This window comes from Podarcis pityusensis (assembly GCF_964106645.2).
Source record: "Podarcis pityusensis genome assembly, chromosome: 11".
Lineage (NCBI taxonomy): Eukaryota > Metazoa > Chordata > Lepidosauria > Squamata > Lacertidae > Podarcis > Podarcis pityusensis.
Window position 1 is genome coordinate 11,046,219 of NC_138036.1, and position 143,494 is coordinate 11,189,712.

A 143,494-nucleotide genomic window follows, 5' to 3' on the forward strand; every position below is an offset into this window, starting at 1 on the left:
AATATATTGGGAACAGGATTCTGGACTAGTTGGGCCACTTGTCCAGCAGGGTTCTCCTTCTGTTCCAACCTGCTCAGCTTTCAGCCTTAAGCTTCTCATACTTTTGCTCTTCTCTTCGCCCCCCATCACACACACACACACACACACAGAGAGAGAGAGAGAGAGAGAGAGAGAGAGAAGGAAGTAGATACCATCTCCAAATTTTGCTGCTGATGTGCCCAAATTTCCATCTGAGCAGGGAACTACACAGCTGGCAGACTTCTCATTTCTTCTGCCCCCCTTTGCACATAAGAGCCTCTCACTGTTCTTGCACCCTTGAACCAGCTGCTGTCTTCCCTCCCTCCTCCCTCCTCCCTCCCACTTCCCTGCCTCCAACCGGGGACGGGGTGGGGGCGCAGCTGCGGTTTCAACCAGCCTGAGCTAACAGCAGGTGGCTGCCCGGTGACTGACAGCCCTTCCATGACGTCATGCAGGTGGGCAGGGCGCCGGGAGGCGTTCTTTTTGCATGACTATAGAGGCAGTGGCTGGTAAGTGACAGAGGGGAGCTTATCAGTACACAGAGAGAGTGAGTGGAAGGAGGGAGGGAGGGAAGGAGAGGCAGAAAAGAAAGCCGAGCTCTCTCTCTCTCTCTCTGTGTGTGTGTGTGTGTGTGTGTGTGTGTGTGTGCGCGCGCGCTTCTGCCTCTTTATGGCCGGTGCTTTTAAATATGAAATGCACCTTAGGTGAGGCTTCCCTGCGAGAAGGGAGATAAGAGATCAGGACCTTCCTTCCTGCCTGGGCTCATTCAGCTGGCTGGGCTCCCCCCCCCCATAGGTGAGTAGCTCCATTCTTCCTTCCACAGGGATGCTGGTTCTCAATTAGTTCCGAGGAGCCTGTGTATATGTGCGCGCGCGGCTGCCTGATCTGCGCTCAGGAAGAAAAGGATCATAATAATAATCAATGAAATGAAATCCATAGCCAAGAAGATCCTGGAGGGGCATATAGAGGAAAAGGAGGGGGCGAAGGAAGGGAAGAGATCCGGAGGGGTTTTGCTCGCCTCTGCGCCTCTTTTTATCGGTCCTATAAAGAACGCTCTCCTTCTCATTGTCCTAGAGAGAGGGGGGTGGGGAGCTGGTCCTCCGCCTTTTAGTCCTAGCCGGATTGTTCCAGGGGGGTGGATGGGAGCTGGGAGGCATCGGCGGCTGCCTTGGCTGCCTGGGGTTCTTTCAGGACAGGGTGATGGGAGGGAGCGAGCGAGGGGAGGCGAGCAGCAAAGAATGAATGACGAGACGAGTTTGGCTGGGGAGGCATCTTTTCCTCGCTCTCGCTCCCTCTTTCTCTCCACTGCCAGCATCCGAGCTAGGCAGTCCCGATCCTTTTTGCGCGTTTTGGTTGGGAGGAAGCCCCTCTTAATTCAGAGGGTCTTGATTTTAATTAGCCCCTCCTAATTCAATGGGACTTAACTCCCCAACTCAAAAGCCCGCAGAATTGCAGCTTTGGGGATTGCTTAACCGTGGACCTGGGAGAGAATGTATTGTTGCGTTTGTGAAAGGCAATGTCTTTCTTTCTTTCTTTCTTTCTTTCTTTCTTTCTTTCTTTCTTTCTTTCGCCCCTTCCCCTCTTGCTCTGTATTGCACTGAACCAGGAGATTTGCACTATTGTCCTCCTTGCGCCAAGTGGGTAGGCGCCGGAAGAGGGTTTTCCCCGGGGCCACCTTTCCACTTCGGATTCTGATGCCCGCTTAGCGCTGGGTGAGCAGGTGGGAAAAGAGGCGAGGCGGCGCACCCAGGCGAAAGGGCTGTAGCTCAGTGGTAAAACATCTGATTTGCGTGCAGAAAGTCCCAGGTTCAGGTCCTTGGTTTCTCCAGGTACGTAGATAGACGCATGTCACAGTTCCTGGATAGCCGCTGCCAGCCATCAATAAATATTGATTGGCTTTTAAAAATCACATCACAAAGTCCAGTCTGAATAAGATTAAAATATTATTTGTGCCTTTCACAACTGAAGTGAGAAAGACTATAGCTCAGTAGCTCCAAGTAGAGCTGGGAATGTCCCCTGTCTGGAACTCTGGAGAACAGCTGCCAGTCAGTGTAGACAATACTGAGTGAGATGGATCAATGGTCTGTTTCAATGTTTAATACTAGGAGCCCTAAGGAATCCTTTTCACGTGGTCTTGCATCCTCCTTTCCTAATTCTTTAGCCTTTACTATGCCATGAAGGCTGGTGATGGATGTTGGCACCTGTCTGTCTCGAGAGCAATGGAGTGTGCCTCGAGGGGTGAAGTCAAACCGCTATGTTAGCAGCACCAAAAAGTGACCTCCCTGGGGTGCAAGCCTGGGCAGAGTGTGTGGAGGTCCTGGGCTGCCCAGACGACAAGACCCCACCCCCTGGCCTCGCTGATGTGGTCCAAAGGAAAGCAGAGCGATATATTTGGCACCAGCTTGGCTTGCAGGAGTTGTGTACAAGGTGCCATCCAACTGCTTTAGGGACTCCACTTAGGATTTGTTGTAGGGTTTACTCCTTTGCCATTTCTTCTCCTGAAGATGTCTGGCAAGGCAGCACAGGTTTAGGACCAGAGTTTTCCTTCTAAATGGACTGCCTTCTCAGGTGGATGAGCCCCATCTGCCCCTCACTTCCCTCTACAGCACATGCAGAAACCACCCTCCTCTTGACTGTTGGGTCTCCACTATGGGTCTCCACTTCCAAGGCTCTTGCCTTGGTGACTAGCTGTATGTTTTCTTGGACACAACAATAGTGTATTGCAGGGACTGGGATACACGATAACGACCTGATTCGAGAAAGACTGCTAATGGCTTGGGAGTTAACAGTGCAGTCCTAGGTAAAGGTAAAGGGACCCCTGATCATTAGGACCAATCGTGGCCGACTCTGGGGTTGCGGCGCTCATCTCGCTTTATTGGCCGAGGGAGCCGGCGTACAGTCATGTGGCCAGCATGACTAAGCCGCTTCTGGCGAACCAGAGCAGCGCACGGAAACGTCGTTTACCTTCCTGCCGGAGCGGTACCTATTTATCTACTTGCACTTTGACATGCTTTCAAACTGCTAGGTTGGCAGGAGCAGGGACCGAGCAACGGGAGCTCACCCCATCACAGGGATTCGAACTGCTGACCTTCTGATCGGCAAGTCCTAGGCTCTGTGGTTTAACCCACAGCGCCACGCTAAACCATGTCTATTCAGAAGTTAATTCCCACCAAGTTCAATGGGGAAGTGGGTGTAGGGTTGCAATCTTAGAACAATGTAGGGGTGAACTGGGACTTTGCTGGTTCAACACTAAGCTCTGCGCTGAGCATTTTTCCAGAGGTCTGGGGGAATGAGCTGTCTACCCCAGCAATTCATCTGCACTATGGAGGCAGTTCTAGGTTGCTTGACAGCAGTCTTGCCCGATCTGGGACTCTCCCCAGTCTGTAAAATTCCCCAGTCCTTTCTTCATGTGCTTCTTGAGTGGTTTTACCTGGCTGGAATGTGCCCTTGAACTCGGGCAATGCTTTTTGTTCGCCTGGATGGAGGATAGAGAGTTCTGTTCAGGAATCAGCCTACTGTATGAAGATAACATTTACATTTGCTGCTGCACTCACTTTCGCCTCTGCCCCTGCTCCCCATCAGAAGGTTGCCAAGAAGGGAGAGGGTCCCTCGGTGTGAAAAGATCCCCCACTTGAGCCGTAAATTCAGGGGCAGTCTACCTCTGAGAGCAAGTTGCTAGGGAACAAGATCAGGAGCAGTCCCCCATGCCCTTATCTCAGTTTGCTTCTTGCAGATCAGTTCTCACACCCCAGTGCCTAAGCAAATGTGTTCAGCGAGGTTACCCATTAAAAAAGTTAAATAAATGTACACCTGTATTTCACGTGGGACCTGACAGGTATTGTACAGACTTTAAACAGGAATCAAATTGCTTATGAAGTTGGCTGCAGATGCACCAGACAGCAGTTTTAAAGAAGTCGAGTCACTGCTGCTTACCGGGAGGGAGAGTGGAAGAGGCGAGGTTGCAAGGAGGTCAGCGCTGTGCAAACTCACTGGCAGAACCCCTGGCAATTCCACAGCACCAACCAGCCCTCTGCCTTGTCCGTCCCACTCTCTGCATGGTAAGCAGGAGCAAACGGCCTGCCTTGAGGTCAGGTGAGTGCCATTGCCCAACTGCACCACCTGCCGTTGTGTTTGGCTAGAGGTAGCCAACATGGGCGCTCTGTTGAACTGCAGCTCCCATGTCACTCCATGTTGCCCTGGACTAGGGCCACAAGAGTACCTTTGCAAGCAGAGACAGGGTAGCCACCTGACAGAGTGGGCCCTAATCCATGAAAGCTTCTGCCACCACAAATCTTTCAGATGCCACGAAGGACTCCGTTGTTCTTGCTGCAACAGGCAAATGGGCACCACAGGCTTGCAAGGAATACTGGACTAGGTTGACCTCACTGTGCTCTGGCAAGCACTTCTTATGTTCAGAGGCCAGATTGTTTATGCATTGACTCCTGAGTATGGGACCTTTGCTTTATAAATGAAATATATATATAAGCAGACCTCATGGGGATTCTCTTTCATTTTTTAAATCAGACAACACAAGCCATCAACTAGTTTCAACATTGCTGTTGCATTGGCGGCTCTCAGAACACTCACGCCCCTGCCTCTATATATATATGATGTCTAATCCAGTCTCTCTCTCTCTCTCTCTCTCTCTCTCTCTCTCTCTCTCTCTCCTCCCTATGCTATAAGTCTGCTTTGCTTGCACATTGTTTTTCCTTTGCTGGCTCTCCTGCGCTTTAAAAGCCAGCGTTCCTATAAAGCCAGACCTGATGCCTACAGCGTACAAATGCTTCTGTTGCAAATAACTGATTTACATTTGTATGAATGAATTCTGTTATGCTGTAAGTGTACGTAGCAGCTCGCCCATTGGCTGAATGCATCCTTTGCTGCGCTCATGCTTTCAGATCTACAAAAGAAGCCCTTTTGGTAGTCACCGCACCTAGTGAGGTCTGTGCTGGAGGGGGCTGTGGGAGTGTGTTCTCTGTGGTTGCTCCACACCTGTGGAATGACCTTTTGTCAGAAGTATATCATGCTCCAACATTGCTGCTTTCATTTCACCAGTGGGTGAAAAACGCAACTCTTTATCCAAGCGTTTGAGGAGTACCAGGAGATGGAGAGTCTGAGACTGCCTCATTTAGCTGCTGCCACCTATGTTTTTTTAGTGTGTTTCCACTGCAATTTGATGAATGTTGTGTTTAGTCTAGCTTATTATTATTGTCAGTTGTTGGTTTTCAATACCTATGCATTTACCTTCCTAGGACCTTTGGGCCAAAGGTGGATTATAAACGCTTGTAATAAACAGATTCATAAACGGCAGGTTTCCAAGGGAGCAACCTGTTTATTGAGCATTCGTTCTGTTTGATTTGTGGGGAGATTTGACGATGTTGGCTGTTTAAGGAGCATTCATTCTGATTTGTTTCCAGGGAGGTTAGTCAACATGGTTTCAAACCATTTCCCCATGGCTTTCCTTACTGTAAGCTTTTGAGGAAGAGGGGTTGTCGCGCAAGGCCTCCCAATGATCTTTGAGTTCCCAAACCTGAATTTGCTGCCAGGGGACTGGATCCCACCTGAACATAGTGACAGTCCAGAACTGCATGGGCAGACTGAGAACATGATACCACACTCACCAAACCAGCACTCTTTGCATGCACCCAGGAACATGGGATCTGGGTGCTGTTGCATGGCTTTCGATGCACAAACTCTATTTATATTGGTGCTCATTGACAAGCTGCCGCATACAAATTTGCCACTTAAACTGATCAAGTAGCAAGGTATTTACAGTGGTGCCTCGCAAGACGAAATTAATTCGTTCCGCGAGTTTTGTCGTCTTGCGATTGTTTTCGTCTTGCGAAGCACGGTGTCGGGAAAGTTTTGGAAAAGCTTCAAAAATCACCAAAGTCTTTAAAAACCTCAAAAAAGGCTACCGCACCGCGTTCTATGAGTTGCTCCTCGAAGTCAAGTCGCAACTGTATTAACGGTGTTAAGAAAAAGGAAACAAACTTGCAAGACGTTTCTGTCTTGCGAAGCAAGCCCATAGGGAAAATCGTCTTGCGAAGCAGCTCAAAAAACGAAAAACCCTTTCGTCTAGCGAGTTTTTCGTCTTGCGAGGCATTCGTCTTGCGGGGCACCACTGTATATGCACCCCAGACTTAAAAGGAGTTTACTTGCAGCAGATGCATCCCATTTGTGACACACAAATTTATGATAAATTCCTCAATAGCAACTGTGGTAGTCTGCCATGGCAAGAAGCAAAGAAGAAACTTGAGACATTGCCCCCCCTTAAAGACTGCGATTTTGGACTATAAGATCTAGTGTGGAGTAGTGGATAGCTTGTCACACCAGAATTGGGAAGACCAATTCAAATCCCCTCTTGACTATTGGGTAGCCTTGGACCAGTCTCTGCCTGACCTACTTCACAGGGTTGTTGTGAGGTTTAAATTTGGGGGTGTTGAGGAGAAACATATATGTTACCTTGAACTCCTTGGGGGCGGGGGAAATGTGAGATGCAAAGGCAATAAATAATTGCTAGACACTTGTAACCGGAGAACGTGAAGCTGAGTTCAAAACAGCCTCTGAAATTTGGGCCCAGGTGCAGATTTCTGCTGCTTACTGCTTCTTAGTCCTTGTTGACAGATCGCAGTGCGGAAGTGACAGTGAAAAACATTAAGTGCTGGAGTAATGTCAGACTTCAGTAGCGCAGGGAGGTAGTTTTGTGCCTGGACTTCGTGCTCTTAATTGTGTCACCTTTAGGCAGGTGTAAGAAACATAGGAAACTGCCTTGTACACAGGCAGAATACTGGTCTGGCTAGCTTGGCATTGTCTCCACAGACTGGCAGCTGCTGTCCAGAGTTTCAGGCAGGGACATTCCCAGCCTTACCTGGAGAGAGGAGGGAGATTGAACCCAGGATCATTTGCTTACAAAGCAGCGGCTCTGTCACTGAGCTGCTGTCCTTCTCCACTCCATACGTAACCCTTTGCTTGTGAAACATGCAAATAATATTTCTTTCCATGCTTTGCTACCCTATGGGAGTTTTACTTGCGTTGCATTGAAAAATATTTTAAGAATTGCTTTTAGGATAGGTTTTTTTAATTAAAAAAGGTCCACTTTTTGAAAAGAACAAAGACGAGAGGACAATTAATTTTGTTAATATGCCAGCATTTGAGACTAGGTTATGTCCAATTCCCACAGGAAAGGTCTTAGCACTAGTATAGCTCTTAGTACTATTGTCCCCACAACCACACCACACAAAATTGCTCTTCTGTGTTGCTGTTTAGAAGCTTTCTAAGTCTTCAAATACCTAAAACGATCCCTGTTCCATGTGTGTGAATAGCAAACAAAATAGCAGATGAAATTGAAGTTAACTGGCGTTCTAGTCTAAGTGCCTAACTATGGTTTTTTTTGTTTTGTTTTTAAAGTGTGCTAATATTAAGCTGAGTTATCTGGCTTCGGCTTTCACTTGTTTGGCCTTTTTCTGGATATGCAAAGCTAGTGACCAAATCCTCTTAAATAAATCTTCATCAGTGTCTCTTAGAAAGCGCAGCCCAGTTTGCAAGAAAGTCGATTACATCACCGCTCCCGTGAAGGAGTCCTCCTGGACTCCATGGCCGCACGCCATGGGTTCAGAGCCCTGTACAAACATGGATCGCAACAAGGCTCATGTGACAGCTGTCAGTGCTGCAAACCTTGTTTTACAGACATTTTGGAAGGTGAAATGTCTTGCTATACTGAGGGTGGGGGGGGGGAGAGAAAGCAAAATTGATGGAAGTTAATCTCCACCAGTGATTCGCAAGCAATAGGGCAGCCATGGCAGCAGGAGGTATTTAGAAGAGGTAGTTTTGATGTTCCAGGGAAGGGAGAAATCATCTGATGGGGCACGGCAATGCCAAATTTAGCATGCCCACAGCTAGCTCCCACTTACCTCCTTACTTCCAGCCAGTCTGGGAGGGAGGTGGCAATAGATATCAGCTTTCTCTTCCTCCTCCTCTCTGTCAGTGCTGTCCTTGCAGAACTCAAGGGGGAGGAGGATGGGGAGAAAGCTAGAATTAGTTTTGAGGATATTGGACTCCATGACATTCATGTAGGAAAGTCCTGCCCAATACAGATAGGTGTTAAATGTTGAGAAGGCTTGAAGGAAGAAGAAGAAAATTACAGGGACAGAACTACCTAAAATGTATAGGAACATATTTATGAATGAAGTGAGGTACCAAACTTTGTACGATGAAAGACAAGCTGTGAAGCTTAGTGTATTCAGCAAATATGATGTCCAACACTGAACAGTGATTCTGGATATTGGCTACTGTTTCGTAGAATTCTTCGTCAGCGTGGTGGGAGGATATAGAATTGCTTCATAAACTGAAAATATTTTTTTTTACAGACGATGACCTGCATGACATATCACTTTACAAAAATTTTAAACTATAATACAAACAGTAATGAAAAAGAGTACATACCCCATCTTCATTTAAAGATTTTCAGAGACTTTGAGACTAAAGATTTCATTTTGTACTTGTTATGGTTTGAAGGAATTCTATAAAGATTGTCTATTACGTATGTATATGGTTATCGTGCTGCCTAGACATTGCTGACGTTCTCTTTGCAACACAGGGGTTTGTTTGCCTACTTACCCATGCAGGCAAGAGCATAGCCATCATGACTAATAGCAATCCATAGTCTTATGCCCCATGGAGTTGTCTAATCCTTAAAAAAAAAAAGCCATTCAAGTTTGTGACCATCACTTCTTCCCGTGGGAGTGAGTGCCATGCACTGCCTGAAGTTGCTATCCACATCAATTTTGTATCGGCGCAATCCTTGATAATTGCAGGTGTTCATGTACTGTGCTTTTAAATTATGTTCCTATAGTATGGGGGAGTTAACGGGAGGACACCAAAAGTGGACTTTGCAAGCCTTTCTTGTTGCTAAGAGACTTTGCCCACCATCTGTTATGTAATGGTCTGAAGACCTCACTCCCTGGCTATATATGTATGATGCATGTACTGATAATATTATTATTCATACACTATTTTTATTTTCTTCTTCTTCTTCCCCTCCTTCCCGTTGTTAAATCTGCAAAAATAAAAAATAAAATAATAATATTAAAAAGGTTGCACTGAATCCAGTGAGTCAGCCAGGGCTACACTATACCACACTGTGGAAGATAAGGCTATTGATGATTTCTAGCTTTGACAGCTGGGTAGGACCTCCAGTGTCAGGGACTGCATGCCCCTCTGACTATCAGCTGCTGGGGAACACAAGTGGGGAGAGAGCTGGCTTTGTGAGACCAGGATGTTGGACCAGATGGGCCTTTGGGTCTGATGTAGCAAGGATCTTCTTATAGGTGGCTGTCCAAGTACACTTCATACAGATGAACGACACAGTCAACGTATGAAATGAATACGGCTAATTTTCAACTTGAATCGGTTCTCACCACGCTAGTACCTTATCTTCCAAAACTTGATCAGTCACATATGCCCGCTGAGAGGACAGAAGAAATTCCATTCCCCAAATTTATTTTCCATGTTGATATGCGCAGCAGAAACCAAAACCACAATTCTAGCTGTTTTCATGGTGGATTTTATCTCTTTCTCTTTCCCAGCAGGGAAATGCAGTAAATACAAAGCCTATCTAATCTCAATCTCAGTCTCTGTGTGTGCACACTGAGAGAGGGAGAGAGTAGGGTGGGATGCTGTTTTGGATAAGAACATAAGAAAATGCACAGTCATGGGTTTGAGCCCCACACTGGGCAAAAGATTCCTGCATTGTAGCGGGTTGAACTAGATGACCCTTGTGGTCCCTTCCAACTTTCCAAATCTATGATTCTATGTGAAGTGTAGGTGGGTTTCCATGAGGCAAGACACAGTTATAACAGCAAGAACCTTTACGGAACAAATAGAACTGGACAACAGGGGCAAAGCAACTGCTTATATATATTTTTGAAGGCCTGGGCCACTCCCACTCCCAACTTGATTGGCTGTCTAAACTTCCAAGCTGCGAATCATGACTCAGAGTTTAAGGGCCAATGGCAGAGGCCCAAATCCTGAAATGTTCTGTGATTGGATATTATGTATCAAATCAGAACACAGGCTCAGAATCCTTAGTCCAGACCAAGGGTCAGCAAACTTTTTCAGCAGGGGGCTGGTCCACTGTCCCTCAGACCTTGTGGGGGGTTGGACTATATATATATTTTTTTTTGGGGGGGGGAGAACGAATTTCTATGACCCACAAATAACCCAGAGATGCATTTAAAATTAAAGAACACATTCTACTCATGTAAAAACACGCTGATTCCTGGACCGCCTGTGGGCCAGATTGAGAAGGTGATTGGGCCGGATCCAGTCCCCGGGCCTTAGTTTGCCTACCCATGGTCCAGACTCAAGCTCAGGCAAACACCGACCACTGAATACATAACACTATGAGAAACTGCAAAGGTCCTCACCAGCACCCTTGTGGAGAAAAGTTGTGAGAAACCATAGAAACAGCTTGGTCCTTTGTGCTGCCCACTATACTGTACGCCACGTACCCAAAGATTTATGCTATCTAATGACTACACAGAAGAAGCAACAGTTATTACTGATAGGCGACCCCAGTGGACGCGCCCCATCTGCCTCTCACTTCCCTCTACAGCACATGCCGAAACTGCCTTCTTGACTGTTGGACCTGTTAGAATTCCTGCTCCATGATTGCAGTCATGGGATTGTTGTCTTTCACATGACGGTGTATGTTTTGACTCCACAGAGTGGGAAGTGACGGAAACAGGATGTTTGTGTTACTGTGTTCCGTGAAGTGGGACTATTGTCCTTTGTTCTTTTTCTCTTTGCTGTCTGATGCTAGAGAGAGAGAGAGCCATGTTGCAGTGCTCCATGTGTGTTTATATGTAAATAAAGTAGATTAGCCAAAATGCTGAGTTGCTGAGGTCAGTTACGCAATTGCGCAAACTCTGCAGATCCCTGAGTGCGCCGGTGTCGGTTGGCATCAGTCGCTGTGATGTTCGGGCTGAAGAAAGCTTTTGAAGTTCCCAAACGATTGACCAGGAGGGAGAGAACATGCCAGTCGGGCATGTGTCTCTACCAGGGTCCTACTCGAGTGTAGGCCGAGCTCCTGACAGGACCCACTATTGGTCTTGTTCACTCAATCTGCCAGAGCCTGTGTTTAGGTGTAGGGTAAGTCCCTAACTTATTGAGGGTTTGAGACCCATCGGCTCCCCTCACCTGGTTTAACTGGCCATTAGAAGCTGTTCCCAAGGTGTGGCCACTGTGACATCCTGACAGCTTCTAGGAGCCACAGGTGAGAGCTGAGTGTAGGTATGGAGACCAAAGGTGGACAACCTACCCCAGAAGGAGCACAATGTGCCCCCTTATCAGAGGTACTACCCTTCCCCTAACACCCTATAAAACCCTGAGGCGTCTTGGCAGGAAAAAGAACACTTCCCATGCACCTCTACTAAAGAGGGTATTTGGAGCAGGGGTTTCTGTGGAATATCTTAAGAAATGTAATTGCAATTATAAATGGCATTAAAAAAAAAAATCCCCTTTGTCTGCATGCCTGATGAACCCATGGCGAGCATTCCACCTAAACATTAGGGAGAACTTCCTGACAGTAAGAGCTGTTCGACAGTGGAATTTGCTGCCAAGGAGTGTGGTGGAGTCTCCTTCTTTGGAGGTCTTTAAGCAGAGGCTTGACAACCATATGTCAGGAGTGCTCTGATGGTGTTTCCTGCTTGGCAGGGGGTTGGACTCGATGGCCCTTGTGGTCTCTTCCAACTCTATGATTCTATGATTCTATGATTCTTTGCAAAACCAAGTATGCAAAGCAGATTGAAAATGAGGAAGGAGAAAAATGGTAGATAGTTTTGGATACTGCTCCAGTAGGGAAAGTAATTTTTAGCACATTTGAGTTAATTATTATTGGAAACCTTTCTCGCCACCCCACCCCGCCCCCCTGCTGTCCCTTTTGCTCTGCTAAGTACGGGATTCTTGTACTCTTGGTTTTGTTTCATCTCCTTTTGCGTGCCACCCACTGCGATTTTCTCTACTCATTAAGCGAATTTCTCAGGCAGCTGGAACGCTAACTGGCATTTCTGAAGATTCCTTTTTCCCTTTGCCCCCCGAAAAGCAAGTGTTAATTCGTGGCATCAAAAAAGACAATGAATTAATGAGGGCGAAATGATTGAATGAAGGTGAGGATCAAAGATACCGCAGAATGCAAAAGGAAAAAAAGGGGAAAGAAAGGTATCCTGATAACAGGACTACTAAGCGTGTTATGGGCCATACCCAAACTCAATTACTTGCCTATTTTGGATAGAGATAAATTAAAACAGGCTTTTAGAATATGGAAAGCTGTGCTAGTTGGTGACATATATTTTAAAATGAGTGTCGGGCTGCAAAGGAAGAGCCAAACACTATGCCTTGTTTGTTTGTTTGTTTGTTTGTTTATATTTATTTACTGTATTTATATCCCACCCTATTATCCGAGGGTGAATTATGGTGCTGGAGGAGACTCTTGAGAGTCCCATGGACTGCAAGAAGATCAAACCTATCCATTCTTAAGGAAATCAGCCCTGAGTGCTCACTGGAAGGACAGATCCTGAAGCTGAGGCTCCAATACTTTGGCCACCTCATGAGAAGAGAAGACTCCCTGGAAAAGACCCTGATGTTGGGAAAGATGGAGGGCACAAGGAGAAGGGGACGACAGAGGACGAGATGGCTGGCTAGTGTTCTCGAAGCTACCAGCATGAGTTTGACCAAACTGCGGGAGGCAGTGGAAGACAGGAGTGCCTGGCGTGCTCTGGTCCAGGGGGTCACGAAGAGTCGGACACGACTAAACAACAACATTATCCAAGGAGCTCAAGGAGGTGTCCATGGTTCTCCCCTGCGCCATGGAATCCCCACAACAACCCTGTGAAGTAGGTCACCCTGAGAGGCAGTGACTGGCCAAAGGTCACCCAGTGAGCTTCATGGCTGAGTGGGGATTTGAACCCTGATCTCCCAGGTCCTAGTCGGGCACTCAGACCACTGCACCACACTGGCTCCATAAGCCTCGTGCCTTTCAAGAAGAGCCTTAGGGACACAGGAAGCTGCCTTGTAGCAGATCAGACCATTGGTCCACCTACCTTAGTATTGTCTACACTGAATGGCAGCTACACTATTTTAGGCAGGAGCTCTTTCCAAGTTGCATCTCGAGATGACAGGAATTGAACCAGGGATCTTCTGCATGCAAGGCAGATGCTCTCCCATTCTGCGGTGTCCTTTCCCTATTATGTCCATTGCACGGGTGGAAAACTGAGGGCGAGATGTACTTTAAAAGAAGATTAGAGAAATTCTTGGCTATTCATGGTGACTATTTCTCTCTCTGCTGTATTGGCTAGGGGAGGATGGGTTATTGGTTTGTTTGCGTTCCTGTTTTTTATTGTGGATTTTGTGTTTTTTTAAAAAAATCTTACATTGCTTTGTTGTAAACTGCCTTGAGGATGAAGGGTGGTATACAAATTTAATTAATAAATAATAATAATAGCAGTGGCTCTCCAAGGTTTCTGACAGCCCACCCTGAAGACATTGAGGTTGGACTTGGGACCTTCTGCATGCAAAGCACTTGCTCTGCTTTTGGACAATGGCCACTTCTTCCCTTTCCTAGCAAGCGAAGCCTTTACCCTTCCTCCATGTTTTTCTCTGGTTTCTGGTGCTTTTTGATGTTCCCCGGAAAAGGCTGTTGACACACTTATCTGAGAGGCTTGTGCATTTATTTTCTGTTTGCGCAGAGAGCAATTTAGGGTGACAGAACAGAGCAAGGCTCCGTGGCAGACTGGAGATGAGAAATACGTCCCGTCACCCCATGCATAATGCATACACAATTACCTATCCAGAAGCCCTTCTGAAATGAGCTGTTTCAAAGCTGGGTTAGAGCTTCTGCTCTTCACTGATCCACAAAAGGTGGACAGTCCCATCATCAACATCCAACGTATTTAGAGCAAACTACAACTGTACGAAGACATGGCCATGCCAACTTTGCTGCCTCCACTAAGTTCTTGAGTAGCCTCCATCTAAGTGTTGTGAAAGATGAACAGTTGCTTTCGCCCACCCCAGTTGACCCAGTCAGATCATTGGTCCTCCTAGCTCAGTCCTGTCTCCACCGATGGACAGCCGCTGTCCAGGATTTCACACAAGGGTCTTTCCCAGCCCTTCTCATACCCTCCAAGATTGCTCCGATGAAAACAGGGACATCCTAAGCACTGGCAGAGGAAGAAGAGTGGGGGGGAGGTGCACCGCCCCCGGCAGTGCGATCCCACCAGAGTGCCATTGTGGCTGCCCCTCCCTGCACTGGGGGCCCCACCCCCACCTGCTCTCCACCCCCCAGAGCATGAAGCTCCGCCAGTGAGCCTAAGGAAAAGTGGGACATTCCGGGATCGAATCAGAAACTGGGACAGTTTCTCTAAATCAGGGATGTCCCTGGAAAATAGGGACACGTGGAGGGTCTGCCTTCTAGGAGTTGAACCCGGATCCTCCAGCATGCAAAACAGAAGGGCGCATGCTACCTAAAAAAACCCATTGTGTGTTCGTCCGTGCCGTTTGGACATACTGCATGATTGATCTCAAACTGTTCATCCGAGTGCATTACTCATAGGTTCCCAAACCATAAAATGGTCAAAGCTATAGTATACCTGAAGGAGCATCTCTACCCCCATTGTTCAGCCCGGACACTGAGGTCCAGCTCCGAGGGCCTTCTGGTGGTTCCCTTGTGAGAAGTGAGGTTACAGGGAACCAGACAGAGGGCCTTCTCGGTAGTGGCACCCTCCCTGTGGAACGCTCTCCTATCAGATGTCAAGGAAATAAACAACTATCTGACTTTTAGAAGTCATCTGAAGGCAGCCCTGTTTAGGGAAGTTTTTAATGTTTGAAGTTTTATTCTGTTTTTAGTCCTCTGTTGGGAGCAGCCCAGATGGGTGGGGTATAATAATAATAATAATAATAATAATAATAATAATAGTTGTTATTATTATTATGATGGTGACTGGTTTTCTAAAATATATGCTCCTAAGTAAAATGTCAAGTTTGAACTGCAACCTTCATGAAACAGCAGGTCGCTTTTCTGTTCGCAGTGAAGAAAATGGGCTATAAGAAAAATCCCAGGCAATTATATTTCTTTAGCAGCCTAGCAAGCTGTGCACCTCCTTCCCAGAGCATAAAATAAAAGAGCTCTTATGCGTCTGGCCAAGGCTGGGAGCAATAAATTGACATCGGTGCCATACGCGATGGTTGGCGTGTTAGCTTTTGTCCATTGTTATCACTGCATTCTCCGTTCCTTATTTCCATTCACCTATGGCCAAATGCTATTTTTTCCCCCTTGTCTTATTTACATATATGGACAGTGTCTCATCAAAACTGCCTGCAGCTCTACCAGCAAAAAAAAATATAAAATAAGGATGCATCATTGCGGGAAACAAACAGGTTTGCTGTTAGATTTGCAAAGTAATGGGCTATGAAATGGTAATGGTCAGACCTCACCTGGAGTACTGTGTCCAGTTCTGGGCACCACAGTTCAAGAAGGGCATTGACAAACTGGAACGTGTCCAGAGGAGGGCAACCAAAATGGTCAAAGACCTGGAAACGATGCCTTATGAGGAACGGCTAAGAGAGCTGGGCATGTTTAGCCTGGAGAAGAGGAGGTTAAGGGGTGATATGATAGCCATGTTCAAATATATAAAAGGATGTCACATAGAGGCGGGAGAAAGGTTGTTTTCTGCTGCTCCAGAGAAGCGGACACGGAGCAATGGATCCAAACTACAAGAAAGAAGATTCCACCTAAACATTAGGAAGAACTTCCTGACAGTAAGAGCTGTTCGACAGTGGAATTTGCTGCCAAGGAGTGTGGTGGAGTCTCCTTCTTTGGAGGTCTTTAAGCAGAGGCTTGACAACCATATGTCAGGAGTGCTCTGATGGTGTTTCCTGCTTGGCAGGGGGTTGGACTCGATGGCCCTTGTGGTCTCTTCCAACTCTATGATTCTATGATTCTATGAAAGACTGATCTCAGTCTTTCTCAGGCTTAGGCGGATTTACACGGGTGCAGGCAGTACTTCACATAACCTGGTCCCCAACCAAGTAGGGCTTTGAAAGTCACCACCGGCTGTTTAAATTGGGTCCCAAATCAATCAGTGGCCAATTCATCTATTTTAGGGTAGCCAGTTGCACATTGTCAAAAAAGAGGGCAAGCAACATCAAACAATAGTACAAAGGGGGGTATATATGGTAATTTATGGGTATAGATTCAAATTATTTCTTTACCTATAAATTATCTTATGCAAGACTGTAATTTAAATATAATAACTCTATAAAGCCTGTGACTAGGTGACATGTGTGTTGCCTGTCTACTCTGCTGATGCTGCAAACTGTGGATGGAGAACTTTGATGCCCTTCCTGTTCTCCATTTTTATGGTTCTCCAGTTTTAATGGACCGGACAGCCCTTCAAATAGAGGGTTTTATTCGTTTGTTTGTTTGTTTGTTTGTTTGTTCATCCATTCAACTAAATTCCTATGCTGCTTGGTTGTAGTAAAACCTCTAAGCAGTTTCCCCGAAGTATTAAAACAGATAATAACATTTAAAGATACCTAAAATTAACCGCAATGAAGATTAAAGCACGTCAACAGCCATGTGCCTGGATAGACTTGCCTAAACAAAAATGTTTCAAGCAGGCACTGAAAAAAATAGAGCAAAGATGCCTGCCTAGTGTCAATAAGCAGGGAGTTCCAAAGTGGAGGTCCTACCACTCTAAAAGGTCATTTTCTTACAACTGTGGAGCAAGTATTATGTGGCACCTGTATGTGGCACCTGTATCCACTGGGAACTGTAAGATATGGCATTGTGTGAACCTCCATAAGCTGTTTACATTGGTTAATGGGCACTGTCTTCCTAGCTCCTAAGCCTAGCTCTTGTTTGTATACTGTTGCCTGCTCTTCCACACCTCTCATCCTGAACCCACTGATCAATTAGGAAGCATCTATGTCTCACTAGAGTGGTGATAGTTTCCTAGGAGGTGATGTATGGAAGTGAGAGCTGGACCATAATGAAGGCTGATAGCCGAAGAATTAATGCTTTTGAATTATGGTGCTGGAGGAGACTCTTGAGAGTCCCATGGACTGCAAGAAGATCAAACCTATCCATTCTCAAGGAGATCAGCCCTGAGTTCTCACTGGAAGGACAGATCCTGAAGCTGAGGCTCCAATACTTTGGCCACCTCAAGAGAAGAGAAGACTCCCTGGGAAAGACCCTGATGTTGGGAAAGATGGAGGGCACAAGGAGAAGGGGACGACAGAGGATGAGATGGTTGGATAGTGTTCTCGAAACTACCAGCATGAGTTTCACCAAACTGCGGGGGGCAGTGGAAGACAGGAGTGCCTGGCGTGATCTGGTCCATGGGGTCACGAAGAGTCGGACACGACTAAACAACTCAACAACAAGAGGAGGTGATAGGAAGCCTTGCATTGGGCCACTGGCATCCCTCCAATCGCTTTCACTTGGAGCAGGCAGAACTCTCTGCTCTTTAATGCCCACTCTTAATTACCGACCAGAACTACATTGGGCAGAGATCTGTTCAAGCCCACCAAACACTCCCTGGAGATAGCATTGTATGGATAGCATTATGCATTCTGATCACTAGGTGGCTTGGGACTATATCCAGATGAAGTCATGCTGGGGTTCTGTTCTTGCTTAAAGGAGAGACCATAAAGATCTGGCCAGCTCCTAGACTGGTATCTATCCCCTTGAGTTTTCCATAACACCAATTAAGGAAAACAGACTTGCGTGTTCAGACCTTTAAACCTCCCCCTTAAATAAATCCAGACAAGACTCCAATTTTGGTTTGGTTTTTGCAGAATTTAGGCCACAACTTTATTGATTACAGCACGTGAGTGGTTGCATAGGCTCTGGTTCCACTAGCTCTCTGCCATGCAGGTAGCGCTGACCCAGGGCACCAGCATAGGTCAGCCTAGGGTGAACACCCGGATAGGCAGAAAGCCGGGAACAGGCTATGTCCACCACCCAGATGTCCCCCTGGACTCCGGCACGGGCACAACCCCCTCACAGGGTTGACCAAACCACTGAGTCCCTGGATTCCTTTAACGGAATACCCTTCACACAGGGATGGCGAGAGCATTCCCCCATCCCTATCACCTGAACCAAAGCCTATCTGCAACCTTACAAGTTGTGATGATTTGCTACACGGCAGGCGAAACCCAAATGGCACCAGCCAATCAACCAAGTGGGGAAATTCCTGCCATGCCCCTGTCCCAACGACAGACGACACACGACGGCATAGCAAGGTCAAGCGCACAGCCCTAAAAGGAAGGAGAGGTGGGCGGGTGTTCCGATGCACGCACCGAAAGAGGAAGCTCTGGGTCACGTACATAAGTACCTTGATCCGTTTAGCCTGCGTCCCACTGGCCTGATTAAACCCTGCATCAAGGGACCTATCAATCGGGTGTTGTGGCTATCCAATCGTACCCACCCACAACACAGGGTTTGGTTGCCAGGTCTCACCGCAACACGTGCCCTCTTTAAGGGAGGACCCGATTTGCAGCGAAAAAGTTCTGCTGATGAAAATTGGGGCATGTGTCCTTTGGGGCCGCACTCTTGTGTGTGCCAGCTGACTCCGGTGAGAGTGCGGCATCACTGCAAAGGACAGCTCTGTCTGCAAGCGCCGGCTCATCCTCCTTCCCCAAGCTTGGTGGCAGTGCTGGAGGGGGGGAAATGGGACATTCTGGAATCAAATTGAAAGCCGGGATGGCTTCTGTAATTCTGAGATGTCCCAGGAAAATCAGGACACTTGAAGGGTATGTTATGATAGGTTCTTTGCGTTCTCATTATGCATTTTTACACTGTAAACTGCCCTGTGATGAAAGGCAGGATATAAATTTAAGAAATAAAATACAGTGGTACCTCGGGTTAAGTACTTAATACGTTCTGGAGGTCCGTTCTTAAACTGAAACTGTTCTTAACTTGAGGTACCGCTTTAGCTAATGGGGCCTCCCATTGCCGCTGCTCAATTTCTGTTCTCATCCTGAAGCAAAGTTCTTAACCCGAGGTACTATTTCTGGGTTAGCGGAGTCTGTAACCTGAAGTGTATGTAACCCAAGGTACCAATGTAAAATAAAAAGGCAGGACCGGTTAAAGGTTTGGCTTGGGGAGGGGTGGTGATTAGGGAGGGGGTTGACCTGAAGAGACTCCCAAAGACCATACATTTGGCTCTCAGGCCTGAGGTTCCTCACCATTGTCTTTTAAGGTAAATTGATTCTTTTTTTAAAAATGAACATGTTAAAAACAATTACATATTTTGGGAGACTGGAATGGGAAGTGCATTGGCAAAGTCACAGACTGTTCGTAGTTTTAGTCTTTGAACCATGACAAACAGTTTCAGAAGCAACATTCCCCCCATCTCACCGTGGGGCAGGAGAAGAACCTTTCGTTTCTTTTGAATGCAGTGAGAGTGCCTGCCTACCTGCCCTTTTGCACTTGAAATGTTGCAGCTGTCTGGACGCTCCTTTGTATATTGAAGGTGTTCCAGGAAAGGGCTTTCCTCCCCATATGCTTTTATCCATCTCTTGGATTCATTAGGGAAACTACAAGACGAGGTTTCTGATGAGGAAGGGGGGTGGTGAAGAGAGAGCTGAAGCCCCACTTGAAAGCTCATTAACCCTCTACTCTTCATAGAAGGAAGAGTAGAGGAGGCAGTGGCAGATGCCTCCTGTAATATGCGCAATGTCCTTTCATTCATCTCCAAAATGCCTCAAATTTAGCATGCTTCAGATTGTGCCTGGAAAATTAACATAACGAAAAAGGCTGAGAGGCAGAAACAATAAAGAAAACACCCTACCTCTGAATTCTTTCCTCCGTTCTTGAATGGGGAAAAAGCTATTTTCAACTAAATGCATCACATAGTGACAGTGATATCACAAATGACTTAGCTTTTCATCTGGTGTGGCACATTTTAAGGAAATTAGTCAAGTCTGCTTCACAGGATTTGTTTCATTTATCGCAGAGATATATATTGCATTTTTTTAAAATCCTGTCCTTCCACGTATAAACCTAAGAAGAACATTGCTACTTCAATAGCTTGTTTTCGCCATGACCAACTAGATGTCTCTAGGAAGCCCACAAGCTAATGCGTTTAGGGCGCTGTTCAGAGTCTCCCCCTCATATCCTCACATCGACCTTGTGAGGTAGACTAGGATGAGAGAGCGTGACTTCCCAACTATGCTTCTTTAACAGACTGTTACATACCACCCCAATCTCTAAGCTAATCAGCCAGAGCCTCCGTGGGTTCCATAATTCAGTTTCCTTGGAATGAAGGTCAGTGGAGACTGAGAAATCCTTAGAATATATGGTTTTATTTACACATATACGCAACCTGAGTACAGGATGGAGGGGCTCACAGCATTAACACCCCACAGCATCAACAGTCCCAAAGATCTTCCTTCTCCATTAGTTTGGGGTCCAGCATGGAGCAAGCATGTCTCTGTGTCTCCAGCTTCTAGCCTGCATTCTGCTCAGCTCAACTCTGGCTGTTATTCTCCTACCCAGCAACTAGGTGAGGTGTGGTGGAGGAAAGACATTACCCCCCCCCCCATTATCCTTGAGGGCACCATCACAAGCTAGCTCTTGCAACCTAGCTCATTTTGGGGGGGGGGGGGACGGGACCTGATGAGGACAGCTAAAGTCGTTGTCTTACAAAGAAATTTGTCTGACCAGTTCAGCAAACTTCTGATAGGCTCTAACCCTCACAAGGGGGTACAGGACCCTTTAATGAACTTGGGGTATCACCTAAACTGACCTCCCACAAACCTACAACAATATTTACACACCAATCTTTAGCAGAATCATTTAATTAATTAAATTTGTATACCATCCTATACCTGTAGATCTCAGGGTGGTACACAACACAAAACAACTACTGTATATCATCTGTCTCTCTCTCTCTCTCTCTCTCTCTCTCTGATCTATCTATATCTATCTATCTATCTATCATCTATCTATCTATCTATCTATCATCTATCTATCATCACCTATCTATCTATCATCTATATCTACCGGTATCTATCTATCTATCTATCTATCTATCTATCTATCTATCTAATCTATCCATTTATCTATCATCTATCCATCTATCTATCATCTATCCATCTATCCATCTATCTATCTATCTATCTATCTATCTATCTATCTATCTATCATCTATCAATCATCACCTATCTATCTATCATCTATATCTACCGGTATCTATCTATCTATCTATCTATCTATCTATCTATCTATCTAATCTATCCATTTATCTATCATCTATCCATCTATCTATCATCTATCCATCTATCTATCTGTAATACATAATAAAAACAAAAACAGAAACAACCCAATAATTGCCCTTCCACAACATTTAAAAGGGCATTGCATGTCAATCAGCCAAAGGCCTGGCTGAAGAGGAACATCTACAGCTAGTGCCTAAGGGTGTATAATGAAGGCACCAGCCAAACTGCCCTGGGGAGAGCATTCTACAACTGTGGGGCCACTGCAGAAAAGGCCCGTTCTTGTGTTGCCACCTTCTGGACCTCTCGAGGAGGAAGCACACAAATAAGGGCCTCAGAGGATGATCTCAGGGTCCAGATAGGTTCATATGGAGAAAGGCTTGAGGTATTGCAGTCCTTGAGTCGGGTAAGGCTTTATAGGTCAAAACCAGCACTTTGAACTGGGGCCGGAAACAAATTGGTAGCCAGTGCAGTTGGCTCAGGATCGGTGTAATATGCTCAACCCGTCTTTAACCCAGTGAGCAACCTGGCTGCTGAATTCTGCACCAGCTGAAGCTTCTGAACCGTCTTCAGACGGTTCATGTGGCCCTATGTATAACGTGTTGCGGTAATCTAGCCTAGAGGTTACCAGAGCATAGATGATAGAGGTTAGGCTATCCCTGTCCAGATAGGGGCGTAGCTGGACCACCAGCCAAAGCGGATGGAAGGCACTCTGTGCCACTGAGGCCACCTGAGCCTGGGACAGCTGAGAAGAAGAGTTCAGATGCTTTGATTTCTCTGTTTTATTAATAGGGAGGCTGTGATTGGGAATGCTAGGAATATACCAGTGCAGAAATAGGTAAAGGTAAAGGGACCCCTGACCATTAGGTCCAGTCGTGACCGACTCTGGGGCTGTGGCACTCATCTCGCTTTATTGGCCAAGGGAGCCGGCGTACAGCTTCTGGGTCATGTGGCCAGCATGACTAAGCCGCTTCTGGCGAACCAGAGCAGCGCACGGAAGCGCCGTTTACCTTCCCGCCAGAGCGGTACCTATTTACTTGCACTTTGATGTGCTTTCGAACTGCTAGGTTGGCAGGAGCAGGGACCGAGCAACAGGAGCTCACCCCGTCACAGGGATTCGAACCACTGACCTTCTGATCGGCAAGTCCTAGGCCCTGTGGTTTAACCCACAGCACCACCCGCGTCCCACCAGTGCAGAAATAGGACTGAATAAACCTTTGTGAGAGGTGACACTGACCAAGCTGATTGACGCCAAGGGCCTGTCGCTGGGACCACACTTGACAGTTCTGCTGCTTGGAGGTCACTTCTTATCTGTCCACCTCGCACGTGTAGGACTATTTAGAGAGACTCTTCCTTAAGTACAGACAGCTGGCTGGAGTCCTCTTGTCTGCTCAGCTTGCCATGTAGCACCAAAAATGCAGTACAGATGGGTTACCCATTTTAGCGACGTTCCTTTTTAATTCCCCCTGCCTCCCCGCAAAGGTTAATGCTCCTAATCTCATTATTGCTGTAGGTGATTGCTCTGGGCTGCTGCTAAAGCTGGTTCCTTGGTACAACCTTTGATTCCCCCCCCCCCCCCAGTGTGTCATGGGAACGGTGAAAAAGTCACTGGGTATATACAGTGCGTTCCGTCCTGTGCTATTTTAGGATTTTGATTTATGATGCAGAGCTCTTTTCTTCTTCTAAAAATTTAATTCCTATAAGGAGATTGTGCAGTATTATGTATTGAAATGCACACTGTATGTAGGAGTCTGCTTGGGAAGATAAGGTTTCGTCAAAAGATGCATCTCTGTGTGTTGTTCCATGTTTGTGCCTTCTTGGAAACCGTGTCCCCTTTTTTTCCTAATCTCTCAAGTGTGAGGACTGTCTGTTGTTATTTAGGGAGGGGGATATATTCTGCATGTTCTCAGAGGCACCCTTGCCTCTTGTTTCACATGTCAGCGCTGCTAAACTTTAGCCCCACAAATAGGAGCTGGCTGGGGCTGATGGAAATTGGAAGGACTTGTCTTCATTTGAGGTTGTAAAGCAAGGGTTGGGTGTCCACCTGTGAAGGATTCTTTAGTTGTGATTACTCCAATGCAGGGGGTTGGACTAAATAATAACAATAATAATAAATTTTATTTATACCCTGCCCTCCCCAGCCAGAGCCGGACTCAGGGCAGCTAACACCAGTAAAATTACAATACAAACATAATGGGGGGACGGACGGACCCAATTTAAAATACAGGTTAAAATGCAATTTAAAAAGCAGCCTCATTTTAAAAGTAGCCCATAAATCAAAACCGTAAGGGGAGGGAAGACATAAGGGTCAGACTGAGTCCAAACTTGAAATATACTCAGAGTTGAGTGTGGATTTCATGCTCTTTATTCAGCTCATAGTAGTGATGAATGCCAGTTCCCCCAAAGTGTCTGCTTTATATACATTATTTACACAATGGGCCCCGCGTGATTGGCTAATTCCGGGATTCTCCTGTAGGCCAATCAGGTTGCGGATTCACTTCCACCTGGAGCTGGATTGGGTGGCTCCTGTGGACCAAACAGACTGCTGCATTTTGGATCCTAGTCAACTCAGTACATAACAAAACCAAAGGCCAGGCAGAACAGATTGTCAGCCCCTTCCAACTCTTCTATGATTCTGAAGGCCACAGATCCCCTCCCTTCCTTGATTTAAACCCATTTCTCACCACCCACAAAGGGCAAAAAGCAGTCTGGGTGCTATATTGCTTGAGGAAACAACCCAGGAGGATAGGATTGAGAAGCTTTCTTCACCTGCTGTTTTATCTCAGTATATTCCCAGCTGCGGTTCAGTGCTTTTAAAAGTTGGGAGGTGGAATCTTGCATTTTGCTCCTCTCAGTGGGTAGGGTTAATGGCACATTCCGAGACACCGTCTTCCAGAAATATATCCCGATATAGACTCAACTGTTTCTGTAGAGGAACTTTGAAAGTTCCCATTGGTGAGCTGTTTTGGAGCAACGGCTCCAGTTATGTAAAAGTTTACGAGATTACGAAAGACAAAAGAGTGCCTGCTGGCTCAGGGAAAATGTATTTCTGAGACTCTATTGCAATTTAGGTTGAAAGCTCGGTCAGGTTACTGGTGCCAGTTACCTTCTTACATAAGATGGGGGGGGCAGCGGGCATTTTTTCAGCAGCATGGGCGATCTGAATATGAACTTGCTGCGTTCAGGCTAACTGTACTTTTCCTCTTCTGAGCAGGTTGGCCATTAGAGCAGACAGTCCTATCTCTGGCGGACTCCTCTGTCTGAAGGGCTGTCCAGCATCATCATCATAATAATAGTAATAATAATAATAATAATAATAATAATAATAATAATAATAATAATATAATATTTGTACCCCGCCCATCTGGCTGGGTTTCCCCAGCCACTCTGGGCGGCTTCCAACAAAGATTAAAAATACATTAAAATGTCACACTTCCCTGAACAGGGCTGCCTTCAGATGTCTTCTAAATGTTGTTGTTGTTGTTGTTGTTGTTGTTGTTGTGTAGTCGTTTAGTCGTGTCTGACTCTTCGTGACCCCATGGACCAGAGCACGCCAGGCACTCCTGTCTTCCACTGCCCCCACAGTTTGGTCAAGCTTATGCTGGTAGCTTCGAGAACACTATCCAACCATCTCGTCCTCTGTCGTCCCCTTCTCCTTGTGCCCTCAACCTTTCCCAACATCAGAGTCTTTTCCAGGGAGTCTTCTCTTCTCATGAGGTGGCCAAAGTATTGGAGCCTCAGCTTCACGATCTGTCCTTCTAAATGTTAGGTAGTTGTTTATCTCTTTGACGTCTGATGGGAGGGCGTTCCACAGGGCAGGTACCACTACCAAGAAGGCCTTCTGCCTGGTTCCCTGTAGTTTTGCTTCTCGCTGGACCTCAGTGTCCGGGCAGAATGATGGGGGTGAAGACCCTCCTTCAGGTATACTGGGCCGAGGCCATTTAGGGCTTTTTTTCACTAGTGGGACTGGTTGGTTGAATCTGGCAGTTTTAGGCCCTCCAGATGTTGCTGGACTTCAGCTCCCATCATCCTTGACGTCAAACTATGCTGGCTGGAACTGATGGGAGTTGGAGTGCAACAACCTCTGGAGGGCCACACTCTCCCTACGCCTGCCATAGAAGGACCCAGGGGGGTATGACCCTGTATAAGGCAGCTTCCTGCGCCAACACCAAAGCAAAAGAATCAGCTGTTGCTTATTTCTGTTCTGCTTGGCTGTTTGCGCTACTCTTGTTTGTTGCATATTGACATGGCATATTGACTAGCTTAAATGAGTGTTGAAAAACAACCTGCCTCTTGGCAAATCTTGACGCTTTGCCTTGAGCAGAGGTCAGTAGTCACTTACTCTTCCTGATGATTTGCAAGTGGTGATTTGTAGGTGCAGTCGCTTTGAGCTGTAATTGATTGGATTGATTTTGCTGTTGCAGATGCCCCAGAGGCCCCCCCCCCCCAATTCCCAAGCCCCTTTCTTGGACCACTCTGCTTTCCATGCAGTAACAGCAAAGCCTATTTTTATGGCCAGGATAACTAAGGCTGCCATAAATAGCCTCTGAGCATCACTCCCTTTTTTCCCTTCTTTTTTTTTTGCTGCTTGAAAGCAAATAGTTCTTGCAGGGCTCCTGTTGATGGATAGGGAGCCTTTTAAGTTAATTAAGGGTGCATCCATGAGGCTCTTACTTTCTCAATTAGGGGCACTTAAGCAACTCAGACCATTGCTGCTTTTCCTGCTATCTTCCCTGGTGCACGCTTTATTGCCTGCATTGGTCCTAAAAAGGTAAAGGTAAAGATAAAGGACCCCTGACCATGAGGTCCAGTCGCGGACGACTCTGGGGTTGCAGCACTGGTCTCGCTTTACTGGCCGAGGGAGCCGGCGTACAGCTTCTGGGTCATGTGGCCAGCATGACTGGCAAACCAGAGCAGTGCACGGAAACGCCGTTTACCTTCCCGCTGGAGCGGTACCTATTGATCTACTTGCACTTTGACATGCTTCTGAACTGCTAGGTTGGCAGGAGCTGGGACCGAGCAATGGGAGCTCAGCCCGTCATGGGGATTCAAACCGCCAACCTTCTGATTGGCAAGCTCTAGGCTATGTGGTTTAACACACAGCGCCACCCGACTTCTTTATATGGTCAGGGAAAAAGCAGGCAGTCTTGGACTATATGCCAATGCAGAATGCAGGTGGGGATGTGGGATGCATGACTGAGTATTCCCCAGCATTAAAAAGAAGAAGAAGAAAAGCCTATTTTCCTCGGCAAAGCTAGCTAGCTTGCCTGGACAGTGATGCTAGCATGCCTACTTCCTGAGATGCTAGTTTTCAGGTGGAGTGGGTGGGAAGGGAAAATTGTTTTCTTTTCTTCAATGTATCATAGCGTAGGGTTGCATTCAACAAGATCATAACTGGGGCCTGAACTCACGAACAGCGTGGAGTGCTCCTTATTTTATTATTTATTCTTTAACAGCATTTATCCGCCACCCCTAGCAGTTTCCCTTCTTACAGCAACATGCAACTGCAAACAAACAAACAAACAAGTCCTAACTGAGCCCATAGAAGGCAATGGCAAGAACTTTCTGACAGTAAGTGCTGTTCGACAGTGGAATGAATGGGTTCCCATGACGGATGGTTGTGGACTCTCTCTCCTTGGAGGTTTTTAAGCAGAGGTTGCATAGCCCTTGGTCATGGATACTTGACAGTGGTACCTCGGGTTACATACGCTTCAGGTTACAGACTCCGCTAACCCAGAAATTAACCCTCGGGTTAAGAACTGTGCTTCAGGATGAGAACAGAAATTGTGCTCCGGCGGTGCGGCAGCAGCAGGAGACCCCATTAGCTAAAGTGGTGCTTCAGGTTAAGAACAGTTTCAGGTGAAGAATGGACCTCCAGAACGAATTAAGTACTTAACCCGAGGTACCGCTGCAGTTGATATTCCTGCATTGCAGGGGCTTGGATGATGGTTCTCGGGTGTCTCTTCCAAGTCTATGGTTCTGTGATTCTCTGTCTTCCATCCAGGGCATGATCAAAGTCCAGCCAGACAAAAAAAAAGGCTACGCAGATGTGAAACGAGGCCAATGAGAGGTATGGTTCGGGAGAGCCTATGTGGTTGGGAAGGGGGGTGGAGCATTGCCTGGGCAAAGCCCGAAGGGCCAACTAGAGAAACCTTCTTTGGCCCTTGAGATTGAGGTTCCCCACTCCTGTCCTTCCTGGTAATGTGCAAATTGGTCCTGAGCTTGCTGGATTTCGTTGTCTCTGCTCTGAGCTTCTGCATGCTGCAGCTTCCCACTCACTTGTAGACATTGAAAGAGACTCAAGACCTTGCAGCGCTGCTGCTGCTGCGCACATCAGCAGATCTTCACAGATTCTCCTTCCCACGCCTGACGGAAATCGATCCAGGGAAGGCTGTTTGCTAACATCACCTTGTCGAGCCCTCGACTGTTGATGTTACGGCTGATTATTCCTCTCTGCCAGGGCTGGATTCAGCATGTGTGTTTTACTCTTCTCCAGAGGAAGTGGAGGACTTGCTAGCGACCTTTCCCTCCTCTGGGCTGGGCTTCGCCCTTTGAAAGCGCAACCAGCTATATCGCATGCTGCGTCCTTATAAACTGGAGAGAAAATTGTAAACTTCACACTTGTTGTGGTATTCTTAATAATGCCATTTGGTTGCCATAGAAACGTATTTTCCGAGCATTTTCTGGAGAGCATAGGGGGAGAGGAGGCAATGGGAAGAAGAAGACAGGTTTGGCTCAGGTCAGATCTGAAGGACAAACTTGGCACGTCAGTCTACTAAATCATACTCAGAGTAAACCCATTGAAATCAATTGACAATCTAGTTTTAAGAACATTAAGAAGAGCCCGCTAGATCAGGCCAGTGGACCATATAGTCTAACATCCTGTTCTCAGTGTGGCTGTCTGTGGCAAACCCACCAGCAGGATCCGACCACAAGAGCACTCTCTCCTGTGGTTTCCAGCAAGTGATTTTGGAAGCATTTCTCGGTACGGCCTTCTCGGCGGTGGCGCCCGCCCTGTGGAATGCCCTCCCATCAGATGTCAGGGAAATAAACAACTACAGTGGTACCTCGGGTTAAGAACTTAATTCGTTTTGGAGGTCTGTTCTTAATCTGAAAATGTTCTTAACCTGAAGCACCACTTTAGCTAATGGGGCCTCCTGCTGCTTCTGTGCCGCCGCTGCATGATTTCTGTTCTCATCCTGAAGCAAAGTTCTTAACCCGAGGTACTATTTCTGGGTTACTGGAGTCTGTAACCTGAAGCATCTGTAACCTGAAGCGTCTGTAACCTGAGGTACCACTGTATCTGACTTTTAGAAGACACCTGAAGGCAGCCCTGTTGAGGGAAGTTTTTAATGTTTGATGGTTTATCGTGTTTTTAATATTCTGTTGGGAGCTGCCCAGAGTGGCTAGGGAAACCCAGCCAGATGGGCAGGGTATAAATTATTATTGTTACAGTCGTACCTCCGCTCATGTATCCCTCCGGTTACATAAACTTTGGGATACGTAAGTGGCAAACCCGGAAGTATATTTCCGGGTTTTTGCCATGCGCGCATGCCCAGAAGCGCTCTATGTCCGCAGAAGTGGTCCCTCTAGTTGCGGATACCTCGGCATCCGACCAGAGCACTGGAACAGATCCCGTTCGCAACCGGAGGTACCACTGTATTATTATTATTATTATTATTATTATTATTATTATTATTATTTCTGGACCAGAGACCCACCTCTGATTCCCCGGCTGCAACACGGGACCCACTTTCACTTAATACAGTGGTACCTCTGGTTACGAACTTAATTCGTTCAGGAGGTCCGTTTTCAACTCAAAACCGTTCTTAACCTGAGGTGCACTTTCGCTAATGGGGTCTCCCGCTGTGCATGCTCCTCTGGCGCACGATTTCCACTTGCATCCCGGGGCAAAGTTCGCAACCAGGAGACCTACTTCTGGGTTAGCAGAGCTCACAACCCGAAGCGTTCACAAGGAGGATGGTTCGTAACCAGAGACATTACTGTAATGCTAAGAATGCACATTATTCATCTTGAAGTGGCAATTCACAGAGCAGTATGCCTAACATTACTTCAGCATTACTACTGAAGGAAAACTAGCCCTGCAATGTGGCAAGAGAAAGACATAAGCATTTGGCCAGAAATGTGTATCTTATTAAAAAAAAGCTCCTGCCTGTCTCCCATCATGTTGCAGCGCTTGTGGAAATCTATAAAATGAGCATCTCATCAAAAGAATGTCTTCTAGTCCAGACACACATGTAGTGCTCCTTTGGTCTGGTCGGCCTAAGATGGAATCCAGCCTGGTAGCAACAGCTGTGTTGTGGGACGTCTGATGTGGCCTTGTGCTTCCCCATAGGCTGAGAACCTTTGCACTAGACCACAACCTGCCTACAAATTTCCACCATAGAAATGAGTTGCGTGTCGAGGTCCCCAAGCCACCCCCAAATAACTCACAACGCACACTTAATTTTTGTTTAAGGTTTTTGGCATAATTTTGGCCACAACTTTATTTAAATACAAAACCGTGAGTGGTTGTTTAGGCATTGGTTAAGACTATCTGTCCCCCCGCCTGGGGACAGAACTGACTTCCGGGCACCACCGAAAGACAGTGCGGGGGAAAGCAAGTCGGGGAGAAATGGAGCTGAGTCACAGACCCTCAATTCTCATCCGCATGCTCCCCGAAGGCTTGCCGGCCCTAGTCCCATTCCAGGGATTGGACGAAAAGATGGCAAGCCCCAGGATTCCTTTAACGGAATTCCCTTTCCGCAGCAACCATGGAGGGGCAGGCCCAGCCTATCCTAACCCCTCCTCCACCAATTTATAACCAATGCCTAACTGCAACCTTACAAGTTGTGACGATTTGCTACGCAGTAGGCAAAAACCAAATGGCCCAGCCAATCAGCCAGATGGACAAAATTCCTACCAGGCCCCTGCCCCAACGGCAGACGACCCCATGACAGGCATAGCAAGGTCAATGCAACAACCCCTTACTCAAGGGCGGGTGGGCGGGTGATCCGTTGCACGCAGCAAAGAGAAAGCTCCAGGCTGCGTGCAGAGTATTTAAACATTTTACCCCTCCCACCAAAATTGCAACATATCTTTTACCCCAGCAACCCAGTGAACCAATCACTGCCCCAGGCCATCTTTAGAGACCCTGCCTGGTAACAGAGGGGTGGCTCAGCAGACCCCACCGCAACATGTGCTCTCCATGAAGGAGAACACGCTTTGTGCGCACACCAAGAATACAAGAGTCAACAATCTCTGGTTTAAATAAGAAATGGAATGAATGAATGAGTCATTATAATGATACACTGCTTTTGTATTTTCCATTAAGGCCTTAATGCATTTCATAAACCCAGTTGTGGGATCAAAATGGAAGGGGAGGGGGAACGAGAGAGTGGGTGGAATTCAGTGTTGTGTTTCAGCTTGCCAGACGGGAGTTATCTCCCGCTTGGACTACTGCAATGCGCTCTGCGTGGGGCTACCTTTGAAGGTGACCCGGAAACTGCAATTAATCCAGAATGCGGCAGCTAAACTGGTGACTGGGAGCAGCCGCTGAGACCACATAACACCGGTCCTGAGAGATCTGCATTGGCTCCCAGTACGTTTACGAGCACAATTCAAAGTGTTGGTGCTGACCTTTAAAGCCCTAAACAGTCTCAGTCCTGTATACCTGAAGGAGCCCCCATCGTTCAGCCCAGACACTGAGGGCCTTCTGGCGGTTCCCTCATTGCGAGAAGTGAGGTTACAGGGAACCAGACGGAGGGCCTTCTCGGTAGTGGTGCCCACCCTGTGGAACACCCTCCCATCAGATGTCAAGGAAATAAGCAGCTATCTTATTTTGAAAAGACATCTGAAGGCAGCCCTGTTTAAGGAAGTTTTTAATATTTAATGCTGTATTGTTTTATTTCTCGACTGGGAGCCGCTCAGAGTGGCTGGGGAAACTCAGCCAGATGGGCGGGGTATAAATAATAAATTATTATTATTATTATTATTATTATTATTATTATTATTATTATCCTCCCCACTCTAGTACTGTTCTGGGGCTTCATCAGCCTAATTTCAGGAAGCACACAGGGAGAATAAAGGAAGGGGAAGCCCTATTGTGCCAATTCAGTTTCTCTGACGGCACCAGGTCCACTGTCAGACCAACTCTGTGTTACAAAGATGTTTGCAGATGTGACATGAAGGTTAGCAACATCAACCCTGCCTTGTGGAAATCCCCTGTAGGTGACTACAGTGCCTAGAGACAGACAGTCAGATCATGCATCCACAGCAATGACCAGAGGAGGAATGACTGCCAGGAGGAGTGCAGAGAGAAGAAATTCTGTGCTGCCTTTGCGGCAGTGCAACCAGACACCTTCAGCTGCCCCAGCTGCAACAAAACATGTCTCTCCCACATCGGTCTCTACAGCCACAACAGGTGCTGTAACCTTCCAGAGGTTTGACTTCACCCCCAAAGGCACACTCCTCCGTTGTCTCTTGAAACAGACGGCTGCCAGCAGTTCTGCTGTCGGAGCTCATAGTGCGAATCCTGCCCAGTGTCTTTCTTGGCGAAGGCTTGCTTTGTGTGCAGGAGTCCTGAGGTTAAATCAGCACCACTTCCACGAAGGGCTGGGAATGTCCCCAATGTTCCTACTAAAGGATATTGTTTCTAGGAGTTTAAAGATTATGCGTGGGATGGATAATTCTCAGCCTTGCATTAGGGGAATTGAAAGCTGCGCATGGCGTGATGCTTTTAAAAGATTCTGTGAGATCATGGATGTTTGCAGAAATGTTTGTAAATCTGATAAAGACCATTTTCCCGGCAAAGCAGCTGCCGTTCCTGCCGAGGGCTGCTCTTTACCAATCTAATTTGTGCCGCACACTCTCTGCATAGGCGGGTGCGATATACACAAGCCAATATCTGTGCCAAACCCTCAGTGATAGAAGAAGTCTGGGTGGGGAAACCCAACAGAAATATTTCAAGGAAAGCTTTGGCTTTGAGACCAGTTCTCTTGTCATTGGTTATTACAGTAGTACCTCAGGTTAAGTACTTAATTCGTTCCGGAGGTCCGTTCTTAACCTGAAACTGTTCTTAACCTGAAGCACCACTTTAGCTAATGGGGCCTCCTGCTGCTGCCGCGCCGCCGGAGCACGATTTCTGTTCTCATCCTGAAGCAAAGTTCTTAACCCGAGGTAATATTTCTGGGTTAGCAGAGTCTGTAACCTGAAACGTATGTAACCCGAGGTACCACTGTACCTATATCCCAGTTCTATTCCAAGGCAGGGATGTGGACCTCCAGATGTTGAAAGACTACAAGTCCCATGGACCCTGGACCGTTGGCCTTATGCCGGCTGAAGTCTAGTAACATCTGGAGGGTGATGGGTTTTCAAGCTCTGCTGTAAGGAGCTGAAGGCAGCTTATAACACCATACTTAAAGCACGTTCCCCACTCCCCAGAAAAGAATCTGTGGGCTTTCTTTAGATTTGAAGGGTTGTATTCAAATAGCTCCCCCCCAATTTTTTTTATTCATTTTATAATGCAAATAAAGAACACAAACAGAAAAACAAACAATACAAACAAATTCTTGTCATATCCTTATTTTGTATTCAACTAACTTTTACTCGGAGTAGACCCATTAAAATAAATGGCAGCAACTACGTAGTTAGGTCCATTAATTCTGGTGTGTCTGCTCTGAGTAAAAGTTAGCTGAATTCAACCCAAAGTAATTGACATTCTCAGCCTTAGCAAAACACAGTCTCTTCCCGGAACCCTTTTTCTGCAAAGCCATCAGCTGTGACCTCATTAGCAGCCCTGCCTCTGTTTCCTCTTTGTCTCCTTGGCAAAGGTGCCTCAGGCCCAGCCTGTCTAAGTAAGTAAGTAAAATAAAGTAAGTAAGTAAGTAAGTAAGTAAGTAAAATAAAGTAAGTAAGTAAGTAAGTAAGTAAAATAAAGTAAGTAAGTAAGTAAGTATAAAATGAAGTAAGTAAGTAAGTAAAGTAAAGTAAAGTAAAGTAAAGTAAAGTAAGTAAGTAAGTAAGTAAGTAAAATAAATAAATATCTGCATGATGTAATGGTTTGGCTTCCCTGACAAAGCCTGCAGGCTTTCAGCCAAGAGTCAGGCTGAAGCGTCGTGCTTTGGGATGATTTACTGCTGAACCTTGAATTCAGTGGAAGCTCTGCCCGGTTATTATGCCCGCAATGTATTAGGCCAGACACCCTTTCAAAAAGCTGTAGTGGGAAAAGCCCAGGATGGACAGCTCGTAATGCAGAGCCCATTAGCCAAGTGTGACAGCGCCTTTGGCTAGAGTGTTTAGGGATTTGGCAATCTCACAAGGCACAAGGACAGGAGATTTAAAAGGCAGCTGAACCTTCGTCAGTTCGACCTGCCTGCAGTCAAACGATGGCCGCAGCCATAAATCTTCTCTGTAGCTGAAGAACTGGCCGGAGAGGTGGAAATGCTGGAAAGGAGATACATGATTAGGTTCCCCTTGAGGAGATGGACTGTTGCCTCTGTGAAACACTTTCCATCGGTTTCTGTCATTGTCAACAGGTGGTTGTTGTTGACATCCATTTGTCTCGAGAGATAACGGAGTGCACCTCTGGGGGTGAACTCAAACTGCTGCGTTAGCAACACCAAAGTGACCTTTCTGGGGTGCAAGCCTGGGCAGTGTGTCTGGAGGTCCTGGACTGCCCAGACAACAATACCCCCCTCTCAGCCTCACTGATCTGGTCCAAAGGAAAGCAGAGCAATACATTTGGCACCAGCTTGGCTGCAGGAGTTGCTGGAAGGAGGCGTACAAGGCGCCACCCAACCTTCTTAGGGATTCCACTCCAGTTTTACTCCTTAGCCTTTTCTCCCAGTACGTTTCTGAGCACAATTCAAAGTGTTGGTGCTGACCTTTAAATCCCTAAACTACCTTGGTCCAGTATACCTTAAGGAGCGTCTCCACCCCCATCGGTCTGCCCGGACACTGAGGTCCAGTGCCGAGGGACTTCTGGCAGTTCCCTCGCTGCAAAAAGCCAAGTTACAGGGAACCAGACAGAGGGCCTTCTCGGTAGTGGCACCCGCCCTGTGGAACGCCCTCCCACTAGATGTCAAAGAGAAAAATAACTACCAGACTTTTAGAAGATACCTGAAGGCAGCCCTGCTTAGGGAAGCTTTTAATGTTTAATAGGTTATTGTATTTTAATATTCTGTTGGAAGCCGTCCAGAGTGGCTGGGGAAACCCAGTCAGATGGGTGGGGTATAAATGATAAATTATTATTATTATTATTATTATTATTATTATTATTATTATTCCTCTGAAGATACTGTAAGTGTGATATATGGTAATTAAGTGTCCCTTGTGAAAACTGTCCACCTCCTCAAGGGACTGAATCCAAAAGCCAGCCGCAACCCGTTGACTATGCTCCCTGGGATTCTCATGTCCAGCCTCTGACTTATTGTTTGGCCTTGGGGAAGTGATAAACGCCATGGAGTTCTAACTCCCCAAAGGCTTCTACACTTAGAAGTGTGCTGAGTTCCAACAGTTAAATCCAGTGCTTCCCTAGCAGCAGACATCCAGCTGGTGGCTGAGTATTTGGGAAGTGCTGTGCAAAGCATGAATAGCTTGTCCAAAATGGTCTCGTGGGCCAAATGGGGAGGAGGTCTGGTGGGCCATAAATGGCCTGAGGGATGGAGGTTCCCTACTGTTGGTGTAATAACCCTGGTCTACTTTGCACCTTGTTGCCTTGCATATCTGCAGCGTTGGTGGTGTCTAATGAGAAGTGGGACCATAGCTGTCAACTTTTTCCTTTTTTTAAGGGAAATTCCCTTATTCCGAATAGGATTCCTTGCAAGAAAAGGGAAAAGTTGACAGCTAATGAGAGGGATGCGGGTGGCGCTGTGGGTTAAACCACAGAGCCTAGGACTTGCCGATCAGAAGGTTGGCGGTTCAAATCCCCATAACGGGGTGATCTCCTGTTGCTTGGTTCCTGCTCCTGTCAACCTAGCAGTTCGAAAGCACGTCAAAGTGCAAGTAAATAAATAGGTACCGCTCAGGCGGGAAGGTAAACGGCATTTCCGTGCGCTGCTCTGGTTCGCCAGAAGTGGCTTAGTCATGCTGGCCACATGACCCGGAAGCTGTACCCTCGGCCAGTAAAGCGAGATGAGTCATGCTGGCCACATGACCCGGAAGCTGCTCCCTCGGCCAGTAAAGCGAGATGAGCGCCATAACCCCAGAGTCAGTCACGACTGGACCTAATGGTCAGGGGTCCCTTTACCTTTACTTTGCACCTTGTTGCCTTGCATATCTGCAGCGTTGGTGATGTCTAATGAGAAGTGGGACCATAGCGTGTGAAGCAGGACCAGCGGGGGGTGCTCATGGGTAGGCAGTCTGCCCTGAAGAGAGTCTCAAGGGCCAGATAGAAAGTCTTGGTGGGCCACATGCAACAGCTTGGCCTGACCTTCACCACCCCTGGTGCAAGGGCTTGTGTGGCACCTAAAAACTGGCGACAGTGCCCAGCACCCGTCTCTCTTCCAGTTCTGCTTGGGCCTGCTAAAATAGCTGTTGCATTTTTCACCCCCCTAGTTGGCCTCTGTTCATTTGGCACAGGAATGGGTTGCTAAACATAGCCTGCGATCAGTCAGCGCTGCAGAAATGCAGAGATCATTATCAGAGGCAGACTTCTAGTTGCATTCGCTTGAGGAGTCCACGCCAGAGCGACCTGGCTGTGCTGAGCTTTGGGAAAGCACTTCAAGATGCGGGCGTTTGAATCGATATGTTTTGTAATTCAGCTCCTGTTCCAGTTCAGCTATGGTAAAAAAACACACACACAAAAACCAAGGCTTTGCTTCCGTTCCACTTCATGTCGCCTGCATTTTTGCTTCAACTTTTTCTCATAACAAGATTCTGTTATGAAACTGGACTGGGCTGGGATGCCCTGAAGTCAGGTTTTATCAGCCTGCTGTCCTGCAAGGATATATATATATATTGTGGGTAGATTTGGGACTTAGCCATGCCTATCTCCAACACAGGATTGAAGCCTTAATGAGAGAGGTGGCATTTCATGGTTCATTTTGATAAATCCAAGGCCTGGCCTGGCACTCTGGGGAGAAGGAAGAACTGCTATTGGCACAGGGCGCCTAAATGGAGTCTAATTCTAGGTGGCTGACATTTTTAGAACAAAACTTTAGGGTGCTTAATTTTCCACCAAAATCTGCAAGAAATGCCTCTCAGTTTCTAATTTAGTGTAATTAAAAAAAAAAAAAAAAAACTTCGTGCAACCTGAACAAACAGGGAACACCAGACCCTCCTAAAGGTAAAGGTAAAAGGGACCCCTGACCATTAGGTCCAGTCGTGGCTGACTCTGGGGTTGCGGCGCTCATCTCGCTTCATTGGCCGAGGGAGCCGGCGTACAGCTTCCAGGTCATGTGGCCAGCATCAGTGGCGTAGCGTGGGTTGTCAGCACCCGGGGCAAGGCAAGTAATTTGCGCCCCCTAACCCGTGGATTTGCGCCCCCTAACCCTAACCCCCAGATGTTGCGCCCGGTGCAGCCGGCCCCCCCTGCACCCCCCACGCTACGCCACTGGCCAGCATGACTAATCCATTTCTGGCGAACCAGAGCAGCACACGGAAACACCGTTTACCTTCCCGCTGGAGCAGTACCTATTTATCTACTTGCACTTTGATGTGCCTTCGAACTGCTAGGTTGGCAGGAGCAGGGACCGAGCAACGGGAGCTCACCCCGTCACAGGGATTTGAACCACCGACCTTTTGATCGGCAAGCCCTAGGCTGTGTGGTTTAACCCACAGCGCCACCCACGTCCCTCCTAAATATACCTAAATCTTAAAGTTTTACAGACAGCTTTGCAAAATAGCCAGAGACTTTCAAATGCATCTTACCATTACCGTCCCTTTGAGTTTTATGGTGCTGATAGGGAGGGAAAGTGGATTTCTGCTCCTTTTTCCTAACATGCTCCTACTTCTCATTGCTCACTCCCCTCACCTCAAGCACAGTCCTCCAGAGAGACAGCCATGTCTGGGGGAAAAACTGGAGAGATGCTAGCAGGCAGTATACACAATACTAAGGTGGTCTGGCTTGGTGTAAGGCAGTTTCTTATCTTTCTTTTCTTTTATTTCCACAGTTCAGAGGGAGCCACAGAGAACCATGCAGAGCAGACCCAATCCATTTTGCTAGCTGAGGTAAAGCAGCAAATATTAACCCCCCCCCCCGTCCCAAGTCAAGGTGCAGAGATCAGATTATTTTGGCACCTGAACACAGAAAACCTCACGGATTCCTCTCCCCTTCCCTGCCAGTAAGAATACAGCCATAAAAAACTAAATAAATAACAATTTGCTGCTCCTTCAGTGCGGCGGCGGGGCTTGTTATTGAAAACATAGTGTATACATTGGTTAGAAGTTCTTTCTTTCTTTTGTATAGTCTTTGGGTTCATCATCGAATCATCGAATTGTAGAGTTGCATATGCAGGAATCTCGACTAAAGCATCTATGACCGATGGCCTTCCAACCTCTGCTTAAAAACCTCAATTGAAGGAGAGTCCACAACTACCCAAGGGAGTCCAGTCCACTGTCAAACCACTCTTAATGTCAGAAGGTTTTCCCAGCTCCCTCAACCATTCCTTATGAAGCTTGGTTTCCAGACCATTGATCATCTTGGTTGCCCATCTGAATAACAAAACATACGGATTTGAAACTCAGCTACAGGTGGTACCTAACACCAAGAAAACTAGTGCTAATACACCCAGGAACCTCACCAAAATCCTGGAGAGGGTGCACCCCCACAGGCACATACCTCCACATGTGATGGGAGTGCCCCAAAATCCAACTATTCTGGACAACAGCCATACGAGAAATATGTAAAATAACTAAGCAAGTATTATAAATCACCCCAGAATTGGCCCTACTAAACATCTTCCAAGACAATAATGCCCATTTACACCACAAAGAACTCATAACCTACCTACTTTCAGCAGCCAGAAACATCATAACCAGACACTGGAGAGACCTGTCAGGAGTAAGCATGGACCAATGGTACCAAATAGTATGGGAAACAGCCCTACTAGAAAAATAAACCAATAAACTGAAATGGACACGGGGACAAATAGAAGAAGACGCCTTCACCCCTGTATGGCTCCCCTTTATCACATACACAGCACAACAAGACAATGACAAAAATCCACCAACAGCATACAAATCAATATGGCTAATCTGATCCAAAACACCCACCCACCCCACTCATACATGAAAACAAAGATCACCACAGCCAATCACAAATAAACAAACACACCCTAGGCCAACCCCAACCTCTCTCACCAGCACAGGAACACAAGCGAATAGCAGAGAACCTGCACAAGCAACGCTGACACCAAACCCTACATATATTAAGCGCAATAGAAACATCGCCACTTGACTCCACCCCCACTGACCTTCCCCCCTCCACCTCTTCCCCCTTTTCTTCCTAATGTCTCAACAAATGAAACTGATCTGTAAAAAATGTTACTTGAAAAAAAGAGAGAGAGATTGCACATACTTTTGTAAACCAAGAAAATCTTTAATAAAAACACATTAAAAACAACAACATATGGATGGAAGGGCTTTTCCAAAGTACAATGCTTAAATTATATGTGGTCATTATTCAGCATTTGTTCTGATTTGCTTGTGGGGTGTTTATGCATCTTCCCATTAAACGTTAATTCATCTCCACTCCTTTCAGTGCATTTGACCGTCACTTTCCTAACTGCAAAAATGTCTTTTTTAAAAAAAAGTGGATTTGTTGCACTAGGGCAACAGAACACTATTAATCTTCTTTAATTACATGAATTACACCAACCTAAATTTCCCACAGAATACTGGCCATCTTGTGGGCATGTCTACAGGAGCACGGCTCTCATGCAGAAAACCTGCTGTTCAGAATTTACCACTATACCAGTGGAGAAGAGATATAGAACATAGAGGTGACCCCAGAGATGGGAGAGCAATTCATTTCCTCTACCCCATTGTGAAGCTCTTTCCAAACAAAGTCTATCCTTGGTCAGCAGTCATGCATCCAATCAGTCATGCATCCAATCCTTTCTAGGAAGGTGGAGAAATATGATTCAGTTCATGTTTAAAGGCTAACCTATCTAATTCTCACTTTTCAAACCAATTCGCAAACCAAGACATACTGTAGCTACCCATCGAAAATGGCACTTCTACAAATTTTGTAAATCACTTCTCCAGCCAAGGTTACTGATACAATGCATTTTTGCATGTTCTTTTCATTAAATGCATATATTTAAGTGAAAGGAACATACAAAAATACATTACATTGCAGAAAATGTGTATATCAGGAAAATTGCACACAAATGTGTATATTGGGAGAATTTTGCAGTAAAGTGCTGATGAATTTTAATTATTAGTATTATTAGTATTTATTAAATGTTTTTACCACCATGTACCCTATACCCACAGGTCTCAGAGTGGTTCACAGGATAAAATGAGGACCATAGGATTTTAATGAGGACCTCTTTTTAAAACATCACAAACTATGTGGAAATGAAGAGAATTGAACTTAAGATTGGAAAAATGAGAAAGAGAAAACCCCAATTTGACAGATTCGCCCACTCCTAGGTGACCATAATGATGTATTTTCTAATCCTGCATAACTAAATTTGTATTTTCTTTAGGTGTGTTAACCTTCGAGAAGGTAGGGTGTGGATAAAAGAAACTGCAGTAGCAAACTACTTCATTATCTATTTTTCACTTGCAGGAGGAGGGGCTATAACACGTGAGGATTTGACAGACACAATGAAGACCGAATGGTGATGAAGGATGTGGGAAGAACTGAGCATGGCTCTTTGTGGCACCCAGTTGATGGGGAGCGAGATTCATTGGGAGGAAAGCAATTCCGTCTTTTATCACGTCTTGTGACGGCGAAATGGAAAAATCCACCCTGCGTTTAAGAATGTGTGACAGAAGATTCACCAAAGCCTTGCAGAACTAGAAAAAAAAATGCTGAGTCTACTTCATGGAGAATAAAGGTTTCTGGAGAACCTCTCCACCATTTGCTGTCTGAAGGTCCACGTTTAGGTAGCCAACTGAATATTAAAAGCATGTATATGTTGAAGCTTCACTTTCCCAAACTTAAAACGAAACAAGAAGGATGATATTTAAGAACTCTTGGAGCCCATTAGTTTATCAGCATATTGCAACAAAAACCATTTGCTAGATTGGCAACTTTTCGCCTTTCCCCTACTTGCTTACCCGAACCGAAGAGAGTCAATATTTAAAGTTTGCAAGCTTGTTCCCAAGACTATTCTCGAATCCACTTTACGAACTTGTGTCTATTTTTCTTTTTAACCTCTGAACATTTGACTTGAAAACCTTCTCCTGTACGATTATGGGCTCCAAGCAAAGAACTGCACAGATTCTCATTCGTGGTAACAATGCACTGTTTTCTATTAAACCGTATTGGTGACTGGGAGACAGGGCTCCTCCACTGCCATTTCATTGCAGACACAAAGGCGGATCTGACCCCACCATGGCGGAGAAGTGCAATTACATCGCGAGCGTGTACGGCTATGACCTGGGCTGCCGTTTCATCAACTTCAGGCCCCTGGGCTTTGGCGTGAACGGGCTTGTCCTCTCAGCAGTCGACAGCAAGAGCTGCCGCAAAGTGGCCGTGAAGAAGATCGCGGTGAGCGATGCTCAGAGCATGAAGCACGCCTTCCGGGAGATCAAGATAATCCGCCGGCTGGACCACGACAACATCGTAAAGGTCTATGAGGTGTTGGGGCCCAAAGGAGCTGATCTTCAAGGGGATCTGTTCAAATTTAACATGGTGTACGTCATCCAGGAATACATGGAGACGGACCTGGCCCGTCTTCTGGAGCAAGGGCCTCTCTCTGAGGAACATGCCAAACTTTTCATGTACCAGTTGCTCAGAGGCCTGAAGTACATCCATTCAGCTAATGTCTTGCATAGGGACTTGAAGCCCGCCAACATCTTCATCAACACAGAGGATCTGGTGCTGAAGATCGGTGACTTTGGATTAGCTAGGGTTGTGGACCAACATTACTCACACAAGGTACGTCCCTCGATTTGTTTGGCCTGATAAAAGCTGAGTGTTCTTTAAAATAACAGCATGCAGAAGTTTAAACAGATACTGTGGCATCTTCACAAGCGGTTCCAAACGAAGTTTCTCATAGAATGAAAGAGCAATATTGATGAGGCTGTGCATTCATGCTAAATTGGCTGGCTTCCCCTTGGAGGCCAAAAGGCATTGCCTTAGCATATCCTGTGAAATCTTGCTGCGTTAATTGGATTACAAACAACCCAGTTATGTTGGAGGGAGTCCAGCCACGCCACTTTCCAGATGTCAGGTAGCAAAAAACTTCAACCTAGAAACTAATTTGCAAAGTATGTACAGTAGAACCTTGGTTCTCAAACTTAATCTGTTCCGGAAGTCCATTCGAAAACCAAGGCACGCTTTCCCATAGAACAGGTACCCCCAAACTCGGCCCTCCAGATGTTTTGGGACTACAATTCCCATCATCCCTGACTACTGGTCCTGTTAGCTAGGGATGATGGGAGTTGTAGTCCCAAAACATCTGGTGGGCCGAGTTTGGGGATGCCTGCCATAGAAAGTAATGCAAAATGGATTAATCCATTCCAGCAATTTAAGATGAATGTTACTATCTAACGAGACCATTGATCCATAAAATGAAAGCGATAAACAATGAACTGCAGTAGCACTATCAATCAATCAGTAGCTGAACTGGGTTCCACACAGTCACAAAAACAAAACAAAAAGAGCCGCAAAAACAAAAACGCAAAATAAATAGCAAAACCAGACAGACCTCAGCGTAATACTCAAAACAGAAGTGTGGCACTCAAAATGGAACATGTTTGGCTTCCGAAAAAAGTTCGCAAACCGGAACACTTCCGGGTTTGCAATGTTTGGCTTCCAAGTTGTTTGAGTACCAAGGCTTTGAGAACCAATGTACCACTGTATTCCATATCCGTGTTAGACCAAGAATGAGCAGCTGGTTACTTCCTTTCCCAGATCCAGCCTTGTAACGCATCTGGGAAATGCAGCTGAAAAGTTCACACAGAAATAAGTCCCACCAAATTGTAAGAGTCCTGCTTCCTGGTAGGTCGGCATAGGATGGACCCTTAGAATGCATTCTGGCCCTAATTTGAAAGCACATTTAGGCTGCAATGCAATCCTTGCTTTGGATAAGATCCACCCAAATTCACTGAAATTTTCATCTGAGTATGTGCATCTGGGATGCGCATCCCTTTGAATTCTTCAAGTTAGCGTGCAGAAGCTTGTCACCTTCAGAACTTTTAAGCTGCAGCTGTACTGCCCTCAAAGGCTAGAATTCAAACAAGCTTGCATTGTGTGGCTTTCATTGGAAGGTATGACCGAGAAAGCTCACAGGGGTCGGAGGACTTGGGACAGGGGAGGAAAATGGTAGGTTGGTGCTTCTTTGGCTATGGAGCGGCACTAGAAGAGAAGCAGTCAGAGCCAACGAAGGAGCCAACTCCTAGGCGCTGTGTGGGCTTTGGCCCCCAAAATAAAATATTTGAGGGGGCTGGGCCCCCACAAGGTTGATGGCCGTTGCCATTCAAATGGTGTGTGTGCACTGCGTCATGTGATCGATTATTCAGGGCGGGGCTTACCTGGCCCCCTGCAATATTTTATTCAAGTTGGAGCTTCCACAAGCACAGGCAGTTAGAAGTTGAGTTGAGAACAGAGGCTGGAAATTGGGCCACGCTCACACCAATACGTTCAAAGCACTATGATACCACTTTCAATTGTCACGATACCCAGAGTTTCCCAGGAAAGAGGGATTTATTGTTAAGCCACCCTGGGCATTGTAGCTATGTGAGGGGAATAAGGGGGGGGGTCTCCTAAAAACACTCAGCACCCTTAGCAATCTACAGCTCCCATAATTCTTTGGGGGAAGCCATGTGCTTTACATGTGCAATGAATGCACTCCATGGATGGTTTGGGTCTGCCCTTTGTAGGAAGAAGGGGTAGGAGGGATAGAGTCAGGGAGAGAGCGATTGGGGGGTGGGAAATGTCATGCATGTGATGTTGGGGGGAGCCAGGGGTGGAGCCAAATGTGGAGACCATGAGGCTTCAATGGTTGGTGGCTCCTCCTCTGCCTCCTCTGCCTGGTGCCACCGTGGCAGTGTTGGGATGTGTCCAATGGAACGGCTGCATCAGGCAGGCCCCCAGCTGGCTCCAGCCCATTGGCCGGCAGCCGGGCGAACTCCAGTCTCCCTTGGAACAGCATCAAAACAGTGGCACACAGCTTCAGAAACTTGAGCACGCCTTAAGCGGCAGGGTGAATATCACGCAACAGAAGTGGCGGACAGAGGCATATGTAAAGCGTATTTATAAGCATTTTATTCAGCATCAGGACAAAGGAAAAACATGTCTGCTCCCCTTCGTGTCCAAGCAGCAGGAAGCACAAAGCAAAAGCAATACACAAATGGAAGTTCCCAGCAAGCTGTGCTGGAATGTAAACAGACATGTGACATACAACAGCTCTACACATCTGTTTAGGTGGAACTAACAGATATCCTAACAGGCAGGAGGAAGAGGAGAAGGAGTAGAAGGAGTCAGCCACTGGAGCCACACAGTGCTCAGCTCAGTTCTGCGCTCAGCTCCGTGCTCAGTCTCCTCTGCCCCCTAAACACTGGGCGAGGGGTGGAAGGCTGGCCCCATCCCAAAAGATATTGAGGGCCCCCAAAACAGCTCAGGCCCCCAGGAGCTGGTGTCCCTGGGTAGAGTATTTCACCTGCAGCATGGAAAATTCCACCAAGAAAAAGCCTGTTCAGAAAGAATGTCCTATTTCAGAAAACTTTGACCACCCCGCCCCGTAAAAGAGAGTTGCGTCCAAAGCGTGGGCTTGGCTCATATGCATGATTTCCCCAGATAAAAGGAACAGATGGACAGAAGGAGGAATTCAAAGTATGCTCAGCAATTTCGCTGCTACATTCCACCCCCTTCCAGCAGCCCGCCTGCCAGCTAGGGGCTTAGATGGGATTTTTGTCTGACATGCCCTTCCTTTGCCAATGAATAATAAGAGAGATGCTTGTCCCCCTGTCCCTACCCCACCTTACTAATTATGGGATACGCATGACTACTGCTTAGCTTACTTTAGGAAGAAAACAACGTGAAACCTTGGGCTCTTAAGGGGGAACCATTTATTTTTGAATCAGCGTTTGCAGCGTCAGAAAACTAGGCAGTGGTTTTCCCCCCAGGGAGCTAGTGCAGCTTACAAAATTTTGAGAATATTATTAAAGCGGTTGGAGTACTTATCCTCTCCTGTGCAAGTAGCTCACGGAAACATAAGCAGGGCTTCCTATTCCTCCTCCCAGTGCTAATATTTTTTATTCTGACAACAACACTGCAAGGTAGGCTACAGGCAGAGAAAAAGAAAGGGAGAGAGTGGCTGGCTTAAGGAAACCTGTTAAGTTGTGGGTGAACATATCAGACGACACAGCGATTCTTCAAACAGCTCTTGTTTATTCAGAGGCCAGAACTGAACTGAGCTGAAGGGCTCAGTCAGCCTGCTTATATAGAGCTCCAGTACAATGTTACTGTAGCAACTTTCTAAAACTATCCAATCACTGAATGTCACTTTCGATCCTTCATTTGCATAACTATCTACAGTATCCCCCTGCTGGCCCAGGGTGAGAACTTCAGTACATAACAAAACCCAAACGTCTTTTCAAGGGCAAACTTCATGTCACACCCAAATCCATCTAATGAAACCCCAGTACAGTTTTTGTTTTGGGCTATGTGTGTGCTTGTGTTTTCAGAAGCATCCATGGAGACGAGATGCTTAACTCTGAAGCCTGCTCATTTTGCCACTCCCTATCAGTTTGGTGACACACAAAAGTTTTCAACAGGTGTTTGAAGCTTAAAGCAGAAAGCTCCCGTCGAATTTTCTGTTGGCAGAGCATTCCACAGGACTGGGCAGATGACACTAAAAGCTTGGTATCTTCTTGCCGTCCAATGAGCTGCACCAACTTGGGAAACGATCAGCAATGCTCCTGCAGATGATCTCAGAGACTGAGCAGGGATATAAGGGATCAGGCTGTTCCTAAAGTACCCTGGGCCTAAGCTGTTCAGGGCTTTGTAAATTAATACAAGGCCCTTGAACCTAGCTTGGTCGTAGATGTAGTAGCCAGTGCAGGTGTTTTAACAGCGGTGTCACATGTTGTCAGCCACGTGACCCCAACAGCAGTCTGGCTGCCGCATTCTGCACCTGCTGGAGCTACTGAGCCAGACTCAAGGGCAGCCCCACACAGAGCGCATTGCAGTAATCCAGCCCTGAGGTTAGCAACGCATCAACTACAGTGGTCAGGCTACTAATAGGAACAATCATTTCCAACCAGAAAGAAGACACTCAACTTTCTTTCGTTCAGCAGCATAATTATAAGAGGTAGGGAGGTGGCGGTGTTAATTTTGTTGCTCCTGTTATTAAAGAATTAGGAGCTGAAATGTTTGCTGATCTGTAAATCACCCAGTGGATCCAGATTGAGTTTCTGTCCACTCTGGCCCATCTCAGCTATTTGACAAATTCAGGTCTGAGCCAAAGACTTTGGGGGAAGTTGGGTTTTGACAAGGGATTTGAAGAATGTCAAATGTTATTCTTCCCTCTCACTTGTTTAAATGAAGATTTTGGATAACTATTCGGTTCTATGCAGAGTTTTGTGTGAATGTATGTCTGAGCTGCTTGCAGAACCGTAGGCATCAATCCTAGCCTGAAACGGCCATAATCTTAGTTCATTTTGACTCTGGAAAACCTTTTTTCCCCCTCCAGGTTTTTTTGTATTGTTTGGCCAGGCCTAAGATGATATTTGTACACTGTGGTGAGGAATGATGTCTCTCTCAAACTAATGTCTCTCTCCATCTGCACAGACAGAGTCATCTGTTGCTTCTCTGTTGTGATGCAACTGCAGAGAGGCTTGTGGTCACGGGCTAAGTGGCATTTAAAACCTTCCACTCCTTTCCCCCCCTCACATGCTATAGAATCAGATAAAGGTTACCCATTCAGCACTGTATTATAGTGCCCTGTGGGTGAATAGAGGGAGATTTAATTCCACCTGGGCGGCTGAGTATAATTTATCTGGCACAGTGGCATAAATCACCTACCTCTATTGTTACTGGCTTAAGAGAAACTGGAGAAGCCTCAGCCAGACCTTCCCCATTCAGGATGAGATTAAGGCGGAGAGAAAAAAAGGTTGCCACCCTCGGTCCCATCCTACAGGGCAAGCTCAAGAGCTGGTTGCAATAGGAGCAGGGCAGAATGAGAGGCTACAGTTTCTAACATTTCAAAATGTTGTACTTGGACCGGACTGAGGGTTCCTGCAGAATGGTTTACTGAGCATTCATCCTGATGTGCTTGCACAAAGCTTACACAGAGGTTAGATTATGTTTGGTCTTCATTCTGATTTGATGTTGGGTTGCTCATCTTGGCTGTGGGTCCTGGAAGACCTGTTCCCTGCTTTGCGAGCCTTTTCCCACCTAGCCTGGGAGGGAGGGGCCCTGACTGACTCCAGCTACAAAAGCTGAGGCTGCTGGACAGACTCTTGGGCTGGGGTATTGCTTAGTGGGGTTTGTTGGGGGCGTTGTTGTTGTTAAAAGGTAAAGGTAAAGGGACCCCTGACTGTTGGGTCAAGTCGTGACCGACTCTGGGGTTGCGGCACTCATCTCGCTTTATTGACTGAGGGAGCCGGCGTACAGCTTCCGGGTCATGTGGACAGCTTCCGGGTCATGACTAAGCCGCTTCTGGTGAACCAGAGCAGCGCACGGAAATGCCATTTACCTTCCCACCGGAGCGGTACCTATTTACCTACTTGCACTTTGATGTGCTTTCGAACTGCTAGGTTGGCAGGAGCAGGGACCCAGCAACGGGAGCTCACCCCGTCGTGGGGATTCGAACCGACGACCTTCTGATCGGCAAGTCCTAGGCTCCGTGGTTTAACCCACAGCGCCACCTGCGTCCCGTTGTTGTTGTTACTAATGTTAAATTGTTGTCTCTTTATTTTAGATCCAGTTATGATTTATGTGGCAATTATTCAATTTGGTTGTGTGGTTTTTTGATGAACATAAGAAGAGCCCGCTGGATGAGGCCAATGGCCCATCTAGTCTAGCATCATGTTCTCACAGTGGCTGACTTGATGCCTGTGGGAAACCTACAAGCAGGATTTGAGCACAAGAGCAACTCTGCCCTCCTGTGGTTTCCAGCAGCTGGAATAATAATAATAATAATAATAATAATAATAATAATAATTTATTATTTATACTCCGCCCATCTGGCTGGGTTTCCCCAGCCACTCAGGGCGGCTTCCAACAGAATATTAAAATACAATAATCTATTAAACATTAAATGCTTCCCTAAACAGGGCTGCCTTCAGATGTCTTCTAAAAGTCTGGTAGTTGTTGTTCTCTTTGACATCTGGTGGGAGGGTGTTCCACAGGGCGGGTGCCACCACCGAGAAGGCCCTCTGCCTCGTTCCCTGTAACTTGGCTTCTCGCAGCAAGGGAACCACCAGAAGGCCCTTGGCACTGGACCTCAGTGTCCAGGCAGAACGATGGGGGTGGAGACGCTCCTTCAGGTATACTGGACTGAGGCTGTTTAGGGCTTTAAAGGTCAGCACCAACACTTTGTGGCATTCAGATAGCCACTGATAGCTTTCTCTAGGAATTTGTCTAATCCACTTTTAAAACCAACATTCAGCGTCATTGAATGTCTTCTAACATTCGGTTTCACGGAACTTCCATAAGTTCTAGTGTTATAGGAGAGAATGCTAAACTTTTCTCTGTCCACTTTCTTGATGCCGTACGTAATTTTATAAATTTCTGTCATGTCTCCTGTTACTCATCTTTTCTCTAAACTAAAAAGTCCCAAATGCTACAACCTCTCTTCAAAAGTGACTCACTCTACCCCTTGATCATTTTGGCTGCCCTTTTCTGTACAATTCTTTTCTTCTGGCTCAAAAAGCACAGCGGTTTGGTTTTTCTTTTTTGCAAAGAAAAAAAAAGCATTGCTGAGGGCACCCCTTCCATTTACACACACACAAAAATATGTTTTATGGTTAGCCATCATAACTTTGATTTAAGGTAACCGAAGCTCATTCCGTATTTGGGCAAAAATGCAGCGATGGTGTAAGGCAAGGCTGTGTTTCTGCTTTGGGCAGGCTTGATTTAGCCTGGCAGTATCTTGGCAGGTAAACTGTCCCACTGGGTAGTGATCCTGCACCCTGTTCTTTGCTGCAAAGGGACAATTTTATCCTCCAGTCTGTCAAAGCACTGCTGCATTCCAGTGGATTTTTTCCCCTCAAGGATCTGTAGAAAGAAATAGTACAGTGGTACCTCGGGTTACATACGCTTCAGGTTACAGACGCTTCAGGTTACAGACTCCGCTAACCCAGAAATATTACCTCGGGTTAAGAACTTTGCTTCAGGATGAGAACAGAAATCATGCAGTGGCGGCACAGAAGCAGCAGGAGGCCCCATTAGCTAAAGTGGTACCTCAGGTTAAGAACAGGTTCAGGTTCAGAACGGACCTCTAGAACGAATTAAGTTCTTAACCAGAGGTACCACTGTACAGTCATACCTCTGGTTGCAAACACTGTGGGTTGCGTGTTTTCGGGTTGCGAACCGCGCTGAACCTGGAAGTACCGGAATGGGTTACTTCTGGGTTTTGGCACTCGTGCATGCGCAGAAACACAAAATGATGTCATGTGCATGCGCAGAAGCGCCAAATCGCGTTACGCACATGTTGCAGGTTGCGAATGTGCCTCCCGCACGGATCACGCTCGCAACCCGAGGTATCACTGTACTCAAGAAGGATTCCCCTTCCCCTGGGTTGTCTGTTGTATATGACGCTGGCATATTTTAAGCCCCTCTCACACTTTCATGCCATGTGCAAATAATGTTGAAGGGAACTCAGAAGAGAAAGCTCAAATGGAACTGTTATTAATGCTGTCTGCAGTAGGAGCCGTTTTGAAACAAAGTGGACTTTGCTCTAAGAATAGGGCCCTAGGTCTTCCTTTACAGATGACAGCCCTCCATTTGAAATCAATCCTCTTTGTGAAGGAGTCCTCTAGAAGAAGGGTATTGTTGTTCATTTGTGGTTTAAAGATACCTAAGGAAGGTGAGCAGGAGAGGCCTTGAAGTTGCCCGTTTGGAGTGAGCAGTACCTGGGCATCAAACCCATCAGGCACACAGACCACCAGGTCATTTGCCCCCCACTGTTGTGTTTCTGCTGAAATAATAGTCTTTCTAAAGTTTCATCTATACCTATAACCTAATATGTACAAATCTGTGCCTTTTTCATTCTCTCTCTTTTTGTGTCCTCTCAGAGAGCAGTGTTGATGGCTTGTCAAGAAATGACACAATTTCCTTGTGGGCTTTTCTCTCTCCTGAAAAAGAGAAATATATTTGCTTTTGGAATAATTTTCTACTACTACAGTTTTGTGTTTTGGCTTCAGTATATGCTACTAAAAACAACCATAACAAACCAAAACAGATTTTTAATTTTTTATATTTTTATCGCAATCTCACCTTTCTTCCAAGGAGCTCAATGTGGTGTACGTGGTTCTCTTCCCCATTTTATCCTGACAACAACCCTGTGAGGTGGGTTAGGCTGAGAGACAGTAACTGGCCCAGGGTCACCCAGTGGGTTTCATAGATGAGCAGGGAATTTTAACCTTGGCCGTAAGCCAACCATCTAATCACTATGCCATACTGACTCTCAATACTGACTTTGAGCTCCATGAGTGAAAATTGCCTCATATATTTTCTGATAGACTATTCTTACTATTTTCATTTATTTGTCACTTTCCACAACAAAATGTCTCAAAGAGACTCGCTGATCTCTAACTTGCTCACAAATCTTAAAAGGCAAATGCATCAAGGAAACAAGTTTGTGTAATCTGGAAATGATAGCAACAGAGAAAGCTCCCCTGGATGCGTAATTTACAATGCTCTGATTTGACAGAGTGTTTCAGGGTGAAGACGGATATAGATTTTTAAGAGCAGGACCCTGTCTATTTGTAACCTACCATATAAACTAGATTCACAACTTCCTGAACATACAGTAATTCATAAAACAAGGAACCAGCAGATGAAAGAAGAGGAATCAGATGTAGCCGCTGGAACAGAAGGGGTAGAGATCTGCAAAGTTGCATGTGCCATAATTTATTAAGATCTGGATTTCAAGTCTCCAGCTTTCTTGATGTAGTGTGAAATATGGTCTTGTTTTTTCTCTGAAAGAGCTGAATCAGTTTTCCCTGAGAAAGAGCTACAGTACATGAAACGCATCATCAGGCAATAAATGATCTTCTATGCACCTTTTGGACGTCTCTTCTGCTTTCATTCTTAACATAATTCATACCTGCAAGTCAAGTACTAGATCAGCCTTGCAGCTTCCACTGTGCATCTGGCAGACTGCTTTTGTTAGAAAGTCAGACAGACAGACAAACAGACAGACAAAGGTAGGTAGGTAGGAGGCACATGAAATCCAAGGGCTCTACCAGACTACCTATTCATTGAGAATTCCTTCAGATTGGTTCACAGAGAGATCAAAGCAAGTGTTATCTCATATGTCACAATATATTTTCTTCTCACTTTCCTTACCGCTAAAAGTCAAATCTTTGGAGGAAGAGGGTTTCTTGCCCAAGACCTCTCAATCAACCATCATTCTACAACCTGAATTTGCAGGTGTGTGCTCATAGGTTCAAAGAGCAACACAGGACAGTTTGAAAACCTTCCCCTGAACAGCCCTTTGCTCCTCTTTAAGTCTCTGTTAAAGAAAAACTTCTTTAAGCATCCAATTTGCTTGCAAAGGGCTTCCAGATAGCTCCATGCTGTACTGTGAAGACTCAAAGTGGCCTTGCCACCAACGGAGCAGGTCGGCCAGGATCCAGATGCATTGGCAAATCCTCACAGTTGCATTGGTGCAACTTGGTTCCCCTGGCATAGTGTGACTGACCTGTGACCCTCCAGATACTGCTGGGTTACAACTCCCAGACCATTGACCATGGTGAATGGAGCTGATGGGAACAAAATCCAGATGGCCACAGGTTAGACGCCCCTGCTTTTGCTTCCTAGCTGGTATATGTCAAGTAAAGAATGCTTCCTAAAATTAATACTGCTACAGACAAGCACATTAAAGTGTGGAGTGCAGTTATAACAAGCAGGAAAACTTTAAAAACACACAGCTGCTGATTCAGTGTACACTTAGATATCTTTGCACCTAATGCTATTAAAGTGCAATTCTAAAAAGATATAAATATCATTCAGTATCGAATATTACAAATATTATTGCACCTGGTGCTACTAAAATAAAATACAGACCGCCGCATGGTTCTGTGTGCCTCACTGGGCGATTTACAGCTCCTTACGACCAATCAAACCCTGGCATCTGTTTTCTAATTAAGGCTCATCTTCCCTTTTGCACAGAGTGCTGAGAGCTTCCTGGAATCGAATGCAAACATGAGGCATTTGCTATAGCGATGTGGTACTCGGCAGTGCTAATTAATTTCAGCGGGAGCTCGGTCTGCTTTGGTGTCTTTGTACAATCTCAGACTTCTGAGACTGTTGTTCTTACAGTGAAGCCTAATTAACAATCCCCTTTCTGAAACCAATGCTGCTGTGATGCTCTCAGATTTTTTTGGTGCCTGAATGCAGCTAATATTGCGTTTGTGTTTGACTTCCAATCTACTCAATTACAATTTCTTTCCACTTCTATTACTTTCTTTCACACACCTTTAACCTAATTTCATACTTCTTTTTCTGTTACACATTGTTATCCATCTTATTTAGTATTTCAGTATTTGAAACGGAACTTGTTCATTCTAATAGGAGTTCTGATTTTCCGATATGGTTTTGCAAGTATCTTTTAAACACCTTCCAGTCCCTGTCTATCTTCTCTTTTGAGATCCTTCCAATTTCTCCCATTGTTTTGGATATATTGTAGTACTCCAATAATTTGGCAAGCCACTCTATTTTTGTCGGTACAATACCGCTTTTCCAATTTTTCGCAATCAATAGCCTTGCGGCTACTGTTGTGTATAAATATAAGGTCTTGTCTTCTTCCTTTAGGCTTCCTGGTACTATTCCCAATAGAAAACCCTCTGGTGTTTTCCTAAATGAATATCTGAACATTTTTTTCATTTCGTTATAAATTATTTCCCAAAATTGTTTGATGTTTAAACAATTCCACCAAATATGTATCATAGTCCCTTTTCCAGTGTTGCACTTCCTTGAGGAGGCCTTGCAGAGAAGGCAGGCCTTGGCAGAGGTCTTGCAGAGGCAGCACCAGAGAAAGCGGGACATCACAGACTGACATAAGAAGCTAGGGCAGCTTCTGTGTGATGGCCTGGAATTCGGACTCGAATGCTGAACCTGAGGGATCCCAGCCTGCACAGGATTCTCTGCCTCCAGAACCAGCTGAGCCGGGGCTGGGGCATGAGCCTGAAGGGTCCTCACCTGTGCTGGCTCAGGTGCAGGCATCAGCTAAGTCTGCTCTGGCTCCTTAGGGGATGGAGGACCCATTGCCTGCATGTGCTCCACTCTCAGCCCCGTCAGAGGAAGCTGAGGTTGCCTCTGGGTCTGGTAACCCTCCAGCCTCTCCTGAGCTGCAGAGACTCAGGGCAGAGAGGCAGAGGGAACTAAGTTCCCGCAGGAGGAGTGTTCGCCTCCAGGCCAGGAGAGGCGAGTCACCAGAGGATCGGGGCCGCCCTATGCCCCGGGGCAGATAAAAGCCGACCAGCCCCAGTCCCAAGTTGCGGGAGCAACATTGTTGGTTGCGAGTTCCTGCCTGAACCCTGTCCTGCTTTCCTGCCTGAGCTGACCAGTGCTGGCTCCCTGCTTGCAAGCCTGTTACTGACTTCACCCGGCTCCCTGCCCTGCACCCAGCTTCAGCTACTATGGACTGCCTCCTCGTTGCACCTTTGACCACAGACCAGACTTGGACCTTGCCTTTTGGGTAACCCACGGGACCAGCACATTCTGTCAATCTGTGACGTCCCAGAGAAATCGGGACTATTGTCACAGGTGTTATATGTTAGGTTTGCCATACGTCTGGAATTTCCCAGACATTGCCAGGATCCAGGCCATTGGAAGGGTGTCTGTGTAGGGGAAAAGCTCAACAACTTTGGGCGACGACTTCTTTTGCGTCCGGATTTTCACTTTTTGAAATATGGCAACCCTGTTATATGCTCAAGCCATCTTGCTGCAATGTGCAATTTGGCAGCCGAATTCTGCACCAGCTGAAGTTTCCAAACCGTCTTCAAAGACAACCCCAATTATGACGTGTTGGATTTCTGTTTCACGCATGGTGGGGAATAATTGAACATCTGTAGTTTCTGCTTGTGTTTTTGTTGGAATCCTCCGGCATCTCTCGTCAGGGTCTGTGGCTCCTCTGCTTCAGATGTGGAGGCCACAGAAGTAATGACTTGGTCTCAGAGTAGGCTGCTTGATGTGTGAGTCAGTGCTCTGGGTGCAAGAGTACAGCGCACACTCCGGTCCTAAATCAGAAAGTAAATCTGCACAGCTGTCAGCCTTAGGCTAGCCTTCCCCCAACCACGTGACCTTCAAGTGTTTGAGCCTAGCGTACCCATCAGCTAGCATGGCAGTGGCTGGTGAGAAGGCACCAAGTTGGCAAAGGCTGCCTCAGACCCTGGTGGCCATTGGGACAGGGTAGAGCTTAAAGCAGAGTATCCTACTGGTGATGGAGGCAGAGCTAATGACAGGCAGAGCCGATGAATTCTAGTTTGTCCCCATCCTCTTCCCTGCTGAGTACTGCAAGGGCAACACTAAGACTACAGAGGAGGAAGCTGTATTAGCTGTAAGTAAGAAAGCAGATCAGTGGGGCAGATTGGACTTGGTGGGGTAAAGCCCCATTCGCCCTACGATACAATAATCTTTATTGTCATTGTCCCATACAGAACAACGAAATTGAAAAAATCTACATCAGACATTCAAAAACCAACAAGCCTGCTATCCTAGCTATCCCAGCCTGGTTAACCCCCTAAAAACTCTGATACCCCATAATTAAATACAATATACTCCCACAGAGACTTCCTTACACTGCGTTTAAAGCCAAAATCGGCTAAATTTCTCAGGCGGCTAGTCCTAGTCTTTATAACCCTGTACAGTGGTACCTCAGATTAAGTACTTAATTTGTTCCGGAGGTCCGTACTTAACCTGAAACTGTTCTTAACCTGAAGCACCACTTTAACTAATGGGGCCTCCCACTGTCACCGTGCCTCCAGAGCACGATTTCTGTTCTCATCCTGAAGCAAAGTTCTTAACCTGAAGCACTATTTCTGGATTAGCGGAGTATGTAACCTGAAGCGTATGTAACCTGAGGTACCACTGTACCTTCTTCCAGAAGGCAGAAGCTGAAGGAGATCACTTCCGGGGTGCATACTATCTTGCACTATCTCTGCAGCTTTCTTATGACACCTGGAAGCATAGATTTGATCCAAGGTGGGAAGAGTGCACCCGATTATTCTCTCCGCAGTCTTTACAACCCTGGAGAGCATTGCTTTTTCCCTGACCGTGCAGCTCCCAAACCACATACACAGACTATAAGTTAATAGACAAGCATCCACTGGCCTCAGACTATTTCAAATGAGGAGGTCGAATTCTGGCCTTCCCTTTGTAACCCAAGGCATTTCTCCCTCCTCTGGGTTCCGTCCTAGCATAGGCTTGGGAGATTTGAGGTAGAGCTGCCTCCCAATTCGGAAACACTTCCTAGTTTTGAGTTGGGTTAAGAATCACAGAATTGTAGAATTGGAAGGTTCACCTAGCCCAATCCCCTGCGATGTAGGAATCTTTTGCCCAATGTGGGACTTGAACCCACGATCCCAAGATTAAGAGTCTTATGATCTACCGACTGAGCTATCCTTCTTAAGGAAGCCGTCAGAAAAGCAAAAAGGTTTTTCTTTAAAAAATAAATGCAACCAATCATAATAATAATCCCAATTTTGCTGCACGGGCACAGAAAGCAGTGGCGTTGAAGCATATCATTATCTCATCAGGGAGCGAAGATGATGATAGGAAATGTCTACACACTCCTGCTGGTAAACTGCTGCTATTTCCAGGGCACTCGTCCATTGGATTAATAGCCAGCAGCACCGCCAAGGAGATGTCCGACCGGAATCGTCAGGAACAGCTGCCATTCTGTTGTGAGGGCACCTTTAGCAGAATGCCCCAGGATGCTGTCTGGTCCACCCATCTGCGCCGTCTGCTGGTAAAGGTTCTGAATGGACGGCCCTTTGCACAGTGCACATTGTGGGATTTATAATGGAGTGGAGGCCTCCAACTTAGTTGGCTTTAGAAGGGGGGTTAAGAAATCCACTCCATTTCATCGTGGGGAGGAGTTGCGGTGGACCGCGTGGCCACCCACTTTTCCCCAGGGGCGGGGGACGAAGTCCCGCGTTGCCCTGGGGATCTCGGCCGCGTCAGCACTCAGCCAGCCAATCATCTGGCTGGTGGGGGCGTGGCCGGGACCATTTAAACAGAGGCACGAGCTGAAGGGCTTCCTCCTGGCTCGCTTCTTCAATCTCCTGCCCTCCCTCCCCTTGTTTGCAGGTTTTCACCGGCCTTGCTATGGACCTCGGTTGGTTGCCGTTAAGGGGCCTGGTAGGAATTTTTCCACTTGGCAAAATTGGCGCGGGCCATTTGGTTTTTGCCTACCTCGTAACAATCGTCACAACTTGGTAAGGTTTTGTGGTTAGGCATTGTTTGACCTTTTGATGGGGGAAGGGAGGTGTGGCCATCACCTGCCCCTCCAAGCTTAAGGGTATTCTGCTAAAGGAATCCGGGCGTGTGGATCTTGTCCGAAGCCTGGGGTGGGGCTAGGGCCATGACACGACCCCGTCGGGAACACCTGGGGGAGCTCGAGTTGGTCTGCATCGATGGGGCTCCCCCTTCTGGTGGTATCCCTTACCGGACTCCCTGCACAATGGGCAGGAGTCAGATATAGTCGGGTCCATCCAATGCCTAAGCCAATTACCGCTCACATTCTATAATCAATAAAGTTGTGGCCTAAATTTGCCCAATAACATTAACCTAATATCTGTGTCCTGGTGTATTTTATGCTTCTACGAGGGGGTGGTTGCGGGGTCTAGACATGCAAATTCATGTAGGAAGAAGCCAACAGTGACTACTAGCCATGATGGAAGTGCACGGCCTCCATTGACAGGGACACTGTGCCTCCAAATACCAGTTTCTGGGGATTCGCGAGTGGGAAGAGTGCTGCTGCTCTCAAGTCCTGCTTGCAGTCTTCCCATGAACATCTGGTTGGCCACTGTGAGAACAGGATGCTGGACTAGACCAGAGACTCCCAAGTGTCCCTATTTCTTAGGGGCGGTCCCAAATCTACAGAAGCCATCCCAGTTGAATGTCCTGCTTTTCCTTAGGACATCCCTGTTTTCGTTGGAGAGGTGTTGGAGTTATCTGACCCCTGAGCCATCTGAAAGCAGCCCTGTACAGCCATACCTCTTGTTACGTCCGCTTCATGTTACGTTCTTTCAGGTTACGTTCTCCGGCGACCAGGAAGTACCGGAAAGGGTTACTTCCGGGTTTCGCCGCTCGTGCATGCGCAGAAGCACAAAATGACATCACGTGCATGCTCAGAAGCAGCGAATCGCAACCCACACATGCGCAGACGCGCTGCTGCGGGTTGTGCTCTTTTCATGTTGCGAACGGGCCTCCGGAATGGATCCCGTTCTCAACCAGAGGTACCACTGTACAGGGAAGTTTCTTTTAATGATTTATTATGTTTTTAGATATGTTGGAAGCTGCCCAGAGTGGCTAGGGCAACCCAGGCAGATGGGCCGTGTATACAAATAGTAACATTATTGTTGTTGTTATGATGGAATAGAACACCTCTGTTTTCATCGGAGAAATGTTGGAGGGTGTGCTAGACAGACCTTTGGCCTGATCCATCTTCTTATGCTCTGGTGTCTTCCATTGCACATTTATTGGGAAAGGTTGTGGTTCCCATTAAATTGGGGATGAGCAGAAGAAGAAGAAGAGTTTGGATTTGATATCCCGCCTTTCACTCCCCTTCAGGAGTCTCAAAGCGGATAACAATCTCCTTTCCCTTCCTCCCCCACAACAAACACTCTGTGAGGTGAGTGGGGCTGAGAGACTTCAAAGAAGTGTGACTAGCCCAAGGTCACCCAGCAGCTGCATGTGGAGGAGCGGAGACGCGAACCCAGTTCCCTAGATTGCATGACTACCGCTCTTAACCACTACACCACACTGGCTCTTGGTTTTAGGCCCCTGGTTGGTCACAGGCAGGGGTGATTTTGTGGGAATGTTCAGGGTGGCAGGAGAGGATATATTGTTTAATAATATTCTTCCTATCTTGCATTAGCAAGTTTCTTTACTTAGCAGAGTTTACATGCACAGCAGAAATCTGGTTGCAGGCTCATTAGAACCTCTTACTATTATGCAATTCAATCTCCCTCAGATTGAATTGTATGTTCCTGGTAAGACCCCCTTTTTAAATCCCTCCTAAAAGAATAAAGACACCACAGTCTTATTCATAAGCAATAAAAGGAAAGTTTACTCACGATCAGGCAGAGCACAGTGTGATCACTGAAGGCAGGCTTAAGGCTTAAAGTTACAAGCATATACAAACAGGTTTACCCCATATGTGCGTTGACCTAGTATCTGCAGTTAGCAGTCCGGGAAGTTCACAGGATGAAAGGAATATGGAAAAGAGAAGGCAGTGCCAGCATGCCTTGTCCGTTTACAAGATCTGGAAAGGTGACACCCACCCACTAGTCACATTCAAGGAAGGCCTCTCCAGGCCAGGAGGAACAAGAAGTTTGACTAGCTGGACCAAACATTCCCTTGCACGTCCACTCTAGCAAAACAAGGAATGTTGTACTTGACTGCTCTCAGTGGATTGCATCCCACAGATTGGTTGGTGGGGCATGTTCCAGTAGGTGTGGCCAGAGCTAGCCACTTCCACAAAAGCACACATTAACACACACAGTGTGGAGCGACTGACTTTTCTCCCCTTTGTGGCCAAGCCATTATGAGGTGAGTTTTCTTGAGGGTGGTTGTCAGGCTTCGGGGAATCAGATCCCTCCCACAGTGGCAGCCAAGAAGCAGAGAAACGATAAAAGTTCTTACCAAGCAATGTATTCAATAATTCACAGAGAGCGACGAAGGAATGCAGTCTTCCGTAAATAATGGCGTTGCTCCAAGTAAAGTCCCTACCCCCCTACGACTCCCCTATTTGATGTCACTCCTCTGTCGGTTAATCTGAGCTTTCTGCCTCTGAGCTCTCTGTTCTACTACTCTCAATGCACGCCTGGTCCTGGGAGAGGAATGCTTTCCAAGGACACTGAGTCTGTCAGCTATCTCCCCCTGGTGCTGCTTCTTCCTGCTGTTCCTTTCCCAATATTTCCCAGCTTCTGCCCTCTGCAGCCTCTGAACTATGCCCTTCTGCAAGCCACTGTTCTAAATCTATACTGTCCTCCTGTTCTAGGGAAGGTTCGGGAGAGGGGTGGTCCCCACCCTTCCTCCTCAGTCCAGCCCCTGACAGCAGTCCTGTCTGGTTGGTAGACCTGCAGTGAATGGGCCTGCTCAATGGGGGGGATGTCGTTCCCAGAGTGGCTGGTTTTTAGCACCTCCCCAGACAGTAGAGAATTATGTGTTGTTGTGCATAGTTTGCAGCTCACAGCCTGCTGTGTGGAGGAGGCCCCCAAGCCCACCCTGAGAAGAAATGATGCACCCTGGGAACAAGTATTCGTGACTATAGCCGTGCAGAATGGTACCACAACACCCACCAGAGAGTCACCAACAACTACCCTTCAGCCTTCCGCCACCCACTGAGTGTATGGGAGATGGCCGTGAGTAATGGGTGCAGGTAGGCAGAAATAATGAAATCATAGGACTGTTGGAAGGGACCCAAAGGGTTCCTCGGTGTATCTCTATGCACACAAGAGAAGGAATGAGAGCGAGTGGTTGTTACTGTACACTTGATGCCGTGGGCGGGCTGATTGGACCATGTGGTGCCATTTTACAGCAGCTCCGAGTACAACTCTTGCCATATGGAATGGGAGTTCCCAGCTCACAAGTCCTGCTTCTTTCCCTCCTACGGCCAGATGTCCTAAGCTAGCAGGAGGGCGCTCCATCTTTTGCCTCGTCTAATTTGAGGGAAGACGCGTCATCGGTAGCAGGCACTGTTCCCAGCGTTGGCTCAGCGATGGCTCAGATCCTCTTGTCTGTTTTCTGTTGAAAAGCGCAGAGTGAAAACAAGGGTGTTTAATTGAGACCCACAAGTAATGCTGTCATAGATCTATGGTGCTAAATGTTTAGGTTAGTAAACATTAGGATTTAATCAGAACTTGTATGTTATGAGGCGGTCTCAAATGTATATTAACATTAACGGGGTTTGAGGTGTTTAAGTAGCATTTATGTGTAAAGGTTGCGTATCAGACCTTGAGAATGTAATCAAGATCCATGTGTATTGGAATATGTGTGTGGACCTACTTCTGAGCATCACCTATTATTAATTAACTAATTAATTAATTAATATCTGGTCTGCAGATCTGATTAGGCTCACCAGGTCTCCCTATTTGGTCTGCAAAGTTGTTTTGACCAAGCCATGCCCACCAACTGTACGCCTGGTGCTAAATATGACGTCAGATGCGATGATGACCAGCTGATTGCTGGGACTTGTAAAGCACTGTGTACATGCAGTTGTCATTTGATTTCAAACTATGCAGGCAAAAACAGGTCACCTGACATCAGATGACTGACAGGTGGGTAGCCCTGCCTACTTGTCCAACCTGGCCTGGGGGAGGTGGGAGGTCCGCTTCTCTATCCCTGGCTTAGTGTTATGAATGAATCTTGTGCGGTGTTTTAACTATGGTTTGTTTACTGCCACCAAGCCCACAATCTGAATCCATGGTCTGCCGTTAGCTTGCAAAGCTTGGTTTGCTTTACCTACGGGACCGCCTCTCCTGGTATGCCCCGCGGAGGACCTTAAGGTCCACAAATGACAACATTTTGGAGGTCCCAAGTCGCAAGGTGGTTAGATTGGTCTCAACTAGGGCCAGGGCCTTTTCAGTACTGGCCCCAACTTGGTGGAACGCTCTGTCACAAGAGACTAGGGCCCTGCCGGACTTGACATCTTTCCGCAGGGCCTGCAAGACAGAGCTGTCCGCCTGGCCTTTGGTTTGGACTCAGTCTGACCCTTATGTTTCCCTCCCCTTATGGTTTTGATCTATGGGGTATTATTAAAATGAGGCTGCATTTTAAATTGTTTTCCTCCCTTATTATGTTTTTATTGTAATTTTACTGGTGTTAGCCACCCTGAACCCAGCTCCGGCCGGGGAGGGCGGGGTATAAATAAAAATTATTATTATTATTATTATTATTATTATTAACAACTGTACTTTGTGCAACCAACACACTCCCCCGCCTCAACCTGCTGGATTTTGAAACAACTTTGAAATGGCAATTGCTTGACCTGATATCATATAATCTACCTGCAAACAAATCAGAATGAATGCTCAAAAGTCTCTTGGAAGCAACAGGTGTTGGGTTGGGTGTTGAGGAAACATTCATGGGTGATAGAGTTAGCTGCCATGTTTTAGGTTCCCTCTCCTTAGTGTAGAGATCAAACTATACATCTGTGCATTGGTGGTTTTTTTAAAAAAAGTTTTTAATTTGATATTAAAAAATTTAAACATGCAACAAACAACAATTCGCAATCTAAAGAATGAGATTACTCTGAATCTCCTGACTTCCCCTCATCCCTTCCATGGCTCCCAATGAAAGTATTAACAACTGCATATCAATATTTATCCAAGTATTTTTCCTTCTGAATTATCCATAGTATCCGTTACTTTACAAGTGTGGTTAAAATCCTGCCAATGTTTTAACCTGCTTGCAGTGGTCTCTTATGTAAATTATAAACTTTCCCCATTCTTTTTAAAAGTGCTTGTCTTCTTGATTTCTGAGCTTCCCAGTTAGTTTTGCCATTTCGGCATAGTCTACCATCTTGATCTGCCATTCTTCTCTGGTCGGGGTTGGCTCTTCCTTCCATCTCTGGGCCAGTAGTATCTGTGCGGCCATCTGTGCATTGTTTAAACTCTTCTGTCACAATTACATTCTTAGTCTGATGTTCTTAGTCTTAACGCTTTATCTGCAAAACCTTGGAACTGAAAAGCTTTGGCTCAGGCTGAGGGTGCTGCTGCCATTTCCCCCCTTTTTTTAAACAGAAAAAGCAATATTAAACAGGCTTAATAACAGGCATTTCCCACCCTGCCTATTGTTTATATGTATAAGCTACAGGGAACAGCCACCTAATTAAGATAATTGTACTTTGGCAAGGAGATTCTTGATTTATGCTGGATACTCACTCCCCATGCTCATTACTGAAAACCATGTGGGTGCTTTCCTAGTTGAACAAAGCGAGCAGGGAGAGCAAGCCAGCTACCCCTCCCCAGGCATTGGGATGAATCTACAGAAAATGCATCCGCAGTATGAAAATTTGATGGTATGAAACTTCAATCCATCCTTGGGCTCCTCTGAACAACCTGTCCGTTGAGCATTCATCCTGATTTGCTTGCACAAAGCTTATGCAGTAGTTAGACCACAGGCCCCTCTATAAACATCCTCTCCCCCCCCTTTTTTTGGTATACGTTTTTATTTACCGTATTTTAATACAGACAGAACAAAGAAACATATTTACAAAGCTGCACTGTGGATCAATGTCAAATATAAAGCTTTTAACTTAAAAAGCAGGGAGAATGAAAAAAAGGCAATAGCACAAGATACAGATTAGGAAACACAGGTATCTCCAGTATCAAAGGATTACAATTCTGAGCTAATTTATTTAATCTGTTAGGTGGAACGGGAAAGAGACATCAGGAGCCCTGCGGTGTATGACATCTATTGAATCAACCAGGTGGAGGAGAATGTCCATGTGTCATTGGCAAGCGTAACAAAACTGTGCCACACTGAAGGAAATCTGTTTTTCTTGCTTTGACCTTTAACAATTCACAATTTATATGCTAATTTTTTTTCTAAGAAGGCTATCTCCCAAACTTTCAAATACCATGCTTGGAAGACAGCACCAGGAAGGTCTTTTCCCAGCAGACGTCCTTTTTATTGTGCCTTGATGTTGGTTTGTGCTTATAATGGTATTTGGGAAGTCACATGTGACCCCACTTTCCATACTGTTTGCGGCTGCAAATGTTCCAGAGCGGACATACTATTTCCTTTCCGATCAGTGCACATCCCATAACTTCCTAAAATCCTGCAACTTCTCATTTCACAATTGTTCCAGGGCTTGTTTGTTTAGTCCCAGTTTTGTTGTGGCTCCATACAGCAATGGTGCAAATAATATGCTCTCCCAAGTCCACATTCCCAGCATGTTCACAATCCTGGCTTTGTCATGTCCACAAAATGGAAGATGGCAGGATTCCTAAGGATGTGCTCTATGGGGAGCTGGCTTCAGGCACCAGGCCCATTGGCAAACCAACTCTGTGTTACAAAGATGTCTGCAAATGCGTCACAAAGGCTGGCAACATCAACCTTTCTCTTTCCCCACAATACAACAGTAGCGATGGGTGAATCTCTCTATTTCAGTTTCTCATTTGTCCCATCTAAAGTTCAGTTCTCCAAATTTCCACATTGCAGTGATACCTTGGTTGTTGAATGTAATCTGTTCCGGAAGACCATTTGGCTTCCAAAACGTTTGACAACTGAGGAGCAAAGGGTGGTCTCCGAAGTCAACAGAGAAAATTGAAAAACACGCACCATTCAACTTCTGAGGCGCGTTCAAAAACAGAAGCAATTACTTCCAGGTTTTCAGCATTCGAAAACCAAAACTTTTGGCTTCCAAGATGCTTGAAAACCGAGGTACCACTGTAGTTTGTGGTGGTTGTTTTTTAAAAAAGCCCTCAAGAAAATACATCAGCATTTTAGTGTGACTTTCTCCTACTACACAAATGTTGTTTGTGTGCAGTTTTCCCTAATACATACATTTTTTGCAAAGCAGTTCCTCCCTAATATAGTGCGTTATTGTTTCCATTAATATATGCACTTCAATGTATATATGCGTATGCATTTTTGTATATATTACTTGACTGGGGAACGGCGCAGCAAAATTCTGAGAAGTGCAAATGGCAAAATGGCTGTTTTGGGAAAATGTGAATTAGGCAGGTTCGCCTTTAAATGCAAACTGAATCCCATTTCCCCCCATCCTTACTTGACAACAAAACTAGGGCTTCGGTTTGTTCTCGTTTGCAAAGCCCAGACTGCAAGGATCAGACTTCTTGTGCCATAGCAATGTCTGGAATCTGGCAGAGTGATCAGAGACCAAATTACCTAGAGGAAGGTTACATAAATGTGCCGCAGCTGAATATTTTCATTTTACTGCATCACCTCAGTTCCTAGGATGGGACTACCCTGCGGGGCTGGATGCGGATCCTGGAAAAGTACAGACAGAGTGATGAGGAAGTTAGCAGTATTCTTGCCTCCTCCCTTCTAAGGGTGCTGGCTGGGTCATAAAGCAACTGTCACATTGCATTAGCCTGCGAACTGCTTCTCTCCACACATGCCAGCGAAGGCAACTGCAGCACCGTTTGTGAGCAGTGAGAGATCAGTGCCTTTTGTTCATCAGACAACACTCCCTCCCCACGAGACCCGCACGCTTGCTTCTTTCGCATGCAGAACGAGGTTCTCGTGCCCAGCAACCACCCGGTCCCTTGTGGGTTTGTGATCTTGTGCAAAGAGATTCTGGAACACGTGCAGCAACTGTGCATTGAATTACCCTAAATCCAGGCTGTTTCTGCGCCTACATTTCAGGAAGGTCTCCCTGCTGCTTGCATAGTGAGAGGCAGTGTGGCGTAATGGTCAGAGAATCAGACTAACGTTGGGGAGAACTGGGTTCAAATAGTCACTCAGGCAGGGGTGCCAACTTGAATAAAATACAGGGTGGGAGCAGGCAAGTCTCGACCTGCATAATCGATCACAAGATGTGGCCACAAACACCATTTGAATGGCAATACCCATCAGCTTGGGGGAGGGGCTCAAATATTTTATTGGGGAGGGGACGAAGGGACCTTGGCCCCGCAGGAGTTGGCTCTTATGCACTCAGGGCACTTCCAGACTGTCAACGTTTTCAGCTGGGATTCTATCACCTTCCAGCAAATTACAACTGATGGGATGGTTGTGCACAACAAACCCACTTTCCTGAAAGTTTTTTGCAACAAGGAAAGTGGCAGGAAAATATACCTGGGAAAATACGAGATAACACCTGCTTGGATGCAGCCTCATCTAACCTCCCCACAAACAAATCAGAATGAATGGTCATTAAATAGCCAGTCTCATCTGATCTCCCTGCAAACAGTCAGGATGCTCAATAAACAGGCCAGCTGATGTCCCAGGAGAAAAATGGATCTTCTATTGCATTATGTGTGTGACAAGAAGCATTCCTACCAAATCACATTACTGGTCTGCCCAGAGTACATACTGGGAGAGATGGAGCATGCAGCCCTGAAGGCAATGGTGACTTTTGGGCTTTGTATTCATTCCCCTCCTCCAATACTCATTGGTTGAGAGGTCCACTAATAGCCTCTTACTGACAACCCCAGAAGATCCTGTGTCAAGACCTAGGCAATAAGTCCCCCTTCCTTCCTTCCTTCCTTCCTTCCTTCCTTCCTTCCTTCCTTCCTTCCTTCCTTCCATGTGTTTTATTCTCAACAAAGGAGAGAAGCTCCATGGAAATGAATTAATTGTAGAGTCTGTCTGGAAAAGGACCATCTCTGATGGAGTCTTCATAATCATCAGCAGCATTAGCAATAAGACAAAAGCTGTAAACAAGCTGGCTGCAAAGGAGCTCAGCAAATTGGTCTCAATTACTTGCCTATCTTGGGGAGAGAAAAATTAAAGTGGCCTTTTAAGTGCAGAGAGACGTGTTGAATGGAAATCCATAGTTATAAATTAGAACAGCAGCACATGGTCGCAGAGAAAAAGCAAAGAGGTAATACGCTTTGTGTGTCCCTTGCATTGCTTAATAGAGCCTGTAGCAAATTGCATTCCATTCTACAGGTAAATGGTGTTTCTTTTTCTCCCCTTCCTATTTTTGCTCACAAGCACTGGAGCCAATTTGAGACTGTTGCTACTTTGTGGGTGGGATTCAGTAACGTAGTGACAAATTTAGGTTCCTCAGTTGAAGTGGCTTCGGCGCTCTTGCATATCAAACCCCAAGGACATTTTGCAATAAGTAAGGGGGTGAAAAAAGACACTAAAAGGTGAGGTATAACCATCCCTTGATGCAATGTCGTATAACCTTTGCTGATTGTTGTGGTGATCACACAGGGTCCCCGGATGTTTCACCATCTCTTGATCCCTGTGCCACCATTTTATTTCTTGCTGCCACCACCCAGGCCCTACCTGGTACAATACTGAGTCCAGTCAGGGTTAAATTGGAACATAAACTTTTGTTTATTTATTGCAGTTTAACAAGCGTGTGGTTTCATAAATAGTATCGGTCAATTACAATCGTGGGGTGCCTATCCAGACCTATAACTTTTGCTACCTGCTCTCACTCACTAAACCACCTCTCAGATATTTACTTGTCTTCCTAGCCCCTAACTGTTCCTGACTCAGCTTATTTCACTACAGTAACTCAACCTACCCACAGACTCTATCCCAATTCACTCCCACTCCAACCAACCACCCAACTCCCAACAAACTTCTTCCTTCGCCCCTCCCAGAGCTGGTTTTATAGCCCCTCTGACTCCACCCCCCGGGTCCTGATTGGGTAACCTGTTTAACTATTTCACCTCCAGCACTCTCATATATTAACGTCACAATTGTTAGCTTCAAAAATGATGCAATTAGTGATCTTAGTACTACCAGTGGCAGCACCAGAAAAAATGGGAGTGGGGTATAGAACTGGCAAAGTTGGAAGGGACCACAAGGATCATCTAGCCCTCTGCAATGCAGGAATCTTTCGCCCAAAGCGGAACTCGAACCCACAGCCCTGACATTAAGAGTCTCATGCTCTACCAACTAAGCTATGATATTCTTCCTCCTACCTCTCTTGTGTCATATTAGGTTTTGCAGCTGAGCTCTGGGAATGGCTGCTTTCACTTTGGGGTAGAGTTTCTAATCAGCAAAGAGCAGTACGAATTTCCCAGGGTCGCCATCCCACTGGTCCAGTGACTGAACCAGCCTGAGGCTCATTGTCTTACAGCCGGCTCTCTTGGGTTCCAGTTTTCCTGCATTTAGAGCTGTGTAAGTGTCCCTTTTAAGGACCTGCTATCTAGTACAAGCTGGGAGCTGGAGTGTACCTGCTCCTTTCATGAACGCATCGGTGCATGAAAGAGGATGCCTCCAGCCAGCTGTTGAGTTGGATTAAGTTATTCATCCCTAAGACGTCAGGCTGTTTAGCAATTAATAATGAAAAGGCATTGCGTGCATTAGAATAACTGCTATGGTTCTGCAAGGGAAAAGAAAGATGCAAGAAGTATTATCTTAGCAAATGCCCTACAGCTTTATGGAAGGGCAGGAAGAGAGAATCTTCCTGGAGCTCTCAAATCAATACCCACAGTAACAATGGCAGGTTGTGTTCTTTGAATGTTCAGAGTTGCTCACTTCTGAATTCTGCGGTTTAATACAGAGGAGATATTCTGAGCACCCATCTGGCCCAGTTTCGTTGAATATGTTTCAGTTATTGGGGCTTGTGGAGAAGGTATTTGGTCAAGGCCAGCTCTCCGTCTTTGCCTATTACGGCAACTAGCAGTGAAAGGGCAGTTGGCTGGTCCCAGGAAGCTGTAAATGTCTCCATAAAGAAGCAGTTCTTAGAGACCTGTACTCAAAAGATGTTGACAACTACAGCCTGGTGGCTAAAGGCTTCTCTAGATGTCCTCCATATTGTGCTTTCATGATGATTGGTTCTCATGATGCTATAGGGACATTCACACGTGATGACGCTTTCAATACTTGTTGCACCTGCAGAGGTTTTGGGCTGGTCCTACTGCTTCATTTCCAAACAGTGCATGTTCTATAAGTAGGCATGGTGGGCATAGGTGCCAACTCAATGAGGCCCTGGCTCCTTTGCTCCTCCAAAAAATATTTAGGTCCTAGAGCCAGTGTGCCAAGGGGACCTTGCCTGTGGAGCAAGGCTGAGAGCTTAAAAGCTCTCTTTGCGCTGGGTAACTCCAAGTGGATGAATGTTTGGCCTTGCTCCAGCAGGGCCTGCTCAGTGTGCCAGTTCTGGCCTCCCTCTTATCGTCTGCCTTATTGAAGGCAGGCTGGCTAGCTGCGAGGTGGCTCCAAGAGCAACGTGATTCTGACCAGACGCGAATTTTGTGTGTCCGTGTTACCCGTGGAACCGAACCCCCATGTAAGATGCTGGTGTGCTGTGCAACGTGCCTGTATTAGGTACCTTAGGCCAAAGCATCGTTTCCATGATGATTTATATACGTGTGGGTGTAAAAGACTATTTCTTTCTCTTGCAGGGTTACCTCTCGGAAGGGCTGGTGACAAAATGGTATCGATCTCCTCGCCTGCTGCTTTCACCAAACAACTACACCAAAGCAATTGACATGTGGGCAGCTGGTTGCATTCTAGCAGAGATGCTGACAGGAAAGATGCTTTTTGCTGGTAGGTCTTCAGTTCTTGCTGGTAGGTCTCAAATTTTCTTTCTTTCTTTCTTTCTTTCTTTCTTTCTTTCTTTCTTTCGTGAAAGAAGCTTGTTTAAATGCAATAGCTCAGCCGTGGACGTCCATTTAGGCTGAGCGTAAAATGCTGAGCGTTTCAGTTGGCTTTCAGATTACCAGGTATTTTGCAGGTATGATTCAGTTGTACACAGTCGTACCTTGGATGTCAAATGGAATCAATTCCGGAAGTCTGTTTGACTTCCAAAACATTCGCAAACCAAGGCGCGGCTTCCGATTGGCCCCAGAAACAATGCCGACAGCCGAAACAGATGTTTGGCTTCCAAAAAACGTTCGCAAACCAGAACACTTACTTCTGGGTTTGTGGCATTCGGGAGCCAAAACATCCGAGTACCAAGGCGTTCGACAACCAAGGTACGACTGTACTGGTGAATTTAGGTTGCGCAGTTGAATCCGGCAGTCTTGTGCAACAAACCACTTAAGAAACCAAAACACCCTGGGGTTTTTTGCAGATTAGGAATGTGATGGGAAAATATACTGGAAAGTGTGGGATAATGGTAAAGAGAATTGAAAGTGGGATTGCGAATAACTGCCTGGATAGCATCACAAGCACAAATCATCAGAAATGCACAATAGGAAGGATGCCTAGAGGGGTCCAAAATGCTTATAAAATAACCTGGCGAGAACAAGAAGTTTCCCCACCTGTTGAAAAGCTGTTGTCCGAGTCCATCGCCAGCAGCTGGAAACGGGGCCATCCATATTTGTTCAGAAATCGAGTGCACCCCCTGATGCTACTTAACAAATAAACATCCCTCCTTTTCGGTTGACCCAACAGCCTTTCTTTCATCTCTGCTTTCATGGTGGTTATTATTATCCTATCCTTGCCCATTATTTGTTTTGCAAGACTGCAGGATTTTGACACTCTGGGTAAGCTGGCCGCATGCAGCTTTCTCTAAATAAATAACAAGGTTCATTAATAATGGATTCGAACGCTTGGCCTTCCAAAATATTTCTGCTCTGAAGACCTGGTAGCGTTGGCTGTGCATAGACTAAGGCCTTGTCCACACTCCTGTTTGCCCTGCACCTCGGGGTTTTCCACTGGCCCTGTGCTTTCTAAGCATGGGTCTGAGAGGTTTTGCCTTTCCCTCACCACTCCCCCCCAACCCCCCCCCCCCACTTTTACAGAGATAGTTACATATCTTCCAAGTTCCCTGTTTTAAGAGGGATGGCCCCACTTTCTTTGAAGACTCCCTTTGTCCTGGGGCACTCAGGTTTTGAGTGACAGGTGGTATCTATTACATGTTCTAGGATTTTCTATTTATTTATTTAATCAGTTTTTCAATACAAACAACAACCAAAAAAACCATATACAACAAAAACCACAATAACACTAATAACACAATTTAACAATTCAGATTTGACTACTGATATACCTATAACTACACCTTTTTAACAATATTTCCCCACCTCTCCTCCCCCTACTTCCCACCACTGTCCGCCTTATCACTTTAGTATTCCTTCTAGATTTCTTCATATTTATCTATTCTTAATTTGCGTCGATATGCAATTCGTTCGTAGGTAACTAGTCTGTCCATATTGCCAATCCATGTGCTCAATGGGATCTTTTTGTCCTGGGGCACCCAGGTTTTGCGTGATAGGTGGGCTTTATTACATGTTCTGGGATGTGTCTTTTGAGTACAGGTTAGGTAATTATGACTTGAGAGTGTGGGAATGTTCAGGGAGGCAGGAGAGGATATATAGTTTATAATATCCTTCCTAACTTTCGTTAGCAAGTTCCTTTACTTAGCAGAGTTTACATTCCCCTTTTACATGCGCAGCAGATATCTGGCTGCAGGCTTGTGTAAGCCTCTCACTATTATACAATTCAATCTGTCTGAGATTGAATTGTACGTTCCTGGTAAGCTCACATGAATCCCTCTTAAAAGAATAAAGACGCCACAATCTTATTTAAAGTCAATAAAAGAAGTTTGCTTACATCAGGAAGAGCACAGTGTGATCCCTGAAGGCAGACTTAGTTACAAATAAGTACATGTGGATCTACCCCATATGGCTAGCAGAGCGTTCCTAGCTAAGAAGCTGGTCCAATGAGGAAGGAAGTGAAAAAGAGAGAGGTGTGCTGCGTGACTCGTCCTTTTGTTACCTGGACAGGTTAGGTCACGCCCACCTTCTATCACATGCAAAGGAAGGATGCGCCAGCCAGGAGGAACAGGAAGTTTCGACTGGCTGGACCAAACATTCCCTTGCATGTATTCTCTAGGAAAACAAGGAATGTTGTGTTTGGACTGCTCTCAGTGGATTACATCCCACAGAGAGAAGAAATAACGTCCTTTTTAATTTCAGTCTTCTTTCATGTAATCTCACCTGACACATTGATCTCATTTTCAAAAGGCACCACTGAGTGGTGTAAACCACTCATGAGAGACAACAAAACCAATAGCTGAGTGCTGAATCCAACGTTAGTAATATTCAGAGCAGACTCATTGAAATGAATGGATATGACTAGCTTATTTCCATTAATTTCAGTGGATCTACTCTGGGTAAAACTATGTTGTATACAACATAGGAAAAGAGGAAAAGAAAACAGAGAGATAAATAAAAAAATAACGTTTGTAAAAAAAACACAACAAAAAAACCTAGAAGCTTTTCTCTTGGGAATTATAGGGATGAACTACCTAAATTGTATAGAAATTTACTTGTGTATTTCACTTGCTCCAAAATGGAAAGAAGTCCCAGCAAAGGAAGAATGGATACAAAAACTTATGGAATATGCAGAAAAAGCAAAACTTACCAGAAGAATAAGAAATCGAGATAACAAACTTTTTATAAAAGAATGGAAATGGTTTATTGAATATTTACAGATAAATTGTAAACAGATAAAAATACTGGCAGGATTATTGTAATAACCTGCAGCTACATAAGAGTGTGTGTGTATATATATATATATATATATATATATATATAAGATAAATGAGTAAGTTAATTTGGATATGCAGAAAATATTAAAAATAAATTTAAGGAACCACAGAAAGAGAGGGAAGGAAGTCAAGTTTTAAAATGTTTGTAAAATCAATGAAATGTATATATCTGAAGAGTATAACTATTTTTTTAAAAAAAACACAACCATAAATAAAAATTCCTGCAGCGTGATTAACAATAGGCTTCCTGAATAAGGAGACTTTTTATCTGATGGTGGAAGCTAAAATGAGCAGGTGCTGAGTAGAATCCTAGAACTGTAGAATGAAAGGGAGCCTCAGCGATCATCTAGTCCAGCCCCCTGCAATGCAGGAATTGTAGCTAAACAGCTGAGGTCCGTGAGTGGTCAGGGCAGCCCAGAATGCCCTGCCCAGGCTCCTGGCCTGAAGGTTGATTGTATGGTCACATAGTTCTCCAGGCAAATATTCCCTGTACCTAGAAAAGTAGCTTGCCATGCTAGTCTAGACTCTGTCTCTGACACCTAATTTTGTATGTGCAGGGATTTTGTGGAGGAGCATTCAATCTTGTGAGCCAACACTTTTGACGTGCCTTAAGTGGTGCAGTCCAAACGCACTGCTGGGAACAGCGAGTGCAAAACTCGGGTGATGTTGATGGCTTCTGGAGTGGTAGATCAGAGTTGCCACTGGTCTGCCGCTTCATAATTTGGCTAAAACTGTTGCAGAGAGAGTTGTTTTGAGCTAAGGGATAAAAGAAGAAGAAGAAGGTACTGCTAAATCTATTCTGGGTGGGTTTTGGTTTGTTTGGGGCCCGGGGAGAGGGAGACAGCATGTCCACACATTCTTCAGCACCCCTCCTTGCAACCCCCAGCTAGGACATGTACAATTAGAGCTGTTGTTTTAAAATAAATAGACAAGTGCTTTCCAGTCGTGCTGAGGATGTGCTTCTCCACCCAATTAAGCTATGGGAAGCAGGGGAAGAAATGGAAAATGAGTCAACTGATTCTGTGATCACAACATCGGTTCCCTCCTGTGAAAGAGCGAGGGGGGGTTGGGGAATGCAGGACATAGCAAGGCGATGCGTTGACCTGTGTATCAAAATACTGACCTGACCAGACTCCAGAATGTTAGTGCAAATCTGCAGAATATTCTTATGCAAGAACTGATTTGCTCCCAGCAGTTTCTTCAGACGATAAATAATGGTGAACACGCACAAGTGTGGCCGCGCCATAAATGTGTCCAAAGTTCTCCAGACTTACTAGTGTCTGAAGATATATGTAAATAGTAGACACGTTTCTCTTCTAAAGGGCACACCAAAATTAGGTACATGCTATGAGCATTCCCACCAGGGATGCGGGTGGCGCTGTGGTCTGAACCACTGAGCCTAGGGCTTGCCAATCACAAGGTCAGCGGTTTGAATCCTCATGATGGGTTGAGCTTCCGTTGCCCAGTCCCAGCTCCTGCCAACCTAGCAGTTTGAAAGCACGTCAAAGTGCAAGTAGATAAATAGGTACCGCTCCGGCGGGAAGGTAAACGGTGTTTCTGTGCACTGCTCTGGTTCACCAGAAGTGGCTTAGTCATGCTGGCCACATGACCCGGAAAAACTGTCTGCGCACAAATGTCAGCTCCCTCGGCCAGTAAAGCGAGATGAGCACTGCAACCCCAGAGTCGTCCACGACTGGACTTAACTGTCAGGGGTCCTTTACCTTTTATGAGTATTCCCACCTTTATAGCACCTTGCCTTCTGTGGCTGGTGTGGGCATATGCGTACCTTTCAAATGAACAGTACAAGGGGGTTTCTAGATGACCTGTTTAGAAGCCACTCATTCTGACTCATTTGCACCAAGTTTGCAGAAGATTATACAACATCACGTCAAAAAATTATTACCCTAATCTTCCTAGTGTATTTCCCAGTCACTTTCTTTAGAGCAGAAAGTCTGATTGTTTTTGGAAGCAAGTTTCTTGCATGTCAAATCCATTTTGGTTGGGCAACCCAAATTTGCTGGCGTGCAGCTGAAATTCCACCGGCAAATTAGCCTTGATGTGACCCAAGAGGCTATTGTCATGGTGTTCAGTGGCAGAGTGTGTACTTTGCATGCAGACAACCACAGATTTAACCCCCAATATCTCCAGTAAAGGTTCTCTAGGAGGAAAGTTAGGACAGTATCTATAATGGCTTTCAAACACATGCATAGGTACCATAATTTTCACACATGACTTTACCACGTGTACCGCTCCCTCACCTGATATATTGGAGTCAGACCTATTGGGTGATCATGCTCAGCATTTTCTACACCTATGGGTAGTGGCTCTCTGGGATTTCAGGCAAGGGGCTCTCCCAGCCCTATGTGGAGATTTCAGGAACCTGGGACCTCCTACCTTGAGATCTACTACCAGTCTGTCTTGTCCATACTGCGCTAGATGGATCAGGTATTGTCCCCAGCAAAAGATGGCATCATTTATTCAGAAATTCAGTATATCAGCACATACATGGGTCCCTAACACTGTACTTACATTTACCAGGGATAGCTATTGCTCCTTATTCCATATGCATAATTGCTGCTGTGTATATAAAGGGTCTTAATAAAGCTGGTCCATTTTAGCCTGTCCTCATGAAATCATAGAGCTTGAAGAGACTAGGAGACTATCAAACCCAACCCCTTCTTCATGCTCCATTCCCCTCATCTTCAATTAACTCACATAATCCACTTTTTTAAGAGGGCGACCTCATTCGCTAGCATGCGAGAGCGGTGAGCCACTTTCAAGAGATGAGACCCCAACCTAATTCCTGCAAGGCTGTTGGAAGTAGGCAATTTCAGCTGCTAAAATAATCATGAACGCAGATCTGGAGTTTGTTAATTATTTAGGCAACGTTAATGAGACTCCAACAATAAAAAAAAACAACCCTCTGTTGTGGTAGTTATGCTCTCAGTCTGACCTGGACATCTCTGGCTAATGGTCCTCAGAAATAAATGCACAAAATGATCTAATGAAATGCACCCTGTGTTAACTTATTTTGTTTTTGCTGTAAACCTCGTTGCTTTACTTTTTGTCCTTCAGCTATTACTCTTATTAAGTTGCACTGATAGCCAATTCTGAACATTTGGTGGTCGTGGTGGGGGAGAGAACATGCATAGATGGTCCTCTTCGCAGCAGGTGATTGTGGACTTCACAGTGTCCACACGATGTCACCTTCATCAAAATGCCATTCTATGTGATTTCCCCATCTAATCTGGATTTATCATTTCTTCAGTAAATCAATCAAACAAACAAACAAGCCTGGGCAACATTAAATCCAGATAAAAGGAGTGGGAATGGAATGGCATTTTTATGAGGATGATGTTGTGTGGATGATGTGGAAAACTTGCAGGCATAAGCAGCACCAAATCCACAACAAGTTGCTTTGTGGAAGCACCCAAAGGACCCTCCCCCCATTAGTTATCTCCCTTGTTACAGAAATTACCGGGGGGGGGCACATCTTTAAAGTTAAATATTACAAATATTATGCCTGAATGTATCCTTTCAACTTGACAGCTCAGGGAAATTACCTAGCTTTAAAAATAATATAAAATCATCTCCTTTCCCAGTTTCCTCCATTCCAAAGCTATTTTCCCCTTGAAAAAGGACTCCAGGAAGTTCCCAGAGGTGACAATTGCTGGACTCATTTTTAGCCAAAGGAAGCCAAATCTCATCGCCTGACTCGCCTCAGGCTCCAGACATGCAAAGGAACTTCCATTGTACTTTTGGGTGGTGGGTACTTAAGACATATTTGTCTATGCTAATATTATACCTGAGTCTTGCCCTGCCATGTCTGCTTATGCTAATCTTGTACCAAGGACTTGTCTGGACATGTTTGCCAAGGTTAACCCCTCCCTTTTTGTCACATGTCAGTGATGTAGCAATGATGCTGTACGAACTGTATTCTGGAATATGGTGGGAAAGTTTTAAAAGTCTTTGTCACCCCATCCTCAGGGTTCAAATTTGCTCTTTGAACCTATTGCGCAATAAACTTTGGTCTACAGCTATTTGCTCCAGTTGGCTGGACTCCTTCCTTTATTCCGCAGGGACCCACGGGCTCTGCCCGATGAGCTGGGTGACTGAGCAGCCTCGCACCTAGATTTTTTCCATAACACCCTTAACAAAGCCTCTCTTCTGAACCACCAGTGGTGACTGGTGCCCATTGCATCTTGTAGGGCAGATGGAAGGGAAACCAACAATAGGCAGAGCCACAACTGTCCTGCTAAGAGGTGCAAGGCACAGAAAGAAGTTATTCATTGAATTGTTATGGATGTTGCACAGGCAATCGGTGGACTGTGCTTAGATCTCTTGGCTGTTTATTGTGGCACAAAAAACTGTTGTCTTCTCCCACCTAGTGGCAAAAAAGAACCATGAGCTTATTGTCCTTGTCTCTGAGAGTTCTTATAGAGCATTCATCCACATTTATTTCCATTAAGTTTGTGGGGAGGTTATATGATGCCTGCTGTTTACTGAGCCTTCATCCAATTTGCGCGTAGGTTTTAAGACACAGCATCAATAGATGAAAGTGATGGACTATATGGAACTGGCTGAGATGACCGGCAGAATTCGAGATCAGGAAGAAGGGTTGATGGAAGAAGACTGGAGAAAATTTAAAATATATCTTCAGAAACACTGTAATATAAAATAATGTTAGAAAAAGGTTGGAAAAGAATATTAGGCCGTATTGGCAGACATGGTACAATGGAATAAGTAAATATGAAGCGTAAAATGAGGATAGAGGAGAATTAAATACTTTCGAATGTTAAAATAAGTAAAAGAAAAGAAGGTTAGAAGGATTTGCTGGAGATACGATTTAAACTAGAATACAAAGCAGGGAGGTGAGAGGAAGTCTTGGAAATAAGTAAAAGGGAAAAAGGTTGTAAAGGTCTAATTTGATTTTTGTTATTTTTTACTGTGATTCTTTGTTTTTTCTTATTTCTTTTTTATTGTCTGTTTTTTGTAAGATGCGTGTGGTTTGTTTTTTCTATATTTTTTTGTAACTTTAAAACTGGAATAAATATTTTTTTTTTTAAAAAAAATAGATTGTTATGTCACACATAACATAGTATGTGTATAGTATATTTTTCTGCCGCTTTCCTTACCTCAAAAGAACAAAAGGAGCAACAACAATTTTGGGAGGCGTGAGTTTTTTGTGAAAGAGCACCAAACCCACTTTAATCATGCAACTGAACTCTGCTGGTATAGACCTGAATCTTGAGGGCATAGCTACACTCCAAGTTTTGTATTATTTTTTAAAAAATAATTTTTATTAACAGACCAATCAAATCAAATCAGATCACATAAATTCCGAATTACAGAGCCTAATTTTAAATTTTTGTTGGGGGTACCCATATTTCAAGTTCCGAAAGGGATCCAATCCTCTTGTTGCTGCTGCTTTAAAAGTCCACAAATCTGTCCAAATAATGTTCACAATTCTGTCCAATCCTTTCTTGCTGTTTTCCACATCTCTTCTAGTTGTTTTCATATATTTTTCCTTTCTCTTTGTCTTTGTGGCCTCTGATAGTCTCCATAAGCGGGTTGAAACAAATTTGTATTCCTGTGTGGATTTTTCCGTTTGTCCAAGGGTCATATTTCAGACAGCTACCGTATTTCATCGCTTCCATAAAGAAAAACATTCTTGCTATCTACTCTTAACTTTTCACAGGTCTGTCCTCTCTTTCTCAGTCCTCGAGGAGGTTCTACCAGGAATCCAATATGAAAACAAAGCTTCCTCCTCCCGATCATGAATCTTTAGACAGAACCTGTCAAAATGGCAACTCCCTTTTTGTTGCTGCGCCATCAAAAGCCCTTGTTCTTTTTCTCGATCTCACAAGCCAAACTTCCACACAGTTTTTAATCATCCTGCTTAGGTTGGTTATGCGACGGTTCTTTTTGGGGAGGGGTTATTGATTAATCACATAGAAGAAAAGAAAAAAAGTCCCCCCCCATCCAGTCCCGCTCCGGCATACTGAACCTGGTGTATTTTCTTCATGTTGTATTCCATTAAATCATTTCACAGAGGTTACTTCAGTTAGCAGTCTTCACTCCCATTCTTCACTTGAAATATGTGCATTTGCTTCTTTTCCAATTATATATTTCGAGCTGATGCAAACCAGTGCGCGATCAGAGACAGCATCCGGGAGAGCCGGACCCACCCGAGGGCTTTGTGCCTAGTGCCCTCACCCCCTTCTTTCGAATCTGGGGGTGAATTATGGACACAGCAGGCAAGGCAGCGTTCCCCATTCCCTTGGGGCAACGAAGGGAGGCTGCATACTCCCATATCAGCCTCTTAATTACCTCGTGTGCGTCGGAGAGATGTTATTGTCGCCCATATTCCAATGCGCCCCCTGGTGGCCCCCCACTCCAAGTTTTGTATTGAATTAATCTCCTTCTGACTCCTGCTTCCAAGGAAGCTGAATGCTGGAGAATTTCAAAACAGATTTTTTTAAAAACACATATTCACGCAACACATAGTTAAATTGTGGAACTCACTCTGAAAGGAGACAGCAATGGCCACCAACTTGGATGGCTCTAAAAGAGGATAAGAAAGTCATGGGGGAGATGGCTATTGATGGCTACTAACCATGATGGCTAGACTTTGCCTCCACAGCTGGAAGCAGTAATGCTTCTGAATATCAGTTGCTGAAGACCATAAGAGGGGAAGGGGCCATGTGCTCGGGTCCAGCTTATGGGTTTCCCACTGGCATCTGGTTGGCCACCATGAGAACAGTATGTTGGACTAGATGGGCCGTTAGCGTCATCCAGCAGGTTCATCTTAAGCTCTTATAGCATACCTGAAGGAGCATCTCCACCTCCACTGTTCAGCCCGGACACTGAGGTCCAGCTCCGAGGGCCTTCTGGTGGTTCCCTTACTGCGAGAAGTGAAGCTACAGGGAACCAGGCAGAGGGCCTTCTCAGGAACGCCCTCCCATCAGATGTCAAGGAAATAAGCAACTATCTGACTTTCAGAAGACATCTGAAGGCAGCCCTGTTTAGGGAAGTTTTTAATGTCTGATGTTTTATTGTATTTTTAATATTTTGTTGGATGTTGCCCAGAGCGGCTGGGAAATCCCAGCCAGATGGGGAGGGTATAAGTAATAAATTAATCATCATCATCTTCATCATCATCTTATGTGCTGGCCTGGTTGGTAAACGTGCTGGCTAAGCAGACACCTGCAGTCAGCTGGACTGAAACCTCTGCTCATCAGTTGGTTCCCTGTGGAAAATGAGCTCTAGTGAAGCAGATCCATCCACCCACCCACCCAGTTCGACTTTGAGAGGTGGGCAGGACTGCCCTCTTCTCAGTCACCAGACACCATCATGGAGTCAGATGATTGACAGGTGGGTGACTTTGTCCACCTATCAAAGTTGGCCCATGAGGAGGGGGCGCTAAAGATCTGACATGCCAGCTCCCCAAAATTCTGTACTTCTCCTGTGGTACTAATTCTGTTCAGCATTGCATCCTACCCAGCCCCATGTGTTTTGAAGTGATATGAATACGTCATGTTTGCTCTGTGGTGGCTCATTAGCACATGCCAAAGCTATCAAGTGGTGGAATGCACACGTGAGCAAGGCCAAAGGCGCCAGAGATCACAATGTCACCCTTCTGAGCAACGTTCTTTTTGTTCATTTAGGAAGCCACGAGCTGGAGCAGATGCAGCTCATTTTGGAGACCATCCCTGTTTTCCACGAAGAGGACAAGGAGGAACTGCTCAAAGTGATGCCGACATTCGTCAACAGCACCTGGGAAGTGAAGAAGCCGTTGCGGAAGCTCCTTCCTGAAGTGAACAGCAAAGGTAGAGACTCGGTTCCACATCTGCTCAGATCCAAGGGTGGGCTCCTTTGCTGGAAAGCATTTGGTTCCTAGTGGGGCTGTCCCAGAAAAAATGGGGCATCCTGTTTTCTCCTGTGAGAGAGCACGGCGGCCATTTTGGGCACTGTGCTCTTGTGTGATTTCAGACTGAGCTCTTGCCCTGAAGAAAGTATATTTTCTTGTACAGCATCCCAAAATGTGTTTTTTTGGGTGTCGTACTGGAAAAAAAAAAGAGGGATGCGGGTGGCACTGTGGGTTAAACCACAGAGCCTAGGACTTGCCGATCAGAAGGTCGGCGGTTTGAATCCCCGAGACGGGGTGAGCTCCCATTGCTCTGTCCCTGCTCCTGCCAACCTAGCAGTTCGAAAGCACATTAAAGTGCAAGTAGATAAATAGGTACCGCTCCGGCGGGAAGGTAAACGGCATTTCTGTGTCTCTGGTTTCGCCAGAAGCGGCTTAGTCATGCTGACCACATGACCTGGAAGCTGTATGCCGGCTCCCTTGGCCAATAAAGCGAGATGAGCGCCGCAACCCTAGAGTCGGCCACGACTGGACCTAATGGTCAGGGGTCCCTTTACCTTACTGGAAAAAAGTGCTTGGGGGGGTGCCCTCTCATGCGGGTCATGTGACTCGTGTGGGACTGCAGCCCTGGAAGATGGCATCCTGTTTTTTTGTGGCAAAAGCCTTGGAGGATATGCTTTCTCGAAATTCCAAATGTGCCCACTGGCTCAAAAAAAGAAAGAGAAAAAAAGGCAACCTCTGGGTTAGAGACGTTAGGGCTTACTTCTGAGTCAACATGTATAGGATTTCTTTCTCTCATGCTTGTTAGATCTGACTTTCTTCGACTGTGACTCCTGTCCTTTCTAAAAATAAGTAACATCCCCAAGACTCACCGTCCTTCCAAAGCTTGCGCAACACTCCCATTAAATATAATTAAGAGCTTTACATCTGAATCAAGGACAATTACATTCAATAATTAAATAGAAATGGAGCTTAAAGGTGAAGTCTTTGTCTGATTTCAGAGTGACTGTTCTTATCATGCATATAAGTGTTCCCAGGTGACTCTGTCTTGGGGACTAAGAACTGCTGACCTGATTGTATTAACTTGCCCCTCACAGCCATCGATTTTCTGGAGAAGATTCTGACATTCAATCCCATGGACCGGCTGACCGCAGAGATGGGTTTGCAACACCCTTATATGAGTCCCTATTACTGTCCTGAAGACGAGCCCGTTTCTCAGCACCCGTTCCGGATTGAAGACGAGATTGACGACATTTTGCTGATGGAAGCGAACCAAAGCCAGATGTCCAACTGGGACAGGTACATTAATTCACATGTTATTCACGTGTTCTGCTGCTGAGCTGCTTCTTTTGCTCCTTTGAGACCAGTTTCCGAGAGTCTCAAGCTGCAATCCTGTACTGAGCTTCCTTGGAGAGTAGGGTTGCTGGAGAATTTTGATGGAAATGGTAGTAGAACCATTAGCTGGTGAAGTTTGGGATAGCAGTGGCGATTTGCCCTTGCAAGGATAGTAAGCCTGTTTGGATGACCGGTTCTTGGAAACCGATGGAAACTGAAGGGTTCCTGACTGCTCTGGAGGATCTTCTAATGGAAAAAGTTGGTGGTTCTGCTGAAGATGGAGTTGGTAGAACCACTTCTGAGTGTCTTCTCTGTCTTTGTGGAACCCTGATAGCTTCTCAGTATTCTGGAGAGATTCAGGCTATGAAGCAAGCTGGACAAAGACTAGTACACAAATGATGCAAGTTTCACTCCAAAGCTAATACAGTGGTACCTCAGGTTAAGTACTTAATTCGTTCCGGAGGTCCGTACTTAACCCGAAACTGTTCTTAACCTGAAGCACCACTTTAGCTAATGGGGCCTCCTGCTGTCGCCGCGCCGCCGGAGCACGATTTCTGTTCTCAACCTGAAGCAAAGTTCTTAACCTGAAGCACTATTTCTGGGTTAGCAGAGTCTGTAACCTGAAGCGTATGTAACCTGAGGTACCACTGTAGAACACTGGTTAGTGTACATAATTGTCAGAATAGAAGGCCCATTTTGCAGCTTGCATTGTATTCTCTAGTAGCCGGCCAGTTGGAGTTATTTCAGATGGTCCAAAGGTTACTGACTCCCAATGAGGCACAAAGCAAAGCAGGGAGCTAGGGCCCGTCCCAATTTCTGGAAAATATATTCAGTGAAAGTAAATAAATAAATTCTAAATTTGCTTAAATGGGAGTATGCGCCTGACCCTTAGCTGTGCGTCTAACGTTGTCACTTCGAACACACAGGTACCAAGTCAGCTTATCCTCGGATTTGGAATGGCGACAAGAGAAGTGCCACGATTTGGAGGAGGTGCAACGAGATCCCAGAGCGGGGTCGGAATCCATTGCTGAGGAGGCTCAGGTGGACCCGCGCAAATATTCCCAGAGCAGCTCCGAGAGATTCCTGGAGCAGTCGCATTCCTCGATGGACCGAGCGTTTGAGGGAGATTACGGGCGGTCGTGTGATTACAAAGTGGGGTCGCCTTCCTATTTGGACAAGCTCTTGTGGAGGGACAACAAGCTCCATCATTATTCAGAGCCCAAGCTCATCTTAGACTTGTCCCACTGGAAAAGGGCATCCATTGCACCCACGGCGGAGATCGCCTTGGAGGAGGAACCATCCAACCTATTCCTAGAGATAGCGCAATGGGTTACAAGTACCCAGACAGGACTTGAATGCCCAAATCCTCTCCCAGAGATCCAGGAGAGGAGCTTACCATCTTCTCCTCACCATCTCCACAAAGAACCCAAGGAGGTCAGCAGCGAAAGCGACCCCCAGTTTGACTTGGACGTCTTCATTTCCAGGGCATTGAAACTTTGCACAAAGCCAGAAGATCTGCCTGACAACAAGCTGAAAGACATCAACGGCGCATGCCTAGCAGAACACCCTAGTGAGATTGTACAGACGGAGGTGTACCATAAAGAGAGGTGGTAAAATAATAATAATAATAATAATAATTAAACGTTGCTGCTGGTATTCGTGGCTGATTCCTTACAAATTCTTCCAGTCTTCGTGCTAATTACCCAATGCTGAACAGTAACCAAGGTCTGATCGAACGTGCTCGGTACCCGATGTTACTGAAATGCCTTTTTTGTTAAGGGCAGGTAGAAAACCAGGTCCCCTTCTGATGCCTTGAATGGAAAAGGAATCCAGAGGTGTGAATGAAATTTTAGGGGTTTTACGCTGCCTTAACAATCTTGCCTTGTACCTCCAGGGGTGTGTTTTGGACATGAGTCCCCCATTGCGGAGGTGTTCTGGATGTTAAACTCTTAATCTTACAGAGAGAGGCTGAATTGGCATTGTTTTGAGAGTCGTAGGACTTGAAGCCCCTGCTCGTTTGATAACCGGGCAGCCCGGTTTTTAGTGACCTCATGATTTACATTGGTATGACACTTTTCCTGAGAGCCCAGAGCATTTAAGGGAAGGGCTGTAGCTCAGTGGTAGGACACCTGCTAGGCATGCAGAGGGTCCCATCTCCGGCACCACCAGGTAGGGCTAGGAATGACCCCCTTTAGACAATACTGAGCTAGATTGACTTGGCAGCTTCCAAGTTTCCTCTGTTCCACAAGGTTCCTCTCGTTCTAGCTTGGCCAGGTAGGCCTATAGTACTCTCCTGATATTACAGCTAGACTTTGCTTCCTAGTTAATTGGTGACTGAGCTGAGAGTCGGAATGGGGATCTCTGGCTTGTAGTTCATGCTTGCAACCACCACACGAGCACACCCTCTTTGTCACACTTAAGGAGTGGAAAGGTAGGGCTTCTCCTGAGACATATTTTACCATCATTCCTTGGAAACAAGACCACCGTACAGCTAAATCAGTTTGAACATCTCAACCTTAAGAACTTTATTTGCTTACGCATTGCTCTTTGTCGGATCAGGGCAAAGGTGTCAAGATGCTTGTCAGGCCTCTAACCTCCCCTTGCCCTTCACATAGTACCCTTAAGTCCCCTGTTCTTCCCAGCTCTCTCGCTCTCTCTGTTTGCTTTTTGCTTTTTTTTTTTGCAGGGCGTGCGTGCCTCATTTTTGTGTGTGTGTGTGTGTGTGTGTGTGTTTATTTGTTTTGGGAGATATGTCTGTGTTCTGCCTGGGCTTTTTTGTGTATGTGCGCACAGGGGGTTGAGCCTTGCCAGTTTGGATTCTGGGTCTCTTATAGTGCCCACGACACTTTCTTAAATTTCCAAATGTGCTCCTGGACCTCAGAAAGTTGAGGAACCCCCACCTAGGCTATCAATTTCCAGACTATCAGTATGCATGTTTCAGAAGCAGGTATATCACCCCAAACAAGCAGGCTGTCCAGGCTGAATACAGTGGTACCTCTGGTTACGTACTTAATTCGTTCCGGAGGTCCGTTCTTAACCTGAAGCACCCCTTTAGCTAATGGGGCCTCCTGCTGCTGCTGCGCCGCCGCCACACGATTTCTGTTCTCATCCTGAAGCAAAGTTCTTAACCCGAGGTACTATTTCTGGGTTAGCAGAGTCTGTAACCTGAAGCGTATGTAACCTGAAGCGTATGTAACCCGAGTTACCACTGTACAGCGGTAAGAGAAAAGGACTAGGTGTTTAGGAGGATATCTCAGCACACAGTGGCTTGCTGGCATTGAGGCTTTTATGGCATCCCTGAAGCACAGAACCGAGTTATCAGGCTTGCCCTAGTGCTTCTTAGGAGGCATGGCAACGGAGCCTGGCTGTTGGGAACCCCAGTTCAAGAACCCCTCCCCAAGCGCCTTACAAGCATAGTGAATTTATTATGCCGTTGCCTTAAAGCCCACCAGGAAGAGTTAATGCCAAAGTCAGATTTCAAAAGCGAAGCAAGGAAAAAGACTAGAAATTCTGAAAGTTGAATCTGAATTCTGAGGTGCCGTCAAATGTTGGAACTTCTGTGGAATTTAGTTTCCCATATACCGTTAAACCAGGTGCTCAAACTAAGTAGTGAAGCTGAGGGCTTAAATGTTAAGTGATGGTCTTTTGTGCACAGACTCTCCCGCAGAAAAAAACAACAACCCCCAAACAAAAGACTCCACCCTGAAAAAGAATGCTAACAAATCTGGGTGGTATTCAGTTAAATAATTGCTCGAGCAGAATTTCTTGCACTTGTGCAATGGGACTCCCACACCCAAACTCTTCCCCTAAATATATTCTGGGTTTTGCCCTAACCCCCTGGAGCAGATATGGGGATGTGTAGGGTGAAGGCAGGGGGAAGATGATTACACAAATTTGTGTAAAGTTGTTGAGGCCAAGGGTTGTAGGCCTTAACATCTTGAAAATGACACTCACAAAAGTTTCCTGGGATTAGCCAAGACTGAACTCCAGCTCTTCTGCCACAGTTGTTTTTGCACTGAAGTGTCCTTGGAAGGAAAAGGAGTCAAATGAAAACTCAAAGAAGCTTTGTAAATAAATAAAAATTACACACCATGGATCTGCTGTAGGCTCTATTTTCATTCACATTTCTGAGCACCTTATTAATGAATCGGTTGAGTTTGATTTGTATATTGAAGAAATGTTATGAACTTCTATGTAATCTGCCTGATCAATTTTTTTTTAAAAAAGGAAATACTGAAAATGTGTAATTAGCATGCGCTTTTCTAAAAAAATAATAATAAGAATTACCTTCTTTGCACCATTTTGTTCACTGGATTATGTAAATTTCTTCTGGGAAATTCATCCTGCTTATTATTTAACACTTCGAAAGCTGGTATATGACTTCTGCTGAGATAGTTATTTTATTAGCGGCATTCAAAACGTGTGCAAGCTTTTGAGTTCCACGGAGATCTTTTAAAATGTGCATTGCATTTTCAGCTGACAGATCTCAATAAAAGGCATCTTCTATCTTGCTTGCTCTATGGTTCGACCCTCCCACTTACTGTTGGGCCAACGCTTCTACCAAGAGTTTGCATCCTAAAAAGCTAATTCTGCCATTTAGTAGCCAAGTTAGTAAACTATTGCCTGCATGTTGTGGGGGGAGGAGAGAGATGGAAGATCGTTCTGTCTAGCAAGCAGAATGCTTGCGCTAATGATTGTTTGTATTAACATGATGCTGACGTTTCTGGCAACGATGGGCTTGGAATTTGGCTACAAGATTAACTCCAAGGTAGAGGTTGCAGCAGACCTCAGCATTTAGTTCGGCAAAACTCAGAACACTGGAATTCACAGATGTGCTGCATATTCAGAAAAGAAATACAATGTAGTGCAGTCTTTCGTGGAGGAAAGTGCTCCCCCTGCACACCCCTCCACTTCCCTGTACTTAGAAAACTAGCGTGTCAAGAAGGCTAAGCTGGAGAAATCTTCCTGACCAGCTTGTTTTCTGTAAGCAGGGAGTTTTTCTGTGGCAGTAAAAAAAAAATCAAGGTATATTCAGGTGAGTCTTTTTCTACAATGAACAAAATGAAAGAACCAGGAGCACAGGGGTTCCAAAGAACTGATATACCTCAAAAACAAAAAATTGGCATGTCCTCTAGCCCAATTTAATCTTTGATGTAACAAGCCCAGTTGTTTTCAGTGAGGTTATAACTACGTGGATCATAGGTACAGTATGAATTTTACGCTGCCCCACCAAACTCGTACAAATATTATTGATGTATTTATCAGTCCACTACAGGCTGCAATGAATTCAGAGTTTTTCCTGTGTGTGCCCTTGTAGTTTAATGGTAACAGGACCAGTTAGCTCCCCCCCTTTGGGATGAGGGTGATCATGCAACTGTTTTCTTGTTGTGCCTGCTTTACCTCTTCGCCATTTCCTGCCCTCCTACTCACCTGGTGGTTCTGGTTTGTCAGAGCTGGTGCCAGGGTTTGGCGTTGTGAAGCACATGTCAAGGCCCCGCAGCTTTGCAGGGGACCCAAATGTTTGGTACTCTACAGCAGAGCATCTTATCTTGCCAGGAGTTTTTTTTAAATCTTCCTTTCAGGTTTTATGCAATCCTTTAACAGCCTTGGTCCAGTATACCCGAAGGAGCGTCTCCACCTCCATCGTTCTGCCCGGACACTGAGGTCCAGCACCGAGGGCCTTCTGGCGGTTCCCTCGCTACGAGAAGCCAAGTTACAGGGAAGCAGGCATAGGGCCTTCTCGGTAGTGGCACCCGTCCTGTGGAACGCCCTCCCATCAGATGTCAAAGAGAAAAATAATTACCAAACTTTTAGAAGACATCTGAAGGCAGTCCTGTTTAGGGAAGCTTTTAATGTTTAATAGGTTATTGTATTTTAGTGTTTTGTTGGAAGCCGCCCAGAGTGGCTGGGGAAACCCAGTCAGATGGGCAGGGTATAAATAATAAATTATTATTATTATTATTATTATTATTATTATTATTATTATTACAAATCAAAAGCTGATGAACATTTGAAGCATCATAACCATAAGGGAAAGCACTAGATATTTTATGTATTTATGTGTTTATTTATTCGGAGAAGTTACCCCGCTGTTCCATTGAAAGAAATGCTCATAACAAACGATAGCTTTAATACTGTATTGATTCTCTCCCTAGACATATCTGCAGTATCCCACATAACTGTTTTATGCCAGCTTCACTGCTATGGCTTCCTCCAAAGAACACTAGGAATTTTAGATTGCTGAGAGTTTTGAGACTTCCTTGTTAGAGGTTCCTATCTTTGCCCCCTGAGAATTGCCTTGCTCTGGGGGAATGACTACTAACCAAGTTTGTAGCATAGATCTGGCTTCGTTCGCTCACTGTACATTGAATCTGACACCACACCAGCAGCCAGCTTGAGAAAAATAAGCAATTCCACATGAGTTCATGTCTCGGATCTTATGCTGTTCACCTGCGTAGACAGTTTGTGTGGACCAAGTTTGTTTTCAGTAGCTTATAGCTGGCTACTGCTGTATCACTAGAACTTATGTTCCTGTATGAACGCACATTGGAAACTGAGAAACAGAGAATCCCCTATGGTCAACCCACATAACAATGCACCAGTTGAAAAAGTATCCATGGTGAGGTGCATGTTCTAGCTGAAAGTTAAACACTTGTAAGTCTCTACCACTGAAATCATTGGGACTTAAAAGCACTTAACTGTGGCCAAACCATACCCGTTGTGGTGGTCACAGGTGTAACCCTTATAAGACAGAAGTTTCAAAAGCAGTTTTTAAAACGCTTCCTTTTGTGTCAAAGAATGGTCCTGATTCACCCTGTTGAAGCTAAGTGGTTCTGGTCAGTTCCTAGATTAGCAGGCTGTGTACCACACCTTGAGTTCCAGCGTAGAAAGGCAGGGTGACAAAAGAAAGCACTTTTTTCACACAGCACTCCCAGAAGTAATGATAGCCAGCAATGCTGCAACAGAGAGAGAGTGTTCTTGTGCCTGGGTTCTGCTTGCAAGTTCTGGTTGGCCACTGTGAGAACAGAATGATGAACTAGTTGGGCCACCGGCCTGATCCACCAGGGTTTTCTTACTTTCTTAATCTCAGTGGGTGTTGGCATGAGCAACAAAATATTGTCACCAGCCCCATCCAGTGACCAGTATCTGGTATTTGCAGTTGCATCGAAAACTTTCTTCTTAAGATTCAAGATCTGAGTAACTGATCTTACATTTTAAATGTTTAAAATATTTGCACCTGGAAAACGGATGTTTGAATATTTGGTACTATTTTACTGTCAGATTTTAAATGTCTCTTTTTGTACCCTGGATGTACGATGGATGAAAGACAGTGCGCTCCCATCGCATGAGACTTGATGCTGCTATACACTACAACATGAATAGCTACAGCAACAAGCCACAAGTAATTATTCATATGCATTTCCATTTAAACATTTCACACATCTTGAAATTTATCACCGTGGATATGAATGTTAATAAAATAATTCTGTTTCTTTGAAATGGCCATTGTGATGAGGAAGCCATTGAAAAATCAGGAAAAAAACCCCACACCACTCTGTTTCTAAGTACTTTATCATTTTCTCTGGATCTCTGCTGGTACACAATCAGTTCACACTGTTTCAAATTCCAGTATTATCAAACCACTTTTAAAAAGAACAGAGCGCTCTTAAACCTACCACATGATTGTTTTCAGCCAGCCATGAGCCAAGACTTTCTCATGTATGTAACCAACAACAATAAAGGAAATTTAACAATGCTTTCCGTTTGGAGATGTATATCTTTGGTATGAAGCAAGGCTTTCAAATGGTTTCCCAGAGAAACCTGCACTTCTTTGTAAGCTTATTGGGATACCTCAGTTAGAAGATCAGAAATGGCAGGTAGGTATGCTTTTCTTAAAGACAACATTGCCTATAACTACTGATGTTCCCCAATAAAGTGCAGTGCATGGTCTGAAGACACAAGATGCAGCAATCTTGCTGACGCTAAGAAGGTCAGGATTGGTTTAGTGCCTCAATGGGAGATAAGAACCCCAAAGATACTGTCTTGAGTTCCATAACAGAAGAAAGGTGGAACAAAAAATGTAACCAGTAAATAAAATAGGGTGGGGTGTTTTTTTTATTAGAATGCACTCTCGATTTATGTGGTCACAGTGAGACCCAAAAGGTTTATTCAAGGCCCAGAACTGAGTGTGCACACTTGAATATTCTCCAGATGGTCTGGAATGTCCAGAGGTTATGTGACATATACGTGTGGCAGTGCTGTAACTGGGGGGGGGGGGTAGTTGTCCCCCCCCAGGTGAAGCCTCCAGAGGGGTGCCATTGAGACTCCCAGCCTGTGTGTGTGTGTGTGTGTGTGTGTGTGTATGCAAATGTGCATGGCAGGGGTGTCAAACTGGTTTTTTGACCTGGGTAAAATAAAACCTAGTTTTACCTCTGCTTGCAGCAGTTCTCACCCTGTGGCTCCCCAGATGTTGTTGGACTACAACTCCCATCATCCATCCCTGAGCTCTGGTCTTGCTAGCTAGGGATGACGGGAGTTGTAGTCCAACAACATCTGGGGACCCACAGGGTGAGAACCACTGGCCGGTTCCTTGGCAGATAAACTGACACAGAAAAAAGTGGTACTAGTATCTGAAGGAAAAGCACAACTGTGGGTAAATATTTGTAGACTGGCACTCCAAATGAGAAACGTATTAAGGTTACATTTGGAGGGGGGATATTGTGCTCAAAATCCCTTAAGTGCTGCTCTTAGAAAGCATAGTTCCATCCATTTTCTGTATTCATTGTTTCTGACTAGAATCAGGAATACTGTATGTATGTATGTATGTATGTATGTATGTTTGTATGTATATTGCTCAATCAAGAGTTTAAGCTGCAATTCTAAACTCCTGGCTGGCAGTGGTGGGGCCTGAAGGAATGGCGTAGCCAGCACCGCATCCATAGCCCCAGCGGTTGTGCAAGTTATGGTGGAAGGTGTGAGCAAAGGCAGGGGGAAAATGCTCCTTTGCTGTGGGCCCATTGCAAGGTGTTGCAAGCTGGGTGGGCTTCAAGGGGCAGCATAGAAAGGCACGTGGTTGGGGCCCCAAGTCCGGCTCAATGAGGAGTTCTGTGGAAGCTGGATTCAAACAAAGGCATCATTTACTCTTTACTATCCTATCTGCTTTAACTGGCACAATGGAATAAGACAAGTGTATTGGTGGTGAAACTGCATTTAGTTATAATTCTCAGCTCTGCCATGAACTCACTGGGTGTGAACACATGGTAAAATAAAAACAAAAAGAAATGGAGCCAGTTGAATTAAAATCACAGTGCCGGTGAAGTAGTATATTTCACTAAGACTAGCCACTGTTCAAAATGCAATATGCAAGCTTTTGAATAACACAGGGCCCTTCCTTGTGTTTAGTGTCCAGGAAAAGAACACATATTTACGTACAACACAACACAGAAATATTTGAAACTATACCATTAAACAGAAGCTGATGAGTGCCCTCTTCTGGTTATCTGCTGTAGGCTACTATTCCAAACCATCATTTGGTTTGTGTGCACTCCCTGGTCATTTCTGAAGTCAGAGCCCAGATTTCAGGCATGACCTGTAATATTCACTACCATCAAATGAGATTCCATTCTGCGCTGAAGGCTATAAAGTGGAAGTCTTTAACCTGTGGTGTGTGTGTGTCTTGACGTGTTGTGCATTTCCTTCCATGTGCCCACATGCACAGTGAGAAGCTCAGCCTATGGATTTCACACTAACTCCTACATGGAAATGCTTCCCATCAGAATAAGCCCCAGGAGATGGGGCTGCTTGTGTAGCTTTCTGGCAGTTCTCCGCACACCTCCGCAATCTGCAATCCATGTTTCCCAAAGGGGTTATGGTTAAAAGCAGCTTGGTTTTGCAAGGGGAGTGGGGTTTGAAAACAGCAAGCAGGAACAACGCTACCATCGGAGTGAAGCAACTGCTTCACATCGCTGCTAAGAGAGCTTTTGTGAAATTGATGCCCTCTAGTTGCTACACCAGTGCCTGGAGATGGACAGTCAGGTCATGTAGCCATAGCAGAGACCAGTGGAGGAACGACTGCTGGGTGCAGAGAGAAGAAACACCATGGTGTATCTACAGCAACACAACTGGACACCATCATCTGCCCCAGATGCAATACAATATGTCCCTCCTGTATCTGCCTCTATACCCACAGCCGGTGCTGCAAGCTTTCAACAATTTGACATCATCCGCCAGAGGTGCACTCCTCCATTGTCTCCCAAAACAGCCCTGTCCCTCACAGAACTTAAATTTCACTGTGACGTGGGATTGATAGTTAAACCACTCTGGAAATTGTATCTGTGGAGGAAATAAGGGCCTCCTAGCAATTCTCAGCACCCTTAAAAAACTGTAACAGCTCCCAATATTCTTTGGGGGAAGCCATGACTGTTCAAAGTGATATCATAGTGCTTTAAAAGTGGTCTCATACTGCTTTAAATGGTGTGAATATGGCCACAGTCATGCATCTCTAGGTGCCCTCAATCATTCCCAAGCTATCTCTCTCTGCTATTGCTTCTTACGCAACTGTTGTTTTGTCATACCCTTTACACCCACCTTATCTCTATTCACCTGGTGAGGTGTCCCTATTTACCAAGCTCTGGTGTGTACAAACATGTAAGGCTGGAAGGATAAACCTCCCTTTCTACGTTTGGACATGTATCTTAACCATGGTCATTCTTGTTTGGCTACTGGTTTGGACATTTGGCAGCTTATATTAATAAACGTGTCTTGTGTGTGTGTGGGGGGGGGGTTATTGTTTTGTGTTTCATTATGTTATGTATCTTTGTGTTTCTACATTGTAAACTGTCCTGTATTCCTCGGATGAAGGGTAGTGCACAAATGTAATAAAACTACCTACCTCACAGAGTTGTTGTGGGGATCAAATGAGGAGGAGAAGTGTAAACATATTGAGCTCGTTGGAGAAAAAGGTGGGATATAAATGTAAACAATCAGTGCTATTTTTCTGGAAAAAGAGGTGCCGAAACTCAAAATGAAAGCCTCCCTTGTTCTCTTATAATGGCAATGATGTCCACCTGAGAGGTGCCGGAACTGAGTTCTGGTGAGTCCCTGGTGAAAAAAGCCCTGTCAACAAAATATGTATTTGCTTGGCTACAGATGGCCAGCAACAGGTGGAGGAATTTCAGGTGACCGCCAAATGCTCGTGCGAACTCTCCCATAGACTTTCCCTTTAAATCAGCGCCGGCTGGCCAAGCCGCACCCACCAACCTCCCGTTGCTTTCATTGCCTCCCAAGTCCGCCATCATCTCCCCAGCCAGATGTTTTCCTCTGCATCCCGGCGCGGTGGTCCTTCTGAAGATGCTTTAGCCTTACGAGAGCGCTCTGATTGGCTGCTCCGGCCAGTTTATCAGCATAATTCAAATAAGCCCCCCCCATCCCCTTGCTTCCGCCTTCTGTGGTTCCACGGCGAGAGCGGCGGGACCGAGCTGCGGAAGCACCATTGGCTGGCGGCCGCTCCCGGCTGTCTACTCGCCTGCGCCTTTCATTGGTCGGGCTGCGATGTCGCTCAGCGAGGGAAGACCCGCCCCCCAGGGTGTCGCTCCCTGACTCCGGCTTGCGTGCTTCATTCACTCCCGGGGCCTGCAGGAGGATCGTGGGCTTGGCAGAGGGCTTAGATGGTGGAATAGCATCACATAGCGTTGCGACGAAGAGCAGAAGGTGTCGGCAGCCACTTGCCTGGTAAACGATTTCTCACTTTTATTAAAATCTACAACCTGCGTTTCTTATGGTTGCCCTTTGTAGTTATAGTCATTTTATTTTCTTCCTGGTTGCTTTTCAGTTCAGTCCCTTTCCCTCCCGGGACCTGTCTTTTAGACTCTTAATGTACCTTTACATATATACATATACTTTTCATGTATGTGTGTGTGTTTGCTATGGGCAAATTCATAATTAAACTCCAGCTCAAGCTGGTATTACTATTATTAATAATTATTATTATATTATAATATAATAATTAAGAATAATAATAATTCATCATAGCAGTGGCCGCTGGATGGGTCACCCTGTTTCAAATGGCATTTTGAAACTTGCTTGGCAAATAGTGCTTCTCCTCAGGCCCTCTGTTGAGTGATTTAGGATGCTGATAGGATTGTGTGTCTTTAGGTAGACAGTTAAGCATCCATGCTGTGGGGTAGTGATCTCCTCAAAATAATTTGTCTTTAGAAATTAGATCAAACAGATTTTTCGTTTGGGCAGGTCGAGCCCCCTCCTGCTCAGATCCATATCCGATTTATTTTTCGCAGTCCTCTGTTTGCAAATCATTACTTCCAACAGTGGAAACCGTTTGCATTCCTGCAGGCTGCTTACTGGTATCTGGCAAGGTTCCTTGGGACAGTGCAATCTACTTGGGACAGTGTCTACGGTTTTATTTTGAAGGAAACAAACTGTCTGAAATGAAGTGTGTGTGTGTGTTATAAAAGCAAGTGAGAGCATATTTGCAAAAAACCTTCACTTTAGTGAAGACCTGTCAATAAAGAGGCAGGGCTGTGAGGGGAAGGAAACTTATCCTGAAGGGTAGCTAAACCTTCAAGCTAAAATCTGATGGTAGTTGAGCTTTAAAACTAGTCATCCTTATTGCTGCACGTCCAGCCCTTAGAGCAAAGCCATTTTGTGTGTCAGCTCTTGGCCTGAAGTGAACCTCTCTCTTCTCAACCGTAAAAGTCAGGAAGTGAAGATTTCAGACTCGGAAGCAAACATTTTCACTCTGGGTTTGATCGCAGATTTCTTTTGCAGTGACTTTGACATATGTAGAGCCAAAACGTCACTTAGAGCTTGCAGCAGCGAAGAGAGAAAGAAAAATTCCATTCTAATGGGCCATAGAAAGGAGACCAGAATAGAAATAACAAAATGTTCCTTGTAGGTTTATCACGTAAACTGCAGAAATAGCAACAACTAATTGATGGTTAATTCTTGACTCTTTTTCCTGATCCTTTCTTTGCTTGTGGTTCACTGGAATATTATTTTCCATTCCACCTTTAATTGCTGCAAATAAAGACTACTTGTGCTGTCAGCACAGCCAGAGTGAGTTTTGCTTTCTGTTGTATGAAACCATTTCCTTAGTTTGGAGGGACACACGCAGAACACAGGAATGTCTCTCCATAGCAGGTGGGCTGGTGGCTGTGGTATTTTCTATAGTGTTCAATCTGTTCCTTGTAATATGCTCAGTGGCTTACTTGCTAGAGCCACCTGCCATGTGCACATCTTTGCATGTAGAGTACTTTGGCTTCTGCCACCTGCTTATGTATTCCAGAGTACTGTAAATATCCTGTGAGATATTGCTGCAAGGAAAATTCTCTATTGTAGTATTGGGCTTGGACCTGTCAATCTTACTGCATTTTATGTGGTGGAGGGGTGTAACAAACATACCCACAGTGGCAAGTGCCTTCTCTTCAGTTTCTTTCCTAAGTCCCTGAAAATTAGTGTAAGAATAGCCATGAGGACTTAGTTGTGTGTTGTCTGTCCTCATCCTTTTCTGTTCTGTGTTATAAAATGCAAAGGTTCTTTTGCAGGCCAAATTAAGCAGCTTCTTCACAGCAGGGGTATGACGGGAGAGGTTGAAAACCCCACCCACTTCACGCACTGGTCTTCCACTTTCCTTTGCAGGTTATTGTTTATTTATTTTAAATGTGCATAACCCGCCTTTCAGAGTCAAAATCAATAGCTGAACTGCAGCAGGCCTGTTAAGAGCCTTAATCACAAGAAAGCAGCAGTGAATCGATAAGTTTTTATGGCCTTGTGTATCACGACAAAAGCAGAGTTCCACACAGCTGGAAAATGGTTCCATGTCCACAGTTTGTAAAACAAAGCACACAAAAATGCAAGGACAAACTATGTTTGATATGTGGTCTTTAAATTCCCCTGTTGTTGGGAATGGAGTGCAGCTTGTCATGGGGTGAGGTAGGTTCTCTCTTTTTTAGCATTATGAAATCCTAAGATCTAACATTAACAGGAAATAAAGTAGAGAGACAATGTTAGAGAGTCCCTTCTTAGACAATTGCATCACATACTTACATACTCCTTCATCCCTGAAAGAAGCAAACCTAAAACTTGCTTCTAGTTTGAACAAGCTGGTTGTAGATGTGTTTTGCTTGCCACAGAAGTGCCACTTTGAAGTTTCTTTTCTGTGTCTCTGTGATGCTCTCCGTTTCATACACAGGCAAAGGAATTAAATACTGTATGCCTACTTTTACTATTTACACTATTAGGAGGCTTTAACTACAGGTCTGAGGGACGCGGGTGGCGCTGTGGGTAAAACCTCAGTGCCTAGGACTTGCTGATCGTAAGGTCGGCGGTTCGAATCCCCGCGGTGGGGTGAGCTCCCGTCGTTCGGTCCCAGCTCCTGCCCAACTAGCAGTTTGAAAGCACCCCTAAGTGCAAGTAGATAAATAGGTACCGCTTTATAGTGGGAAGGTAAACGGCGTTTCCGTGTGCTGCGCTGGTGCTGGCTCGCCAGTTGCAGCTTCGTCACGCTGGCAACGTGACCCGGAAGTGTCTTCGGACGGCGCCGGCTCCCGGCCTCTTGAGCGAGATGAGCGCGCAACCCTAGAGTCGGGCACCGTACGGGCAGGGGTACCTTTACCTTTACCTTTAACTACAGGTCTAGAAACAAACTATTAAAAACGGGCATTAACGTGTTTCCAATTTTGTTGCTCTGTCTATAAAGTCAATAAGTCCGAAGTAGATTATTTAGGACCACCTGAAAATATGTGGTTGCTCACTGCACTCTGGTATATTATATATTTTTGATGTAGTCATCATTTTGAGCAAGATAATTGCATTAATATGTCTGTAACATCTAACATAAATGTCTTCACTTTTTTGCTGCGGGACAAAAATGTGAAGAATTAACTGATTCTGAAATCTAATCTGCAGAGGCAGTGTCTCTATTTGTTTGAAGCAGAGGCATAATGCATCGATCAATTTGTACCTGGAACTTGCCCAGCTTAATGAATTATAGCCTGTTTTATCTCTGCTAAAGTGGTGAGCCAATCTAGCATGAGCTGTTCTGTCTCAAGCTTATAAAAAGGTCTGGCTATTTCCACAAAAAGAGTGGACACTTAGTACTGTGATTCATCTTGCTTGTTCCAAGGAGCATAAAGTCCTTCTTTTTTAATGGTCCTCATGCCTTTGGATGAGGTCTAATCCTGTGCAAGGTCTCTGCTCTTTATTACTTTGGACTGCAGATTGGAGGCCCATGTGGTCTTTTTAAAAAAGAAAATAATCCTCCCCACAGAAAGCTAGCATGTCAGGGAGAAAGGCTCCCATATCTCCTAGTTTTCAGAATGCATGGAGTTCAGTATGCACAAGGAAATAGGTTCCCCTTCTCCTGACATGCTAGGTTTCTATATGCAAGGAAGGATTTGCATGGAGGAGTGTTCCGTTTTGTGAGGCTCCACACGGAGCCTGAAGTGGTTTGGCCAATAACATAGACTTACCATCTTAGTGTAAGGGACGCGAGTGGCGCTGTGGGTTAAACCACAGAGCCTAGGACTTGCCAATCAGAAGGTCGGCGGTTCGAATCCCCACGACGGGGTGAGCTCCCGTTGCTCGGTCCCTGCTCCTGCCAACCTAGCAGTTCCGAAGCACATCAAAGTGCAAGTAGATAAATAGGTACCGCTCCGGCGGGAAGGTAAACGGCGTTTCCGTGCGCTGCTCTGGTTTGCCAGAAGCGGCTTAGTCATGCTGGCCACATGACCCAGAAGCTGTACGCCGGCTCCCTCGGCCAGTAAAGCGAGATGAGCGCCACAACCCCAGAGTCGGTCACGACTAGACCTAATGGTCAGGGGTCCCTTTACCCTTTACCTTTACCATCTTAGTGAAGCCCTTTCCCCTCTCCTTCCAAATGGTGCCTCATTACCTGAAGCACTTTCCCCCTAGTAGTTCTGGTTCTGGAAGTTAGTTGGGTTAAGGGAGGAGGAGAAGTCTAGGGAAGGCTTAGTGCCCCCACATGCCCCCTTTCCAGTGAAAATAAAAACAGACACCTCTGCTTTATCCATGAGCAGGATCTCTCGGCATAGACCTCTCTGCTTATTCTATTTCTATGTTTAGATGGTGTATATTCTTCTCCCCATTTTATCCTCCTAACAGCAACCCTGTGAGGTAGGCTAGGCTGAGAGTCGGGGACCATCCCAAGTTCACCCAGCGAACTTCATGGCTGAGTGTGGATTTGGACCCTAGTCTCCCAGTTCCTAGCCCAGCGCTCGAACTTCTCTCCCCATTGCATACCCGCTTCCCAGCCCGTGCTTTTCGGTGGTCTGACTTTGCACTCTCCTGGAGTGTTTTTGCCTGGCTGGAATTTGCCTCTCGCTTGTCTTGATGGAGGGCATGTGTCAATGTGTGTAGGAACTAGCCAAGCTCAGATAAATAAAATTTACATCCTTGAGCTGTCCACTTCCCCCCATGCTTCGTGTAAACATTGCTTTGACTGCTTTTGAATAACTTTTTTTAAATCCAGAAGAAATGTACATTCCTTTTTTTAAAAAAATCATTTTTATTAATTTTCCAATAAAAAACATCCAATCAACATATCCAATCATAAACCAATTAAAACAAAAAACAAAAATAAAAAAGACCAAATTAGAATCCAAATTGTAATTATTAATTTTTCGGGCCTCCCCATAGTCTGGACCTCTGAAGCATATCTCCAAATCTCAGTCCTGCCTCTCCTTGTTGTTTTCATATTTTCCACATTCCGATTTTAACGCTTTAAAGTTCTCTGTCACTGGCTCTACGATTCTCAGTCATGTCAGAAATCATATATCCTTTTGTCCGTCGAATACAGCTTTATCTGTGTCTGCATATTTTTCCAACTGTCTATTTGCCAGCACAGCTTCCCCTGACTCCATTCCAGTCTGGGCTGTTGTCCAAGTCTGTTATCTGAAGTTTCATGACGCAGCAACTCCCAAGTCATTAATCCTTCCAATCTGGGATGTTATCCAAACCTTCCTTTTGAGATTTAATGACACAGTACCTTCCACATTGTTGAGTTGTTTTTATAAATTGTTGGGCAAACTGTTTGCAATATTGCAGTGTAAATAAAGTGTATTCCACAGTCATTTGACCAATTGATTGATCGTCAGAAATGTACATTCCAAGATGATACGGCTACTGCAGTGTAACATACTCTCTCGTGCCCCCGCCTTCATTTTCTTTTTTGAAAAAAATGTTAATAATAACTCCCCCTGAGTGTTAGGGGCTGGCTGGGGACGAATAATGTAAATATACCAGCTGGCTCTAATATTTATTTATTTTATGGAATTTATACACTGCTAGATTGTAAAAAATAAATAAAAATAAACCTGTAAATGGTTTACAGGAAATATAAAACAATGATTTTATCAATAAGAAATATTATTGCAAAAATCGAATATATTTAGCTATGCCTTCCCTTCCCCCCTGACAGGGACTCAAGGCAGCTTGCAGATAAAATAAGAAGAAAACAAGAATTAACAACAATAATTTGGAAAAGCTCAAACTAACAATAAACCAAAAACAGATTGAAACTCAACATCAGTGTACACTGGGTCCCACTGATGGGAAACATTTGCTCCCTAGATAAGCGCCTTTGTACAGTGCTAACGATTAGTTTGAACTGGCCGGCTGCCCTTCTGATAAGAGGTTTCCCCTCAGAAACCAACAATCGTCCGTGACTCAGAGAAATGCCGTCTTCTAGATACCAAAAATTATTAGCTGTGTGAAATCGAGACGCGTAATGCAATTAGGAAGGGGAAAGCCATTGGTGCCTCTGGTCTGATTGAGTGGAAATCACATCTGTCCAGGAAAAAAATGGGTGTGAGAACTTTTCCACATAAAATCAGGCAGGGAGCTGTAGGAAGCCGACCTCTGACTTAGCGAACCTGGGGTTGTATTCAACCAAGCCCTGCTCAGAGTAATCCCATTGAAATTAATGCACCTACTTTGTGACCTATGGGTTTACTCTGGGTAGAACTAGCATCCCAGGGTGCAGGTCCCCAGTCAGCCATCAAGATTACTGGGCGACCTTGGGCCAGCCAAAGTCTCTGAGCTACCCTACCTCACAGGATTGTTGTGAAGATAAAATGGGAAGGAGGAGAATCATGTCTGTCACCAGTTCCACAGGGCGGGTGCCACCACCGAGAAGGCCCTTTGCCTGGTTCCCTGTAACCTCACTTCTCGCAGCGAGGGAACCGCCAGAAGGCCCTCAGAACTGGACCTCAGTGTCCGGGCAGAACGATGGGGGTGAAGACGCTCCTTCAGGTATACTGGGCCGAGGCCGTTTAGGGCTTTCAAGGTCAGCACCAACACTTTGAATTGTGCTCGGAAACTGGGAGCCAATGCAGATCTCTCAGGACCGGCGTTATATGGTCTCAGCGGCCACTCCCAGTCACCAGTCTAGCTGCCGCATATGATATGATAGCCATCTTCAAATATCTCAAGGGCTGTCCTATGGAAGATGGAGCAAGCTTGTTTACTCCTGCTCTGGAGGGTAGGATTTGAACCAATGGCTTCAAGTTACAAGAAAGGAGATTTGGACTGAACAACAGGAACAACTTTCTGACAGCAAGAGCTGTCTGACAGTGGAACGGTCTCCCTCAGGAGGTGGTAGACCATAGCTGTCAAGCGTCCCTTATTTGGTGGGACAGTCCTTTATCCCAGTGCCATGTCCTGCTGCTGTCCCTTATTGATGAGGCTTCGTTTGGCTGCTGGTTGGGCTTTCTGCCTTTGGCTCGGAGGGGCTCAGAAGTTGAACATACCTGTGCCCGGAAAATCCCTTATTTTGGCTGCTGATCCCTTATTTTCGAGGCTGCTGCTCCCTTATTTTCAAATCTGTAAGTTGACAGCTATGTGGTAGACTCCCCTTCGTTGGAGGTTTTCCAGCAGAGGTTCAGTGGCCATCTGTCATGGATGCTTTAGCTGATATTCCTGCATTGCAAGGGGTTGGACTAGATGGACTCTTGGGGTCTTTCCCAACTCTATGATTCCCCCTGTCCCAGCACCATGGCTCCCTTCTGCATCCTTGGATTGCCACAATTGCACTTACTCCCTGTCCCCCCAAAATAAAAACATTGAAGGGGATTCAATCGCAGCTGTATCCCTTTTCAAATCATCGCTTCCCCCTGCATCCGTGGCTTGCCAAGTCCACATCTTTCTGATTTCCTCCTCGTCTGAACTGCTGTGGCTTTTCAACTTACCTCCTACTTACCTGTTTGCTGAGGATTCCTCCCCCAGGAAAGCTGGGCCAGTGCTTTGTGTGGAGTAAGTGACCACATTAGTGATAGTTAAGTGGTCGCCCCCACTTCTGCTTGTCCCGCTGCTCCCCCCCCCCACCGGGAAAACCTGCTGTTCACCGCTGAATCAGAATAAACATGTTATGTACTGAGTTGAATAGGATCCAAAATGCAGCAGTCTGATTGGTCCTAGAACAATAGGATTCAGAATGCAGCAGTCTGATTGGTCCGCAGGAGCCACCCAATCCAACTCCAGGTGGAAGTGAATCCGCAACCTGATTGGCCTACAGGAGAATCCCAGAATTAGCCAATCACCTGGGGCCCATTGTGTAAATAATGCACAGTGGTACCTCGGGTTACATACGCTTCAGGTTACATACGCTTCAGGTTACAGACTCTGCTAACTCAGAAATAGTGCTTCAGGTTAAGAACTTTGCTTCAGGATGAGAACAGAAATCGTGTTCCTGCGGCGTGGCGGCAGCAGGAGGCCTCCATTAGCTAAAGTAATGCTTCAGGTTAAGAACAGTTTCAGGTTAAGAACGGACCTCCGGAACGAATTAAGTACTTAACCTGAGGTACCACTGTATATAAAGCAGACATTTCGGGGAACTTCCATTTCTCACTACTATGAGCTGAATAAAGAGCATGAAATCCACACATTAATTGGTCAAAACATTAATTGGTTTTTCTGCGGATAGCAGCTTGTTCCGCTTCAGCAGTAAATAGCGGGTTTTCTAAGAGAAAACTGTGTGACAAATGAAAAACTACTTGGACTCATGCGTAGACAGCACAGGACAAGTGGGGAAAAAATCTCTTGGGCTTTGTGGGTGAGCCCTAACCTTGAAACCACTGCAAAACGTCCTTGTTTTGCCAAGCTGGTATGTGGCACACTTGACTCAACCTTGCACGCTCATATTCACACGCTCACCTGAGGCGATTAGCAGTAGCCCCTAGGTGAGCAGGGGCTTGGCAAGTGCCCTGCCCCATTTTCCCCACGCTACCTCCTTCCCCCAACTCCTGCTTGCCCCCATGGTTTAAAGCACCGGGGCAACTATTCTTACCCTTGGCAAAAAGAAATTTTAAAAAACAAACAAACCTAATGTGTGTGTTCTCCTTGTGTTGAAAAACTAAATTAAGAAATTAATTTGAAGGGCAAGTAGAAAGTCCGAATTCATTATGGTTTAATCGGCATTTATTTTAAATTATGAGTTCAAGGACAGAGTTCGGGAGAGAATAAGTAATGGCTAATTAGATTGTACCGGGGCCAGATGACACTTGTATCATATTTCATTTGTTCCTCCCCCTGCAACGGGAGAGCAATCCTGTTCCACAGGTTGCTCATTAACTGGAGACAGGTAAATTAATTTGTTGGGAGGAGTACCTTCTGTTGGCTTTATATCATGGCTAAATATATTTGAAGGTGCTTAGCCTCCTCTAATGGATGCCTGTCAATAATGCAAAGCAGAACGTAGAGGTAATTGCTGTCAAATTGGGATCTAAGGACCAGCGTTATTTGAGGTGCAACCCCCCCGTAGCAATTGACGAATCTGTCTAGAGTTGCCTTTCAGACTGTGTCCAGGGAAATCACCTTTCAGGGGGGTTTATTGGAGAACTCCGGCTGATTCACAGCTTCTTCACTGAGGCATTGCAGTGCAAAACTTCAAAGCATTAGTTAATTAGTTCCATTAAAAGCCGAGTGGCAAATAAGCTCCAAAATCTTTTTGTTGGTTGATGGGTTCTAAAAACCTTCAACCTAGCTCAAGTTCTCCTGTTTGAATTGTCTGTGTACTAATGACATCTCTTCAATAAATTGGATTTGATACAGATTTCTGCTATAGATCTTTCTCGACCGATTAATTCCAGCAGGCCAGCTGGGTTTTGTCCCCAGTCACCTAAGCGCTCTTCAGAAAGCAGCTTGTGTTTCTGTTAGCAACGAAGTTTCCGTTGCTTCTGTTGCCAGGCTGTAAATGAATAAATTTGGCCACAGGTCCCTCTGAACCAGCGTGATTCAAAAGAAAACTTCTTATTCATATTCTTTTTTACTTTGATTTGTTTTTAAAGGGCCTACGCAGCAAAGGTTTGCAGATGTGCACCAAATTTGTGATTTATAAAACAAAGTCACTTCTCTCTCCCATAATACCTGCATCTTAAAGCGGGCAGCTAAGAGAGATGGAACTCAAGGCAGACTAAAAATAAAAAGGCACAATCGGTTCCCACGTTGCTGTTGGAACTTTCCAAAGGACATTTGGAGGTTTTTACATTCCTGGCAATGGATTTTTTTTTTTTTTAAAGAGCAATTTATGGCAGTAACCTCCCCTTGTATAATAGCGACCTGAATCTTGATTTCAAAGCCGTACTTAATATAGAGAGATAAATTATTACGGTCAAAGACCAGCTCGCATAACACAATAAAAACAGCGTTCATAAAGATAAAATATACAATTAGAGCAGATTGCAGCAATAGCTCATGTGTTAAAATTGAGATATATGCATACACCCGTACAACTGAGATTTGGGCTACCATAAAAATTGACTCTGAGGCACCCCAAAGGACAACTTCAGCTTTTCCCTAATAAGCTATTTTATTCTAGAGGATGATCTGTGCCTACAAATCTGGGCGCAGAATCTGGCTACCAGCCAGGTCGTCTTGTGATCTTTGCCCAAGAGGAGAGAATTAAGTTTAGACTTTTCTGAAAGATGGGCGAGCCTCTTCAGCAAAGGGTCAGTGGTGTCTTTACAAATCTCAGCATAAAAAGGACGCCTAAAAATATATATGTTCGGGGCTTCCTATTTCCCCTAATGGGCAGGCGCAAAGTCTCTGTGTGTACAGGACTTTTCCATAGGAGCCTTCCAGTTCCGATGAGGGCAAGGCCGAGCTTCTAGCAAGAGTTAAAGCCCTTCTTGCATTTCTGGGTGCGAGGAAATAGAGATATGTTGCTGCAATGGCTACGTATCTCCCGTTTTCTATGACAGCTGGACATATAAAGGGCCCCATTACCTTCAGTAGCTTAGGGCCTCATCAAACCTTTATAACCACTTCCCCAACTCACTAGTTTATAATTGATTAACATAATGTTGTGCCTAGAACTTTGACTGCTTCCCCTGCTAATTAATCAATAACTTGAGACATGGAACAGTATGCTATTCAAAAGAGGCCTCCACCAGAATTTCATTTCATTGGTGTTTAAAATATGTTGGCATCTCGCTCCTTCCCCTGCCACATTTAATATTCTATAAAATGACCTAAGTAAACCAGATAAAATTATTCCAGGGCCCAAATGAGACCAATGAAACACCGCTTCGCCACCCCTGCTATGGCATATCAAAGAAAGCCCCCCCTTTCCCCCTGTTGAAAAATTCAGCATTTATAGGCATGTCCTCTGCTTCAAACCATGAAATGCCGGTTGCGCCCAAGCTTGCAAAACAAATACTTAAGACTCATAGATGCTGCTGCTGTTATAGTGCCTGGATAGCTCAGCTGGTTAGAGCGTGGTGCTGATAACACCAAGGTTGCAGGTTCCATCCCCGTATGGGGCAGCTGCAGAGTCGTGCACTGCAGGCGGTTGGGCGAGATGATCTTTAGGGTCCCTTCCAACTCGTAAGATTCTATTTATATTGTGCCATGCATATGATGCTTTACTAAAGTCCCTACTGCAAAGGGCTAGCAATCTTAAAATATACCCAAGGAAGCAACAGAGGAAGAATGGTAGAATGTACCCTACGTACCCCTTCCCTGAAATGGGATTGTTTCAGTTACAGGTACTTTGGTTTAGCTACAGCAGGGACGTCCCACTCCCAATAGACTGCAATCTACTCACAGTATAAAAAAAGGGCAGTGATCTACCCATTGTCGTTGAATGGACCAAAGTTCTTGAGCTTCTTTGGGTGGACCAAAGTTGTTAAGCTTCTTTTAGGAAGCCAAAGTTGTTGCTGGGCGACCAAAGATCTACCAGGATCTACCAGGAATGCACCACAATCTACCAGTAGATCACGATCTACCTGTTGGAGATGCCTGAGCTACAGTAAGAACATAATAAGAGCTCTGCTGTATCAGGCCAGTGGCCCACCTGGTCCAGCATCCTGTGGCCAACCGCAACATCCTTCTCCGCTTCTGTGCTTTCTATAGCTGACCTTCGGAAGCATTTCTGCCTCTGACCATGGAGGCTGAACATAGCCATCATGGCTCGTAGCCGTGGATTAGCCCTTGTCTTCCGTGGATTTTCCTAAGCCGTCCAAGTAGGTGTTGATCACTACATCTTGTGCGAATGAATTCCACAGGTTAGCTGTGCAGAGAAATGCCTTCTTTTGTCTATTCTGAATCTTCCAGCATTCAGCTTCATTGGACGTCTCTGAGCCTCTAGGGCAGCCTTTCTCAACCTGTGGATCCCCAGATGTTGTTGAACTACAACTCCCATCACCCCTAGCTAGCAAGGCCAGAGCTCAGGGATGGTGGGAGTTGTAGTCCAACAACACCTGGGGACCCACAGGTTGAGGACTGCTGCTCTAGGGTTATGAGAATTAAATTTGTGATTTCTGCAACTCGGCAAGCTATGGCACACGATGGACATGGGTGGCACTGTGGTCTAAACCACCGAGCCTCTTGGGCTTGTCGATCGGAAGGTCGGCGGTTTGAATCCCCGCGGCGGAGTGAGCTCCTGTTGCTCTGTCCCAGCTCCTGCCTGCCTAGCAGTTCAAAAGCACACCAGTGCGAGTAGATAAGTAGGTACCATTGTAGCGGGAAGGTAAACAGCGTTTCTGTGCGCTCTGGTTTCCATCACGGTGTCCCGCTGTGCCAGAAGCAGTTTAGTCATTCTGGCCACACGACGTGAAAAACTGTCTGTGGATAAACGCCGGCTCCCTTGGTCTGAAAAGTGAGATGAGCGCCACACCCCATAGTTGTGTTTGGCTGTACTTAACCGTCCAGGGGCCCTTTACCTGTACCTGTTTTTTTACTGTAGTCGTGCCGCACCCTCATATAGTAAAGGTAAAGGGACCCCTGACCATTAGGTCCAGTCGTGGCCGTCTCTGGGGTTGCGGCGCTCATCTCGCTTTATTGGCCGAGGAAGCCAGCGTGCAGCTTCTGGGTCATGTGGCCAGCATGACTAAGCTGCTTCTGGTGAACCAGAGCAGTGCACGGAAACGCCATTTTAGCTTCCTGCCGGAGCGGTACCTATTTATCTACTTGCACTTTGACGTGCTTTCGAACTGCTAGGTTGGCAAGAGCAGGGGCTGAACAACGGGAGCTCACCCCATTGCAGGGATTCAAACCGCCGATCTTCTGATCGGCAAGCCCTAGGCTCTGTGGTTTAACCCACAGCGCCACCCTTGTCCCTTGCACCCTCATGTACGCAGCCACAAAGTGCCAGGAGTAAAGCAAAGCACTAATGTTCCTTCCCACCCCCGTCTCTTAGCTCTTTTTCATTCCTCCAAATGGTGTCCCTGCCTTGCTTGTAGACCGAGTTGTTGTTGTTTTGAAAGGCTATATGTGTTATCTAGCCAGCATGAAAAAGCTTAACTATCCATAAAGGGTTTTCTTGTACCTCTGTGTGTTGCCAGCGTGAAACAAGACTGCCCTCTTTGTAACGTGTAACGTAATGTTTTCTTTCTCCAGGCAAACCATACAGAATGTTCTCCCGATTAAGAATAGCTTCCGCTCCCTGCGTGTTGGCATGTCGCAGAGTACATACAAAAGAAAAAGGGAAGGTCTTGATGCTGAACCCGAGAACAAATAAGGTCGGTCGCATGGAATGTCTTTCACGTCTGTTCTTGAATTGCTATCTGTGCTGTGGATCTTACCCAGAGCTAAAAGTGTCTGCAAGAGCAGGGGGGGAGGGGGTTATTGTGCTGAGACTCGTAGCCTACACCCTCAAAAGAAAAGACCAAGGCTGGTGCAATTCTTACCCACAATTACCTGGGAGTAAACTCCATTGAATTCAGTAGGATTGACTTCTGAGTAGGTGTGGTTCAGATTGGGTCTTAAATGAGATAGAAGCCTTACTTTAAGCAAAGCCTGAATGACCACATCTAACTTTGCATATCTTTATTACCGGTAGTTTGAATGGAAGGGCGACAACGTAGAGAATCACAACAAATCTTCCTCTTGTAATATGAGTACAGTGGTACCTCGGGTTAAGTACTTAATTTGTCCCAGAGGTCCGTTCTTAACCTGAAACTGTTCTTAACCTGAAGCACCACTTTAGCTAATGGGGCCTCCTGCTCCTGCTGCTCCGCCGGAGCACAATTTCTGTTCTCATACTGAAGCAAAGTGCTTAACCTGAAGCACTATTTCTGGGTTACTGGAGTCTGTAACCTGAAGCGTATGTAACCTGAACCGTATGTAACCCGAGGTACCACTGTACAGTCGTGCTGTGGCTCCCGAACGCCTTGGGAGTCGGAAGTTCTGGCTCCCAAATGATCAAAAATCGGAAGTGAGTGTTCCGTTTTTTGAACTTTTTTTTGGAAGCCGAACGTCTGCCATGGCTTCCGCTATTGTTTCCGGTGCGCCTGCGCAATTGAGAACCAATTGGAAGCCGCACCTTGGTTTCCGAACTTTTCAGAAGTCGAACGGACTTCCGGAACGGATTCCATTCGACTTCCTAGGTACGAGTACAGTGGTACCTCGGGTTACATACGCTTCAGGTTACATACTCTTCAGGTTACAGACTCTGCTAACCCAGAAATAGTGCTTCAGGTTAAGAACTTTGCTTCAGGATGAGAACAGAAATCATGCTCTGGTGGCGCGGCAGCAGCAGGAGGCCCCATTAGCTAAAGTGGTGCTTCAGGTTAAGAACAGTTTCAGGTTAAGTACGGACCTCCAGAACAAATTAAGTACTTAACCCGAGGTACCACTGTATAATACTGGTGGTGGTACTGCATTGTGCTTGTGTTGGTGCAGTGTCATGGAATACTTAACTGATCGGGAAACACAGCAGTTTGCAGTCCTTCTTCCATAAGGGAAGGAGCCATTGTCAGTGTGGCTGGGATAAAAACTTGTCACGTGGCAGGTGCAGGGCTGGTAGGGAAAGCACAGGGAACTGGTCAGCTAGAGGATAGAGGAATCTAGTGACAAGGAATGGCACAGGGAGAACTGAGACGAGAAGAAGAAGCTGTGGGAGAATGAATCTTGAGAGAAAGGGTAGAGAAGAGGAAAAGTTTGCATCAGAGAAGAGGTTCATCCCATGTGGTTTAAGATTAGCACTTACTAAGAGGGAGGGAATTGGGTTATTTAAGGTAAGTAACTTTTAAAGCAGGCCTTTTCTCAACAACACTCTCCACATACTTTTGGTCTACTGCAAAGTTCCTAACTAATGAATGGAAAGTAACAAGAAGTGGGGTGGGTGCTGGGTGTCTGCTAAATACGGGGCTCATTTCCTTGAAAACTCAGTGGTTCTTGGCTAAATTTGACTTTCAGAAGAATGTCACCTGGCTGCCTTATTGCCAGCCCAGAGCCAAGAGAGGAGTAATAGGTATTGGCAATAGGTTTGGGTGTCAGCTGCCCCAACTGACCCACTGTCCCCTTTCCAAAGTGTCTTACCACAAAACTTGTGGCCCTCTAGTTAGCTGATCTCCAACCTATAGCCTGCTCTACAATGGGTCACAGCCGCAACACTACAATGGTACAAGTATATGGTGTTCGTTTAAAAGTGGATCCCCAAATGCGTGTTTGATCTAAAGGTGGCTCTCACTTCTGAAAAGGTTTCTTGAGATGTCATTGGGACTGCAGCTCCCATCATCCTTGACCATTGGCTGTGCTCGCTGAGGCTCATGGGAGTTGGAGTCCAACGACATTTGGAGGGTCACAGGGGAGGTAGGGCAGGATGCAGCTCTGACAGACTGATCTCTTCCCCCCACGCCAAAAAAAGAGTTACGATTCTGTTGACAGGAAGAATAAGAAGCAATTCCGTGTGACAAGAAGATAGGAGTGATGAACCCCGAGGTCACTGCTGGGTTTATTGTTCAATCCGGCAGTTTTTATTGAGGCTGAGTCATAAGAGGATTAAGAATGAAGTCGAGACAGATAGCTGTCAAAAGGCATAGCTGGGGATGCTGAGAGGGAATAGGCTCTGGAAAATAAAAGTGCTAAATAATGGCTGCCTGGTTCTCTTCTGCCCCCTCCCCCCAAAAAAGGACCCTTGCCCATTTCAACAATAATATTTTAATATTTATTATTTCTTAAACAGATGTTTGTTCAGCATCTGGATAAGCCCTAAGTAGGCCATATTGAAGCTCAATCTTCTGAAAAAGGAGGGCCTCTGAACACTATTTCAAATCTCTGAAGAGACTGAACAAGATGCCATCTGAGATTAGTGACCCCGACTTTCCTTCAAAAAACAATATCCTTCATTACTCTCCAAGCCTCTTCATCCTTGGCAGATTAAAATTGAGGAAACTATGGGCCCTGTTAGCTCAATAAGATGTCAGGCTCACTGAGATTCAGCTTTGCTAAAAAAAATAAAACCCAACTAGATGGTACTGAGAATTGCCAAGAATTGTTTTGGCTTGTTGAATTAGATTAGTGTTGGTATAATAATAATAATAATAATAATAATAATAATAATAATCTATTATTTATTATTTATACCCCGCCCATCTGGCTGGGCTTCCCCAGCCACTCTGGGTGGCTTCCAACAAAACACTAAAATACAGTAATGCATCAAACATTAAAAGCTTCCCTAAACTAGAACAGGGGTGCTTGTTTTTATTTTCCTTAGCATTCTTATGATGAAGGAAATCTTAAGAGTAGGGCCGCGGATACTGGTTGCTAGGAAACAAGAGTGAGAGGGGCCTGTTTCGCTCATGTCCTGCTTGTGGTCTCCTGGACTAAATAGAATCCTGGACTAGCGCTAGGCGAGATCAGACTTTCAACATCAAGATGTATCACCAGCCAAACATTGCAATATGTATCCCCAGCCAACACATTGCAGTGTTGAAAAGCAGAGGGAGGAACGAGCAGCATCGGCCCTGGCCCTGCAAGGCGCCAGGGTGAAACCGCCTCAGCTCCCTTGGCGGGTGCTGGTGCTTAGCTGTCAACCGTCCCGTTTTTGGCGGGAAAGTCCCATATCCCAGCGCGGTGTCTCGCTGCTGTCCGTTATTGATGGTGTCCCTTAAATTTCCCGGGTTTCAAAGGAAGCAGCTCCTCTCCCTCCCTCCCTGCCGGCCAGGGAGGAGGGAGGCTCCAACTGTGTTGCTTGGCTGCGTTGCTCACCCAATAAGGAGTCTAAGAACGACTGGGGGGTGGAGCTTGCATGCCTTGTGCCGATCAAATCGGCCGTGTTGCTTGGGGACTCACCTTTGCTCAGTGCTTCCCAGCGGAGAGGTGACGGTGGTTTCCCTTGCTGCATCCCCTTTGCCAGGTTGCTGTGCTATGGGAACCACCGCTTGAGGCTTCGTTTGGCTGCTGGCTGGGCTTTCTGCCTTTGGGTCGGAGGGGCTCAGAAGTTGAGCATACCTGTGCTCTGAAAAATCCCTTATTTTGGCTTCTGATCCCTTATTTTCGAGGCTGCTGGTCCCTTATTTTCAAATCTGTAAGTTGACAGCTATGTGCTGGTGGCGAAGAGAGTTCCTCTACTGCTAGCACACCAAATGAGAAACAAGTTGCATTGGCTCCATCGCTGGCAGATGGCCATTGAACTTCTGCTTAAAAACCTCCAAGGAAGGAGAGTCCACCACACCTTTCAAGGGAGTCCGTTACATTGCAGAACATCTCTTCCTGATGTTGAGTCGGAATGTCCTTTCTTGTAACTTGAATCCATTGGTTTGAATCCTTACCTCCAGGGCAGGAGAAAACAAGCTTTCCCCCTCCTCCGTGTGACAGCCCTTGAGATATTTGAAGATGGCTATCATCTCTCCTCTCAGTCTCCTCTTTGCCAGGCTGAATAGCGTCTGACTTCTCTTGTTCCTCTCGGTCTACAGGGTATGGCTTTTACGTTAAAAGAACGTCAAATGCTTGGCCTCCAGGGACTTCTACCTCCAAAGTTTGAGACGCAAGACATCCAAGCCTTACGGTTTCACAGGAACGTGGCAAAAATGACCGACCCATTGGAAAAGTAAGTGTGTGTTGGTAGGCACTTAGTCTTGTATCATTCATTCTCGAGTTTTTATTGCTATTGCTGTTGTAGCTTGGACATGTGTCGCGGCTCCAAATCCATGGGGAAAAGCCAGTTTGGCCCAAACTCAGCTTTTGAAAGTAGCCGGTTGACTCAGGCCTTAAAAAATGTCTGATAAGAGAACACTCAACAGTGCCTAAACACGTCCATTGAACGACAGACATTACATTCACAGCATGCTATAATCTCAGGGAAAATACCATGAAAATGGTATATAGATGGCATCTTACCCCCAAAAAGCTTGCTAAAATGTGTAAAAGGAAAACATCAACCTGTTGGAGATGTAAAAAAGAGGAGGGGTAATACTATCATATGTGATGGACCTGGGTAAAGGTAAAGGGACCCCCGACCATTAGGTCCAGTCGTGACCGACTCTGGGGTTGCGGCGCTCATCTCACTCTGTAGGCCGAGGAGCCGGCGTTTGTCCGCAGACAGCTTCCGGGTCACGTGGCCAGCATGACTAAGCCGCTTCTGGCGAACCAGAGCAGCGCATGGAAATGCCGTTTACCTTCCCCGCCAGAGCGGTACCTATTTATCTACTTGCACTTTGAAGTGCTTTTGAACTGCTAGGTTGGCAGGAGCAGGGACTGAGCAACGGGAGCTCACCCTGTTGCAGGGATTCGAACCTCCAACCTTCTGATCGGCAAGTCCTAGGCTCTGTGGTTTAACTCACAGCGCCACCTGCCTCCCCTGTGGACCTGTGTAGCCATTGGCAAATACTGGAATGATATTTATAACAAGTTTAAGAAACTATTTAAAATTACTTTCAAAACCCCCCCAGAGATTTTCCTACTTGGTATATTACTATCAGAAATTAAAAAATATATAAGATCATTGTTTATGTATGGTATAACAGCAGCTAGAACCCTTATAGCAAGGAATTGGAAAAATGAATTTTCCTAGAGATTACAGATTAGCAGATACTCATGTTAGAATATCTACAATGAGCAAAACTGACGGGATCAGTTAGAGGAATATCGAAACAAAAAACAACTAGAGAACGGATACTATTTAAGAATTATGTAAAACTTTATTGTACAAATAACTCCATATTAGCAGAAATTGAGTGATATTTGTAAAGAAAAAGATCAAAGGAATGTATACAAAGCAGAAAGAAATAATATTATATAATGTAAACCTGTGTAAAAAAGAACGTTATATCAAACAGTATAATGAGAAGGATGGGAAGGATTGTGTCGATTATGTAAATTACTTTGTCTTTTTTAAAAAAAATTCTTTGTTTCTTATCTTTGTTACTTCTTTTTTTCCCTTTCTTTGTAAATTTTCTATTTTATATAATTTTCTTTTTTCTACCTGTGAAGAGATAGTGCATAATGTTTGTATAGACATGCAATTTTTTTTAATCAGTAAAGAATATTAAAACACACACACACACACAAAAAACAAACAAACACGTCCATCGAAACGTCATCAGGGCTTCCATCAAAGCATCTCTGACCAGGTATAGGTCATGTATAAGTCATTCTTCTTTCAACTCATTCCCATTTTCCAAATATACCCCTTTGAAGCCTTTGTTGCTTTGCTTCTTATTAAATATATTTACTAGTAAAGCAACCTGCTTTCTTTTCTCCATTTCTGAGATTCCCAGCCCTACTTGGACCTGGGACCTTCTGCATGAGATTTAGATGCTGTGTCATTGAGCTAGAGCCCTTGCCCCACCCTTGATATAAATCTAAGAGTAATTACTGTTTTGAGTGTTAATATGTAGGCACTTAGGATCTGGGCAGTAACTGAAAGATAGATAACGTGCCCATAAAGCAGTGTTCTGCCTAATAAAACAGCTCTCTTATCAAGGGAGCGCCATGTCCATTGAGCAAATGATGATTACACCGGATCACGTTCATTTCCACCGCCCTTTAAGTAGGTTTTCCCATAATCCTGATCCAGTGTGTGTTTCTTGGAAGAAACTACCACTTGGTTCATAGAGGTTACTTGGCATTCAGCGAATGCAACTGTTAAATGCAAAATAAAAACAAAAAGTTTAGTGTCGGTTGTAAAAACAACCTTGAATTGGAGTCCAAAATCCTGCATTAGCTTAACTGGAAGTAACCTCCATGAACAAAGTGTTCAGAGGTTTTCAGCCTTTTTGAGTCCACGGCTCCCTCGACCAACTGCGTTCTTTCTGCGGCACCCCCATGGAGCCACATATATATATGTGTGTGTGTGTGTGTGTGTGTGTGTGTATATAATTTTTTTATGCCCTGCCCTCTCCAGCCAGAGCTGGGCTCAGGGCGGCTAACACCAGTAAAATTACAATTAAAAAAACCCAATTTAAAATATAGGATAAAATATAATTTAAAATGCAGCCTCATTTTAATAGTAGCCCATAGATCAGAACCATAAGGGGAGGGAAACATAAGGGTCAGACTGAGTCCGAACCAAAGGCCAGGCGGAACAGCTCTGTCTTGCAGGCCCTGCGGAAAGATGTCCAGTCCCGCAGGGCTCTGGTCTCTTGTGACAGAGCGTTCCACCAAGTCGGGGCCAGTACTGAAAAGGCCCTGGCCCTTGTTGAGACCAATCTAACCACCTTGCGACTTGGGACCTCCAAAGTGTTGTCATTTGTGGATCATGTCTCCGCCCCCCTGCGTCGCGTTTAGTGTGTGTTCCTTTTTTGTAGTGCTGCACTCATCTGTTAGCAGCTGTGTTGCTGGTGAGCAATTTATTCTAATTTTGCACACTTAGTGTTTAAAAAAAGTTCAAAAAGCTCGACAACTTTGACTTGCCTCCTAAGAAAAGCTCAACAACTCTGAACTCCCCTCCCCTACTCCCAATGGGCAGATCACTGCCTTTTCCCCCCCTGGGAGTAGGCAGTCTTTTGGGAGTTGGACGTCCCTGCAATACAGTATTGGCAGGGGAAGAGGGGAGGGGAGGAGAAACAGTCTACTTAATTTTGTTTCCCCTTCTGGCAATTTTTTGCTCAAAATTCACCCCTCTTTAAAAGCTGCTTTTTGTTCCACGGGGGGGGGGGGGACAATATATGGAATACTTGTATCTTTTCCCCTGTGGGTGAAAAGCAGCCTGCGGATACTTTGAGCAGAAAGATGAGTGGAAGGGAGAGGATTAAGCAGCCCCTTCCCTTCTCTCACCCTCTACCCTTTTGCTGCCCTGCTGCTGAAATTTAACGCCGCTTGTGTTTTTTGTTTTTAAAGAGAAGAGATACTCATCTAAGTGAAATGAATAGTTTCTCCCTGAGAAGGATAGCACAGGAGAACCACAAATTCAAAAAGCAAAAGGTGGAAAAAAGAATGATTTTGTTATTGTTCTCCGTCTTTCATTTCAGCTTCAGAGTATTCCTCATTAGTGGGAAGGTATATAAATAAATCTAATCTTGCATTTCCACTGTTTCATTTACAGATACATCTATGTGATGGGCATGCAGGAAAGAAACGAGAAGCTATTCTACAGGGTATTGCAAGATGATATTGAGCAATTAATGCCAATTGTTTATACACCAACAGTAGGCTTAGCGTGTTCCCAGTATGGACATATCTTTAGGAGGCCAAAGTAAGAACATTTTTATATTCTGATTTTTATGTCTCAACCAATGAAGCTTTTCAGAATTTACAGTTGCTGTACCATGGTGACTCAAGAGCTGTCTGTTTGCTTGCTTATGTTACTTGATAAAGCACCGTGTACGTGTGCTATAAAAAATAAACCAGGAGCCTGCAGCCAAATAATGGACTAATTTTGTCCAAATTGACATCTTTAATTTATCTGTTTACCCTTTTCCTCAAGCCTTCCTCGTCTTCATCTATCTTTCCTTTAGATTTGTGTTTGGTAGTCCATTGCCTAATCTGTTTCACAGTGGCAGTTGTTGAATTCAGAGATGATGATAATAATAATAATAATAATAATAATAATAATAATAATAATATTGTTATTTACACCCCACCCATCTGGCTGGGTTTCCCCAGCCACTCTGGGCGGCTTACAGCACATAAAAAATTGTAAAATATTAGACATTAAAAATTTCCCGATACAGGGTTGCCTTCAGATGTCTTGTAAAGGTTGTATAGTTACTTTTTTCCTTAATATCTGATGGGCGGGCATTCCACAGGGCAGGTGCCACTACTGAGAAGGCCCTCTGCCTGGTTCCCTGTAACCTCACTTCTCGCAGTGAGAGAACCGCCAGAAGGTCCTTGGAGCTGGACCTCAGTGCCCGGGCAGAACGATGGGGGTGGGGACACTCCTTCAGGTATACTGGGCTGAGGCCATTTAGCGTTTTAATGGTCAGCAGCAACACTTTGAATTGTGCTCAGAAACGTACTGAGAGCCAATGTAGGTCTTTCAGGTATTATATGGTCTTGGCGGCCACTCCCAGTCACCAGTCTAGCTGCCGCATTCTGGATTAGTTGTAGTTTCTGGGTCACCTTGAAAGGCAGTCCCAAGTAGAGCACATTGCAGTAGTCCAAGCGGGAGATAACCAGAGCATGCACCACTCTGGTGAGACAGTCTGCGAGCAGGGAGGGCAAGCAGATATTCTATGAGCTAACTTCTCTGCACCCTTCCTTCAGCCCCATCCTTTTGAGCTTTCCTACCTACTTGATTTGATTTCCAGTCTTCAACTTGCCCCACCAAGATCCTCATCCTCCTGTTCCTTTGGGGCTAATGTGAGCTTTTCAACCCAGCAAAACAGACGACTTAGCCTTCCTGCACAGGTGACAAACATCTGCTTTGCCTTTTGTGCAGCTGCGAATTTCTGTTCGCAGAGAATAGCGTGGAGAAGAGAATGTTAGGACTGGTTCCCACTCCCCCATCTTTCTCTCCCTGTTCAGTCCTATACTTGATCTAAACCCTAAGTCCTTCTGTCAGCTTAGTTTGCTGATTTATGAAGTTCTGTCTAATTTTATTTCATGTGACAGATTGAAGTTGGGGTGGATTAATTTCACATTTCCCAAACTCCATAACCTTTTAATAATGCATTCCAAAATTCCAATCTAATATTCATTGTGTCTTCTTCTTTTTTAAAAGCACTATCTTTAGCTTGATTTATTAATTGAGAGGGTGCCCTTTGCTAAGCTCACACTGCAAAGAAAAGGAATGATTTGAATGCATCAGTGAGTGATATGTTTCTATTTTCTTGCAGAGGATTATTCATTGCCATAACAGATAGGGGCCATATTAGATCAGTTGTGAATAACTGGCCAGAAAACGATGTGAAGGTACGGTGCATCCTCTTCCTCATATGTGTGTGCTTCTCTTAATTCCAGCTTTGCTTTTTCAGCAATGGGGAAACTGCATAAATAAATACCGGGGGTTATTTGTCTTGCAGTCAGGGATTTGTGTCATGCAAGAACTATGAATATTGCACAGCCACCTGGTGCCATGTCTTGATGAACATGTCCTCCGCTTCTGGGTTTCTGAGTATGAAACTTAGGAACGCATCAAAACAGGACCATTTTTGTGAGACCCACTGTGCTCACTCTTTGAGCCAAACAGCTAGGCTCCACCAGGTGGGGGAAAACTGATTTAGGCAACTGTTTGCATCTCCTTGCTTCTCTACAATTGACAGAGCTTTCTAAAATGTGTGTGCATTGTGGGAATGTTCAGGGAGGCAGGAGAGGATATATTGTTTATTAATATCCTTCAAAACTTGCGCTAGCAAGTTCTGTAACAGCAGAGTTTTACATTCCCCTTTTAAACGCACAGCAGATAGCTGGTTGCAGGCTTGTTTAAACCTCTCAATATTAGGTTCCTGGTAAGTTCCCTTATATCCCTCTTAAAAGAATGAACACGCCACAATCTTGTGTAAAGTATATACAGTGTTACCTTGGGTTACAGACACTTCAGGTTACAGACTCCGCCAACCCAGAAATAGTACCTCGGGTTAAGAACTTTGCTTCAGGATGAGAACAGAAATCGTGCGGCGGTGGCACAGTGGCAGTGGGAGGCCCCATTAGCTAAAGTGGTACCTCAGGTTAAGAACAGTTTCAGGTTAAGAACAGACCTCCAGAACAAATTAAGTTCTTAACCCGAGGTACCACTGTAAAAGAAGTTTACTCACATCATCAGTTCACAGTTGGATTCCTGAAGGCAGACTTAGTTACAAAGTATATACCTGTCGATCTATCCCATATGGGGATAATTCCGGTGTCCTCTGTTGGCAGAAAGCCAACAGAGCATTTCTAGCTAAAAAGAGCTGCTCCAACGACAGAAGAAGTAAAAAATAGAAGGTGTGTTGCGTGCCTTGTCCGTTTGTTACCTAGACAGGTAAGGTCATGCCCACCTCTAGTCACATGCAAGAGGAAGGATGCTCCACGCCAGGAGGAAACAGGAAGTTTTCGACTGGCTGGACCAAACATTCCCTTGCACGTATTCTCTAGGAAAACAAGGAATGTTGGACTTGACTGCTACTTACGTATCACATCCCACATGCATGTCCACCTGTTCCCCAATCCAAGGCAATCCAAGTCTATTCTTTTTTTTATTTGTGCAACCCCCACCTCTTTGCAATCTCAAAGTGGCATCTCATCGTCCCCTCTTTTGCCTATGGTTTAGTCAGGGAGCTGAGAAATTTCTTGGTTCCTCCTCCTGATCTAAGGGTTTCAGGATTCTCTGGGAAAGGGGAACAAACTGATTTGTCTATAGCGCAGCAGCTTGCCAGGTACTCCTAGTATCCCTATCCTAATTAGGAAAACAATTGCTTCTTCATCCTAAACATTCTTACCTACCAGAAAAGAAAAACTGTAGAGATTTATACTGTACCTCTTCCATCTTTTACCCGTGTGCCTGAAGTTAATTTCCCCCTTGTGCCTTCAAGGCTGTTGTCGTCACAGATGGAGAACGGATATTGGGCCTTGGTGACCTTGGTGTGTATGGGATGGGGATTCCTGTTGGCAAGCTCTGCTTATACACAGCATGTGCTGGAATACAACCCGACAAGTGCCTCCCTGTGTGTATTGATGTCGGCACAGACAATCAGGTAAGTTACAACACTGCCTCATCCCCTCTCCCGATACCAGTTTTGTATCGCTACATCGCTCAGACCTAGTGGGAGGTTTGGCCTTCCCTTTGTTTATGGGGTGTTGTTATTTAGACTTCCACGTTTTGGTTTGCCACTTGGTTTGCCACAAAAAGCCCTAGCCTTTTCCAGTCAGGGACACGGGTGGCACTGTGGTCTAAACCACTGAGCCTCTTGGGCTTGCTGATTGGAAGATCGGTGGTTTGAATCCCCATGATGGAGTGAGCTCCCGTTGCTCTGTCCCAGCTCCTGCCAACCTAGCAGTTTGAAAGCACACCAGTGCAAGCAGATAAATAAGTACTGCTGCGCCGAGAAGGTATACGGCATTTCCATGCGCTCTGGTTTCTGTCACGGTGTTTCCGTTGCTCTAGAAGTGGTTTAGTCCTGCTAGCCACATGACCTGGAAAGCTGTTTGTGGACAAACGCCGGCTCCCTCGGCCTGAAAGCGAGTTGAGCGCCGCAACTCCATAATCTCCTTTGACTGGACTTAACCGTCCAGGGGTCCTTTACCTTTTATCTTTTTAGCCTTTTCTAGAGCCGTGGGTCCTCTCAAGAATTTCATGGCAGGTTGGATTTTGATTTGATTTGATGGATTTCTCTGCAAGATGAAAGCTAGACATAGGACAGCCTGGTTCTAGCATTTGCCTAGGCTGGTTTTCTCTCTGCAGAGGGAGTTTCATGTAGAGTAGCATTTGAAAACAATGTAGTCCTCTCCATTTTACAGTCTGAGGTGGTGCAGGCCATTCATTCATCCCACCATCCGATTCTGCTGCCTGGGTAGACACTCTTTTCTTGCAGAATGGTTGATTGATTTGATTGATTGCATTTCTATGCCAATTTTCGTTCGGACGAATCCCAAAGCGGCTTGCAAACAATAAATAACAGTAATGTAATAAAACATAATAGGACATCACAAATACAGTATATATCATATAAAATAGTTAGCAAATCATAAAACAGTTACAATCTATAAAACACTATTAACAAAGCAGCAACTTTAAAAAGTCAAGATTACAGGAAATGTTGTATTATATGATTAACAAATCAGTCCAACATTTATACTTTATTAAACAATATTAACAACATTAACAACATAACAACTATAAGAAAATAAGCTAAGCACTGTTAAATTCATAACACACACTCCACAACCTATGACTCATAATCTTTAACACTATTCTGTTCATTAAAATACACATGAAATACATATAAAGCTTATTATTATTATTATTATTATTATTAGGCTTTTTTTGGATAATTTTATACATATAAAACATAACCATTTCAAACATTAAAATACAAGGTTCTTTTGAACTTTTGGATCTCCTTCCCTCCCTCTATGGGTTCCATGTTTAAGTTTAAATTTGCTGCATCTTTTACTATTATCCATCTATTATATAACCATAATTACCATAAATAATTCCACATTACAAGTGTCATTACATCCCTGCCAAAGATTTTAACTGTTTACAGTGGTCTTTTAAATAAATGACAAATTTACTCTAGTCCTTAGAAAATACTCGATCTTCCTGGTTTCGGATCTTCCCCATCAGTTTCACCATCTCCGCATATTCCATCAGTTTCATCTGCCATTCTTCTTTTGCTGTTATTTCTCCCATAATGCTCATTATTAAGCCAGCTCAGCCAGATGTTTTTCTGCCTGGGGTCCTTGGGTAGTGGGTCATGGTGGGGATGGTGGTCCTCGTCTGGGAGTGTAGTATTCTTAGTTTTATTTTTAAAGAGATGGTGAAGCGTTTAAAATTTGACCAAGGTGTGAAAGACTACTTGATATCTGCTGCCAAAGTCCACACTTCCTGGGAATGGCACAAAATAAGTAAGTCCTCTGTAGAGCAGGGTACTGCAGAATGATCTAAGCGCTTCCTTTAATGGCTTTTGTTCTTCGTTTTCCACAGACGCTTCTTCATGACCCGTTTTATATGGGGCTGTACCAGAAGCGAGACCGCTCTCAGCTGTATGATGAACTCATCGACGAGTTCATGGAAGCCATCGTAGACAGGTATGCATTCCAATAATCGCAAACATCAACCCATGTTCCAAGTACAGTGGTACCTCTGGTTATGTACTTAATTCGTTCCAGAGGTCCCTTCTTAACCTGAAACTGTTCTTAACCTGAAGCACCACTTTAGCTAATGGGGCCTCCTGCTGCTGCTGCACCGCCGGAGCACAATTTCTGTTCTCGTCCTGAAGCAAAGTAAAAGTAAAAAATAAGGAAGGCCATAGTTGGCTAGATGGACCAACCAACTCACTGTAAAGTAACTAAGTTAAGAAGAGAATCAGCAGCTTAGATTTACAAAGGTTTTCTTGCCTTGTTTCCTTACGTGGCAAGATTCTTAAATGGCTGTTTCCAAGTCTTGCATGAACATGCACAAAGTATTAAAACATTGTGCCCTTTGCAGCACAGCTATTGACTCCGTATTTCTCACGCTGCCCTCTAGGTACGGCCAAAACACCCTCATTCAGTTTGAAGACTTTGGAAACCACAACGCTTTCCGCTTTTTGAGGAAATACAGAGAGAAATATTGTACCTTCAATGATGATATACAGGGTAAATCATCCCCTCTTGGCTATCTGTTTTGATGATATTTTGCTGGCTGTATTTGTAGACGCCTTTTTTCTTCCAGCTCTTTTCAGCAAGGTCTGTTCCTTTCACAGGGACAGCTTCGGTGGCCTTAGCTGGGTTGTTGGCAGCGCAGAAAGTTCTTGGTAAACCAATTACAGAGCACCAGATCTTGTTCCTTGGGGCAGGAGAGGTGAGTTGTGCTTCCGAACGAGGCATGAAGTTATTTCCCAGCTGGAAAAGGTTTGCGACTGACCTTTTACAGCTTTGTTGCAATGACCAAACGCAGTAAGGGATTACAGAAAGCTTTGCCCATATAATATTGGCCTGTTTCACACAACCCACCAAGCCAAACTGTGGCTTAGCACACGCTCACAAGTATTCCTGGAGAAGTGATCGCTGCTGTCTCGCTCCTGGTCCTCCTGCTGATGCCTTGAGCTAAACCATGCTTTGGCTAAGTGCATCATCTGCACTCGGGCTCATGGTTTGCCTTGCTCCAGACTACTTAACTAATTTATTGAAAGGCAGTTGGTCAGCAGCTCTACAGAGTGACATACCATACTTTTCCATGTATAAGACTGTGTTTTTTTAATTCTAAAATAATGTTCAAAATCGGGGCTCGTCTTATCCACGGATACATCTCCCCCCATTTTCTTAAATCGGAGTCCCCCCAAATAGGGGGCGTCTTATACACGGAAAAATACGGTATTTTCCCAGCATTTCTCTTATTTATCAGGCTGCCCTTGGAATTGCAAATCTCATCGTCATGGCTATGGTGGAAAGCGGTCTTTCTCCAGAAGAAGCTTATAAGAAAATATGGATGTTCGACAAATATGGCTTATTGGTTCAGGTGAGGCTTGGGGTTTGGTTGGGCACAATCTTATTGCTCTACTCTCTCCCCCCCCCCCTGCCAACTCTCAATAATTCTTTATTTTTAAAATGTCTAGGGTCGGGAACAAACAGTTGATGCCAACCAAGAGTCCTTTACTCACGCAGCCCCAGACCAGGTGCCAAAGACCTTCTTAGAGGCAGTGAATGTGCTTCAGCCTTCAGCTATCATTGGTGAGTGTTGCGGACGCTTCTCATATCAGGTTAGCAGCCCAGAAATAATAATACTGATGCTTTCAGGAAGGGCTTTTAATGTCAGGTGGATACTACTACTACTACTACTACTACTAATAATAATAATAATATATCTATACTCCTCCTATCTGGCTGGGCTTCCCCAGCCACTCTGGGCAGCTTCCAACAAAATATTAAAATACAGTAATGCATCAACATTAAAAGCTTCCCTAAACAGGGCTGCCTTCCCAAAGGAGGCTATGTGTTTACTGAGCACCAGACCTGCAAGAATTACATTTTCTACGGTGACTGGCCTGTGTGTGCTTGTACTGTCAACAGGTCTGAGGGGACACCCATGTGAATACTCAGTAAGGTAAAAGGTAAAGGTAAAGGTAAAGGACCCCTGGATGGTTAAGTCCAGTCAAAGGCAACTATGGGGTTGCGGCGCTTATCTCGCTTTCAGATTAAGGGAACTGGCGTTTGTCCACAGACAGCTTTCTGGGTCATGTCGCCAGCAGGATTAAACCGCTTCTGGCGCAACGGGACACTGTGATGGAAACCAGAGCGCACGGAAATACCATTTAGCTTCCCGCCGGAGCAGTACCTATTTATCTACTTGCACTGGTGTGCTTTCGAACTGCTAGGTTGGCAGGAGCTGGGGCAGAGCAACAGGAGCTCACCCTATTGCAGGGATTCAAACCGCCGACCTTTTGATCGGCAAGCCCAAGAGGCTCAGTGGTTTAGACCACAGCACCACCCGCGTCCCAACTGAACACTCACTGGGTGTGTTGGTCATCCTGTGCCATGCTATTCCCGATAAAGCAGAACTGAGCCTTATCCTCCATAAATTTATCGGTGGCTGCTAGTACTAGTGGCTAGATACTGCCTTCAGGATCAGAGGTGGCAGGCCCTGTTTAATGACTTCCCGTAGGCATTTGGTTGAATATTTCTGCGCCCAGATCCTCTTGATGCTTAAAGCCCTAAGAGGTATAGGCCACAAATATCTGAAAGACCGCTTCCTTCCCTACAGTCCCTCTTGGATATTAAGATCAACAGAGGGGGCCCTCTTGATAGTTCCTCCACCCTCAGAAGCTTGCCGGGACGGGGGCATTCTCTGTTGCAGCCCCTCAGTTGTGCAACGTCCCACAGAGGTGTGGCTCAAGACCTCAATACCTCAAGGACCGCCCCTCCCCATATAAACTATCCCAGACTCTTCATGCATCATATGAGGCATGACAAATGCCAGAGTGCACAGAAACACCATTTACCTTCCCGCCACAGTGGTACCTATTTATCTACTTGCACTAGCGTGCTTTTGAAATGCTAGCTTGGCAGGAGCTGGGACCGAGCAACGGGAGCTCACTCTGTCATGGGGATTTGAACCACCGACCTTCCGATCAGCAAGCCCAAGAGGCTCAGTGGTTTAGACCACAGCGCCACCCATGTCCCTGCCAGTTACGTGTGGAGGCAAGGGAATATACAAACTTGCCATGAGACAAGACCTTACTGAGTCTGTGTGTTGCCTGTCCTGCATTAACTGCTTTCATATCCCACTGACATTGAGGCAAGTAGGAGCATGAGAAATAATTTTGCTTTAGCAGGAAAGTGTGCCGTCACATCCCCAGAGTGGCCGTGCTGTGTCCAACCCAGTTGGCGCAGAAATACTTGCTGTGTTCCAGTGTCTTATTGCTACCATTTTTCCAAAAACTGCATGTGAGCCTCTTTTTGGCAGGAGGGCGGGGGAAAAGGCATCATGTTATTTGCTTCTTCCAGGGGTCGCAGGCGCAGGCCGACTCTTCTCCCATGACGTTCTCAAAGCGATGGGCTCCATCAACCAGAGACCGATCATATTTGCACTGAGTAACCCTACTGCAAAAGCCGAGTGCACCGCTGAGGAGGCATACACATTAACAGAGGTGGGCCAAATAACTTGAAGCATCGCTGGTCATCACAGTCTTTCTCCTGGACTGTGCAGCTTGACTTACTTGACTGAGCTGCCGGAAATTTGATCAGGAAGCACCTTCTGTGCTGAAGACATGATGTGGTTGTGACTCGTGTGCTAGTGTGGCTGATCAGCTCACCTGCAGAGAACTGGTATCTGGTATCAATGGTCCTTTCCCTCTCTCATGAGGACCTCAAGAGACACACTGCCCAGATTTGCGCCCTGGGAGGTCACTTGGGTGCTGCTAACACAGTAGTTTGATTTCTCCTCCTCCTCCTCCTCCTCCTCCTCCTCCTCCTCCTCCTCCTCCTTCTTCTCCTTCTCCTTCTCCTTCTCCTTCTCCTTCTCCTTCACTGATCACTCGTAGTCAAGTAAGATTGTCTTCCATGAACACAGTCTTAACAGTGAGTCCGTAAGTGACTGTGGAGGCCAATTCTGGATCCACATGTCCTTCCACAGTGGGGACATTGGTGGGAGTTGATCATGGTGAGGATTTGCCAAGCGTGCCTTCCTCTTAGCACATTTCTCCCCTGCGTCCTGAGTTTGAGCATCTTCACAGCCCATGACACCTTTGGTAAAGGCTGTTCTCCAATTGGAGCGTTCGCAGGCCAGTGTTTCCCAGTTGTCTGTGTTTATACTACATTTTTTTTTTTTAGATTTGCCTTGAGACAGTCTTTAAAGCTCTTTTGTTGACTACCAGCATTACACTTTCCATTTTTAGATTCGGAATAGAGTAGTTGCTTTGGAAGATGATAATCCCCAGAGGTGCACTCCATTGTCCCTTGAGACAGATGGATGCCAGCAGCAACAACTTCTGACTAGGCTCTAACTAGATATGGAATCGGCATGGTGGAGTAGAATCTCAGCTGCCCACCAGGAATATCTGCCCTTCCTCTGGGTGTACCGGACATCCACACATTGGATGTCATAATCACTTATGATCCACACACACCAGATCCAAAACACACAGACTGAATAGGGCAATATTATCCCTTTTTTTATGTGTTCAAAAGTTAACTGTTGTATTGTTGGGCTTACACACTTCCAAAGGCCCTATGGAAACATGGGTCCAGCGTATAGATATCTGGTAGGTTTGCCAATGGGGTCAGATTCTGCTGTAATGCAGTTTGCAGGGTGGATAAAAATCAATGATTTATTTATTTTAAAATAAAATAGGATTTTTTTTTATTTAAATCGATTTTTTAAATTTAAATTAGATTTTTAAAATAAAATGTTTTTGGAGGAAAAAATCTTTCTAAAGATAAGTTTTCTATTTAAGTTACATTATAGTCCAAAGGCCATCAGGAAATAAGGATTTGTTTTAAGCTTTTCATGTGTATTGAAACTCAGTCTAAGTTTTTTTTTCTTTATGTTTAACCACATCAGTTAACAAACATGGATACATATGCTATAATGTTATTGTTTTAGTTAAATAAATGGCTTAAATTGTTATTAATTGTTATTACTTTTCTCCTTCCAATAAAGTACAGCAGAAAAGTTGTCCAAATATAAAAACAGTTAACTTATTCGCTCCGGCGGAAAGGTAAACAGTGTTTCCGTGCACTGCTCTGGTTCGCCACAAGCGGCTTAGTCATGCTGGCCACATGACCTGGAAGCTGTATGCCAGCTCCCTCAGCCAATAAAGCAAGATGAGCGCCGCAACCCCAGAGTCATCTGCAACTGGACCTAATGGTCAGGGGTTCCTTTACCTTTACCTTTATATCTCATAGTACAACCAAATCAGTAATTTTTGATATAACTGTAAAAACTACTCTGAAAATGTATTATTCCAAAAATGAAACCTTCATCTGGTTGTAAGTATTAAGATTATACCAGCAGGAATGCCTTTCTGTAAAAAAATAAATTTGTTGTTTAGTCGTTTAGTCATGTCCGACTCTTCGTGACCCCATGGACTAGAGCACGCCAGGCACTCCTGTCTTCTGCTGCCTCCCGCAGTTTGGTCAGACTCATGTTTGTAGCTTCGAGAACACTGTCCAACCATCTCGTCCTCTGTCGTTCCCTTCTTATTGTGCCCTCAATCTTTCCCAACACCAGGGTCTTTCCCAGGGAGTCTTCTCTTCTCATGAGGTGGCCAAAGTCTTGGAGCCTCAGCTTCACGATCTGTCCTTCCAGTGAGCACTCAGGGCTGATTTCCTTAAGAATGGAGAGGTTTGATCTCTTGCAGTCCATGGGACTCTCAAGAGTCTCCTCCAGCACCATAATTCAAAAGCATCAATTCTTCGGCGATCAGCCTTCTTTATGGTCCAGCTCTCACTTCCATACATCACTACTGGGAAAACCATGGCTTTAACTGTAAGGACCTTTGTCGGCAAGGTGATGTCTCCGCTTTTTAAGACACTGTCTAGGTTTGCCATCGCCTCTCTCCCAAGGAGCAGGCGTCTTTTAATTTCGTGACTGCTGTTTTTTAACTGTTAACTGATGTGGTTAAACATAAAGGGGAAAAAACTTAGACTGAGTTTCAATACACACGAATAAAAAAAATTTAAACCAAGTCTCACTGACTTAAATCAAATCCACCCTGGCAGTTTGTAATATCATTTGGCTGGAGACATGTGTGAGCACATCTTGGTGTAGCTAAAAGTGTTGTGTCTGCCCAGTGTGCAAATACTCACATGTATAAAATTGCAGTGGAACTTCATCTGTATTGTATTGCCCTTATTCTTGCAGAAGTGGCTTCCTGATGAATCGTTTCCTCTTTTTTCTATTTGACAGGGGCGTTGTCTGTTCGCAAGCGGCAGCCCTTTTGAGCCAGTGAAGCTAAGTGACGGGCGATCCTTCAAACCTGGACAAGGAAACAATGCATACATATTTCCAGGTAAAGGAGTTTGTTAAGAGACAATTTTGGCTTGGAAGAATCCAAAGGCCTCTTGCATTGCGAGATGGGCTTTGCGATGGCAGGTTACAAGTTCATAATAAAAAATATTTTTTGCCACAAGGGCATCAGGGAATTCTGTGCTGCCCCGCAGAGAGCCAGTGTGGTGTAGTGGTTAAGAGCGGTAGACTCGTATTCTGGTGAACCGGGTTCGCTTCCCCGCTCCTCCACATGCAGCTGCTGGGTAACCTTGGGCCAGTCACACTTCTCTGAAGTCTCTCAGCCCCACTCACCTCACAGAGTGTTTGTTGTGGGGGGAGGAAGGGAAAGGAGAATGTTAGCCGCTTTGAGACTCCTTTGGGTAGTGATAAAGCGGGATATCAAATCCAAACTCCTCCTCCTCTTCCTCCTCCTCCTCCTCTTCCTCCTCCTCCTCCTCTTCCTCCTCCTCCTCCTCTTCCTCCTCCTCTTCTTCTTCTTCTTCAGTTCCCTTCATGCTATTGGCTTTCAGTGCTGAGCATTGTTGGCAGCAACGCTTATAAAAATAAACACTGCTGTAAGCTTCTACGCAAACAGCGGCATAAAAGCCTTTCAGTTCCCCAAATCCAGACGATTTTGCAAAACGACTTTGAATGTCTCTGTTCTTTAGGCGTTGCTCTTGCTGTTATTCTCAGTGGGGTTCGGCACATTAGCGATCAAGTTTTCCTGGAGGCTGCGAAGGTAAGCGGTCCGAAGGCGAAACGCCTGGTGGGTGAAATAGTACGTGCATTGCAGTTTCCGCACGTGTGAGGGGATTTTCAAATGGAAAAGATAGAATATGAGTTCAAAACTGACCTGTGCATTGGTTGGCTTAAGAGGCTAGAAGCGAGGAGTTTGCTCCATGACGTCAAATGTCTTGGTTAGATCAGGGCTACCACAATGTGCTCTACATGGGGCTGCCTTGGAAGACAGTTTAGAAACGTCCTCTGGTTCAAAAACGTAGCAGCAAGGATGTAGACCGGAGCCCGTTACTGCGATTGCGTGGCTCCCATTATTGCAGCAACTTCACTGGCTTGAGAGCCATTTCCAGGCCTCAGCCAAAGTGTTGGTATCGTCTCTAAAGCCTTAAATGGCCCAGGACCAGTGTAATCCCAGATGGTGGTTCATTCCTGTGTAATGTTTTTCTCTTTGTATTAAAAAAGGCGTTAACAGAGCAGCTGACTGAGGAAGAACTTGCTGAGGGACGGCTTTATCCTCCTCTTGCAAACATCCGGGAGGTTTCCATTAACATTGCCGTTAAAGTAAGTGCAATTTTGGGGGTGGCAGGAGGAGCGTTTGGATAGATGTACAGCCCACCTTAATTTTTCTGAATATCGCAGGGTGAAGCGGGTCGGGACAACCAATGATGTTCTAGGGGCTGGAATTGATTGTGTGGGATGAACCTAAACTGCCCATTCTAGGTGTCCGAACAAGGTTTGGATAATCACGATCATCATTGAACGGAAACCTTGAAGGACAAAGGTAGCACACGTCTGGGCCCAAAATGCCAAGGCCATCTTCAAGCCTTGTCTGTGAGCTTCCAGAAGCAATTGGCTGCTCGTGGTTGGAAACAAAATATTTCAATAGGAAGACACCAGTGATGGGGAATCTGCGGCTCTCTTTAGATGTTGCTTCCATCATCCCTGATGGTTGGCCTTGCTAGCTGAGGCTGATGGGAGCTGGAGGGTCCAACGGCAAGCTGGAGGACCACAAGGAGGACTGTAGCTCAGTGGCAGAACATCTTCTTTGCGTGCGGACAGTCCCAGATCCAATTGCAGGCAGGGTTGAGAGGGACCCATAGAGAGGCACCCTCTGTTGCCTGACTCCCAACTCCCATTAGCCCCAGCCACCATGGCCCGACGGTCATGGATGATGGGTTTTGTAGTCCAGCATCCGAAGGGCACCAGGTTGGCTAGCCAGGGTGTAGACAATACTGAATGAGATGGACCAGCATAAATTCTGTGTTCCCCAACTCTGAGATGGATCATGGGAATCCTGCAGATCAATAATCTGATTTCCTCCCGCTCCAGGTTATGGAATTTTTGTATGCCAACAACATGGCGTTCCATTACCCTGAGCCTGCAGACAAGAACAAGCACATACGGTCGAGGATCTGGAACTACAAGTATGAATCGTTTCTGCCGGATTTGTATGATTGGCCAGAATCTACGGCGCATCCACCCAAAACACAGTGACTCGCCCAAGGGGGCGTGTTCTTCAGGTGGCACCTGAAATTCTGCAGGGAATCTCTTTCCGGAACAGATTTAAAACCAGGAACGTTTTGAGACTTTGATTTTTTTCAACAACGACAAAAGTATTTTTAAGCCTTGCCCCATAACAATTGCCTGGATTGCTCCTGGTGTAGATGTTCCTTCTGACGATTTGCATTCCAATGGATGGAAGTGACTTATCTGGAACCAAGATACAAAAACTTATACTGATTTTTTTATATAAAAAATTCACTTTTACAGTCCTCAGGGTCACTTAACCATATACAGGAAATCCTTAATTATCTTGTCATTCCTGTTATATAGACCCAGTTTATATATTTAGTGGTAGAGCTTCTTCTGAGCTGCCCCACTTCAGACTGCAAATGATCTTCTTTATCTATATTGGAAACGAATAAACTCACCGAGTGTAGAAAATGAGCATGTCAGAAAGATTTGGCCTAGCCTTTTGTCATGTGCTGTTTTTCTGCTTGCACAGAACTTATTTTTTGGAGAAAACATTCAAACAGGCAACCTTCCAGCATCTTGAAGTGGTACAGCGCAGAAATGGTTTTACCTCTTGATCCTGCTGCATGCATTAACTGGGCCTTAAGCTGGCTACCAAATCTCTTCATCCCTTTTTGTACTCTGGTTGCCTATTTTATATGTGCCCTGATGGCCCTTGCAGTTGTGCTGATGTGCTGAGCTTTGTGGCCTCAATTGGGCAATGTCAGATTTTAGGACGGGCTACCAGCTTCCTTTGCAGGTAAACATGGCGAGTTGTCTGTTCTGAGCTTCGAATAAGCAACTTTGCCCTTCTTAGCTCTGCTACAAAAACAAAAAGAAAAACAACCTTGCCAGCAAGCATGGTTTTAGAGTGCTTCCACATGGCAGTTTATTGTGAAGTCTGTGTTGTTAACAAATGCAGCATCCACACAATGTCACAATGCCTCCCATATTATTTTCCAGTTTAAAAATCCAGAAAATCTTCCAGAAAACCCAGCAAGTAACACCCTCCTCGCAAAAAAAACCCCCAGACAATCAAACTGGCTTAAATGCAGTGGGCTAAATTATGGGATGGCATTTTGATGAGGATGATGTTTCAGGGATGCAGCAAAAAACTTTTATGCGTGAACAGCACAGAGTCCACAGTGTGTAAGTGACCTAAGTCTCTTGAATCTATACTAGGGGTGTGAGAACCTTTGACCCTCCAGATGCTGCTGAACTAGAACTCCCATCATCCCTGGCCATTGGCCATGCTTGCTGGGGCTGATGGGAGTTGGAGTTCAGCAACATCTGGAGGGCCAAAGGTTCTCCACCCCACGTACCAGTGTTGGCTTCTACAGTGTTCCAATTTTGCCTTTTCAAAGTTTTTCTCTGCGGGGTGCTTACACTCCATAGCCCCAAATCCTGGGCCTCCAGTGCATCCTCAGAGCTCTGTCCCAATGGCATCAGCATCGGGGTGGTCTTCCCATCTCTGCATTTCAGCATCCTGTACAGGTCATTCCCAGCTCCCTTGGAATTCTGCATTCGAAAACACATACACTCCCAAACTTTTGATTGAGGCATGTATTTAGGAATTGGCTTGAACTGGCTTTATTTTACAACATAATAGCAAGATTTGTGCCTCTTAAAACAAGGGGCAGTTTCAGTGTGGGCTTCCCCAGTGCTAAGCTGCATTTTGACCTGACCAGATGCAAGGCTTGCGTTTGGCATGCAACGTGGTCAGTGAGCAGTCCGGCCACGGCTTCCACCCGACTGAGCCACCCTTTACTATAGATCCGCTATGTGTACAGCTGTTGCAAAACTGATTTTCCAACTGATTGTACATTTAGTACAAAGACTTATTTGGTGCCTGGCTGTGTGTTTTTTTTAATCTCTCAAATGAGTTGTTACCTAAAATTGTGGTGATCGTGGGAAATGGGGAGTGGGCATTGTTCCCTGTTTACTACGGAGAAACTTCTTCCGATAAGCACCAGGCGACAGCAGCTCTAGTTTTAAACAGACTTGGGAAATGGATTAGGATTTCTTGACCGCCTCATTTTGTGTAGAAGCAACAATGAGATATCGGGGTTTATATCTGGCACTCCACACTCGCTGCCCTTAATGGCTCTTCTGCCTGCCAAAAGGGATGGAAGACATTTGTGATGAAAGAAATTAAACCAATCAAGCGTACGGGGTACATTTCTGAACAGATTTAATTCGAATGTTCTCAGCAGACTGATGAGCTGCCGGACAAGCATCACTTAGTATTAGATTGGCATTATGCTAATGTCTTCTCTGCCATTTCCCCTACTTCACCTCTTTGCATAATTTTTTGTCTCCCAAGATGATTGCATGCTCATACAGCAAAGAGATTAATTTTTTGCACCAGCGAAGGTTGTGGTTACAAAAGGCGTAATTTACCAGAGTTTGCACAAGCTCCAGTAAATTCATTGGGGCTGTGCAAGCCAGCTACTGTTCTTTGGGTAAAGTCTCCTGGATTTCACTGAGGTTTGTGGACTGTTCCTGCAGCAGTGCTTATGCCACACTTCTCAACAGAAAGCAGAACAGAATGGTCCCTTTCTCCTATACACACCCTCAAGGCTTTAAGAGTTGGATCATACATACGGTATATGAACAGCCCAGTGTGTCTTGGACACACAGAACATTCAAAGAAGTATTTTAAGGGTGTTTTCCATGCTACAGTTTTAAGATACAGGAGCACTCGCATAGTTTGAAACTGTCTTCCCACTGTCCTTCATAGGCATAGCTAGGTTAATGCAATTGGGCACATAATTTGCTATATTCTAGAGGTAGTTGTGTGGTCATACTTGGATCCAAGTACACAAGCTTTGACAGAATGTATTTAGTCTGAGAGATGGTCCAGCTAATGTTTCCCTTCTCCCCATGTTGCTCTTGTGAGAACTGAGTTTACACAACTATCAGACCCTGGTGGTGCATCTGTCGCTGGATTGCACCTTCTTTAGACTCCAGGTGGGGAATTGCGTGCTTAAATGTTCCCCAGAATAAAAAGCGAGAGAGCGCTGTGCACATGTAAAACTAATATGTTAAGGAGAAAGTTGCCTTGAACCAACCTTCCCTTTATGCTAGTTCTGTGATGTGCAGGAAGGTGTTTTAAAAAATAAAATAAAATTGGGATATTCGGATATTTATTTGCCCCCCCCCCCAAGTGTGAAGTGGTAGTCTGGGAACAGGTGAATCTTGTGTTTGCTGAGCGTAGTTCAATTCCGATCCAATCAGTCTTCCTCCTCCAGGGATGTGAGCCTTCCATTCAAGTCAACCTTTGCAAGATCCTTGACGAATACCATTTTAAAAAATAGTACAAGTAAAACAACATGTGAAAAACAAGGCACTATAATGTAGCTGTGAGCGTAAGTTTCTCTTGTGTTCTTGGCAAAAAAACAACGGGGTGTCGACAATGCTATTTAAAAATGTGTCTTAGTTGTAATGTCTTTTTTCTTTTTTATTTGCACACAAAATAGCGTCACCTGGCACCTGTTTTAGAAGGGAATTCCCCCTCCCCTTTGTTTGCCTTATAACATGGCTTCATCATTGCACTTCCCCACTTCCTAACCCTTGTTTTCTTTTTAGCGACGTTTATTTATTCTGTAAGTCGTTTTTAACGAATCTGTTTTAATGATTGCTCTTGTGGCTTTGTGCACGAAGATTGCTTTTCCATGAGTGCGACAAAAGGTTAAATGCTGCTTTAGAGGGACTGAAAGCAATTCTTCAGAAGAGGGTTCGTTATGTATTTGTACATCTTGTTAGCTTGGAATTCTTTTTTGAGAGGTGAAACTCGTGTTTGGAAAACTTGACCAGTGTCTCTCCTTAGCTGTCCAGCATCAGTGAAGGAGCTGTTCACACAACCACCTGAACCCATGATGCCCTTTTGGGTCTGCGTAACAGCCACTATTTATTGAATTCAGCCCAGATCTGCTTTAGGCACATGCCACCAGAAATGTGTCAGAAACTACATTTTTGGAGATGTTCCGAAACCCAATGTGGTCTGAATTTAAAGGGAACATATGCATGTGTACACAATGATTTATACAACAGGAAATCTCTGTTGACTGCCATGTGCTGGTTGGGCTCCTGGATTTGGCCCTGAAACCATGTACTGTATACAGAAACAGGGACAGTTTTCTTATGGCTCAAGTGGGGAAACCCTTTCATTTTTTTGGCTCCTCTGCATGAGGAATCTTGATGGGAAATAAGAAACCCCAACTCTCTCTGGTAGCCCAAAATGTCCCAAGCGGAGCATAAAAGTAAGGCAATTTTAGTTCCATCAGCTGTTGTGTCTTGCATAAATGCTGTTTGGGCTGTTTCTAAAGCAAATCAAACACCTTTGTGGGAGCAATCCTTGCATAGTCAAAATACAAATCCTCAGGATGAACCTTTTTTCAGAATATGGTTTATTGCGAAGTAGTCTGTGTGGCTTAAAAATGAACAAACACTGTGTTTAAAAATGTGGGTTTATTTTTCTCCTTTGGTAATATTGTAACTGTACTGAGATATGTGTTAATGGTCTTCTATTTTCATAGTAAAAGCCGTCCCTTTTGCCTACGTTGTGTGTGTGAAACTATTATTTTGCCAAGTTGCACGAGCCTTCGGCTCACACACAAGGGAGCCCTGCCCCTCTCTACTCATTCATTCATTGAGGCAGCTTTCCTACACCATAGAATAATATTTGGAAGGGACCCTGAGTGTCATCTAGTCCAACGCCCTGCAATGCAGGAATATCAACTAAAGTATCCGTGACTGATGGCCATCCAACCTCTGCTTAAAAACCTCTATGTAATTAGGACTGTGATATGGTCTTTTGAAACACTGATATTGGAAACTGCTACATATAATTACTAAGAAATTCGGATGGAAGAGATTCGAGGAAGTCAAATACTATGTTTATGAAGATGGATGGTACTTAATTTTAATTAATTAAGTGAGAATATGTTGAATGTATCTTTTTTCTCTTTTTCTTTTATTTTTTGTTTGTCTTTATTATTGTTTTTTTTTACTATGTTTATCTACTGAGAATAATAAATATTATTTGGGGGGGGGGGGAGAACCTCTCAAGGACGGAGAGTCTACAATTTCCCAAAGAAGACCGTTCCACTGTCAAACAGCTCTTACCGTCAGAAAGTTCTCCTTTCTTGTAACATGAATCCATTGGTTTGGGGTCCTACCCTCTGGAGCAGGAGAAAACAAGTCTGCTCCATCTTCCATGGGAATAGCCCTTCAGATATTTGAAGATGGCCATCGTATCTCCTCTCAGATTACTCTTTTCCAGGCTAAACATGCCCTATTCCCTCAAGCGTTCCTCATAAGGCCTGCTTTCCAGACCCTCGGTCATCTCGGTCGCTCTCCTCTGCACACGTTCCAGCATGTCAGAATCCTCCCATATATAATATATATAATATTATTTATATTCTGGCTGGGTTTTCCCAGCCACTCTGGGCGGCTTCCAACAAAATATTAAAATACAATAATCTATTAAACATTAACAGCTTCCCTAAACAAGGCTGCCTTCAGATGTCTTCTAAACGTCTGGTAGTTGTTTTTCTCTTTGACATCTGGTGGGAGGGTGTTCCACAGGGAGGGCGCCACTACCGAGAAGGCCCTCTGCCTGGTTCCCTGTAACTTGGCTTCTCGCAGCAAGGGAACCGCCAGAAGGCCCTCGGCGCTGGACCTCAGTGTCCGGGCAGAACGATGGGGGTGGAGACGCTCCTTCAGGTATACTGGACCAAGGCTGTTTAGGGCTTTAAAGGTCAGCACCAACACTTTGAATTGTGCTCGGAAACGTACTGCTTGTCAATATGCCTTTCAATCATCTTCATAGTGGTGCTGCCATAGGAAAACTGCAGCACTTATTGGCATCAGTGGACAGCACCGATCTGGAATGGGCACCAGGAAGGCTGACGCATAAAATCCTCTACATATGATCAAGCTGATGCATGTGATAAACTGCTTGTGGGTGATGCACCTGTCTTGTCCATGCAGAAGCAGGTCTCTGGCTTCCACAGGGTGGCCCCTATATATAAAGCTATATATGTATTTGGATAATGATAACAACACATACCTACATACTCGACAAGCATATATGAAATGGCAGCTGTTTGCATACATAGTGATACGTTGTACCTTTTCTTTTTAATTCTCAAGTTTTCCAAAGGAAAATAAAACAAATTATACAACATTTTCCAATTAGCATTCCATTAATGTCCGACTTCCCCTCCACCCTTCCATGGTGGAATTTCCTAATACCGCTACATATTAAAATTATACTATGCCATCTCTCCTCCACCTCTCAGTGTGGCGGACATGGGTGGCGCTGTGGTCTAAACCACTGAGCCTCTTGGGCTTGCTGATTGTAAGGTTGGCAGTTCAAATCCCTGTGGGTGAGCTCCCATTGCTCTGTCCCAGCTCCTACCAACCTAGCAGTTCGAAAGCACACCAGTGCAAGTAGATAAATAGGTACCACTGTGGCAGGAAGGTAATAGTTTCTGTGCGCTCTGGTTTCCTTCACAGTGTTCCGTTGCGCCAGAAGCGGTTTAGTCATGCTGGCCACATGACCCACATGTGGACAAACGCTGGCTGCTTTGGCCTGAAAGCGAGATGAGCGCCACAACCCCATAGTTGTATTTGACTGGAATTAACTGTCCAGGGGTCCTTTACCTTTACCTTCTCAGTGTGTACACTTTGCTGCTGTTCTTACTTGAAACTGCCTTGCGTTTTAACACGTTTACAAAAAAAATTAAGCAATCTACAAACTTTTCCCAGTCCTCCTTATAAACTATCTCACCTTGCTCTCTTAATTCATCTTCAGAAGAATCTTTATTTACACCAGCCACTAGCCATAACAATAAAATAAAAATGTACTGAAGATAGAGGTAAAAACTTAACTATACAAAATACATTCTGGATAGATAAATAAAACTTTATTCGCATTAGCCAATGGCCATAGCAACAGTAAAACATTACAGTATACGCAGAAAAGGAAATTTGATATAAAAGCACAGTTTAAAGTCCTGAATCAGCCATCAGTTAGTGGTCCTTATTCTGATTGCCCCTGCTATGAACCTACCAACCTTTGCTGTTATCTGCTCATTTTGATCTGATAGAGGAAAGGACATTCTGGAGGTTTACATCAATAATCAAATAATAGCTCTTATTCTAATTGCCCATGCATTATTTTTTTTTTTTTTTGCTGTCACCTGATTATTTTGATGACAGGCATGTCCAACTCTCAAGAGACCCTGATCTACTCCCAGTATAAAAAAAACCTGGCAGTGATCTACCCATTGTGCGTTGTGTGGGTGGATTGTCCAGAGTTGTTGAACTTTTTTGGGGGGAGGATTGCAGGTTTTTTTAGCTTTCCCCCCGTAACTTTTTGTACGCAAGGATCCTGCGATCCACCAGGATCAGCACGGGATCTACCAGTTAGATATCTCTCTGCTAGAAGAAAGGACACAGTAGCAATGGTTGAGCGATGTGGTATGGATAGTAGTAGAGGGGTAATAAGTAATAACCTCACTCCTCAAATCTTTATAGAGTACAAACCAGAAGCAGATGAGCTACTGATTCAATACTGCCATTTCCACAGGGACATAACCGTTTTTCCAGGGGAGTTTTTTGAAATCGACCCTCAAGTAGAGTCTGTATTCTGGAATTGCTAAATTTTGCAAATAGAGTGCCAACGTGTCAAAATGAGTAGGTGGGAAATAATCATAACCATGGACAAAATTTCCTTGTCGCGGCCAAATTTTTCTGCCGCTCAGTATCATATAGGCGCTGCCTAATTAAATTATTTGCTTTCCTAAAACCCAGTGCTGAGAACTGTTGTGGTGATAAACACCAGAAATGTAAAGCTTTGGGTTGACCATTTTAGTCCAATTTTACTAGTTAAACTTGCTAATTCAGCCTATTCCATCAGTTTCAGCTGCCGATTGCACCTTTTCCTTTTATGCACTTTTTAATATACTTTGCATAAAATAATGAAATTAGAAGCGTTCCCGATTTCCAGCCATTTCACCTCCAGACTCGCCAGCAGCTGCATCCAAAATGCCAAAGCTGTTCCTTTTCTTCCTCTGCAGCGGCTCCTCCTCCTCCTCCTCCCCCTGAACGGACTCAACCCCGGAACCTATTGCCTTTCCTATTATGCTCACTTCCTGAGCATGCGCAATAGCCCCCCATCCCGCAGGAGAAGGGCGCCTCTGAGCTTGCAAAGAGAGCAGTTCATTCCTCCGCTTCCGGCTGCTTGCTTGCAAGGTCCGTTTTGGACCGGGGAAAGGTCCGAATGAGCAAAACTGATTTTCAAGCAGGGAGGCTTGCTAGAGCCCCGAAAAACCCTCCTCTTTAAACAAAAATCACCTATTCTTTATTTTCTTATTTCCCTTCCTTGGTAGCCGGGCTGTCAAGCTAAGAGGATTCCGAGAGAGAAAACCCCAGGTGGGTAGGAAAAAAACCACACACACACCAAACGCCCCATGAAACTGTAAACGAGCTGCTTTTAGGCCCAGGAGCAAAATCAGGTGGCGAACTCCAGCTCCCATGAGCCCCAGCAATGACTAGGGATGATGGGAATTGTAGTCCAACGCTATGGGGGGGGGGCGGAATTCCCAGGTCGATGAATGCCGTCTGCAGATCGGCTGAGGTTCTATGCATGCCAGGAAAGGGTTAAAATGCATGCCATTTTTAAATGCTCTTGTCTTAAAACAAAAAAACCACACCAGCATTTTCTGCGAAAGGAAAGCTTGACATGGAACAGCCTGGTTCTAGCATTGATCAATGCTGGTTTTCTTCCTGCAGCGAGAGTTTCCGTTTGGAAGCAATGCTATCCCTCCTTTGCAACCTGAAGTGGCACAGGCCATTCTGTCTGGGGAGACACGCTTTTCTTGCAGAATGTTTGATTTAGTTGGTTGGTTGCAGTGCCAGATTTACGTATAAGGTAAACAAGCTATAGCTTAGGGCCCCACTCCCTTGGCCCACCCCCCAAATTTCACTATTAATATACTGTAAAGGTAAAGAGACCCCTGACTGTTAGGTCCAGTCGTGACCGACTCTGGGGTTGCGGCACTCATCTCGCTTTATTGGCCGAGGGAGCCGGTGTACTGCTTCCGGGTCATGTGGCCAACATGACTAAGCCGCTTCTGGCGAACCAGAGCAGCGCACGGAAACACCGTTTACCTTCCCACCGGAGTGGTACCTATTTATCTACTTGCACTTTGACGTGCTTTCGACGTGCCATCCAACTTGTCAGCCATCAGTCATTACCTCTTTGGGAGCAGACTTCTTTTGTCTGCCTTAAATCTTGCAACATTCAGCTTCATTGGGTATTCAAGAATCCTGGTGTTTAGGCCTTTACGCCTTAGTAAGTGTGCGTAGGATTGCAGCCTAAGCCTTTACCAGTTCATTTTGATGTCACGTAGCTTTTCTCTTTGTGCATGGGGCCAGAAAGCCCAAAAGTAAATCCCATTTGTTACTGTCTCCGCTAGGGTACCGCGCTGATTTGGAGCAAAATGGCGATGGATGTTACTTTCCTCGGAACCGGGGCTGCCTACCCGTCTCCAACGAGAGGGGCCTCGGCTACGGTGGTCCGTTTTGAAGGAGAAAGCTGGTTGTTCGATTGTGGCGAGGGGACGCAAACCCAGTTCATGAAAAGTCATCTGAAAGCAGGTCAGCAAACTCCATTGTCTCTCGAGTCAGATATAACCAACAACCTCTTTTCTAAAGCCACTGGTAGAAGCTAAAAGTTCTAGCCAAGCTGGCAGCTTTGGAAAAGTATGTGTTTCCAGTTCCATGCTTAAGGCTGCAATCCTATATACCAAGGTGTTGCCAACCATTTATTATCCCATGGAGGCACAGGTCAATTCTGTGTCCAGGGCAGTTGTTTACCAGCTCTATCTGGTACGCAGGCTGAGACCCTATCTGCCCGTGGACTGCCTTGCCAGAGTAGTGCATGCAACCAAGTAGTGGTTATCTCCCGCTTGGACTACTGCAATGCGCTCTACGTGGGGCTACTTTTGAAGGTGACCCGGAAACTACAACTAATCCAGAATGCGGCAGCTAGACTGGTGACTGGGAGCGGCCGCCGAGACCACATAACACCGGTCTTGAAGGACCTACATTGGCTCCCAGTACATTTCTGAGTACAATTCAAAGTGTTGGTGCTGACCTTTAAAAGCCCTAAATGGCCTCGGTCCAGTATATCTGAAGGAGCGTTTCCACCCCCATCGTTCTACCCGGACACTGAGGTCCAGAGCCAAGGGCCTTCTGGCAGTTCCCTCACTGCGAGAAGCCAAGTTACAGGGAAACAGACAGAAGGCCTTCTCGGTAGTGGCGCCCGCCCTGTGGAACGCCCTCCCACCAGATATCAAAGAGAACAACAACTACCAAACTTTTAGAAGTCATCTGAAGGCAGCCCTGTTTAGGGAAGCTTTTAATGTTTGATGTATTACTGTATTTTAATATTTGGTTGGAAGCCACCCAGAGTGGCTGGGGAAGTCCAGCCAGATGGGCGGGGTATAAACAATATATTATTATTATTATTATTATTATTATTATTATTATTCATTTGATGTTTTATTTCATATAATATTTATTGATTTTGTTAAGAAGGACAAACAGAGCCAAGAATGCAATAAAATGAAGAATCTAAAGTGCAGGCCCGGAGGCATCACAATAATACAATATTGACTCATACCGATTATGATAATCGATAATGGGTGGCATGCCTATCTAATTTATGAGAAGGTGAAGTCTTCCTGAATCATCTGATAAGGAAATCATTATATAAGATCTGGATAAAATATAAAGGAATATTGGAACCAAAATTACCTCTGTGGACCTTGCCGACAGAAGCGATGGCAGTTAAGAAAAAGAACAACTCCATATGCCTGTTCTAAAGGTGGAACGGAACTATATCCTAATATATTTGTACTTCTCTGGTGTGAACTTCTGTTTTCTCCATGTGCTGTTTTCAACGTGTGCCTCCTGAATTCTCTCATCTCTAATCCATTGTTGTGTTTTTAGGTAGGATTGCCAAGATCTTTATAACACACCTCCACGGCGACCACGTCTTTGGCCTGCCTGGGCTTCTTTGTACGATCAGCCTCCAGAGTAGCCCTGCCACAAACAAGCTGCCGGTTGAGATTTATGGACCTCTTGGGCTGAGGAGCTTCCTTTGCAGAACTTTGGAGCTTTCCCACTCGCAGCTCGCCTTCCCTTGGGTCGTTCACGAACTGGTGCCTACGCCAGACCAGTGCCCTGCAGAGGAACGGAAGGAGCTGTCTTTTGTGGACGGAGACAAGGTCTCATCTGAAGAGGCGCCAGGAAAAACCCTTCGCCTGGACCCTCTAGAAGACTCGTACAGCTTGGTGGACAACTCTCAGTTTGTGGTGAAAGCGTTTAGGCTGTTTCACCGCATACCTTCCTTCGGATTTCTCGTGGAAGAGAAGCCACGGCCTGGCAAACTCAACGCCCAGAAGCTGAAGGAACTAGGTAATAACAGACCTGCCTCTTTCGACCCTTGGGAAAACTGTCCTGTAGCAGGTGTTATGAAGTTTGTCTTAAAACAGGGACAACCAACAGGTACCCTCTAGATTTCATGGATATCAATTCCAAGCAGCCCCTTCCAGCATGGCCATTGATTATGGATGATGGGAATCTACACCTCTGAAGGGCACCCAGTGGTTACCTCTAGTCTCCCCCCCCCCGCTTTTTTTTTTAGTGAGACCTGCAACAGAAAGTTGCAGCATGGAGGTTTCCTGTTCAGGGTGCCAGCCAGCCAAGCCCTCTCCTCAGGGTACTCCATTCCATTGCCCCTTCCTTGCCTAGCAGACAGTGTTCTGTGGCCACTGAGCATGCTCAGTCCTCATTAGAATGGTTTTTTTTTTGGTAAGATTTTTACATCGGCAAACTTTGCAGTTTCCCCGATTGTACCCTTTTGTGTGTGAATGGTCCTGTTTTGGCTACATAAGGATTGATACTTGAAGAATGGTTTTGCTGTTAGCATATAGGGTGCTCCTCATCATGTTAATCCGGTGGTCCAATCAACATTAGCACACACCATGCCAAATCCTGGTCAATGTACTAATATTCATTGGATCCCAGTCAAGGTTCGATTTTACCCCCAGGCAGGCTGGGACAAAGCAGCTTGTTTGTATGGCTCAGCTGGTGTGCTGGAGTGCTCCTGATCCCCAGCTGAGACACCCCTGGTGTTTCCCCCGCTTGAGTGGGAGCCAGCACTGGGCTGGGGGCTCCTTTAATTGCTCTGTCGAGGGTAGCGGCAACTGCACACTCCTCAGCCAAGCAATTAAAGATACAGAGGGAGGCAGAGTGGGATGGCGGTTTCACTCAGCGGCATATCGCTGGTGAAACCGCCACCGTTCCTGAGTCCCTCTGCTAGCAACGCTCGCTGGAGGAAGTCGCTAGCAGAGGGACTCAGAAGCGGTAGCGGTTTCACCAGCAATATACCGCTGAATGAAGCCGACATCATGGTCTGTTCCTGGGCGATATATCAATATACGGTGGTACCTTGGTTCTCAAACTTAATCCTTTCTGGAAGTCCGTTCCAAAACCAAGGTGTGCTTTCCCATAGAAAGTAATGCAAAATGGATTAATCCGTTCCAGACTTTTAAAAACCCCTAAAACAGCAATTTAACATGAATTTTACTATCTGACAAGACCACTGATCCATAAAATGAAAGCAATAAACAACGTACTGCAGTCACACAATCAAACAGTAGCCAAACTGGGTTCCACACAGTCACAAAAACAAAACAAGGAGAGCCGCAAAAACGCAAAATAAATAGCAAAAACAGACAGACCTCAGCGTAACACTCAAAATGGAAGTGTGACACACAAATCGGAAGCGTAATACTCAAATCGGAAGTATAACACTCAAAACAGAAGTGTGGCACTCAAATTGGAAGCGTAACACTTAAAATGGAGCATGTTTGGCTTCCGAAAAAAGTTCGCAAACCAGAACACTTACTTCTGAGTTTGCAGTGTCTGGGTTCCAAGTTGTTTGTGTACCAAGGCGTTTGAGAACTAAGGTACCACTGTATCAGCCAGGCCTACTTGTAAATGATAGTCGTACTTAGCATTTACTTCAGGCAGAGTATCTCAACAGTTCCCACAACGGCCCTGAACTGTAGGTCGACATTGTGCTGCTGGCAGAGGTAGCCGTGAGAGATTTGAGCAGAGGGCTTCCTGGTACACAGCGCCACCTCTTAGCCACTGCTGTACACTTGATGGATTCAAATTCCCACAGCGCCTCTGCTGACTGTCATGAGCGCTGACGTCACACCGCAGCTCCCGAGTGTGACTAATAACTTTCCGAGCAGGGGAAATGGCTTGCTTTTGCCCATAAAAGAGAGTGCTGTGGCACCTTAGGGAATAATTAATTTAGCACAGTGCTTGTGTGTGTGTCCATCGGCCTGCTCCATGTAATCACCATTGGTTTCATGTGGGATGTGCTTTTGAGGCCAGTCTTTGAGATGCCTGCGCTCTTCTTTCCCTTTGCTGTTGCAGACTAATGCACATACAGTGGTACCTCAGGTTAAGTACTTAATTCGTTCTGGAGGTCCGTTCTTAACCTGAAACTGTTCTTTACCTGAAGCACCACTTTAACTAATGGGGCCTCCTGCTGCCACCGTGCCGCCGGAGCACGATTTCTGTTCTCATCCTGAAGCAAAGTTCTTAACCTGAGGTAATATTTCTGGGTTAGCGGAATCTGTAGTGTATGTAACCTGAAGCGTATGTAACCCAAGGTACCACTGTATTTCCCTCGTTTAGAGACGCAGGTAATGTTGGTTAATGCTTCTGATCAAATCTGAAAACTTTAGTGCAGAAATCTATGCGGGGTAAGAGCAGAGCTCCTTCCACCCCCACCCCCCCAAAAAAGCATTTCAAAGTAGAGCATCCTTCATGTAACAGGGAAGGAAAAGTCAGTGTTGCATAAGATTATAGCTCTACCCTTTTTATTTTTCAACCAAGGCTAACTGAGAGCTATATTTAATGTGTGGGGTTGTAGTATCAGGCTGGCCTTGGCTGAAGCACTGCAGATGTCATATTGCAAGTATTAAAATATATCTTCTATAGGGCAAAAAGTCATGTGGCAATGGATGCAGCGAGAAAGGGTTGAAAAGGAATCTGAATAGGATGGAACTTTTTCATGTGTAGAACTTGTTAGACAACAGAAACAATTCAGTACCTAAAAATGGAAACCCTGCATGCACTTTATTCTAAACTCAGTATTTCCCCTGCATAAAATGTTAAATCATACAGACTTCGAAGGGACCCTGAGGGTCATCTAGTCCAACCCCCTGCAATGTAGGAATATGCAACTGCCCCTTATGGGGATTGAACCTGCAACTTTGGAGTTATCAGCACCACACTCTAACCATCTGAGCTGTCCAGCTAAATGTTCTTTAGCAGTGGTCACTGATGCAGGGAGGGAATGGTTATGGATCTGGGACGGATCATTGGATAGGTACCATCAGAGGAAAAAGTATGCTGCAGAAAATGCCTGCATATTTTGCAAATGTGCATTCATAAGGACTAGAAACTTGGTGGCATGGATGCGTGAATTTTTGGGGAATTGCCGATTGCTCAAAAGTGTGTTTAAAATTTTGTTGCAAGCCAAGCTTCTTGACAAATAGCTTTGGACCTGTGCTTTAATTTCTAGGAGTCCCACCAGGCCCTATATACGGCAGACTGAAAGACGGGGCTACAGTTGTCCTGGAAAATGGTACAACCATCTTTCCTTCAGATGTCACGGAAGACCCGCTTCCTGGGAGAAAAGTTTGCATTTTAGGAGACTGCTCTGGCATTGTAGGAGACAGAGCGGCGGCCCTTTGTTACGGAGCCGATCTCTTGGTTCACGAAGCCACGCTGGACGATGCCCAGGCAGACAAGGCGAAGGAGCATGGTCACAGCACCCCACGGGTGGCGGCGGAGTTTGCAAAGTTGTGCAAAGTGAAGAAACTGGTTCTGTCTCACTTCAGTCAGAGATACAAGCCCGCAGGTCAGACTGGCGAAGGAGATGTGGATGTCATGGAGCTGAAGAGGCAAGCCGAGGAGGTATTGGATGGCCAAGAAGTGGTGTTAGCCGAGGATTTTATGACCATTGATATTCCAATGAAAAAAGTAACAATAGTGCCGCCAAATTAATTTGCTGATAGGCTGAACCTCTAGCTATAGTTTACTTCCAAATTAGTTTCTTAATGCCCAGTTAGAGGCACTTACGGACCTGATTCATTGGACTTACTTATGGGCACTTTTCCTACTTGAAAGACCTAATCCTTGCTTTCCTTTTGACAAATATATTAATTAAATCATCAAAAGACTGGGCTAGCAAGCTTACTTTCTGCTGAAGGCATAATGAGCTGGCTTAGCCTTTGATCTCAGGCAAACCATTACAAATTTCAGTTTCCTAAACTAAGCATTCTTACGAGTCATAATGCGTATCTGTTGAAAATAGGTTTGGCGTGAAGTGCAATCTGGGATGGAATTATAATGGGGAAAAGTTGGGTAGACCCTAGTGCCTGCAGGTGATATCAGGCTCCATGATCCATCTGCCATAACACAGACCTGTGCAACGTGGCAAAATCATAAAACAGGGATTGGAAATATGTGCAGTCAGAGAACTCAAGTGCATGATCATATCCACAGACTGCACATCAACTCACAAAACCACTGTTCATTTATTTCATAAAATTTATATCACACTCGATTGTCAGAAACCTCAAAGCGGTTTACAAAAAGAACGCTAAAATTATCAGTCAAAACTGTTAAGAACAACCATTTTTACAATTCGAAACAATATATAATCAGTGATAAACTAAAAACAGATTAAACACACACACACCGGCATGATAGATATCTATGTAGGCATGTATAAACAAATATTTTTTAGCAGGTGGCAGAAAGAGTACCGTGATGGTGCCTGCCTCATGTCAAGTGGCAAGGAGTTCCAAAGTGCAGTACCACCGTAATCAAATATCAGTTTCTTACAAATGCAGTTTATTTGGCACCTGCGCTGTGGATTAAACCACAGAGCCTAGGACTTGCTGATCAGAAGGTTGGCGGTTCGAATCCCCACGACGGGGTGAGCTCCCGTTGCTCGGTCCCTGCTCCTGCCAACCTAGCAGTTTGAAAGCATGTCAAAGTGCAAGTAGATAAATAGGTACCACTCTGGCGGGAAGGTTAATGGCGTTTCCGTGCACTGCTCTGGTTCGCCACAAGCGACTTAGTCATGCTGGTCACATGACCCGGAATCTGTATGCTGGCTCCCTCAGCCAATAAAGCAAGATGAGCGCCGCAACCCCAGAGTCGGCCACGACTGGACCTAATGGTCAGGGGTCCCTTTACCTTTACTAATAGTACCACAAGAACTGGTGT

General features: G+C 45.3%; 3 protein-coding genes across 8 annotated transcripts; all 3 read left to right on the forward strand.

Moving 5' to 3' along the window:
- Positions 1-543: 543 nt before the first annotated feature.
- MAPK4 (mitogen-activated protein kinase 4) lies at positions 544-87,862 on the forward strand. 4 transcript variants are annotated; one of them, XM_080973507.1, is made up of 6 exons: positions 544-817; positions 40,034-41,347; positions 67,810-67,975; positions 78,572-78,733; positions 79,869-80,070; positions 81,033-87,862. In XM_080973507.1, the coding sequence occupies exons 2-6, from the start codon at positions 40,802-40,804 to the stop codon at positions 81,718-81,720; spliced, it is 1,764 nt and encodes a 587-aa protein (XP_080829633.1). In that variant the 5' UTR covers positions 544-817; positions 40,034-40,801; the 3' UTR covers positions 81,721-87,862. The 4 variants fall into 4 exon arrangements, with proteins under 4 accessions (XP_080829633.1, XP_080829631.1, XP_080829634.1 ...); XM_080973505.1 differs by having other exon boundaries at positions 544-813; positions 40,031-41,347; XM_080973508.1 differs by having other exon boundaries at positions 545-813; positions 40,031-41,347; positions 67,810-67,954.
- Positions 87,863-91,677: 3,815 nt separating this feature from the next.
- Positions 91,678-131,656, forward strand: ME2 (malic enzyme 2). The gene is made up of 16 exons (XM_080973509.1): positions 91,678-91,836; positions 104,974-105,095; positions 109,275-109,408; positions 112,844-112,993; positions 114,576-114,651; positions 116,250-116,411; positions 118,364-118,467; positions 118,907-119,016; positions 119,124-119,221; positions 119,765-119,878; positions 119,976-120,090; positions 121,864-122,006; positions 124,766-124,868; positions 125,515-125,585; positions 126,047-126,145; positions 126,914-131,656. The coding sequence occupies exons 2-16, from the start codon at positions 104,988-104,990 to the stop codon at positions 127,076-127,078; spliced, it is 1,752 nt and encodes a 583-aa protein (XP_080829635.1). The 5' UTR covers positions 91,678-91,836; positions 104,974-104,987; the 3' UTR covers positions 127,079-131,656.
- Positions 131,657-134,029: 2,373 nt separating this feature from the next.
- Positions 134,030-142,440, forward strand: ELAC1 (elaC ribonuclease Z 1). Of its 3 annotated transcripts, none has more exons than XM_080973614.1 (4): positions 134,030-135,538; positions 136,585-136,765; positions 138,122-138,589; positions 141,780-142,440. In XM_080973614.1, exons 2-4 carry the CDS (start codon positions 136,609-136,611, stop codon positions 142,262-142,264), a joined length of 1,110 nt encoding a protein of 369 aa, XP_080829740.1. In that variant the 5' UTR covers positions 134,030-135,538; positions 136,585-136,608; the 3' UTR covers positions 142,265-142,440. The 3 variants fall into 3 exon arrangements, with proteins under 3 accessions (XP_080829740.1, XP_080829741.1, XP_080829742.1); XM_080973615.1 differs by having other exon boundaries at positions 134,030-135,358; XM_080973616.1 differs by lacking the exon at positions 134,030-135,538 and adding an exon at positions 135,782-136,037.
- Positions 142,441-143,494: the final 1,054 nt, after the last annotated feature.

Coding starts and splice junctions, on each gene's coding strand:
- ME2 (XM_080973509.1), top strand. CDS start 104,988: ATGTTCTCCCGATTAAGAATAGCTTCCGCTCCCTGCGTGTTGGCATGT. Junction 119,879..119,975: donor AATATGGCTTATTGGTTCAG/GTGAGGCTTGGG, acceptor TAAAATGTCTAG/GGTCGGGAACAAACAGTTGA. Junction 125,586..126,046: donor TTTTCCTGGAGGCTGCGAAG/GTAAGCGGTCCG, acceptor GTATTAAAAAAG/GCGTTAACAGAGCAGCTGAC.
- ELAC1 (XM_080973614.1), top strand. CDS start 136,609: ATGGCGATGGATGTTACTTTCCTCGGAACCGGGGCTGCCTACCCGTCT. Junction 136,766..138,121: donor GAAAAGTCATCTGAAAGCAG/GTCAGCAAACTC, acceptor TTGTGTTTTTAG/GTAGGATTGCCAAGATCTTT. Junction 138,590..141,779: donor CCAGAAGCTGAAGGAACTAG/GTAATAACAGAC, acceptor TTTAATTTCTAG/GAGTCCCACCAGGCCCTATA.
- MAPK4 (XM_080973507.1), top strand. CDS start 40,802: ATGGCGGAGAAGTGCAATTACATCGCGAGCGTGTACGGCTATGACCTG. Junction 41,348..67,809: donor ACCAACATTACTCACACAAG/GTACGTCCCTCG, acceptor TTTCTCTTGCAG/GGTTACCTCTCGGAAGGGCT. Junction 67,976..78,571: donor TAGGTCTTCAGTTCTTGCTG/GTAGGTCTCAAA, acceptor TTGTTCATTTAG/GAAGCCACGAGCTGGAGCAG.